This window comes from Panthera onca, chromosome B1 (assembly GCF_046562875.1).
Source record: "Panthera onca isolate mPanOnc1 chromosome B1, mPanOnc1 haplotype 2, whole genome shotgun sequence".
In the NCBI taxonomy this organism is placed as follows: Eukaryota; Metazoa; Chordata; class Mammalia; order Carnivora; family Felidae; genus Panthera; species Panthera onca.
The window spans coordinates 163,395,236-163,527,499 of NC_138342.1; the positions used below are offsets into that span (position 1 = coordinate 163,395,236).

At 44.0% G+C, this 132,264-nt stretch overlaps 1 protein-coding gene across 1 annotated transcript; it reads right to left on the minus strand.

Annotated features, from left to right (window-relative positions):
• Positions 1-26,637: 26,637 nt before the first annotated feature.
• SFRP1 (secreted frizzled related protein 1) lies at positions 26,638-70,255 on the minus strand. The gene is made up of 3 exons (XM_060653491.3): positions 69,376-70,255; positions 64,232-64,309; positions 26,638-30,196 (listed from the first exon to the last, which is right to left on the minus strand). Exons 1-3 carry the CDS (start codon positions 69,917-69,919, stop codon positions 29,874-29,876), a joined length of 945 nt encoding a protein of 314 aa, XP_060509474.1. The 5' UTR covers positions 69,920-70,255; the 3' UTR covers positions 26,638-29,873.
• Positions 70,256-132,264: the final 62,009 nt, after the last annotated feature.

Consider the following 132,264-nt stretch of genomic DNA (forward strand, 5'->3'; position numbering starts at 1 on the left):
CCATCAGATTGAGATTCCTAAAAAATAAATCTAAACCTAAAGTCTAGTTCTGCAGGTGACTAAATTGTGACACAAATTGAATTGCCACTCCCATGAATTTCTTATGTTATGGCATTAATTTTGAAGGAGTGCGACCCTAAAAATTGGGACAGAGACATATGGGGAGATTCCAGCCTAGGAGATTCCAAGGAGGTTAGTTCCCTTGGTCAGAGAAACTACACTCTCCCTAAAGTAGGTGACTTGCAAGGGATTGGAGTCCTTTGGATAGGATAGGAGTCCAAGGGATAGGAATCTCTCTAGCTCTGCTTTTCCCATTTCTCCATGCTTCTAAGTTTTTAGCCAGACTCAAGTTCACAGGCCCCAGAAGACAAAGTTCGAAGTATGATCCATAAGGAAGTCTGATATACACAAAAAGAATCACATGATTTTTCCAATTTATGTTGATGAGAACCCAGGAAACATGTGAAATGGCTTCTCATGGTGTGGGATCAGACTGGAAGGAAAATAATGTTGGATCAAGCCAAATTTATCGATATGGGCCACTCAGATTCAAATGTTGACTTAAGGGGCTGATAGTGGCTTCTAACATTTTGCTTGGCTGGTTGACAGAAATCTGGACCAAAAGGTGACTCATACTAAATATGGCTGAAATGCCAAAATTTCCCTGGCATATTGTAGAGAAACGTAACTGACACAGTTTCTGTAATGGAATGCTGAGACTTTTGATATCTCTAGAACTGATAATATATGGGCAACTGACTGAAGTCTTTCTTGATCCATTTAAGCTAAGAAACTCTGGGTCTGACTTCTGTCACAAAAGAGAGTCATGGCCACTATCATTCTGCTATGAAAGTCAATTCACATCCTACAGACCCTTGAATGAAGGAGAGACTAGGTATTTTTAAGGAAGAACCCTGCTATAAAACCAAAATGTTGCACTGTACTTTTTCCTCCTGGTCCCCTCCAAAGGCACCTGCAGTCATTTTCCAGGGTTACTGTGCTTTGGGGAAAAGGAGATAATCAGCATTTGGGGAGAATACTACAGTGACTCTGAACTAACATGAATTCCTACAAACCCAAACACCACAATGGTACACTAGTCAGTGTAGAAGCTTATGGTGAACAAAAATCAAAGAAGTTTTATCCCAGGTTTACCTCACAGTATGCCCAGTAAGTCCCCAAACACCTAAGCCCACTCTGTAACTATTTCCCTAGTCTGGGAACACATAATGGGAATACACACACTCAGCAACTGGCAGAATCCTACTCTGACCCATGGAATGAGGGCTATTATGGCAGGGAAAGACAAATAAAAGTCACCACAACTGCTTCTATCTACAAAAAACAATATTAAACCTAAGGCAATACCAATTTCTAGAAGGACTGAAGAGATTAATAACACAACTAAGACCTTGAAAATTGTATGGGTGGTAATTTCTACCACATCCTCTTTCAGCTCACCTATTTAAGCTGTGCATTAGAAAGATGGATCTTGAGGGGTGCCTGGATGTCTCAGTTGGTTAAGCGTCTGACTTTGGCTCAGGTCACGATCTTGTGCTTCATGAGTTCGAGCCCCATGCCAGACTGTCCGCTGACAGATCAGAGCCTGGAGCCTACTTAGGATTCTGTGTCTCCTTCTCTTTCTGTCCCTCTCCTGCTCACACTCTGTTTCTCTCTGTCTCTTAAAAATAAATAAACACTAAAAAAAAAAGAAAGAAAAAGAAGAAAAGAAGGAAAGAAAGATGGAACTTGAGAAAAGACAGCAAATTACCATAAATTTAATCAGATAGTGACTCCAATTACAGGTGCTGTTGTTGATATTTTTTAGGTGATGGGGAAAATCAATACATCCCACAGAATCTGTATGTAGGTATTGACCCAGTAAATGCTTTCTTCTATGTATGTTAGTTTCCTAGGTCTGCCATAATAGAGTACCACAGAACAGCAGAAACTCATTCTCTCACAGTTCTGGAGGCTAGCTAACCAAAATCAAGATGCTCCTTCTGAAGCCTCTCAGGGAGGATCCTTCCCTGCCTCTTCTAGCTTCCTGTCATTCCAGGTACTCCAGTCTCTATAGCATGACTCCAATCTCTACCTCCAGCATCACATCGCTATCTTCCTTGTGTCCATGTCTTCACAAAGTGTTCTCCTCTTTGTGTGTGTCTTGAGTCCAAATTTTCCTTTCCTTATAAGGACACCAATCATGTGAGATCAGAGCCTATCATAATGACTTTATTGTAATTTAAAGCATCTGAAACAACCCTATTTCCAAATTAAGTCACATTCACAGGGACTGGTGGTTATTCAACATATATATTTTTAAGGGGCACAATTCGATCAATAACAAAGTACATTTAGGACTCCCATGCCCTATGATTAAATTACTGTAATTAATGTTAATGGAATTAGAACTAATTAATGGAAAACTACAGACAGTACGGCAAATGGCCCAGATTTGTCAGGAATGAAGGTTTGGGTCACCCCATGAGGTAGGGAACTATGACAAGCTAACATGCTTGTTAAGAACAAAAGGAATAAACAAGCATGGAGAAAAGCAAGAAAATACGTATCATAGCTGTGACCATGTGCACAATTACAGTATAGGAATGATAATGTTATGAATATTTTTATTTTGATAAACATATACTTATGTACATATTGGCCAATTCTTTTCTTTCTCACTGTTTTCCAATTCCTACCATCTGAGTTGTGTTAATAATAGTTAACTTTGTATCTCAGTATTTAAATTAGAGGATATTAATAGGGTGATGTCACCCAGCTAGAAGTAGAATAAAACTCATCCACAGGTAGAAAAAGGGACTTTATCTTTTAGGGAAAGGGTTAGCCTGTTTTTAGTTATATAAAGGATAGTTGTATTATATTAGGTGAAAGCATAATTTTCATATTGCCTTGTTAGGAAATTAAATATGTTAAAAGTGATACATGTGGATAAGAAATGTACAAGGGTCAATTGTCATAAATTTGTATCAAGTCAACTCAGCTAAATTGGATCGATGTTTCCCAGAAGTTCTGGGTTAGCACTGGCCACAGGACACATTTTGTGTGAGATCTGAAAGGCAAAAGTAAAGCTGAAGCCATATTCTTCTTACACTCAGAAAGTTGGTGCAGGGTACCAGGAACTACTGCAGCTCACACACACTGCCACCCATCTGCTGGCTCACCTTGATAGCGCAGGAACTCCAACCCCTGTCGGATCTCTCCCTTCAGCTTATCAATTCCTGGGCCAGATGTGCTGAGCTCTGTGACAGTACATACCAGTTTCCCCTGCCCATCACCACCCATCATCAAAGTTGGAGGCTTAGAAGTGGCAGAAGAGGGTCAATAAGGGTTCTTGTCCATTCTCATGGCTTCTTGGTCATCTGTGTCAGTCAGTTTCTCCTTGCTTTTCCCATTTCATGAACACCTTTCCTTCCCAATTGCCTGCTTGTTGACATCAGGCTCCAGCACCAAAGAAGATACAATCTCTCATTAGTCTTCTAGCCAATTCCCACAATCGTAGGGAGTCAAATCCCCATAAAAGTATCTTATTATATATCCTAGTGGTTCCCATTCTCTGACTGAACCCTGGCTGATACAATGCTGCCATAGACCTTAAAAGGCACTGACATGTTGAATCAGCCATAGGTCCAGCTAGAAGCCGTCAACTGTGTCAAACCAGTAAGATGTCATAGGCTGTTTAGTACCTAGTGTTGAGATGGTTATGGTTCACAACTGTATAGGACCCACTTATTAATGTTTTCCCCTGTATCTTTTTTTAATTATGTTCCCAGTTCAAAACTGTGTTTGTTAAATACCAAATAATTTGTTTCCATTTTTATGACTGAAAAATAATCAAAGCTGCTCATCAGCCTGAGAAAGCCAACATTCCTACCCTGTACTGATATCACTCCAGCCAGAGGCAGTGAAACTTGACATGTTGATGAGCTCTCCAAAGGAAGGAAAGATGTCACATCTTCAAGTTTCCCTCAGAAATGTCTATGGAAGAGAGGAAGTGAAAATAGGTGAAGCATGAAAACCTTCTCAGAGATCCTCATCAGTGGGGGCATAACAGTCACTTAGCAGACCCAAGGGTGCAAGGAAAAGGAGGAAAGAATGGGTGGAAGTGGAGGTGGAGGTGGGTAACAGATGAACTTGCCTCCATGGGGAGAATGGGACTAACATTTTGCCTGAGTCTGTACCAGAAGAAAAGGCTGTCCCTTCTGAAATATCATGAAAATACAACTGTACACAGGTCAACAGAGAAGAAGGTCTTCAAAGTCCTGTCAACCCCAATTTATCACATTATGTCAGCAAAGCTTGGATGATATTACAGAAAACCCAGCGAAGACAGTCACCCCAGCTTTGCTGTTGCCAGGCCTCTACAATGGGAAGTGAACAAAAAAGAGTTTATCCCATGAGTTACCTCCTAATAATAGTAACAAAGATGACAGTAACAATGGAAGCGCTTGGTGTGAGTCAGAAGACCTATGCTCCTGAGTGAATGTCATCACCATTCTTGGCTTATTTTGCATCCTTGACAGAGATGCTCAATCTCCACCAAAGCCCAGTGTAGACCTGCCTCTGGAAAGCAGCTACCTGGCCAGGGACTGCATTTTCCAGACCCCTTTGTAATTAGTTCTCACCAATGCAATGATGAATGGATCTAACTGGATCACTTTGAATCTAAAATGAACAAGGAAAAATGAGCCTTTTCCAAGCTGTCTTCTCCTATATCCTGGCAGGGAGTTGCCCCCCAAGGCAACCTTGGAAATCACAAATCCAGAGGCTCCATCAGCCCATATCCCTGAATGCCCATTTAAGGCAGAGCCCAGTCCCCACCAATAGGACTCTACATGAATGAAAAGTAACATTTTATTATGTTTGAGCAGTGAGATAATGAGGTTTCTCTGTCAAGGCAGCTAGAACAAACTGATACAGCCTCTAACCTATGGGTTTATGATCAGTTACCAGTTTACAAATACTTCCTTAAAAGAGATTTTTGTACTTAGTTTGTCCTGAAGAATAACTACCCTGTGAAATAGATCAGTCAGATATTTCTTATACTTTGCATATGAAAACCTGGAACTCAGAATACTGAAGTGATTCCCCAAAGTCACTGATGAGCAGGAGGGCCAGGATGTAGAAGCAGGAGACCTGGATTGGATTTGAGCTCCAGAAGCAGTGTACAGGGGAGAAGAGGGCACAATCATGCACATCAGTGAGCTCTGAGTGAGATTGTGACTCTACCTGGGACCGCCCTTGTGACTTTGAGCAATTCTTTAAGAATCTACTTCCTTAATAATAAAGAAGGAATAAAAGGTAATATGAATCTTGCAAAACTGTCATAAAGTGAGATATTCACATGGGTAACATAGTAACCAACTAACAGGCAATAGTAATAGTTCATACTCAAGACCACTTATCATGTGCCAAGCACTGCTCTATCACTTTACATCCACTGACTCATTTATTCATTCAACACCCCTCCAAGTGATATACCATTACATCATCCTTACTTTAAAGATGACGACATTCACAAAAGTTAAGTAAAAAATCTCCACAGTATTACATATTTTTGCCTAGATTCCCCCAGAAAGGAAAACCAGAGGGAAAGGAAGTGAGGAGAGAAGAACGGAGGGTGTAATTATCACCAAGCTGGTTATGACTAAATGCAGCTGACTGCTTGACCCCATCAGACAGTCCCACAAGAAGCTTTATAAGATGCGACTCATGACTATGCATCTGGTGGCAGGAGGATACGTATGCATAACTGTTGGGTAGAGTCCAGGGAAGCCCCAGGGCTAAAGACAAGGAGAATCCAAAGTGAATATAAGGTGAGGCATTGTCAGGTGTTGACTGGATGAGGTCAATGGCATCTGTGCACAGTGGACGTTGGAACAAGAGGCAGATGAATTTAGAAAAGCCTGAAGTGGTGCATGGTTGGCTATACTACAGATCTAGGAAGTTGTGGGGCTGGTTGAAATCCACTCTGTGTGAAAGACATGGTTACCACTCCTCATTCGCCATGGGGTAGGAGTAGGAGGGGCATGCATTATAACTTAGTTGTTTTTTCAGTGGAATAGGTTGACACAGATTGATACACATGTTCTCTCCCAGTCCATGATTAATTCCTGTGTTTAAGGATTGGCTCACCCAAGTCAGAGATACAGGTGTTAACCATACACAGCGAAACCAAAACCTTCTGCTCAGGACAGCCATCATGTGGAACCTCCAGGTCCAGTGTCAGTGTGAGGCTTCCTTGAGGAACCATAGCTGGCTCAATGACTGGAGATGTCAATGCACCCAATTGCACCACCATGGAAGAATAATTCTGCTGCCCCCACTGGCCCATGGCCTTAGAGGAGCTTCAGGCCACACTTGTGTCTCCAAATCTGGCAAGGAAAAAAACAACAACAAAAAAAACCTACATACTTTTGTTCTTTAATTATAAAGGCAAAAGTAATACTTGTCCATTAAAAACAAATAAGTGAAAGAGTAACATGCTTATTGTGGAAAATTTGGAGGGATGAATACACTGAGAAGTTTAAGAGGAAAACAATTGTCACCTAAGGTCTTTTTTTCTTATTATTTGTTAAATGCTTATTTCTTTTTGAGAGAGAGGGACAGAGCATGAGCAGGGAAGGGGCAGAGAGAGAGGGAGATACAGAATCCGAAGCAGGCTCCAGGCTCTGAGCTGTCAGCACAAAGCCTGACGCGGGGCTTGAATTCATGAACCATGAGATCATGACCTGAGCCAAAGTCGGACACTCAACCGACTGAGCCACCCAGGTACCCCACCTAAGGTCTTTTTTCTTTCCTCCTCAAGACAACCATCGTTAACATTTTGGTGTATTCCTTTTGGTGTATTCCTTTTGGTGGTCATATAAATATAAACTCTATTTTTAAATAAAATTGAATCAGATGTTATAAGTGTTTTATTACTCTGCTTTGTTCTCTTAACATTTTATGGTAAATATTTTATTGCCGTTAAATACTCTTTAAAAACACCATGTTTATAGCTGAATAATATTTTAGACATTCAGGGTGTTTATAATTTTTAACTATTATATATAGAACTATGATGAACGTCCTTACACACAAGTCTTTGATCACATTTCTGGTTATTTTCTTTAGGAGATACTTAAAAGTGGGATTGTTGTGATGAAGGACATAAATATATTTACAAAACGTCTCACTGCCAAATTGTTTCCAAAAATGTTGTACCAATTTATAGTCCTATCAGCAACATGTTAACACAAAAGCACAGCAAAAACAAGTCAATACTTTTTCATGTTTTTTTCCAGATTAATAGGAGGAAATGGTATCTCATTATTTTGATTCATATTTCTTTGATTAATGTTTCTATTGACCAATTCTTAGTTTTGTTGACCATTTGGATTTCTTCTACAAATTGCTTGTTCATTTTCTCTGGTCATTTTTCAGTTGGGTATTTGCATCTTTTTATTGACTTGATAAAGCTGTTTATTCTTTGTCATATTCATTGCAAACACTTCTGCCATTTTCTTCATTTCACTTTTAATTTTTATTATAGAGGGATTTTTTTGAATATGGACAGTTTTGGGTTTTTGTTTGTCTTATGTAGTTAAATCTAACAACCATTTTCTTTGTGATTTATCCCATGCTTATAAAGCTCCACCATTCCAACACCAGTTGCGATGTTTTCCTTTATTTTCTTTTAGGTAATTAAGAAGATTCATAAAATATATAAAATCACAACATATAAGAATCGGAAACACTGTCAGTGTCCTTCATTTTATAAATGAGAAAATTTGAGCCTAGGAGGTAAAGTAACTCAAATACCAGAGCACACAATAGGTGGCAAAGACTTTATTTTTGATTAAAGTGTAATTAACACACAACTAAATCCATAAATTTAAAGTATTCAATTTGATAAGTTTTGACAGTTGTATGTACTCTTGTAACCACCACCCAAATCAAGATACAGAATCTTTCTACCTCCATCAACAACCATGATCTGATTATCTTTTACTACAGATCATACTTGCCTATATTTGGATTTTATTAAAATGGAATCATAGAGTAAGTACTTTTTAGTAGCTCTCTTTGTTCACTCAGCATAAATTATTTGAGATTCAACCATAATGTTGAGTCTATAAGTAGTTCATTCTTTTTTATTGCTGAGTATGAATATAATACAGTATGTTAATCCATTCTCCTGTTTGTGGGCATTTGGGCTGTTTCCAGTTTGGGGCTATTATGAAAAAGGCTGATATGAATATTCTTGTAGAAGGACTTGTTTAGACATATGATTTCATTTCACTTGGGAATAGAATTGCTGGGTCATTAGATGGATGCATGTTTAAAGCTAGGGTTTACAATCTGACTCTGAAATGCCCTGAGCCATTGGACCACATGGTCCATTGCAGATCCAAGCATTAGGAGGTCAAGTTCAACTTCTAGCTCTTTCATTTCCTTGCTGTGAAAACTTGGGCAAGTTACTTCACCTCTCAGGGTTTGTTTCCTCATCTGCACAAAACCCTCAGGGTGCTGTGAAAATTAAATGAGTTAAAACAAATTAAGTACTTATGATAGGGGCGCGGCACATGGTTAGTTTTTATTACTGTTATCTTAAAGAATGTGTCTACATTTAGTCTGTCAGGTACTAGCTTAGAAAATGGTTCTCTTGAAACCAGCTTGGAAAGTCCTCCCTGTGAAGGTAGGGCCACACTGTAAAGATTATTTATGGAAGAAGACAGCCCCTTCCTACAAATTCAGCTGGGCCTGCCACCAAAATGCCTATGTCCAGACCAGCTAGCTTTGAGCATCCCTGCTGGGTGTGAGTCTCCCACCCTCCATTTCTTGCACCTGCCCTTGTTGGGTTCAGTAAACACAGTTCTCCTGCTCAATGTCCAGCCCTACCAGGCCCTGAGGACTCACAGCTCTTAAGTCCTCTTTAACATCTGAGCAGGATCCCACACCCAGCTCTACCTCTCCTTCTTGGGCTGCAACCATATTGCCCAAGACTCCATTAGCTTTGGCTCATTACTGATGTCCCAGCCTATAGCCAGTATGGTGGTAAGTCTTTAGGAGCAACACATTAGTGGTCTGAGGTAGTAGTGTTGGAAATGAACTGAGGAACACCTTTCCTATCTTGAGTACTTCCTAATTCCTTCTAGAACATCTTCTAATTCTGCCTTTCCTCCATGCCAGTACCTCCTACCAAATGGTAAGCTCCTAAGGGCAGAATCTAGACTATTTCATGCACAATGGCATACTGAGTGCCCAGCAGAGATCCTGGCACATAGTTAGCAAGGCACCCAATAAATATGTTGATGTATTGGGGAAAACATATTTTTCACACAAGTATTCAATGCCTCTTTTCTCCTCTTACCTGCTGAGAAGATTTCTACCTTCCCTCATAGTTCAACTTCTGGGCTTTTATTGTAAAGATCAGAAAAGAGTCGAACAGGAAAGCAGAGCCCAGAGAGGTTTCTTAGAGTTTTTCAAAAAATAGAAGCAAATTATTCATCCATCAATAAGAGCATTTATCAATAAATTATGGCCACACATCTAATACATAGTTTAAATGCACAGTCTAATGTATACTAATCCATAGACTTCATTCATGTACTTATCAACATGGATAATAGTAAAATGTTCAGTTTCTAAAATTTGGAGAATGATATATACATACATGATATGTTTGAGGCCATTTAAATAAAACTTTAAAATACAAAATTATGCTATTATTGTTATGATGGATGGCTATGGATATGTACTATGTAGAAATAGTCCAAAAACATATATAGAAAAGAGTATTAGAGTGGTATACACCCAACTAGCTTAGGGTCACCTAATTTGGAACCAAACTACATGGTATAGAAAAATGCAATTTATCTGTAAAGAATAACTGAAAGTTTTGGAGCTGCAACTGCCATGATCAGAGCTGCAGTTTAAGACGTGACTCTTAACAAGGGAAGGAGGGAAAGATTTAATCACTCAGCATCCATCAAGACACTGTTACAGGCATTTGGAATATATATTAGTGACATCCCCGCTGTCACTTGCATCCTTGTTGTTTTCTAGGCCTGAGGTACAAAAGCCTATCTCATGGCCATCCACATGACAGCTTATGAGGGACTGGAGGTGGAGGGAGACGATGAAAGGGCAAGATGGGAAGTGAGAAGTCACCAGGAAGAATGCATAGCCAGGTTCAGTGTGCAAGGTCCTGGGAGAAGATGGGTGTGTCAAGCATGGAAGGGTGACACGAAGGATGAGGTGTCCCTGAGAGAAGCAGGGAACACAGGACAAGAAAGAATGGGCTCCTGCTCTAGGCCTATCCCTGAGGCAGAGTCAGGTTCTGCAGAGATGGATGGCATGTTGCCTGCTCCCAGGGAACTCACAGATTAGTTGTGACAACCATTCATTCAGCAAATACTCTCTGATCAAGTGTGCTGAAATCTACCCTATGTAACTTGTCATCCTAGTAACCTGGCAAGAACTTGATCTACAGCCCCTGAAGGCTACAGTTCTGGGGGCTTCGTGCAGAGATAAGAGAAACCTGGCTCTGGCCAGGAGTGAACATGAGAGAGTTACAACGTGCACTTGCCTCTCAACCAACTCAAGTACCTGCACCTCACCTCCCTAAACACTGTTAATTCCCAACATCCCAGTCTCTGTCTGGCTCAGTCCCCAGAAGCAGTGGGCCGTGACCATAAACTTTCCAAACTCAAAACATCCACTCAGGGAAGATAATGTCTGGTTCCAGGAAGACTGTCCAGAAAGGGCTGTTAGAAAGGCACACCCAGGACACTGACTGCTCCAGTGGGCCAAGCATCAGTCACTTGCATGGTGACCTTATGCAATGGCTTAATCTGTCTGGGCTTCAGTTTCTTCATTGTCATGAAAACTTGCTTAGATGTCCTGGGGCCACTCCAGCTAACACAAATGTTATCAGTTTCCCAGGGCTGCCACAGCAAAGTACCACAAACTGGGCAGCTTAAAACAAGAGAAACTGATTGTCTGGAAGTTCTGGAGCCTGGAAGTCCAAGATCAAGGTGTCACAGAGTTGGTTCCCTCTGAAAATATGGGAAAATCTGTTCCAGGCCTCTCCCTGGCTTCTGGAGTTTGGCTGGCAATCTTTGAGTTTCCTTGACTTGTATACACATCGCCCCAATCTCTGTCTCCATGTTCCATGATGTTCTCCCCATGTGCATGTCGGTCTTTTCACATGGTTTTTATAGGACACCAGTCATATTGAGTTAGGGGCCCGCCCTACTTCAGTATGACCTCATCACACTGGCATTGTACTGACCCCATTTCCAAATAAGGTCACTTTCTGAGGTACCAGAAGTGAGGAGTTCAACATAAATTTTTCAGAGACACAATTCAACCCTTAACAACAATCCTGAATGTCTGATTCTTCCTCCCATGGGCCTCTAGGGTGACCATGAAACTATCATTCAGATCAGAAATTCTGAGAATGAAAAGGATACTAAAACAATTATGACAGACAATGGTGTAACAGGACTGACCAGGCAACCTGGGTCATATGGTCCCCAAAGGGCTTGTAAGATCCAACAGAGGTACCTGACAAAAGGCTGAGAAGCAGGGCTCTGGATGCTGTTTCTGCCTCCTACTGGGTCACTCTGTGCCCAGGATGAAAATCCAATCCTATCTCAAAATGAGAAATGGACAGAGAGGGAGAGTGGGAAAAGAAATGAAGAGGTACCTGGGTACCTGAGTACAGAGAGGCTGGGAGAGGCTGGTGCTGGGAATGTTGGTACATGTGGGTGACTGCAAAATGTTATCCCAGTTTCAAAGAGGAGCTCTTTACTGAGATCCAAAAATGGACGCAAGCCCAGGTCAGAACTATAGCATACATGTGGAGCCACGTGATGTATGTAACACACACCCTCAAAGAGTTTCCAATCCATCCATCCTGGGTGACACTGTTTCACATGAATAGTTAAAGGGAATCTCCATGCTGTGTGAGATGCTATCTATGCTCGGTACTTGTTAGTGCAGCCACGGTTCCAAAAAGGAGTCAGTACAGTCCTCTAAAAAAATTGGAGATTTAGAGGAATGGGAAGGTCACTTGAGAGCAGCAGAGGAAAGGCCAAAAGGTATAAGGGACAGTGGCTAGAACCGCCTAAGTAAAAATGGCTTCAAAAAATGAATTGAGAAGTGTCCCTCCTCCTCTATTTTCCAGATGTGTGTAAGATTCGTATAATTTCTTCCCTAAAGATTTGATAGAATTCTCTGGCAAAGCCACCTGGGCCTGGAGCAGTCATTGTGGGAAGGTTTTAAATGATGAATTCAATTTCTTTCATTACTTTGAGTCTACTTAGATTTTATTCTCTTCTGAGTCAATTTTGGGTATTGGTGATTTTTATTGCACTGTCCCTTCCATCTAGGATGTCAAAGTTGTTGGCATAAAGTTTTAAAAATAATATCCTTTTATGATGAGTTCAATGCATGTGGCATCTTAGTCTTCTCTTGCATTCTAGATATTGGCAATTTCTGTCTTCTTTCTTTTTTCCTTACCAATCCGGCTGGAGGTCTATCCATTTTATTCCGTGCAGAGATCCAGGTTGGAATTCATTCATATTTCACTTTTTTTGTTCTTTCTTTTTCATCAGCTTAGGTTCTTTGCTTTGTTATTTCCTTTTGCTACTTATTTGGGGGCTAATTTGCTCCTCTTTTTCTACATTCTTTTTTCTATTTATTTATTTTCCTCTCTCCTGTCAGGAGCAATCACTTTTGTTTAGTTTAAAGGGTAAGGAAAAGAGATGGAGGCAGAGGGTTGGTGAGATGTATTTCTTGGAAGAGGATTGGTAGCTTATTAAAGTAGATATGGATGTTCTCTGTCCTTCTCCCCATCTCAACCAAAGGAACACTGGTTGGGACCAGAGCAGAGGTGGGTAGGAAAGTTCTTAGGGGAGAATAAAAAGTGTCCCCTGGAGCTGGAGGTCCAGGATCATGTGTCTGACTCTCAACAGAAGACCTCTGAAGGTAGAAGGTGGGTAGTTATAAGGAAAGGCAGCATTATGAGAAGCTGCACTGGGAGTGGCTTTCTAGGGCCTAACAGGGCCAGACTGTTGGGTTTTTCCACTGGGCCAGAAATGGTGGCTGGGCTGAATCCATCTAAAGAGTATACTCATGAAAACCCCCTCAGGGCTCTGACAGACAGCTGTGGGTTGTATTTCTAGAAGTAGGAACTGAGGGGGTTATCATTTAAAGGATAAGGTGCTCCATGGGTAGGAAGAAAGGATTTCCAATAATTCATGAAAAGTCCCCATGAGAGAAAGATCCTAGCACTGAACACGAGTCAAAATAGAGGACATCTATTCCAGACAACTACACATTTGCCAAAGATAATAATTTCACCCATACTTGTCCTCCTTAATCCTACCTGCCACTCCCCAATAACCAAGAAAACTGGTGGGGGAGGAGGCAGGACAAGATGAAGAAGAGACCACCTATCCTTTCTTCTGGCAAATGTGGGGGGATGGAGGAGGAGGAGTTTCACTTGAATAGGAACTTTAAGCTTTGTAGATGAGTCTGGATTATTTGGTACACGAGAATAAGACTGATCCTTAGTACCAGCAAGGGGACCATAAAGCTATGGTGTCTACATGAGTTCTCAGGATATGGATCCAACTGAACAGGTAGGAAAGGCAATAGTTGGGAAATATAGCATTATTGCATTATTTCAGGCCAAGTCCAGCTCATTCACTAAACCAGTTACAAATCCTACATATGTGAAAATAGGTTATAGGAAAAGATATGGGACTCCAGAGGTCAGAGACAAAGATCAGGCTGTGTCCAGGTCTCTCCTAAGTCCATATCAGTGGTCTTGCAGTGTCAGGACTTGGGGCCAGATCCTCCTCGTTACCTGTGAGTGTGAACCCGCTGGGACGGGGCCCAAAATATCAGCCCCTGCTCTCACAGACACCTTAGACTCGTGTCCCTGCCCCACTATGTGGGACTCCAACAGCACAATGCAGACAGGACATATGCTCTCTGTGCTCTACTGAGAGCGAGGAAAGATTAGTTTCAGACAACAGGCCTCAGAAAAGAGCGTGAGGTGGGAACATGTGTTACCAAGGAAAAATGGAACATTTTTTAGGAAGAATGGCAGGGAGATGCTAAGGTGGATGCTACTCAAACTATGTCATGAAAGACTAGCTGTTTCTTCTTTCTAGGCTGTCATGGAACTACATTGATCCTGACAAATGATCAGGAAAAATTGAATAAAAACAAAGCATGCAAGATACAAGCTCAAAATTTGCATTGGATTCGACAGACACAAAGCTACTCCAATCGATTGCAGTTTCTGCACTCATTTCATTGTGTGTAAGTGGCAGCCAGGCCACGGATGGTGCTGCGTGGCACCAGCTGGGCTCAGTTAAATGGGAGCCATTGTGCTTCTATGTGGGTCAGTCCTTAAAACTTGCAGGATTTTGATAGACCCAGGCCAAGAGACCTTTAGTCTCTTCCTGCTGGTCTCTCAGGCTCCCTGGGCCAACTTCTGATGGGGTGAATCTCCAAGCATCAACCTTCTGGGTCCTCCAGCATCAGCTCCATGCCTTAATTCTCTCTCTCAAACATCATGCTACTCCCTCGGCCTGACATACCCTCTTCCTGACTTGGCATGTCCAGCCCTCACTACTCTGTGGGGCCCAGCTTCAGGGCCACCTGCCCCACTTTTCAGATCCTCCTGGATAGCATTGCCCTGAGGTTTCTCAAGGGGGCTGAGCCATACTTGTCTCAAGCATAGTTTATGTCCTGCCAGCACTGTGGTGATTTATGTTCCTATGTTACCTTCCCTAGGAGACTGCAAGATACCTGGGGACAGGACTCATTTCTGCTCTACCTTTGCAAACTTCCTAATAGCCAGGACGGTGGCTACCTAATAAAGTTGGGCTTTTGTCAATGGTTGAAAACAAGACAACCTTCTCCCTCACTCCCGATGGAGCTGGCTGGGCAGAGATAAATAGCTGTTTGTCTGCTCTTCCTACCTCGAGTGCCAGGAAGTTCCAGGCCCTGATGGACCCCAGCCAGAGAACTCCCAACAGCACTGAGGAAAATGGCTGGTTGCTAAGTGGACCCTTTTGAAGGGCTCCGTGCCTCTCTAAGCTCTTCAGAAAATGAGGACACCAGCTGTCCCCTGTCTCAGTCAAGCAGGCGCTTCTTTTCATCTCTCCTAGGCCTCTTATTGCCCAGCGGGGTGTCAGAGCCCAATGGCAGTTGTCCCAAGATGGGGAAGCAGACTTGACAGATGGAAGATAGGTTAGCGTTGTGTGAAGGGAAACCACTTTTGTTTAGACTCCCGTGTGCACGACAGGCACAAGGCTTGATTACAGGGTGATGGGCTGTGGAAGGAATGTGCCGCCCAGCTGGAAAACAATTGTGGGCTGTTTTTGTTCCTGCATCCAAGGGTGCACCGGGACGGATGGCAGCATGCAAGCTCAACGTGCCACATTTCATACCTGCAGGAACCAAACCCACGTCCCTCCAGCCCCTTGGGGAGGCTGTGGTGCCTGCAATTCCCCCACATTGGCCCTGCCATAAATCAGGCGTGGCTACCCCCAAGTCACAGGCAGTCTGGACAAGGCAACTGAGAGATGTGAGGAGCAGGGACAGCCTCCAGACTGGCTTAGTCTGAGCGAAGGAGGCTGCCCAAACTTCTATGGCAGGGACAGGTTCCCTGCCAGGGTCCCTGAGCTAGGCGCTGCTGTGCCACCCCTCCAACAAGAGTGTCTGTGGAGAATCGTTATCTGGCTGTGAAAGAGAGCTGAGGAAGAGAGAAAGAAGGGGGTAGCTAGGAAAGCAGGTAGGGAGGTTGCAGGGGGCTAGGGCTGGGAGGAACCAGAGGGGAAGATATGAAGAAAGATTTTCTTTAAAAAAAAATGGAAAAGAGAAAAGACAGAAAAGGTGAGCAGGGGAAAAAAAGGAAAATAAGGAAATCTTAAAAGCTAGGGAGAAGAGATGGTAAATAAACATTAGTGGTACAGTTTGGGGGAGCCTAGTAGACTGGTATAAATGTTTCTTGAATGTATTTCCCCTCCAAGGTCCACCTTGCAAGGAGCAAGGAGCAGGGCTCCCCAGGGAAAGCTATGAGTCTCTCCATGAAGCCCGGAGAAGTCCCTTCCTCTTGCTCCTTGGCCGCCCAAGTCCTGGGAGGCCCTGCAAGGTGAGTTTAGGGCTCCACCCCAGCGCAGCACAGAGACCAGAAAACCGTTTCATTTCACGGAAGATGTCTGCTGAGGTGGCTGGAAAAGCCCATGCGTGTATGTGTGTGTGCGCATGTGGGTGTACGTGCGTGTGCATGTGCATATGTGTGTATATGTGTATGTATGTGTGTGTGCATATATGGGTATATGGGTATTGCGTGTATGTGTTCATGTGCCTGTATGTGTGTGTGCGTGTGCGTATCTGCAGGTATGTGCGCATGTGAACGTGTGTGTGTGTTGAGGGACTGAGGAACTCTCCTGCCAGGGTTGGAAAATCTTGCCGCTGCAAGAGTTCTGATCACTTTTGATTTGGGTGTAGCTGTTTTCCTCTTGTAATCCCCAGTGTGGTGAGCAGAGGAGGTGGAAAAAACACTCCGCGAAGTTTTTTTTCCATTAGGAGGCCACTAAACCGCGTAATTCCAAAATAAGGGTCTGCTGCATATATAGCTGCCAATTTATATATTCCTGGACTTTGGAGAGTTTCTTTTGTCCCAGAATGCCCAAGAGAGAAGGGACAATATTTTTTTAAATTATTTTTGTGATAAATACACATCACAGTTGCCATACTTACCATTTTCTTAAGTGTACAGTTCAACTGTGTTAAGTATATTCACATTGTTGTGCAACCAGTCTACAGAACTTCTTTCATTGTACAAGCTTGAAACTCTGTACCTATTAATCGAGACCCCAGTCCTGCCCCCCCCCCGCCCAGCCCTTGGCAACCACCAGTCTACTTTCCGTCCCTACAAAGCTGACTGCTCTGGGCACCTCATAGAAGTGGAATCTTCCAGTATTTGTCTTCGTGTGACTGGCTTATTTGACTTCACATAACATCTTCCAGGTTCATTCATGATGCAGCATGTGTTAGAATTTCTTTCCTTTTTAAGACAGAATAATATTCCACTGTGTGTATATTACAACATTTTATTTATCCACTTATCTACATTTCAGCCATTACGAATAATGTTGCTATGAACACAAGTGTACAAACATCTCTTCAAGACCCTGACTTCAGTGCTTTTCAGTATATACCCAGCGGTGGAATTTCTTGATCATATTGGTAACGCTGTATTTTTTTAAGTTTATTTATTTTGAAAGAGAGAGAGAGAATGAGTGTGCAAGGGGCAGAGAGAGAGAGGGGGACAGAAGATCTGAAGTGTGTTCTGTGCTGTCAGCCCAGAGCCCAATGCAGGGCTCGAACTCACAAACTGTGAGATCATGACCTGAGCTGAAGTTGGACACTTAACCGGTTGAGCCACCCAGGTACCCCAGTAACTCTCTTTATAATTTTTGAGGAATTACCATATTATTTCCCATAGTGGCCATACTATTTTACATCCCCATGAACAGTGCACAAGGGTTCCAATTTCTCCACAACCTTGCCAACACTTGTTGTTTTCTGGGATTTAAAAAAAAATTATTTTAGAGAAAGAGAGTGTGAATGGGGGAGATGGGCGAGGGGGGCAGAGAGAGAGAAAGAGAGAGAGAGAGAGAGAAAGACAGAATCCCAAACAGGCTCCACACTCAGCATAGAGCTCGATGCAGGGCTCTATCCCATGACCCAGGGATCATGACCTGAGCTGAAATCAAGAGTCGGATGCTCAACTGACGAGCCACCCAGGTGCCCCTCTTGAGTTTTTTTGATAGAAGTCATGCTAATGTGTGTGAGATGGTATCTCTTTGTGATTTTGATTTGCATTTTCCTGATGATTAGTGATATTGAGCATCTTATCATGAGCTTATTGGCCATTTGTATGTCTTCTTTGGAGAAATGTCTATTCAGGTCCTTTGTCCAGTTTTTATTCAGGTTGGTTTTTTTTTGTCTGTCTGTCTGTTTTTGACTTGTAGGGATTCTTTATATATTCTGGACATTATATTATCACATATATGATTTACAAATTCTTCCATTCCATGGATTGCCTTTGCCTTTTCACAGTTGACTGTGTCCTTTGATGCACAGAATTTTTAAATTTGGAAGTCATCCAATTTAATCTCTTTTTTTTCTTTTCTTGCCTGGAAGGAACCGTATTTTAAGCCAACTTCAATATTACGGCTCTTCTCAAGATGCTGTTAAGTAAAAGAACAAGGTAGAACCCCGTCCCAGTGAATGCAAGTGTATGCGCCCCAGTAGCTCAGGCCAGCCCCAGGGAGCAGGCATGGACCAGGTTAGGAGCTAACTTTTCCTTTCTGTTTCTTTTCGTGTCAGAGTTTGTAAATGAGACTATCAGAAATTCTTTCTTTGGGGCACCTGAGTGGCTCAGTCAGTCAAGCATTGACTTCAGCTCAGGTCATGAACTCACAGCTCATGAATTCGAGCTTCATATCGGGTGAGCTCGAGCCTTGCTCTGGGCTCTGCACTCTTCCTCCCTCTCTCTCTGCACCTCGTGGGATTTTCTGTCTCTGCCCGTCACTCACTCGCGTTCTCTCTCTCAAATATAAAGAAGAAAGAAAGAAGAAAGAAAGAAAGAAAGAAAGAAAGAAAGAAATTTTTTTTTTAAAAGAAAGTCTTACTTTGCACACCTATGCTAATTTTAGGGTTTTGTTTTTGGCTTGTGGTTTTTTTTGCTGCTGGTTGGGTCCTACAGCAAGGAATCTTGAACTGTCCACAAAAAATCCAAAATGAACCCCTTATTTAGGAGAAAAGGTCCCAGGTTTTCTGGCCAGCTCAGATCTTCAATATTTGCAGCAGAAGGGAGTAATCCTAAAAAGTCAATAAATGGTCCCAAAGGAAGTGAGCCAACTGCAGACATTTAACTGTTCAGAAAGATAAGGAGTGGAAAGCATCTTATAAGAGGGTGCTCAGCACTCAGGGTCCTGCCTCTATGCTTTATGAGCCCTAATTCAGATCCAGTGTCAGTTCTTGGGTCCTCTGCCAAAGAAATACTGGAAAACCAGCTTTTCCCTAATTTCATTGATTATGTCAGCAACTGATGGACACCATCTGTGAACCCAGACCAACCTTCACACATTCAAATCTGCTGGCATGAGTTCACCATTCTTCTCTCATAATGGGGGCGGGTGGAGCCAGTTTATTGAAGACACTTTCAATCCAATAGTGCCAACAGGGGACAAGAAAAGCCTTCGCGTGCAGAAACAGCAAAGCTGTTGGAATGCTGCCAAGCTCTTCACCCCTTTAGCATAAAGTTCCTTTCTCCTGGAATGCCCAGCATAGGCCACAATCTGCAATGCTGTGATAATCCAGTTGTCTGCATCCATCCCTCTTCCTTCTTAACCATCCAGTCCAAGTGACTTGAGTGCAAGCCTCAACACAGTGCTGAGGGCAAGGGCAGTGATGAAGGGCAGCACAGAACTGAATTACACATGTATAATACTAGTATAATGCATTGTAATATATAACATGGGTTCTAGTAGACTTCAGTATTAATATTAGACTTCATGGTGCCTACAGACAGGTCGAAGTGATTAAAAGATATCCCTGAGGGGTGCTTGGGTGACTCAGTCGGTTAAGCACCCAACTCTGGATTTCGGCCCAGGTCATGATCTCACGGTTTGTGAGTTTGAGCCATGCATCCGGCTCTGCACTGATGGTGCGAAGCCTGCTTATGATTCTCTCTCTCTCTCTCTCTCTCTCTCTCTCTCTCCCTCTCTCTCTCCCTCTCTCTCTGCCCTTTCAGTGCTGTCTCTCTCTCTCTCTCAAAATAAATAAACTTAAAAAAAATACTTCATTAAAAAAAAGAAAAAAGATGTCCCCAAAACCAGAGTGATCAGTATGAAACGGACTTGGTATCACACAGTTGAACATTCCACAGGACAGCAAGTATGGTGAGTATCGCAGAGGAGGGGTCTGTGAGGAAAGGAAATCTCAGTGGCCTCATATTGAAGCCACACACCCCACAGACACCTACAGAAAAGCAAGCACATGTATCCCGAAACCATCACCCATGAGCTCTGACCCTGACAGACACCCACACCCACACACAGATGCCCATCCGTACATATCCACACCTCGAAAAGAGATGTGCTCTTCACACACAAGTTCAAGGGTAAATTATTTTTCAGTTCCTCATGAAAGAACTGGGAAATGGACAAATGCCCAGGGCTCCTTAGCGAGGTTTGGTGACCCAAGACAGCACTCACGATTGAACTTATATGTCATCACCCCTTGGCTCCATTCCAAACAGGTTTCGTGTGCACCCCAAAAGAAAATGCACCGTAAGTTCCTGGAAGCATTGGGTCTTTTGAAAGAGTGAATTAGTGTTCGTGGGAGGGGGTTGCTGAAACTTCAGATGAAGAGAAATGGCAAGCATGGACTGTTTATTCCAGAATTCCAAATGTTCTCCATGGACATGCATTTATTTGTGTAAACAGATAATGGTCTTTTAATGTACTCTGGCTCATTTTCAGCACAGGTCAAGTTCAAATGCTTTGTGCTGCCTGGACAGTAACTGGGCCTTGAGGAGATCCAGGTGGTTCTGACCAGATGAGAAGCACGTGACTTGTCCAGTAGAGGACCCACTCAGTTCCAGAGGTCTGTGTTCCTGGACTCCCAGCCACGTTTCATCCCTAGTGGAAGGTTGCATCCTGGTTCAAAGACGAAACCTTTGATTCCTTCCTCCCACCTACCATATTCACAAAAAGTCCTAAGGCACGAGGGGGAAGCTGGCTTGGACTAGAAGCCCTAGAAGTTTGTTTGAACATCACAGCCCCTTTGTAAATCAACATTTGAATGAGTTAAGTGCACGTGAGTGAGTCTGAAACACAAGGGTCACATTCCCTCTAAAATACTTGGGGTGCAAAATGCACTCCAAATTTAGCCTAATCCCAAATTAGGAGGCAGACCTTGTCAAGTCTCCCTTGCCCTGAAGTTTGGCCCAGCAACCAGGAACCCCAGCTGGAAAGGACAGAGCTGGAGTTCCCGGGCCTGAATTCCTGTGGTTGGCTTGTGACAGCCGCCTGACGGCCTTCCCCGGGAGGCGGGGGGGGGGGGGGGGGGGGGGGGGGGCGGATCCTGCACCCGGACTCCATAATCTGTACCAACAATACCAAAGGCACTGTGATGGGTCTTCCCCAGCAGGCAGAATGTGAGGCAAGCGATAATAAGAACAATGAAAGGGTCTGACATGGAAATTTCAGTAGGAAACAAGCAATTACATGAGAACAAACATTCCCAACGCCACTCACAATCATCAGAACACATAACAGTGATTATAAAAATGATAGCAACAAATTCAGACCCGGAGCAGTTTGTGCTTTAGAAAAGAGAGTCCTCCTGGGGCGGAGCTGTGACCTTCCCTGGCACATGTGGACAGTGTGTGTGTGTGTGTGTGTGTGTATGCCTTTTAGAACACATGAATTTCATTTGACTTGATTTAAAGCTGGATCTCTTTCCCCTGCAGTTGAAACCACTTCTCTTGAGCAAACACATTTCCATCCACCAGGCAGGGAGGAAATTGTGAGTCAGAAAAGAGGCCAGGATTTTCTCTGGACCTGCTCTATGTTCAGTCTGAGGATTGCTGGAAAATGTTCAGACTTGGAGAAAAGAACATTCCCCCACTGTAGAGCTGTGCTCTCCAATCCAGGACTAGAGGTAGGATCACAGTGAGGAGGGTCTAGGATAGAGATATCTTGCTAGGATCCAAACGGACTAGGCCACATCAGCTGTTCTTTTTCAATCACGATTCATGGTGCCATGGATCCAGTGTCTAAGGTTTTAAGGTATGTTCTTTCCTTCCATTGAATGGAAAGCAATGCAAGTCTATAGGTTCTGGCACATATCTAAACTGTCCTGGCTTAGCCTCCATTGTGGGATGCCTCTATCACCCATATCTGGCCTCCATATCATAAACAGTCATTGGTCCTGGTATTGCAAAGACGAGGCATCCAAACATAAGGAGGCAGCTTGAGAAAATTACCAGAATATGCTAATGGTTTACTTGTGGTGGCAGTTGGCAAGTTGGGGGCAGACCTAGGAAGGCTTCATGCTGACATTAATTGCAGTTTATGGCTGGTGCTTATTTTTCTTTCTAGCCAACTACAAGCTGCCTCCTCATCCCCTCCCACCCCTGGGGGGGGGGGGGGCCTTGGGGCCTCCTCCAGGCCTGGCCCAGGTCAGGCCCTGATTTACCGTGCTGGAAGGCTATACCACAGAAGTCACCAAGTCACCTGCCAAGCACAGCAGCCAAATTTCGATTCCTGGTAGCCTCAGCTGCCAGCCTTGGGAGGGAGCGCTGACCCCAGAGGAATCCAGTTAATTCTGTGCAACCCACCCTGGCTGTTGTGGGCCACGTTGTGAAATAGGCACTTGGGTTTTGGCATGTGTCGCCTTTATTCCTTCAGATTATAGGCTTAATCTTCTAGGCAAAGAGGCACAACTACTCAGATCTGCATAAACTCTCCAGAGAACTAGATAGCAAAACTGAAAACTAAGGTCCTTACCCCAGCCCCCAGCCCCCACCCCCACTCACTCATTCCTGGTACAAATAGTGACAGTGGATGCTGGTGTGAGTTATCAAAATGTGCAAGAAATGAGTTTATGTACAAAGCACTTCAACAGGGGCTCTTCTTTGTACTTCCCTTTTTTGAAAGGAAATCTAAGTTCTGGGTTTTGATTGCTTTATTAATCTTTAAGCTCTGACATCTAAGGAATTGAGATGCTCTGGCCAGGGATCCCACCTGGCTAGCCAATGAACAGGCTTCCTGGGCGTACATGGTTCTAGGGCCCAGGACTCAGGTACTCTGGGGAAGGGATTGATGTAAAACTGGGTCTCTTTCCCTGTAGTTGAAATTTTGCTAGGATCCAAACTGACTGGGACCCACCCATAATCCTTTTTTTTTTTTTTTTCATCAAGATTCACAACACCATCAATCCAGTTTTCTAAGTAAGAATTTTTCCTTGGAGCTCACACTGCCCATGGCAGAGCTTAGGTGAAATCCTGAGGACGGGACCATGAGAATTCCAAAGCCTTCACCCCAGCCCCCATCCACCACTTCTGGCACTCAGGTGATGGGAAGGTCATCCTAATTAAAACCACGTGGTTGGGTTTCAGCTGTGGAAAATTGCTGGATCCTTTCTCCTTCCTCCCACCTCCTCTTTCTCTCCTTAAACACACACATGCAACTTTCCTTCCCTTTATTTAAGCAAACAATCCTCTCCATGATTAAATACAGCTCCTTCTTATCTAAATAGTCCACAGATGTATAAAGACACAGGAGCTTTCTGCTCCTATTTGAAGCTCGTTCTGGTACCCATCTTCTCCAAACCTACAAAAAAGGCCCTCGCTGACAGAAATTCCTAACGCCTGTTCCTCAGTAAATCAGCCCTGCTCGGCAGGCTGTCCTCAATTTATCAAAGAGGTGGGATTTCCCTTCCAAATACTTCAGTTTTCCCCTCTTCTTGGCCTCTCCCATAACCTGAGCTTGAAACTGCCCAGATGTGAACAAATGGAACATGAAAAGTCCCAATTCTGTTGTCAGATTCTGGTATGACTTCAGCTGTCGAGGTAAATACCGCCAATTGGTCAACTTCAACGACCTCTGGTGGTCCAGGCCTGGGAACTAAGGGGATTCCCCGGAGGGCAGAGGCTTGGAGTGTTAATAGATTGCTAAGGAAAAAAAAGAAGGGATCTGTGAGTTTCCAGAGTAAGTGGAGTCTGCGCAAGAAGAATCAACTGTCAAGATCTGGGATAAAAGTGAAATCCAGAGAGTGGGTTGGGAGGGTTAGCCCACAGCTTTGGGTTTCTACCTGGAGCTCTCCCACAGTGTGATTTTCTTTCCAACCCGAGGCATGGTTAATATTGAGTCCCATGGAGACGGGCTGTACACAGGGATCCCAGACATGGCATTATTGCGGCAGGAAGCAAAGACCCTGCTGAGCCCTGCAGCCCTTCTCACCTACCCCTTCCAGCCTCAACCTCAAAGTGTGCTTGGCAGACCAGAAGTCAGCCTCTCATCAGGAGAAGCCCATGGGAAATGCAGGACTCAGGCCCCACCCCCTTACCCAATCAGAATATGCATTTTCATACAGTCTCCTGGTGGCTCCTGTGCATATTAAAGTCTGAGAAGCACTACTTGGGAAGCCACATGTAGCCAGCTAAAGGAAATAGGCTCATTCCTGCCCTCGTGTCTCTAACCGACCTCTTTTATTAACTAATACCTAATAAGAATAACTCAGAACTTTAGAAAGGGCTGCAGCAATATGGAGTATGTGGGTGGGGATAAGGGGGAATACCAAAATAATATCCTGCCTGTCATCCCCAGGCCAAAAAAAATGTCCAAACAAAATATTTTACAAAGTGAGATCCAGCAGATTGCTGGTATGTGGGAAACCTAGAGCACTAGTTCAAAGTTCCAATTCTAGGGCCCTATGGCAAACTTTTGAATCTGAAATTTCCACGTGTGGATGTCAGAAACTGCTTGTTAGGCTCTCCTGGGTATCTATGCTAAAAAAAATTTTTTTTCAATGAAATTTTGAGGTTTATCTGTCATCGAAGGTGTGTTACCTTAACTTTCTCTTACACAGGGAAAGAAATTGGAAAATTCCTTCTGGTTCTTTTCTCTCTGAAGGGCATGGATAAATATGTGGGGCTTGGAATGGGCTAGATTCATGGGGAAATAATAAAACGAACCTATATTTGCATTTCTTATATAGTTCTAGGGATCCATGCTAAAATTTAAGACTGGTTCTATTTCCTTTGATTACTATTAGAGGATTGGTACAGATTTCTCTTCCTCAGGAGCAAAAGTGAATTGCTGATACTTCTGGACCCACCGTGGGGAGATAGCCTTAGGAGTAAGAGCAACCTGGGGTGCCTGGGTGACTCAGTTAAGTGTCTGACTCTTGGTTTTGGCTCAGGTCATGATCTCATGGTTTGTAAGTTTGAGCCCCGCTGTCAGCATGGAGCCTGCTTGGGATTCTCTCTCTCTCTCTCTCTCTCTCTCTCTCTCTCTGAGCCTGCTTGGGATTCTCTCTCTCTCTCTCTCTCTCTCTCTCTCTCTCTCTCTCTCCTTCTCTGTCTGCCACTCCCCTGTTTGTGCTCTCTCTCAATAAATAAATAAATAAATAAATAAACAAATAAATAAGAAGAGCAACCTAACTTGGATAACATTGTGACCCTTCATCTCTTTCTGCCCCTGAGTAGGAGAGCACCTGTACAATTCCCTGAAGAGATGTGGATGTTACAGAGTTGAGGTCAAGGCTGCCAATCTTGGTGCTAGCAGCATGTCTTAGGCACAAGGCTCAAGTAGTCCTGACCCTTGGGTACCCCACACTCCAGGGTGACTCCAGCAGCACAAGCCAAGATGCCTTTGTACATACTTGAGCATCTTTTTGCTGATATGTTAAAAAAAATTCAAAACAGCAATGGGAAGTCATGGGTCACAGTGATGGGGCTTCAGCGGGGTCACAAAGACATGCTACCCAACCTAAAAGAGATTTTCCTTTTCATTAACCACAGGAATACAAAGGAAAAATGCCAATATTGGCCTTGACCTAGCTAGCATATCACTAGTTCACCAGTCATGTACATTCGTATGGGAAGATCTTTAGATACTAGAGCACAACTTTAATGGAATTTTCCTAAGTCCTCCTACCATGCCTGAGAAATGGTGTCTTTGTGCTTAGGTGTGGTTTTGGGTGACCCAGCAGTATTTGCTCACTTCTGGGTAAAATTGCCAGTTGTCTGAGGTTTGGAAGTGCCCTGTTAATCAGGCAATGACATCAAATGAAGTTGTCACCGTAATTGCTTACAGAATTAAAAGTCACCCTGAGGAATCCCTTGGGCAACAGGCATATAACCTAATATGAAACAGCTTGGGCTCAGTAAGTGCCACACTTGGGGTCCAAAGAGAAGCTGGACAGTAACTCAGATGTCGTTCCCACATGTCTAGCCCGTAGGAGCCCTGGGTTCTGGTTCTAGCAACACCATTGACCTGGGACCCCCAAACTCCTTACGAAACCCCAGCCATCTTCCCCTATCACCTTCTCCATCTGTATATTAAACAGTTGGACATGGTTCCCTCTAAGATCTCGTGTGGGTCTAAGACCCCAGATCCCAGAGAGTTTTCAAATTTTAGTTGGTAATTTTAACCAGAATTAGCTGAAGGGAAAAGGCATCTGAAACCAAAAACATGGAAAAGAACGGCAGCATTGAAAACACAGTCTTTGTAGAACAAGTATTTAACCTTTTCTCTGGTCTGAAACACACGCAGCTGGGAGAAACGCTTCTGGAAGTTATTCACAGGAGCAGATGATCACTGTGGGATGGGGGTGAAGGTATCAGGCAGTGCCTCCCAGGTGCTCCTCCAGCCCACCCAGGCCCAGTTATCATTTGCAAGTTGTAAAACCAGGACGAGAAAACATCACTGAAGAAACTCAAGCAGGGGGATGTATGTGCAGTGGAAGAGAGTGAGTGGTCTATCACTGGGGACAGTGGGGGGAAAGACACAACTCACATTATCATTGATTAATTGAGTGATTTTAGTCAAGTGAATATTGATACATGGCAGGAAAAGCATGAAAGTAAAATGAACACATACGGGAATTACTATTAACATAAGTGATAACATCAAAACATCTGGTAAAATGCAGTTAAAACAACAACACAAATGAAATGGAATGTAAAACATTTTCACAGTATTCAAAGCTTTTGTAAAAGATTTAGACTCTATGTGAGGGGACTAGGGGAAACGGGAATTTCACCTGTGCCCTATGTATCCGCTGGTGACAGATCGGAATGGCCACTACGTTATTCTGTGGGAGTTACCCAAAGGTGCACTTCAGAGACAGCTGTGGAGTTGCAACAGAGCAACGATTTAATTGGAGTCTGATGAGAAATATACATTCTAGCTCTGAGCATGGGGGTCTGTAATCAACACATCCAAGTGAAAACTGGAGCTCTGACAGGATTCTGCCTCCAAAAGCCCTTGGTGCTAATGCACCAGGACCAGGAGCCAAGTGTCACATGGGATATTCTAAAGGTGAAGTGTTCTTGGGGTTCTCACTTTCTATCTTCTGAGAGAACTAGTTATCTTTGAAGACTAAATTGAGCTCTGCCATGACTTCACAGGATCCTACCCAGCAGGATTACTTCTCACCTTTACAAATATGACCTTTGAACTAGCAATAGTTATAAATCACATACAGACCTCCTCTTTTAGAAACCGATGACCAAGCCAATAGTCTATACACTGGTTCTGTTCTACCAATGGTTTGTTGTTTCTCAACAAAGGTTTGTGATAAGAAGGCAGTTTTGGGCTCACAGCCTCCTTTTGCATCCTCAAATTGCTGGTGTGTTGTAGACCAAGAGTGTGTATCTCAAATCCACAGTCAAATTCAAAAGTCCTGGGACCATATGGTTGGGGTAAAACGTGCAGCTGCAGTTCACATTTCCAATTTATTTTGAACTCATTCTGAAAATGTCACTTCCTGTCTGAGGATTCCCATGTAGACAGCTGCGCAGCACGGCCGCCTAATCTTCCGTACTCTTTCTGCTGTAACAGCTAATACCCCACACAGAACCCTTCCCAAGGCCCAGCTTTGGGCAGACGCCTGTTGCATGATGCTCTGTCAAAATGAGCAGATACATATAAGCAATGAACTCATCAGTTAATCAACCAAAACTAAGGCCCAGATCCATGCACTCATGAAATTGTTCTGAATTTCAGTTAACAATAGTAAAGTAGAATATTTCTAATTAACTAATGTATATACACATTTAAAAGAAAATCATCCAAAATTACAGGCAAATCACTTAAGATCCCCAACACTTTATGATTAAAGGTCAGAGAGAACCAAAAAACAAAAGTGTTAAAATAACAAGATCACTAATGGTGAGAGGTTAATTATATCAGGATCACCCTCAGGTAGGTAATGAGTTGGTATGCTAATTTTCAGACTGGAGCCTTCAGAAGTTAACAGAATCTTCCACTGTTTCTGTGTCAGTCCAGGGCCATGGGGGTGACACTTCCCAGCCTCACTGCAGCTTCTGGATTGGGTATAAACATTCATCCGGAGGGACAACCACTAGTTCACCATCTTCAGGTGTTACAGAGAATTAAGAATCAGGCTTGAGGAACAAATTCACATTAATTGCTTAGAATGACTTCCTATACACTGAACAGGAGGAGTAAAGTTGCTTCTGTGAATGAGCTTATGTACATCACTTATTAAACACAAGGGTTTTAAGAAACATCTTCGGGCACTCAGGGAAACCTGTAGAGATGTGTGTTGTCTTTGAAACTCTCTCCTTAGATGGAGACATTTTTGACTTAACTCTCCCTCTGCAGAAATTTAAAAAAAAAAATTTTTTTTTAAGTACAAGGAGGACAGGCAATCTGGCTGTTCTGAATTTCTTTGATCTATAGGCAATCAAGTTTAAGGGAATCCACTTCTTCACAGGAAATAAAGGCATGGGAAGCACTGTGAGTTCTGACCGGCACTGTGTTGGGGCCAGGACAACCCAGAACTCCTCAGGAAAGAGGACCACAAGGTTTGCTCTCAGGCAAATCCACTTCCCACCCCAAATGCCCTGTGAGAGAGCAGCTCTGCTAGAAAGTAGCCTCAAATGCATCGAAAGACCCTCAGCCCAGTACGTCTTTCAAATGTTAATGTTGATTTTTTTTTAAACATTGAAAAGTAAACACAGTTTTTGTTGTTGTTCTCTAAAAAAAAAAAAAAACAACAAAACAAATAAAAACAGAAACAAAAGTGAAATGAGCAAACAGATGAAATCAGAACACTAAGCTCTTCAACCAATTACAATTCACACTGACTCGCAATTTGCTGGGCTGTTCCTAATTTTTTTTCTTTGTTTTCTCTTTAACTATGTTCTTTGAAAACCACTAACCATTGCCTTCTCAGTCTGAAAATCATCGTCTCTCTCATGCCGTGGGTTTGGTGCCCACGGTGTTTCCTTTTCCTCACACAAAGGCAGGCACATGCTGCCCTCCACATGTCTGGAGGCTAGATCACGCACCAAGGCTGATGTTCACTGCCACTTCCATGGCACCTGAGACTAGCTGATTCAGATCAAAAGACAATCACGTGGAGAGGCAGAGCAGACATGACCTCCCTGTGTTTTTACCATTACATACTGTCCTGGTGCTTTTCTTCCCTGCACTTAATTTTCTGGCATTGATCTTCAGTTGTAAGTGTGGTGTGTGTTTGTTTCTGCATAAGGTGGACAGAGACAGAAGTTTCTGGAACTGAAAGCAGCACATCAAAGGCATGGATTAGCTAATAGATCCACAAGCAATTTGTGACCACACAAAGAAAGTTGCAGAACTTAGTTTTTTTGCTGCTGTCTCTCACTTTTTTCCCAATGCTTTTTGGTTGGGGGTTTTGTTTGTTTTTTACTGGCAAAATTTTCTTTTTTAGTGGCTATCTCTGGTTGAAATGGTTTGCACCTACTTTTCCTCAGTGATGTGCTGTTCCACACTGTAGATCCTAAAAGACTTCCTAATCTAAATGGTTTTCCTTACCTGGGTATGCGGCTTTAAATACTGGCGGTACTGGGGTCTAGAGCGTGGCTATGGAGGGGAAGGAGTGGGAAAGCTGCCAGAGCAAAGCCAGCTGGATTACAATGTCCTCTACCAACCGAAGGGGCAGTGAGCACAGACCTCCAGGCTCTAGGGTTGTATGCTCAGCCCCGCCCCTCACCCCGACCCACAGCTCCCTCCCCACCCACCCAGTGAGAATCACTTAAAGACTGATTGAAAAGTGGGGCATTCATGATTTTTCATTTTCTTCATGAAGTTTTTGAATTCCTTGTTTTTCTTGTCCCACTTGTGGATTGCCGTCAGCAAGTACTGGCTCTTCACCTTCCGGCCCATGATGAGAAAATGGTGGCTCAGGTTGTCCAGCTGGTGGCAGGGGCAGTCAGCCCCATTCTTCAGGTATAGGACAAGCTTCTTCAGTTCCTTCTTCTTGATGGGTCCCAGCTTCAGAGGCTTCTTCTTCTTGGGGACAATCTTTTTGTCGCCATTTTCTTTTTTCACTTCTTTTATTTTCATCCTCAACGCTAGAGACGGTGCAGGCAAGGTTGGGGAAGAGGAGAGAAGGAGGGAGAAAAAGCATTTTAGAACCCAGCTTTCCATCTGAAACAATAACCCGAACTTATGGCTCAAGGGGGAGATGAAATGAAAGGCAACTGGCAAGTCAACGAAAGAGGCAGTTTCATAGGTAAGAACCAAGGTCTCAGTTACTTTTCATGTTCTGAGACTGCCCCCTAGTTTTGCGGTGTCTAATGGTAACTCAGTAATTGCCCTGGGACACCATGAGATTCTCAAATAAATTTTCAGAACCAAATGATATTTCTCTTTTTTAAAATTCAGTGACTCAAAATATCCTACACTGCTAAGAGAAGAAGGGAATCATATAATTGAATATAATCCACATAATCTAAAGCTATAGACCTCAGGATTCAAAGAAAAATTTTACCCTGAGGTTGTTTTTTTTTTTTTTTAAGAGAAAGCCATTAGTTTCGTTTTTTAACATCCACGGGACCTAAAATTCCTCAAAAGTTGGATCCTATAAACAAGACTGACAAAATCTATGTGTGCACATGCGGCAATAGAGAAATTAAACAGCACATCAAATGGTCATGCTTGAGTGCATCAAAAATCAGTGTCCAACTTCTGCATCGGAGAAATCATAGTCCCTACCACTGTGCCTCTAGGGAGTTCTGACAGCAGGTACTGCTGATGTTCTGTCAACCACAAAGCAACTACTAATGGATGCCACTAATGCTTCTTTCCACTGGGTAGACCCACACAGAATCAAACTCTGCTTTGAGCTCTTGACAGATTAGAGCAAGTCCTGGTGAAGTCTTGACAGATAAATCCATGTGATGATCTCTTTGAGTCTAATACAGGACAAGGGCTTCCCTTCCTCAGCACCGCTATCTGCAGGAAAAGGAAAGAGCCCATCCACCATGTCCGCCTTATCTTTTCCTTGTCTCTACAGACCCTGAGTTAACATTATTTTAATGTGAATGTATGGACAGGAAATTTAGTGAAGATAATTAAATTCGCATGGAGGCATTCTGCACTTGATCTTAGCCAAAAGGCCGAGAAGCGATGCGTGGAGGCATTCTATAAGATGTAAATGCACTAAAACTATGGTGCCACTGTGACACTCAACACCCCTCTCAGGTTGGCCAGCCCAGATATTTACCAGGGAGATGAAAGTCATTTTCTAGATGCTAGTCACCAGATAATTTGTACATCCTCTGAATTCTTCTAACTTCAAAATTAGCAAGCCTCCTCTTTTTCATGACTTGAAACTCCCACCCAGGCTCCATGAGGAAAGGCTTGAATGTGAACAGAATAACAGTAGTTAACAATTATGAGAGCATATGGCATGCCAGGAAGTGTGCTAAGTATTTTCCATGAATTTCCTCAATTAAACCTAACAACTCCATGAGGAAGGTATAATTATTTTCCCCATTTAATAGATGAGAAAAGTGTGGTGTAGGGGGTTAAGTTAACTTGGCCAAAGTTTCTAATCCTCAATTTAAACCCATGTCTTAAATGTGCACTTTTAATCACCATGCAGTCCATGCTGACTCTATGGCAGCAAAATTCTTCATAATGAACCCCATATTTAGAGGACCGGCGAAATGGATCAAGAAAATAGGGGAGAAGAGCTCAGACTCACTTCCTGGTTTCACCCACATTTCAAAATGACTTCGTTTACAAAATGGTAAAAGAGTTTCTCCTGGTTTAAAAAGACTGCTGTAGCAAAGGCTTTATTATTCAGTATTTACTTGATTAAAAAACACACCCTTGGCTAACCCAAGAATAAGAAGGAGAGGGGAAAATCCTACGAACAAACCTTTAATGAATGTGTCAAAGTCAGTAAATTAAACCCACTCCCACTGCTTTCTTTTCTTTACAAAAGGAGTTCCAGATTTTGCAGTCTACTTAACCTCATATAATACCCTAGGCCTGGTATCCCTTAAGAAACGCCTCACTCCCAAGGGCAGCAGAAGGTTCAGGAACTGGGCACTAAGCAGCAGAAGACTCTTGCTGAGGATTAACCTTGACCTTTCAGGCTGGTCCAGGCTTCCCAGCACACATGGAAGTGAGTTGAGCACAGCTTCCCAATGAGTTCCTTTCTTTAAGCTCTCCCTGACCCAAACCGGCCACTGCCCAGTGCTTCTGATTATGCTTTATTCCTACCCCCATTGCAGACAAAGTGTAAGGGGACCAGCAGGCAGGAGTGTGGCAAACAGAAAGCATAGAAACTACCTGTCCAGGGCTTCACCCCAGACATGCCCACACAGGCCTACACTTGGGTTAGTTTGTTGGCTTACAAACTTTGTGCCTGATGGTTCACTTGGGAAAAGACTTCAACTGTTCTGGTCTGTGGCTTGCTGCAGGAGGAAGGTTCTCAGTGGAGTTCAAGAAGGAACCAGCAGGAGGAGACTCACTGCCCAGGCCTAGGGAAAGTCAAGTTTCCATCTTGGCCTCCCCTCTGCAAAACAGAGAAAACAGGACTGGGGGAAACCACTCATCAAAGAAAGGAATAGTACAGGAGGGGAAGGCAGTAAGAACAATTCTGCTCCTTTCACGAGACCCTCTAAATAAGGTGGCCCCAAGGTATTAGGTGAATCCCAAGCTACTTCCCAAAACCTAAGGCTGGCAACCAAGCATTGCTCTAGAAGCGCTGGAATGCATCAACAGCAGATATGAGTGCATGCCCCAGCTGACAGTGTGGCACCTTCTTTTCTGCAGAGAAGTGAGCCATCATTTTTTGAGTGCCGCACTCCACAGATGAGCACAGGGTAGGCTGCTTATGTGCAGCGCCTTATTTCATGCTCACAGCACTCATGCTAAGAAGGCATCATTATTATTTATCACAATCAAGGAGAAGGACTCAGGTCAAGTAATGACAACACGAAGCCACAGTATGTAAGAGAGATAGAATCAGAATTAAAACCCACACTTAACCCCAAAGACCACACTCTTTCCTACTATACCATGACTGGGTTTAAAATGATATTGCTTCAGTGGAAACTATTTCACTCTTTTGATTGTGTTGCTTTTAATCACAACTCAAATCAAAAATTAATGTTCCTTTGCCATGACCGTGTAAAGGAATTTAGTTTACATAGGTGGGGGGACACCGAGGGGAGAGGGGAAATCAAATGATGGAAATGTGTTATGCATTAGACTCTTTATTTCTTGCCATTTGGCTCAGTTTCTTTTTTGAGGTGGGGAGAGTAAGGAAGGAGGAGGCACATATGGCCAGAAATTACTAACATCTTTCCATCTTTTAAGGGTTTATTTTAGGGATGCAGATTACCAACAATGTTTGGATAGGCGATTAGCCGGCCAAGGTTGATTTCCCTGTGCCTTGTGGATATACGCACAGCCCCCCACCATACCACATCCAGGGGCTTCTGACACAGGGGTGGGTGCTGGCCCAGGAGCAGCCTGGAACGATCACCACTTCCTCTTCCCCTACCCGGCCTCCACTACACAGAGGGTGCCTGAGCCCCAGAGATTCACCCATAGACTGTGTTCACAGTTTGCAATGCAAATGGTGGTGTGGGCAAGGAGGAGAAGCCAAAGAGGCAGCAGCTGGGGCACTAGACAGAGTACTGGGTCCTGGGTTCTAACTGTGTGACCACAAAATCTGGTTTCTGCTCTCTGAATCTCAGTTTTCCATCTGTAAAGCATATGGTGCTGACTGCTGGCCTTGCAGCACTACCATCCAGAGGGCCCATGTGGGTCAATGCTGGGAGTCTAGCCAACCTCATCTCTAGGATTCCCCATGCTGTGCACAGTCTTCTCTTGCTTCATTGTGTGCCCTTCTCACCCTGGGGGAATATGCTACAACTACCTCCGGCCCTTGATCTCGGCTACCTGTAACACCTGGACCCCAAACTAAAACAAAACAAATAAACAAAACACCTTAGTGTTTTTTAGCAACAACTTCACATCTTCTGAGAGTAGAATATTACTCCTACCTCTCACCTTGCTGGTTGGTCACTGCCAGCAAGAATTCAGAGACCCAGAAACTTGGAAAACCCCAGGTAAGGTTGCCACTAGGGTTCATCTGGGTCTTTCTGATCAATATTAAAATAAATAACCCCTTATGTTCAGGTAGACATTTAAATTTCATCCCACTTTTAGTCACCTGAAGCCCTATTTTTTGCTCCCAAATGATACTTCTTTGGTAGCTTCCCCATGAAGCTTGGCCATATTTCTGAGGCTAAAATGAGAATAGGAAACTTATTACATCCATTGCAAACCAACACTCTCTTTAAAACCACCTCTCTGTCCTGGCCCTCTAACGCTAATGGTGCCACCATTAGTCCAATTACCTCAACAGGGTGCTGGGGTGTATGGCAACCCTTGGCTGAGAGCCAGCCATTCATACAACCAATAACGTGGAATTGCTGCTGGAGTGCAAGGAGGATTTGATGCAAAAACTGGAAAAGGGGCTGAGTTAGGAACCAGATCTGTGACTCAGCTGATTACAATGAAGGGAAAAGAGAGAAGAAGGGCCCTCAGCGAGCACCATCATTAGGGAGAGAGGACATGTTATTGTAAAAGTAATCAGAGGCGCAGATGGAAAACCAGGCGGCCAAGTGTCTCAGAAGGCACAGGGGGAGGGCATTTCAAATAGAGGACATGCTCCTCCATCCCAAATGCTGCAGTTTAAGCATGAGTGTGAGGTGAGATCACTCATCTTGGTGACTTGGGGTCACTGGTGGCCTATCGAAGGCACAGATCCTGATCCGAAGGGGTGGGCATGAATTCCAAAGAGCTAAAAACCACTGGGAAGTGAAAAGGAAAGGTATGCCATACTGGCAACCACCATGCTTCTGGAATGTTTGTGAAGAGTTACCACTGGCTACTTCTAGCCAAACATATTAGATTGAGCACACACAATCATTTCCATTCCATTCTGAAGTCAGTTTAAAATTAAAGTAAAAAAAAGTTATAAACACATGCAAGAAAACAAGAACATATCAGCATGCAGTATAATGGAAAGCAAATGGATGGTGAAACCTGGCTTGACAGGGAGAAGAAAAACTGAAGCTTAGCAGCTTACAGATAGGGGTGCCAGTAACAAACAAGCCAGTCCACACTGCAAGACCCAGAAATGCTCATGAATTGGGGCCACTGGGTATTTCTGACCTCAGAAATACAGTTTAAAAAACTGTATTAAATATAAGAATTGGTTGTCTGTAGAAGGACACTCAGGTCCACTAGGTTTGGGCCATAAATCTGGTAACAGCCCCTCACCAACTCCAGCAACAGCCAAAAGGTTGATTCTAATAGAATGTGTGAACCAGAAGACTCTGGGCTTAGGCATACCAGACACAAGGGAAGGGCAAAGTGGCGAGGCACTGCACTGAGTCCAAAGGAGTAAGTGAAGTCTGCACAATAAATGGTGAGTCCCTCAGGTCTTATATCCTCCAGAGAGGAGTGAAGGGTTTCTATCTAAAGAAACTAGTAGCCCTAAATAAAAGACCTACAGTGCTCCTACCAACAAAACTCTCAAACGAGGCCCAACAAATCACAGGTCATACATGCACACACAGAGCTTCCAATGTAATGCTTCACTCTTTGAATGGCCAGCCAAGGGTCAGCAAGCATTAAGCAAAGTCTCTAAGGGCGAACAATAGAGACCAAAACATACAAACCAAACAAGAAAAAGAGAATTCAGAGACAACAGAGACCACTTAGGGAACACAAGAAAACCTTTTACAAAGATAATATTAGATAAGACATTGTATTCATAAAAGCAGAACACAAAATTTTTAGAAGAAACATTCAGAGGGGTGCCTGTGTGGCTCAGTCGGTTGGGCATCTGACTTCGGCTCCAGTCATGATCTCACAGTTTGTGAGTTCAAGCCTCACGTCGGGCTCTGTGCTGACAGCTCGGAGCCTGGAGCCTGCTTCAGATTCTGTGTCTCCCTCTCTCCGCCCACCCCACCCCCCAACTCATGCTCTGTCTCTCTCTATCTCTCAAATATAAATAAACGTTAAAAAAATTTAAATAAAAGAAAGAAACTAAGAAACATTCAGAGAACAAAAAGAGTATTAGGAAATTTAAAACATAACAATGCTATACAAGTGCTTTAAGACATGGTTGAAAACAGTTTCCAGGGAAGCCAAACAAAATGACAAAGAGTTGGGAAATAGGAGACAGGAAGATGACACAGAACAAGAGAGAACCAAGAAAACAGATGAGAGAAATACCAAAGAAATCATACACAAAAATTTCCAGAAATAAACATGAGTTCTCAGATTAACAGTTACCCAGCTCAACAAATCATGACATTTAGAAACACCAACATAAAGAGAATGTTTACAGTCCTCTAGAGAAAAAGAGATTATACATTAAATACAAAGGATCCAGCAATCAGAATGGCATTGGATTTATCAACAGCAACCCTAGAAGCTGGAGGATAACGGATCAATGCCTTTAGAATTCCCCAATTCAACACTGAGCCAAGCTATCAATCAGTGTATGCGTGCAGAATAAAGACATCTTCAGAAGTTCGATCGTTAGAACAAAGTTGTCTTCCAGAGATCTTTTCTTGGGAAAGTACTCCATGATGCATTCTACAAAAGTGCAGAACAAGACACGGGATTCAGGAAACCAAAGATTTAACATCTGATAAAAGCAATAGAAGTCTTAAAATGATTTTTCCAGAATGACCATGTGGCAGGCCTGAAGCTCAATCAGTCCACACTGAAACAGGAGGAAAGAGGGCTCAGGCAAACTATCTGCAGAAAAGTTCGAGGCTGAATTCATACTATAAACATTAAGAACTGGGAAAATAAAATGAGACAATTGCTATCTCAAAGGAAAAAAAAAGGTACAAAAGAAAGGAAATACAAATGCAGTATAGTACATGGCTCAGCTGCAGATCATATTTATTTATTGTAATAAATTAATCATTGAGTATTAATTTAACTGAAAGTGTGATATAATTCTACCATAAAAATGGGGAGAAGTGGAGATATAAGACAGATAAATCTTTATCTTCAATAATAATACAATATCAATAATTATTCAATAATACAAAATCAAAAAATAATGTCTAAAAATTAAAGTTCAGAAATGATGTCTGAAAAATAAAATTAAAATTCAGAAATAAAAGTAAGACACATAAATCTTTGTCTTCAATAAAAAAAGATCAGTAATAACTAAAAATTAAAATGAAAAATTATTTACTGACCCCATTTTGCTAAATATCAAAAGAAGTAGCTAAATTAGTTGGAAAATATTCCCTTTGGGTTGTAAGAATTAATGGTTGGAAAGGAATCAGGCAGAGGTTTTGTTAGAAACATTTCAATACCATGACTTTTTAAATTGCATTTATTTTGACTCAAAAAAACTTAAGCTTTAAAAAGGCTTATAGTCTAGTAAAGAACTTAAATGTGTATAAACTCTAAATCGATCCCAAAACTGTGAGATCTTAAAAGAAATGCAAAGATTACATTTCTAGGTCCTCTACTTTCCATTCAGCCGAGGGAGCTTGGCATTAGTTAGGGCTTCTCAAGGGCTTTGTTTGAATAAGAGCTCTGCTCCTTGCCTCTCCACCCAGAGCTCTCTGCTGTATTCCACAGTTCCTCTGAACAGGAAGTAAGAAAGCAAAGGGGGTGCATGGGGTCCTGGCACATTCTAGGGGCAGTTGGGCAATGACAAATCATTCTGGGGCAGGTAACAGACCACACACCCTGACTCCTTAGTAACTCACTTTTTGTCCTCGGTTACTTTCTCCTGTGGAGAGGCCTGAAGATCCCAGTAGATGGTTTGAGGAGTAGGGGGTAATACTGGAAAACTGTTTACAACATGACCTGTTACCAGCCTCTTGAATCGGGAAGGCCCACAGATGGGCACCCCATGTAGCAGCCCGGTGGGCTTGGCTTACACCCCTCCTCTAAATGGAAAAGCCTGTTCAGACAGCAAGACTTCACTAAGCAGTAATGACAGAAAGGACCTGATTTCTACTTCCCAGCCCCATTTTCACAAATATCTCGGGTGGATGACCCTAAGGCAGCAAGTGCAATAGTGCAGATGAGATTTGTTAATGGCACTGGGTAAGGGATTGGCTGTGAGAAACCACAGCCTCCTTCCAACATGCAGTAGAGGGTCTGGGCACCAGGGCAAGCTGACCCAATGAGTCCTACTGACAAAGACCCTGCAATGGAGGCTTAACAGACCTCTCTGTTTCCTGCAGGAGCCGGTGTTTGGCATCATTAATTCATTTAGCAAAGAAAGAGGCTTGCACTCGGTCACAACAACTCAGACTCTGTCCCCTGACCACAAACCACACTGAACACTTACATGCATTTTCTAACTATAGGACATACATTACCAAACACAATGATTGAAAGCAGCTTTCTTTTTCTCTCATTACAAGAAAATAACAGATGTAGAAAATGCTCCTGAGTGACTTCTTTGAGGCAAATTATTTACTTGAATTTGTCCTGGTTTTTGGACCCCAAACGTCTTGGGGAGGTTGGGAGTGGAGGCAGCAGACAGGAGAGAAGAGTCTGCAGCTTTCGGGACCCTCCTCATCACCCACACAGAAACACACACACAGCACACCAGCACCCATGTCAGCTATCCGGAATCCTTCTACCTAATTGCTTGATTTCATGGATTGTGTTAAATCCCCACTGATTTAAGCTAATGGTACAAAATGAAAACCCCACTTTGAGAGCAAAGAGTTGCCTGGTGGGGTTTTATTTGGGGAGACGTGTGCACTGGCAGCCGTGGCAGCAGGGACAAGGGCCTCAGAGTGGGACAAAGAGGGGCTTTGGCCCTTCTCCTTCCCAGTAAGCCCTGTAGCCCTCCTCCCCATCCCCAGGCAGGGGGCAGAGGAGAATGGGAGAATTGCTTAAATGCAGTCAATCATTAGGATTGATTGAATCTTGGCTCCAAGTCCATGCAAACCTGCCAAGGCAAACAGTTTTTCCTGCTGCGAGGTCACTGGGTTTCCATTCCTCTCCATTCCAGCCTGCCGTGTTTGCCTAAATGGCAAGTTGGAGTATGGAATGGTATCTTGGAATAAAAAAGATGGGGAGTGGGTCTGAAAAGCCATGAGCTTTTCCCAGCTCTGAGAGATATTTAAGAGAAAGCTCCTCAAACTTTAGTGTCACCAGAATCACAGAGGACTTGTTAAAAATGCAGATTGCTAGGGGCCCCTGGGTGGCTCAGTGGGTTACATGGCCAACTCTTGACTTCGGCTCTGGTCACAATCTTGCAGTTTCATGGGTTCGAGCCCCACATTGGGCTCTGCGTTGACAGTGCGGAGCTTGCTTGGAATCTTTGCTCTCTGCTCCTCCCCCACTCATGCTGTCTGTGTCTCTCTCAAAATAAATAAACTTTAAAAAAAGTTTTTTTTAAAAAACTCTGCAGATTGCAGAGCCAGTTTCTGATTTAGTAGCAATAGGATGGGGCCCAAGAATCTGTATTCCTGAAAAGCTCCCAAGTGATGTTGATGCTTCTGGTCTGAAAGGATTCAAGGGTAAGGATAGGGTGGGGTCTTTGGTTTGTCACCTTGGTTGTTCACAGCGGTGCATTCTGAGGATTCTTTCTTGGCTGGTGTTTGCATATCCTGGAGGCTCGACATACTCTATCCCCTCCAAACTCACGGAAGTTCTGGCTGAGGTCAACAAGTTCAACATGGATATGTCCGAGACCCAGCTGACCTTGAGCAAACTGATCCAGCACCATTTTCAGAATCACCAAGGTCTTTGGGGCCCCGATCTTCAGAGGTGAGTCTTGCAAACACAAAGGCTTTGGTAGCAAGAGACAGCACATCTCAGTGGAAAGGACTCTAGCTTCTGGTTCAGACTCCATCACTAACTTTTTGTATAAACTTGTGTAAATCACTTTACTTCTCTGGGTCTTCATGAGGCCACCTGTACCAATTAACCTCAATTTCCTTTTAGCACTGGCAATCTTTCTAAGTCATCATACTTCCTTTCTCTGTCTTGAAAGCCAATATAGAAACACCAATCTACCAAGGGAAAGTACCTTCTATCTCAACATGGTAACCACTGCCCTCACCTGCTTACATCACCTGGGGACCTCGCTTCAATTGACAGTAGTCCAGGCCCACAGTGAACACATTGGCTTGAGAGTCCAGCCCTCGTTGTGAAGTTGTCTAAACTGAAAGATAGCCCCAGGATACAGCAGAAGGAATATAGTCCATGACAGTGTAATAGCACTGTATGGTGACAGATGGTAGCTACACTTGTGGTGAGCATAGCATAACATATAGAGAAGCTGTGTCACTCTGTTGTATGCCCAAAACTAATATAATGCTGTGTGTCTACTATACGCAAATAAATTTTTTTTTAAAGATGGCTCCAGAAAATCTGACACATTCCAAGCATGGTGACCGACAGGTCTTCATGCTATCCCATCTCACAGATGGGAGAAGAGACCTAGGGTGTACCCTGACCCCATGGCTGCCCCTGGACACTTGGTTGGGATATCTCTGAAGAAGGTGTGAGTCCAGTGCCTGTGGCAACTGGGGCAGGCCCACCTTAGCTCTTATCCCTTTACTGTTCTCTCAGCTGATCTCTCTAAAGGCAGGAGGTGTACTTGAAGCAAAATTCATGCTTTTTCTACCCATCCTTCTGGCCAAGCTACAGTCCATCTTCTCCCTGAAGCCTCCCCATCCCGGTCCAGCTTTGACCTTCATGGCCCTCCCTGTGTGAACCATGATTCAGCATAGCATGATAATTACCCATGAGTGTGCCTTACCTGCCCATATCCCCACTATGAATGCGTGCAGCACAAGGACCACATTCATCTCTGTTCATTGACTAGTGTCATGCCTAACACATCAGAGAGCTCAAGCTAACATTTACTGGATATACGAATGAATAAAGAGACGTCAACAGCACACTCACTGCCCTGAAGTTCACAGCCTCACTAGAGAGACTGGAATTATTTGCACAAACCTCTGCTTTAGCACTAGTAACAAGAGCCACCGCCAACAGTTATCGAACACTTGTCTGAGCCAGGCACTGGTCTAGGTGATTCTACACACATTAACTCCATGAAGCCTCTAACAACCCTATGAGGTAAATATTCTAATTAGAAGCAGTTTGCTGATTGGGAGGCAGAATGCTTAACGGGTCAATGGCAGAACCAGAATTTAATCCCAGGGAGTCTAGCTCAAATATGAGTGTATGTGAATAATACCAGAGGGGAAACTAACTCTGCCAGAAGGGGTGGAGGCAAGGTCATTGTTGTGCAACGCCTTCGGCACAGGTGGTGCTCAGAAAAGGTCCCTGTGCACAAGCAGACCTCGAGTGAGGCCTGAGCAGGCAACCACAGCCCTCTGGGTCTATTTCTTCTCTTTAACATGCAGAGAATGTTCTCCAACAAGTTCATCCCGAACACTGTCCCTAAGAAATCCTAACAGAGAGGTGGCTTTGAAACTCTTGAATGGTACCAGTAATTAAGATGATATTAATTTGATATAGTGAAACAGTAAGTAAGAGTCTCCACTTTTAAAGGGCCTAGAATGGGGAAAACTACGAAGTAATTTTCGGAATGGAAAATACCTACAATCAAGAATTAACTGGAAAGAAGTCACTACGCACAATTGTGCACATCAATGATGCAGGGGAGAGAAACATCCCAAATGTTAACAGTAGCTGTCTCTGGGTGGTGAGGAGATAGGTGATGTCAAACCTCTTTATATGCTTTTCACTATTTTCCAAGTTTCATGCAATAAATATGTATTTTATAATCAGAAAAAAAAAGTTTCTCCAAAAAAGAAGTAAGTCATATCAGGAAAAGATTTGGTCAAATAACATGTTTAAAATCTACAGTTCGTGACTCTGGCTCATAGACAGGTGTTCAGAGGTTACTCTCTGTTCCTTGTAAGAGGTTTTGCTGCCTCAGGAGGGGAAGCAGATTTTCACAGAAATCCCAGGAACCACCAAATTCAATGTCTATTAATCCTGTGTGCATTTGACCAGGATTTCCCATCCAAAAAATTTGTTAATTCCTTGCTATGCCATGAAGTTTCAATGGGTGGTCACCACAGAGATGCCCTGGTCATGGGGTGGAGGACCAACTATGTAAGTGAGCTTCCAAACCAGGACATTTTTGAGACAGAAAGAAGGTAATTGATCATTATGCCAGGACAACAGGAATAAACCGGGACCATCCTGGACAAACTAGAATGTTTGGCCATCCTAGCAAGAAACTAGCCCGTATGTAAAGAGTGCATGCATGTTTTAAAGATGTGACTGACAGGATGCCTGCCTGGCTCAGTCAGAAAGGCATGTGACTCTAGATATTGGGGTCATGAGTTCAAGCCCCACACTGGGTGTAGAGATTACTTGAATAAATAAAACTTAAAAAATGAAGATGTGACTGGCATGGAGCTGGTGGTGAGGAGTCTGGTGAACAGGAGGTGACAGATCCCCATCTTCTCCCTCTCTGGACTCCCCAAACCACCCAGCAGGTGCACAGGTCAGAGAATAAGGCATACTTTATCTAACCCAGGAGCTCCCAACCCTTCCAAAGTGGTGAAAGAGACAGCCCTGGCTGGGGGAAAACAGAGTCCAGTAGATACAGAACCATTCAGCTGGTAAAAACCTTTGACACAGCCATGAGTCCTAAGCCATTCCCTCAGTTTAGGGAGGAGACCAATGCCCAGTCAGTGATTTGAGGCACAAAGCTATTTGAGGTATAATATGCAGAACAGAACACCCCTGTCCTGAGGTATCTTCCCTTCACTGTGGCAAGCTGCTTTTCAGGTCTGAGGTGAGGGAATGTTCTCACTCAGGACTCACTGTACCCCCTTTTCCCTCTCAAGGGCATGCTAGGAATAAAAGGACTCAGAGAGGGAAACACCCCTCTGACCCATCACAGTCTTCTCCAAAGTACCAAGCTAAGAAAGCTCAAAAGACAGAGGCCAGTGTCCGAAATCCTTCATTCTGACCGTCATATGGTTTTGCTCTGAGGCAGAAACAGAAGCCTCATCTCAAGACCTGATCCCACCCCTCCATTGATATTACGTGCACTTACTCATTTACATTTCTGATCCTGCATATCTACCCAACTTTCTGCACTTCAATTTTCTGTTTCTTTTTTTCCCCACCATTCTAGTCTTTGTGTAAACAGCAGGGATACTCTGAAGACCTAGTCGCCCTAGCAACCTGCCCAACGGTGGCCCTTCACAGGTACCAAGGTCCAGCCCAAACCTACGCCCCTGGCGCACACCTTCCCCATCCATGGGATCCGGAGCCTAAGAGGAGCCCAGGGTGCCAGGGAAATAAAGGCAGTGGGGATGCGTATGCCTCTCTGCCCCCAACTAAACTCCCTGCTGTTTCTTCAGGATTGACACTTACTTACATGGCTGTGAAAGCTGTGGTCCCCTGGGGCAGCAGAGAAGGGACAAGTAACCCCAGGCCCAAAAGAGACCCACACGAAGTCTGGTGGATAGGCAAAGACTCCGGGTACTGCAGAGACAGACATAGCAAGTGCATTCCTACCCTTCAGGTGGCAAATGCCTTCTGGGTATTTACCAAGTTCTGGGCAAGGTCTTTCAATGTGCCCAAGTACTCTCCACATAGATGCATCCCTTCCTACTGAGAACAATCAAAGTCCCAGGGGTTAGGGGCAATGACTCTGGCTCCAAAGCCCCTTTGGACAGTCCTGTGATCACCCAGTTCCCCTAATAGGTGTGCCCAGTACAGAGAGAGGGTCAGTAGAGTCCCCCTCTCCCCGCTCCCACCAAAAACACACTCACTTTGCCTAGTTCCTTTCTCTGGTTCTCAGTGCACCACCCAGAGAGCTAGGGGGAGGCCTCTGGGATTGTGCCCCAAGGGCATTCATCACACTACCCCCATCCCTACCCCCAATCATCCTCCCACACACACAGTTACCCCCCCAACTCACATACAAACATAGAGCGCTTGCAGTCACTTCAGAACACAAAATGTTTAAGTTCATGGCTACCATCCAAAGATTTCAGATAAGTCAGTAAGTGGGAATGCATCTTGTCAACTGTGGGGTGCTATACAAGCACCAATACCAGTTTATATCTTTTGTGGATAGATGTGTACAGAGAGACACCATATAAACAAGAGCCACAGTGCCAATCCATAAAAAGTTGAGGATTTGCTGAGAAACTATTCTTAATATGGCATGCACGCTAGAGCTGATTATGATCAGTAGCCTGAGGGGCTGTGGGCAGTGGTCAGAGGAGCCGACACACCCGGTGGTATGAAGAATTGCATAAAGATGCAGGCTCAAGATCTAGGATCCCTGTGCAAAGCTGCTGACTGTTTTCTCGTGCTCAAGTCTACCCTGATCATGGTTCCTCCAGCAAAAGGCACATACTGTGCCTACCGTTCAACCAATCTTTATTTTACTGAGCTGCTGGAGCAACTCATTAGAGAGCTTCTGAGCACTCAGTGCTGGGGCACTGCTTCCCAAGCACCTTCTGGGGAGCTGACTGCCCTCCATGTCTGCATCTGACTCTCCCAGGCTGGCTGCATGCAGATGTCCTCTGACCTCAGGTGTAGAACAATGTACCTCGTGGCTCTTGGTTTTCTGTGGCTCCACTCACAAGCATGCCTGTCACGTTAGAAAGTGGGTCTCATGACACGCCTGTCTCCAGCAGCTACACATCAGAGCCACTGGCTATTATGCCAAGCTGCTCCCTGCCTCCCAGTAACTACCAGGAGCCAGGCCGCAGCATGTGGGACGCAGCATCCCTTGGGTTACCATCTCATGCCTAGAATTTCCTCTATCAAGTCAGGCACTCCAGACTGACAATGCTTTCTTCATTGGAAACCCTTTCCAAGATTCACACATCAATAACCCACTGCGTGAAGCTGGCTTTGCTTCGTGTGGTTGCGAGTCCATAACACCTCTGACAACCACTCTGTACTGTCATCTACCAAGTTTGCCTCAGGGACCCCTGGTACTGACTGTCAAGTGCCAGGCACTGTTCTAAGGGTCCTATCGTTCATCTTCCCAGCAACCTAATGAACGAGGTACTATTATCATCCACCTTTTAAGACAAGTGGATTTAGGCATATAATTTCCCAAAAGACACCAGCTAGTAAATGACCTAGAGCCAGGATTCAATCTCAGGAAAGTTGGCTCTAGAACCCTGTAGTGAGTTGAATAGTGTTCCCCCAAAATTCATGTCCAACTGGAACCTTAGAATGTGGTTTTGAAATGTAGTCTTTTGGGATGTGATCAGTTACACATGATTGTAACCTGATACTGGCCCAGGCTGCCCTGTTTGACTTCCAACTCTGCTGTGTGACCTTGGGCAAGTCACTTAAACTTTGGAGCTTCACCTTCCTCCACCTAAAAGGAGGGATAATAATATTTTCCATACATCACAGGGTCACTGGTAGGCTCAATATAAAAATAAGCTCAGGGCGCCTGGGTGGCTCACTTGGTTAAGCATCTGACTTCGGCTCAGGTCATGATCTCGCAGTCCGTGGGTTCAAGCCCGGCGTCGGGCTCTGTGCTGACAGCTCGGAGCCTGGAGCTTGTTTCAGATTCTGTGTCTCCCTCTCTCTCTGACCCTCCCCCATTCAAGCTCTGTCTCTGTCTCAAAAATAAATAAACATCAAAAAAAATTTTTTTTTAAATAAATAAGCTCATGTATGAGAAAGCAAACTGTTCCTGTTACTTTTAAATCTCTACTGTTTGGAACATTTTTTTTTAATTTTTTTTTAACGTTTATTTATTTTTGAGACAGAGAGAGGCAGAGCATGAACAGGGGAGGGGCAGAGAGAGAGGGAGACACAGAATCTGAAACAGGCTCCGGGCTCCAAGCTATCAGCACAGAGCCCAACGCGGGGCTTGAACTCGGACCGTGAGATCATGACCTGAGCCAAAGTCGGACGCTTAACCGACCGAGCCACCCAGGTACCCTGGAACATTTTTATTTTATACCAGGTGAATATATTGCCATTTCAAAACTGAATTACATAATCAAAAATAAATTGTACATTTAATTTATATATTCTGTAATTAAGCATGTGTGTATAAATTAATGGCTTATACTTTAGTCATTCATTTGAACTTCTCAATTTTAAGCACCCCTCTGACTTTAGGAGAAGTAGAGTGGTGTAAATATAGTTTTCTACTGTGCTTAGGCCAAATTAACCCTAGCTGTACAATTTTGATTCATTCCCCTACAGTCTTTCAAGAAGCTCTCTGTAACTATGCACAATCTCATTCTTCTTCATCCCACTCCCAAAGACTAAAGACTCCAATGACTCCACAGATAAGAGCCCTGCTAAATTTAAATCCTTGCTTTCTATGATGTGACCTTTGACAACATGGATCCCCTGCCCTGCCCTCCCTCTCTTTCTGCCATTTATATTTCCATATCTTGATTTCTTGAATTCCAGGACACAGACACATCTTTGCTACAATGAAAAGTATTTCCTGATGTGTTGGAATTAGAGAGCCTCCTGGAGGACTATCACATTTCTCTCCCCCTCTGTGTCCCCTAAAAAGTTTGTGGGTTCTCCACTTGAAATGGGAACAGAATGATCTTGAAGGCCCTCTCCTGGCAATATGTTAAGTCTTCCCTGTCAGACAGACCGGGTAGCTGGATGGGAAACTGAGGGAAACCATCCTTAGAAAGACGACATGCAGGCACCAGATGGCTTTTTTTCAGCCACTCTCAAGATTTGCTTAAAGACATTCCAATGGAAGGAATCAGAAAGTCAGATCAAAATCAGTAGCTGAGCTTGTAAAAACTTCCCAGATCAATACAACTTCTAGATGGAGGAAAAAATGCATTCCTCCAATTTTCTTGTATCTATTGATTAGCTCAACTAATGCACAGAGTTGATTAGCACCTGTTTCTTTGCTCCATCCAGCCTATCACTGTACACAGGTGTCCCAGCAGGGCCAGAACACAAGTGGTAGCTGTGTTCACCATCCTCCAACCCCACCACCATTACCCGTTCGCAATTAACTTGTTACATGAGTGCATGGAATTTTTTGGAGAAAATAAAACCCTAAGATCCTTAGTGGAACCCATACATAAACAGGCACATCTAGGGGAACTGCCAGGAGCCACATCACTGAGTGAAGATATGACGCCACTAGAGACGTCCAGGAGGAGTGAGCGTGGCTCATTAGCCCTGACTCAGAAGCCGGACCTAAGGTAAGGAGGGAAGTGTGGCTCCAGGAATGGCCGTTGTGTGGATCAGCCACACTGTGGAGAAAACAGGCCTTGTAAACACATCAAAGAGCTGCTCCACGAGAAGCTGTGACACCTTAGGGCCCAGGCACCCTTGCCGTAGGGCCTTTGGACATCTGGTCTCCAAGAGCTGGGAGCCTTGGCCTGACAGTGGAGCTTGCAATGCCCGGGGATCACCAGCTCAGCCAGCAGCAGCAGGGACAGGTGGCCCGAGCCTGTGGGGACACACTCCAGGAGCCCTGCAATGGCAGCACAGGGAGGAGAGTCCCTGCAGAACCTACCCCCAAAGTCTTTGGTGGGCAGGTGGAGACCACCAGTAAGTGCAGGCTAGCAGGTTAGCACAGTTTGGATGGAACTGTCACCATCTGTACTGAGAGGCTGCTAGGCCAGGGCACATCGGGTAAAGTCCCCGATGGTCCATCCAGGAAGAAAGTAGAGCATGAGTGTCTCATTGGATAATCCCAACCCTTCATCCCTGAGGTCAGACACCCTGTCCCAGATCCCGGGAACTTCATAACAGTGTGCGTGTCCCACGTGCCTCAGGAATTTGTAGTGGCCAAGCCAGTCCCCTCCAGGTCCCCTTCTCTTTCAGCCCAGCAGCCTGTGTTGACCAGTTTTCTATAATGAAGTTCACGGTAAGGCTTCCTATGAGGGGAAAGTTCTGCTCCATGGCCTGTGTGTGTGTTTAAAGAACACTAACTTGGGACATAGAAGAACAAATTCTTAGAGTGGACAGGGACCAAAGAGGCCATCCAGCCACAATCTCGTCACAGAGTCTGGGAGGAATGAGAACTGTGGTCTCAGCTGTCAGCAGCTGGTCAGGTACTGGAACCAGGGCCACCAACTGCCTGTGGCCCACGTCTCCCATCCCCTAGTTTCCCAACACTTGTCCTTGTCGTTTCTGTCTCTTTGCACCCACCCTCTTTCAGAAAGATGACCCCCAGCTCCTCTGGTTCCAGCGCACGGGACCATGCAGCCTCCCTTCCCACCTCCAAATGCAACCAACCCTCCTCTCACTATTTCAACGCCAGGATAAAATGCCAAACACTGGAAAACTGAGCTCCATCCAGGCTGAAGAAGTGCAACCCCAGCTCAATATCAGATAAGTCGTTTCCTGCAAGAAATGTGACTGAGCTGAAGGAGGAAAGCCGGGACCAGAGGCCCCTCCCCCAGTGCCCCACACTCTTCGGGGAGAAGCGAGGGGAGCTAGGCCTGGTCCTCATTCTGGCCCAGGGCTGCCGATCAGATAAAACAGCAGGCTGCAGCCCAGCACTCCATCCCTCAACTCAGGAAACTTACTGAGCAATCTCGGGGCCTGTCCAGGTGAGCCCCTGACCTGCCTGCCTGTGAGGAGCATTTGGAGATGAGGCAGGGACTAAGACAGATGGACAGGCTCCCGTGAGTTCCCTTGTCAGAGAACATGCCATCAGATCACACCCAGAGTGGGTGTCAATGATCCCCCCGGCCCCAGCCACTTCCAATGTAGCCGTCCACTGGTGTCCAGTGCCAGAGTTCCTTGGGACATGGGCCCAGCAGGACTGTCTGTGCCACGGGCTCCATAGAAGGAACAGGAAGCTTTTCTAGTGCAAGCTGTGTTTCTCATTCTAAGAGACGTGGAGGGCAAGGAAGAAGCACAGAGAGTTTGCAGCTGGCCCAGACTAGATTCCGCTTCACCAACCGACCCCCGAGGAGCATCGGGAAAGGGGGAGAAGGTGGGAATGATGAGCAAAAGAAAAGCGCCGAGTTCTTTGCTAGGCTTGCCTGCTCGCTACTTCAGGTAATCATTCAAAACAAGGAAATCTGCCAGAAGACACATTAAGTCTGTAAGAAAAGAAGGCTCCAGGCAAAGAGCTGTCAGTCACAGAGAAAAATCAACACAATCTATTGATTCTCCTTTCCCAGTGAAGGGGCAGCTTCGTGCTCAACCTTCTCCCTGCCCTCCCCCATCATGCACAGTTACTGTGAAGGCAAAAAAGGATTTTTTAAGAAGTCACCAGGAAAACTGATACCAGGGAGTGGGGGTGGACCAGATGGCTCTGCTGGTATGAAGGCAAGGGCAGGAGAGGGAGGCAGGAGAAGAGGGAGGCCCAGCCCGGGGTCTGCACTTCATTCCCAGTCTGCTGGACCTCCCTTCTGGCAATGGGAGGACCGCTCCCCAAGAGCCATGGCCACCCGAAGGCTCCAAGCCATCTGGGCTTCACCACAGGCACATACATCGGAATGACATCAGGATTGATTCTGCACACCTAGCAGTGTCCTTTTCCTTGCTGAAAAAGGGGGTCTACCCATGACTGAATAGAAACACATTTCCAAGGTGCTTTTTTCCATGTTGCTGGGTGATCTAATGAGCTGGGGCTGCAGTTTCATACTCCACCTTCCTCAGGAAAATCATCTGACATGAGATGAGGAGAGTTCACCCACCGCGGTAAGACGCCATTCAGCCTTTGAACAGCTCCTGTGGTTGAGACCCCACTACCTTGTTGATCAAAGTTTTGTTTCCTCAACAAGCCAGGTTCTATCAGAGCTATGCAGAACACATCTTCCATTTGCTGGACCGGACAACCTCAGCTCTCTCTCCTCTACTGTCCTCCTGATACTTGTAGTCAAGAGGCGGACATCTTTAAACACACAGACTCGTCCATTTGAAAGAGGATCTGGGAAGAGAACTACCAGGCCCCTTGGAGAGTGGGAAGCATCCAACCTGACCCCACAACACCTAGGTGCAATGGCCCGGCAGCTCACTTTCCCCCCACTTCACATCCCCTATCTGCAAAAAATATCTACCATCGCATCCTGGACCAAAGGTGTGCTGAACCCTCAGTCTGAATGCTGGCATCGGTGCAGGGGAACAGCATAGAGACTACCAATAAAAGTCACTCTCAACTGAAGGATAGAGGGTCCTAGATATGCCACATCTGCACCAGGGCCTGGCGTGGCCATTGTCCCCTCTTTGGGGGCCAGGCTGGCATGAAGTTTCAGGCCTAGATTTTCCAAGTGTCCTCTCCCACCCAGTGCTTTGGATTTCAGTCTTCAGTTAAGATTTGCTCCCCAGGAGCCCAAAAATGGGCTACATAAGCCTATACTTTAAATAGCCTCCAAAACATACGGTGCCTGGGTGGCTCAGTCAGTTAAGCATCCTACTCTTGATTTCAGCTCAGGTCATGATCCCAGGGTCTTGAGATCAAGCCCCACATCAGGCTCTGCGCTGCTTGGGATTCCCTCTCTCCTTCTCTCTCTCTGCCCCTCCCCTACATGTGCATGCACACTCTGTCTCAAAAATAAATAAACATTTTCAAAAAATTTTAAAAATTAAAACAAACTTCCAAATCTCTAAAACTTCTCTGAGAAAAAATATTACCATTACCATCCTGGTTCAGATTTGATATATCTGCAAATCACATCCGTCCTTCATTTTTTTTTCTTTTTTAAGGAAAGCCAAATGTGGCTTTCTGTTATGAGTGCTTTAGGGAAAATATGGCTATGCCGGACATGCTGACAGCCCCTACTTGAACCAAAAGCCTGCCCTAGGGACACCATGCAGAAATGTAAGATGGCACCTGTGACCAGCTGCCACAGAGTGAGTAACAGGCTGGGTGTGAATTTGCACTTGTCATTTCCAGGACAGTCAATGCTTCAATACAGTCTCATGGGGTCTACACACCAGTTCTGACAAGTGTGCATAATTATCCCTGTTCGGCAAATGAGAAAATAACAGGACTTGGCCAATGCCTCATGGTAAATTCTGGAGCTGGAATTAGAATGCAGTTCTGAGGTCTAGAAAGCACATGCACCAGGCTTCCAAGCTGCTTCCCCATCAGGCTCTCCTTTGCTGTGCAGGCAAGGAAGTTCCCATGCCCTCCATTCCTGGGTTTCTGAGGAGACCCCAGGAAGAACAAGAGCCCTGGGAACATGTGCAGGAGAGGGATCTCCATGTGGGACCAGTCCCCTCAGGAGAGGCACTGAGGTCAGGATGCTCAGGGGCCACCCAGGCCCTGCTGGGGAATGCTGATCCACAGTGCAACAATGCATTGCCCTCTGCAGTAGGCCTGTAGCCCCAACTCAACTCTGCAGTTAGGGCATCCAACTCACTTTCCCTCTGCTGTGCACTCTTAGATGCAGGCTTTGCTTCTGCAGGTGCCAAAGATGAGGGCCCAGGGCTCCCAGTGAACATTCCTGGAGAGTGGGGAGGCGCCAATAAAGACAACCAATCAGGAAACCACGTCAGAGTATTTGAGGGGAAAAATGGTACAATTTCAGAGCTAGAAGAAGCATTAGAGATCATGTCAGGTGATCCTTTGGATTTGCTTAAGGAAACGGGTCCAGAGACTTTAACGAACTGGCATGAGTCACAGAGCTATTTAGTGTCAGTTTTGGAATTAGATCCCAGGACTCTGGAAGTTGTTTTCTATCACATGACAGATTATCTCCTGCACAGAGTTTTTATTTTTGCTTTTTGGCAGCTGGGGAAACTAAGTCTCAGAGAGGTTGAGTGGCTTACCTGGGCAGACACAGTAGGTGGTAGAACGTAGAACGAGACCTCGGATTCAGGTCTGTACAACTCTTAAGGATATGCACGCTCCTGCCAGTACACTTTCAAAATTCTTGAGATTGCACCCTGCCCTTTATGACACCCCTGCCGACCATTGGACTCTGCTAAGGAAGTAGCTCCTGCCCACAGAACCAGCATTCTAAATGGACTTCTAGCAAACACTAGCACCTCAACAAAACAGGCCTCACTGGCATTTGAGGTAACAAACAAAACACCAAGACTACAGGGGTGTTCCCCAAGCTTACAAAATGGCCCTGGATTTGCACAAAGACGTGCTGTGGAGAAATCCCTCATGGACTGCCCTAAAGCCTTCCTGAAGTGTGGGACATCCTCTGCCTGTTCTCAAAGGCCTCCCTCCAAAGTGCCAGTGGGGAGAGGAAACTAAGTCTCCAGTGGAGACTTAGCACCTGGAGAAGCCAGAGTGGCTGTAAGAGGCCAGCTTCTCTCAGCTGGGCAAGGGGCCGACTGGCATGGCCAAGCCCACCAGGCACATGCAGACATGCACACAGCTTGTACCCCATGGCCACACACATGCATCTACACCCACACCTCAGATTAAGCCTTACACATGCAGACATGAGCGTGCGCATGCACGTACACACAAACACACACACACACACACACCACACGCGCCCCATCTGTGGCCTCTCCCCTTGTGCTTTGTTGTAGCTACAGCCCCTCTCACCTCCCTCTTCTAGAAAGCTCCAGACGCCTGAGCTGACCCAGCCCCTCAGGCCCTGGGTAATGCTGTTACCAGTCCAACCATTATGGGGTTGGCTCCAGAAGCACCACATTTGCTGCCCGCCTGGGCCACTAACAAGGTCTGGAGAGAAAAGTCAGGGCAGTTTATGACAGCTCCTAATGATGACTGCTCTTGGTAATGACCAGCTCAGCGGCGACCCGAGCACGAGCTGATTACGGGCTCTGGCTCCTGCTCCGCACTCCCAGAACAAAGGCTTCCTGGGGGCTCTGACCGCAGCACATGGCCCCTTCCCTGGCTGCCCGGGCCACGTGCTGACCTCATCAGGCCGGCCTTTGGGGGCTCCTTCAACTGGGTGGCCCAGAGCTGGCCCAGGTCCTGTGCCCTCTCTTAAAGGAGGTGATTTGAGGGCCTCTTCTCTCACCCCTCCTCACCCTTACCCAACAGACCCCCTCTCCAAAATATCTCACTCTCTGATGCCTGAAGTTCTGCCATTAGCACTTCATTGCTTTGGATTACCGAGTACCTTCTCTTTCTGTCTCCTTCCCTACCCAAGATCTTCTTTTAAGATGTAAGTAAATGTAACATTTTAAAATAGGCTCCTGATGCCTCTCTATTGCCAATAAGACAAATGTTCCATTCTTTAGCATGGCATTCAAGGCCCTTCACAAACTGACTCTTGCCTACTTTGTCAATCTCATTTCTAAATGTTTGCCTCCACCTACCTTATAAGCTAATGGCAAAAAGACTCACTGCTCTGCAATATGCAGATAATGTCCTACCTCCATGTCTGGATCTCCGCTAGGCCCTCTACATAGAGTGTTCTTCCTATGCCCATCTCTTCAGCCTGGCAAACTCCTACCAATTCCGTGGAGGACAACAAAAGGTATCTCCTTTCTGGAGCTTTCTCTGACACCTCCCCAGGAAGATCCACTCCCTCCTGTGCTCCCACAGCCCCCTAGCTATTACAGAAACTTCAGCATATCATGACATGTGTATCTTTGTTTCCCTCTGTGTCTCCTCAGAAGGTAAGCCCTCTGAGGGCAGCCACCACATCCTAATCATCCCACCCAACCATTCTCAAGTGCACTAACCAGTGCCAAGGCTGACATACAATACTTCCTCAATCCAGGCATTTATTAAACCTCTAACACTAACATGTCATTAGTTCACTGAGGCACCTCAAAGGCAGGAAATACCACATGGAGTAGCACAAAAGTGCTGGGTGCCAGGCCTGGGAGGCAGAACAGAAGCACCTTTGGGAATCCCATGGCGAACTTGAAGCTTTGGCCTCAAGATGGCCCCAGGAATGGGGAGGGTGAGGTGCCCCAGTCTCCCATGAGCTCACCCACGGATATACCCCCACCTCCACCTCCAAAACTCACCAGCTCCTATTCAGTCAGATAGAGGCATGATAGAGGTAGGCTGTTCTTACCTCATCTGGTGACTCTATGCAGGGCTTCTCACTTAGAATCCAGTGTAAAAGGTACCACAGGATAGAAGTGGGCCTACAACAAATCTCCCCTTGCCTATACTTATCTGCACAGGTATGAGCTCTCTTCTGGCCAGCTACCTTTCTTGCCAAGAGATCACCTCAGAGTTCAGAAAACCTATGGGGAGGAAAAGGTGGTCTCTTTGGCTTTGACTACGGGACTCTCCTCTTCCCAGGCCCTGGGAAGAAATGATACAAACACTTGTGTGTGCCACTGGAATCTCCCTGCGTGTCAATCCCAAAATCAGCATACGCATTACAAAGCATTAGCAAGGCCATGTACTCACTAGAAGCTCAACCACTGTGTGTTGAATTTAATCTGTGCAAGAGTGCATACCTTCTGCAGAAAATTTGATTTGTGAAACACACACACACACACACACACCCCATACACCTGTTTTTAAATGAAGACGGTTAAGAGTAAAGACAGTAACCTTGCAGACATCTGAGTTCCTTTGTACCCCTGCATCTTAGAAAAAAGGCGGTAACCCTTTCCATGGGTTCCACCCTCTGGCAGAAGCAGTCACGGCTTACATGGAAGTTAGAGGCTGCCCTCTTCAGCTGCCTCACTTTCCATGTCTCAGCACCTTGCCCACAGCAGACAGCAATACTTAACGACTGATCTCCTTTCCTCCTGTAGCTGACCCCCACCTGGGGGGGGAGTCCCGTGGGCCCATGGCCACACTGAATGGGTAACCACCATAACACACCAGCTCATTCCAACTGCAGCTCCCTGAGGAGCAGGCCCAGTGCTGGGGACCCCCCACCTTCCCAGTGGAGTACACAGGCATCCCAAAAGCCAACTCCTCCCATCACACTTCAGCGAAGCCTTTGCATCTCCAAGTCTCTGGCCAGGGCTCAGTCCTAACACAGGGTGCCGACTTAATTGCTAGAGCTGACAAATGATATTCTCTACTCATACTTGTTTACCTGAATTAGGTTCTGTCATTTAAGAATTACTATTTGTCTGGGGTCTTGACTCCTTCCCTGGCCCTTGTCTCCTGACACTAGGAATCCCTGTCTTTACTTTCTCCATTAATCTTGTCTGAAGTTAGAATACTCATCTCCTCTCATAAAGTTCCCTGAATTTCTCCAGCCCCAACAGAAGACCCTCCCTCCTCAAGCCTGAGAGTTGAAACTGCACATGAGAGCATCTGAAGTTACCAGAGAACACGGACAAACAAGCATGGCCAAGGAAGGGCCTGCCTCGTTCACCAGATTCCTATATTTGTTGAAGACAAAACATCAGGTCCTTGGCCTAAAGTTAAGACTGAAGGAAGCCCCGAAGGACCACAGACAAGTCCCTGGGGCCAGGAGGTAAGCGTGGTGGACTGGAGCCACTGCCGCACAGGGGGTGCTACCAGAGCAGACTCACTCTCCAGGTGCCAGCTGTCTCTGCATGTGTTGCCACCACAGACACAGAGCTAGGGGGTTCCTTCCACCATAAAGCCATTTCTGAAAACTGAATGGATCTGTTTTGGAAGACACACCGGTGTGAAGTGATTTTCAAAGGGCTCACAAAGACAAGACATCCAAGGTTCTTCCAGAGGGAGATGTCCTGGGAAGCACACTGACAGACACTCTGGCAAGAGAGAGCCCGAGAAAGCCGCCTTCGTCATCCTGCCTGAGTGACACCAGTGTAGGGAAGTGGGTTCCTCGTTTTCCCTACTGCCAAAGCACTACTTTGTAATCTCTTTACAACTCACAGACACCCTTTCAGAATTTGTAAATGACTTCCCTTAATTCCTGCCCTGAAGAAATACTCCATTATTCCCCTAAATAAATTCCCCTAAATGCAAGCCAGTAAGCATCTTCTACCTGCACCCCAATCCCCAGAGAGCTGGCCCCACACACACACCCGCCCCTCTCACCCGGAAAAACCAACACCAGTCACTCTCAAGATTTAAACACAAGGGTGGATGCTCTCTCTGCACGTGAGCCCAGACCTCAACCCCAAATGTCCTCACAAATGACACAAACGTCACCTCTTCTCCTGGGTCCTTGCTTCCTCTCCCTGACCCACCAAGGAAGTTAGAATAAGACCTCAGTCTCAGGATCTAAGTCACAGGATGTGCCTAGGAACACCTGTAAATGCAGTCCTGCAATAAGGACCCTGCCCAAGGCCAGGGTGATCTAGAAGCTCCAGACTCTGGGATCAGGACAGTCAGAGAACGAGCTGTTTATCATTCAGTAGTCCCTCCCTGAAGAGCCACTATAAACAATTACCACAATAGCTTCCTTTGAAAGACCTAGAAGGCTTTATTTCATCTCCTTTCTTTTCACTACCATTAGCTTATTCATTCAACCCTTCACTCAAACATGTCGTGGGCACTTACTACCGCGGCACCTACAGGGCCAGCTCTGCCCTCTCTATTCCAGACGGATCTCTCACCAGCGAGTAAAGCCAGAGGCCCTGGGGACACATCCGCAGCACTTTTTGCCACTACAATTCAAGCTCAGCAGAATTCACAAGGTGATTCCGCCCCCTGCCACCGCATCCTGGCCCCGGCTCCCAAATCATTCAACAGGCCCCCGCCCCCTGCCAATTTGGTACAACAAATGCCTCTTTTCCAAGAAACCTAAGCTGGCTGCTTCAGGTTCACCTCCCTTGTAACACATCACAGGCTGTTTGTGTGATGCTGATGGAAGCCATCCTGAGGCTTGCCCTCTCTGAACCAGGAAGCCCCCAGTGCCAGCGCTAAGTGGCACTGCAGTCCAGGGAGGCCCACACATGGGCCCTCCCAGTTCTTGCTCCAGGTCCTCAGGGCCATGGCGGGAGTGACAGTGCCAGTGACAGGCTGGGCCTCTTACACAGCAAAGCTATAGCTCAAATATTTATTGTATGTGTCTGGCTTTCACACGGAATTTGCAACCTGCCAGTTACCAGTGTTTACCTTGGTAGAAATTCACGGGAAATTTTCGTCTGAACAGGCCCAGAGTTTATTTTACTGCCAGATAAACAACTTTCTTTGATAAATCATCCGTGTGACAGTGTTCCTGAAAGACTAAACAAAGATTTCAAACGTAATCTATAGGCCTTTGAGAAGCCTTCCAAAGCTAATGCATGTTTAATTGGCTGCTCGAAGTAGGCTAGGGCAGGGCAAGGGCCTGACATTTCTTTGGCCATTTGTTCTCCTTTAAAAAAAAAAAAAAACAGATTGGAGCTCCTGGCTCATTTCTGCAAAACTGGACGGAATTCACCAATATTTAAATGCTCACTCACTTCTCTGAACACTGCCTGTTTTTTGGCTGGAGTGGGTACATCTCACAAATATCAGAAGGCAAAGCAGCATTGGCTGTCCTGGAGATACAGCCTGAGAAAAAGAGAAGTGCGGAGGGCATCACAACACACAAGGGCTTTAAAACCTTTCCTAAACGGAACCCAACAAATTATGAATAGAAAAACTCACACCAGGAATAAGATTTCTAAAAGTCACACACACACACACACACACACACACACACACACACACACACACACAAATAACCTCGGGAGCCGTGTCCTGGAGCTGCAAACAGTCAGCCCTAGCTCCCTGAGTTCTGCCGTCACAAGTGTAAGGTACTCCCCCTTTGATGGTGCCTCAAGGCTATCATCAGACTAAAACCCAGATTTAACCTCCGGTATGCACAAGGTTGGGGTTTTTTTGTTTGTTTGGTTTCATTTGGTTTTGGTTTGCTTTGGTTCGGTTTGGTTAACTCTAGCACCTTGAAGCTGCATAAAGCTTTTAAAGTTTTTCCAAATGGGCTTCTTAAAAGGCTCCTTCAGTTTAATCCTCTGTTAACCAGAGAATTAACCAGAACGTTCCATTCCATTTCCTAAAACATCTTTTGCCAAACAAGCTGATTTCATCCGTGCCAGAATCCTCCCACCTAGGCTAATTTCCATCCTGCAACAATTCTTTCCAATAAGAAGAGATAATAATTATTATGGATTGAGCAGCAGCCATGTTCCAGGAACTGCACACACCTGATTGACTCAAGTCTCCCTACAACACAGTAACACAGGAATCACCACTCACGTTTTGCAGGTGAGGAGACACGCTCAGGGAGGTTAAGAGACTTTCTCGTGGTCGGTCAGTTTATAGGGTTGGGATTTAATCCAAGTCTGTCTGGCCCAAAGCCTATGCTCTTTCTACTGTACTACCTGCCTCTCCACAAAGAAAGCAAGCAATGACTGCTGAGCTCTTTCCACAGTGCAAGCACACATATCAGTCCATTTATATCCACAGGCTCTGAAAGCAGTGAAGCAGCACCCAAGGCCCCCTTCCCAGGGAGTTTCCCCAGCACTCCTGGCAGGACAGGAATGTGACAGGCACAGGAGTACATGAAGGAGGAAGGGTATGAAGTCTGGACTGGCTGCCCAGGTGAGTGCTGGTGGGAACAGAAGCTGTAATGGATGCCAAGCAGAGCGGCCTTGGGCAATCAAAAGACTAACTCCTTTATCTGAGACTTATTTTTCTCAGTCCGTAAGATGAGCCCCGGACTGGCTGATCTCTGAGATTCCGTCCAGCTCAGCATGTCTTTACAATGGCAAAGGGATACGAACGAGCAATGCAACACCCAAAGGAATGGGCCACACGTGCAGGCTGTGAATAGCCCCCTTATGTTATCTCATCCCTTCCCCCACCTTTCTTCACCCATGCCCAGAAAAGCTTCAGAGACCAGAGGTGAAGTGAAAGGTCAGTCCTCCTTGCTCCCCTTCTCCATGACAGTTTATACATACATCAAATGATAAGGAGGACATTTTGCTAAGTGAAACAAGCCAGACACAAAAGGACAAATGTTGTGGGATTCCACTTATATGAAGTACCCAGAATGGTCAAATTCATAGAGACACAGACTGCGGGCCATGAGCGACACTTCCCATGGACCTAAAGCACCGAGTGGGTTTTCCCGCACGTGAAATGCCTTAACAATCCCTTCCAAGTATTTACAGATCTGTATATGGGATATGTATTTTAGAGATCTTCAATGACAATAAAAAGCAGTTGTTTTCAGCCCGCTGACTCCACCCCGGGGGTAACAGTGCCCTTTCCCCATGTCTATTTAATTTTACTTTAAACGAACTAGATTTCTGGATGTGAGTGCTTTTTTTTTTTTTTAACATACACACATATACACTCACTCACCTAAAACAGGGTGTGTAGCTTTCCTTGAAATCAACTAACCTGTGGTACACAGTCACTTGGAAAGGAGTTTTCTCCTTTTACAAAAAAAGGAGTCCAGTTTCCATATCCCTGCCATCCTGTCATTCAAATACTCATCTGACAAACTTGCATCTCATGCCGACCGTGGAGAAGAAGACACTTTTCCAGGAACTATTTAAGTACAAACAGGCATTGTTTTGTTCATTCTAAGACACGGATTATCTTCCCATTTTAACATGAGGTATATTTCCTTTGTCAGTGGTACAAAATGAATAGCGCATCTCATAATTAATGGGCATCTTACATTAGGTAAAATAAGGTACAGGACACAGACTCTGCTCTCAAGCAGCTTACAGATGTTGCAATTACTGTGCTGGCAGCCAGCTTTCCTCACCTGCAGGAGGAAACCCAAGGTTTAGTTTGGAAAGGCTGAACTTTTTGCAAGAGATCAAATTACCCTTGGGAGTAAAACACTGTGCCTCCAAACAGCAGCACAGCCAAGACACCTTGAAAGAAGAGGAAGGCAGAGCAAGAACAAATTAGTGAAGGTTCAGGAACCTCTGAAAATATTTCTTTTCTAGGAAATACTCCCAAATGCTAACAGTGAGCACTGATTTCTTTTCTTTCCTATCTGACTCATTTTGGTGTTATAAAGTATGGTTTTACTCTTTATGAGGAAACACATAAATGGAAAAAAAAAATCCTTCCAGAAGGCAAGGAAAATTTCTGGGGGCAAAGAAATTTTTTTCCACAGCAAAAAAATACTGGGGTAAAGGACGCTGCCACCTGAACTCTCAAGCTCAAAAAAGTGGAGGAGCCAGTCCAAGAGGAAGGTCTGAACGATCTTGGCAGAAGTATAGCACCATGCACATTTCTACCAGAAAAGCTTAAGGGTGTTTACAGATACTGGAGAAGCTAGAGAGACTGGCCAGAGGTGGGGCCCTAACCTCACAGCAATTATAAATCAGATCCTCACACCCCTGGGATAAGCTAACATGAAGGAAAGATGGCTATGAGTTGTTAACAGCAAGATAACTAGTGTGGCAGCTTGCAAATACTATATTGGCCTGTTTAAGAGAACGGAGCAGCAGCACCCTCTTGTCACATAGCAGGAAAAGCAGAGAGAACAAAAGGCAGAGCAGTGCATCCTGATTTAAGCGTGGCAGGCAGGCTGGCCACCATGTTGAATTCAGAGACTCTGCACCATCTAACTTTTGGCTTTCCCACATCTGGTACTTGATCCAGGCTGATCCAGCTGCATTCCTGAGTATCAGCACACAGGTGTTTCTACTGATGCTTTTTCCCTGTTGGGGGAAAAAAATGCGCTCTGAACTGAGGGGGTACAGTGCAGAGGTGGAGAGACTAGTGGCCAAGCAGACCCGCCAGAGATTTAAAAATGCACTGCCTGGGAAAGAGGTGACGGGTTGTGCACGCCCATCTCCACGGAGGCCGCAGGAGTCTGAGGACGCATTAGCAGGAGGGCGAGTGTGTGTGCTGACCCAGAAGGAATGCACCCCCTTCTTCCTAGAGCTCATAGAGAGCCTTCCAACAACCTGATGCCTTCCCACCAGGGATGTCAGGGCCACTTAATGCAAAGTTTGATCCCTGGAGTAGGGAGTAAAACATTCTTTTTCTTCTCTGTTGTGTGTCAGCTTGCATTGCTGAATTTCTTTGTTTCCTAACTGAATCCCATCAGCGTGGCTGACTGCCTCACTTACTTGAAATGAACTGAGCTAAGAAACAAGTTTCTCAACAAGGCTGCATTCTCCAGGATGCTGAGAAGGGCAGAGCTAAGCTCAGCTCCTGCAGAGTGAAAAAAAAAAAAAAAGATCCTATTTATTGCCTTATAAGAACATTACAAACAAAAACACCCGAAAAGTCTCTCTTGCATCCAGTTCAAAGGAGCCTGGCATACACCATACCCACCATGCTGAGGGGTTAAAGGCCTCCGTGGCAAAGCCCAATGGCTGTTCTTCTCCTAAATGAGGAAGGCAGCATGACACAGAGTAAAAGAACTCCAGGTGGGAAAGTCAGACTCCTTATTTATGAAATAAGTGGATGTGATATGATGACCTATGGGGTCCAGGAAGACCTCAAAAATTCTCTGAACCTGAGAAGAAAATTATTTCAGGGAAAAATGAACAATCCCAAACAACCAATCATTCAGATCTGCCAAGACCTGATTGGTTATTAAAATAAGATCTACCCCTCCCTCCCATAGGCAGTAAGCAGGTGGCTTGCTGACTCAGCAGGCAGCTACTACAGTGGGGAAAAGGATATCCATCCCCAGGTGAGGAACCTGACACCCTTGAGAGCCCTACCCTACACGGCAAGGTCAACCTTCCACATTCAAATTCCTCCCCAAAGCTTGCCTCTTTGGCCCACTTCTAGAGAATGTCTCTAGTTTGACTGGTTGCCACAAAGCCCCTAATCACCAGAATTGTGGTGAGCAAGTGGGAATGGAGGGAGGAGACCTGATGACAAGCTGGTAAGTTCTAGACAAAGACTCTGGGCATGAAGACATGGGTTCTCTTCCGACACCTCCTTAACATTAACTTGGCCTTGAGTTCCCACAGCCCCCTCCTCAGTTGGTGAGTTATGTCATGACTCCATGATTCTCTAGAGAATCACTGATTAGTGCTTGGTCAGTGTTTAAGAAAAAAATGTTTAATTAAATTCTAATTTATTCTAAGTTAAGTATTTTTGCACATGGTATCTAGCACAGTGTTTTGTACTCAAGAAATATGAATGGAGGGATACATGAATCAATGAATGATCAGATACATTGAATTTGAGTTCCTGAACAGGAAGGCATAGTCAGTCAATCACCTGCACACACACACAGAGTTCCAGAGTTTGCCATCACTTGTCCCTCAGGAGGTGAGCCCAACAGAAGTCATATGAGCACAAAACATCATCTGATATATTACCTTTCAGAGTTTACTCTAATACGGTGCCCTGGATTTGCTGGAATATCAGGGGGCCAACTCCTAAAAGTGAGTGTGCTGATATATAATATCTGAAGAGGACCCATGAAATCGAAATGTGGCCCCTTAGGTATCCCTTGTAAGGATTCCTTGGGATCACAGCCATATCTCAACAGATTCTTTCTGCCCCAGCCATGCAGCAAAAGGCTTCTCGTCAGGGTTTACGAGAGAGTTTTCCTCTATGTCCACATGCATCTTTGGGAAGGAATCTCAGCTCCATTTGTGGAAGAAAAACTTGTTGCTAATGCAGTATGGGGCTGTGCACCCACAGACTCTACAGTAGGAGACGTACCAGGCTAGACTGGGCTTTCACCACCCTCTGATGAAGCAAGGGGGTGAGCATCAAGGAGCAAATATAACTACCAGTAGGTGGAAGGGTAACCAGGGTCTGCACACATCACTGCAGGCACACTCTACAATTTCATCTGGCTACATTTAAAATGACAAAAACAGGGGCACCTGGGTGGCTCAGTCGGTTAAGCGCCCAACTCTGATTTCAGCTTTGGTCATGATCTCACGGTTCCTGAGATAGAGCCCTGAGTCGGGCTCCACGCTGTTAGCACAGAACCTGCTTAGGATTCTCTCTCCCTCTCTCTCTGCCCCTCCCCTGCTCACTCATGCACACATGCACGCTTGCTCTCTCTCTCACAAAGCATATAAATAAATAAACTTTAAAAAATAAATAAATAAAATGGCAATAAGAAAAAAGGATGTGATTCAAAGACAGGAGGGAAAATGCACACCAGATTAATCTTCTTAGAGGTCCTGTGGTCCTCCAAGAACAAAGGAGGCAGAGACACCTAGTGCAGAAATAAAGCACGCAAGACATTTTCATGCTCAAGAAGCTCTCTGCGGCAAAGGATCTGAATTCTCCCACCTGGGGTCTTCAGTCATGATGACAATCCTGAGAATGTATGCGTCACTTATATGATTTCCTTCAACTTGCATGTGTAGGCCCTATTTGTGTGACTCAGGCCCAGCACTTTGCCAGAACAAGTCCCTTTCATACCCTTCATTATGTTTAGTTAATGAAAACATGGAGTTGGCAGCCCCAAATGGACAAAGACTCACATTACCTACCGTTCTGTTTCTCCTGCTAAGGAACCTTGAGAAATGCACTTTCAGTGTCAGGCTGAACCTTCCTTCAGCAAAGTGGGCCTGGCCTGAGCCGAGCCACTTTTCACCATCCATATAAAATAGAAGGAGTCAGCCCTCCAAATGGATGCGGTTGACAGCTACCTTTCCCAGAGAAGATAGTCTCGGGGTGTCAGGTCTCCTATGAGGCAGACTACAAGGAACCATCCCTGAAAGTGCCCCTGAGATCTGCTCCCCAGGCCACATACAGCACTTCCCCCTGGGGCTGCAGGTGCTGATCTAGAAGTCCCTTTTAACGCACAGTGACTTGGGAAGAAGGGAAGACAATTCCCACTACTGGAGGAATGTCAATTGTCTGTGTCAGGAAGGAGTTGATCATGGCCCTCAGCACTGGACAACACCCTCCCTGGGTGGACACTCCCTCCCTGGGAGGACACCCCGTGTAGTCATTTCAGAGTGTGGGCAGGGTGGTGCTGACACCTAGGGGTGGATAGAGAAAGAGCCTGTGTGGAGGGAAGGCCGAGCTGTGGGCAGGACCTCCTGGGTGCACCTCCTGGAGGCATCCAAGGAGTGGTGTTGTCACCTAACTCCTCTCCGTCTGCCCACAAGTCTACCTCCCTCCACTCCCAGAGAAGGTCCCCAAAAGTTGTCCAGTGATCCCTCACACAGAAGGGCCAAAGCTAAGTCTGACTTTAATAAAAACTAGCCAGCCCTCCACCCTGTCTAGATTTCCACGGGCCCGAGAACAGCAACCATTCGGGGAGAATGGACGGAGAGAATATAAAGGTCCAAAAAGATGTGTCACCGGGCTCTCTGTTCACCAGGGACGCAGATCAGGAAGAACCAGGCAATGCCAAACCTCCTAGAGGCAGCCAGGGATGATTTCTTACCAAACTCGCTCGCACAGAGATGTTCAATTATGGCTTCAGATTTCAACTCGTTGTCACATGGAGGACACACGGTTGTGCCTAGGAAAGGAAAAGAAGAGAAAGAGGAGCTGTGAGTTCCAGGGGTAGGGGGTTCTGGAAGGAGCTGCCCCTGGGGAAGAGGTCGGCCCCAGGGCCAGGCTGAAAGTAGTTAAAGGTCTCCTGGAATTTCTGAAGGGCAACTGGAGAATAAGAGAAGAGTCCTGAAGCCCTGGACCTAAAGCCAAACAGACATAGCTTCTTGAAAACCTGTTGAATATGGTACAACCATTTAACCCAAACTTATCCAGGGCTAGGCAGGGCGGGTCTCTGAACTCCAGTTTGATGAGGTGTGGTGGTCCCTGGGAAACACATCTATTCCAGTTGTTTCCGGTTCTTTCTCCTCTCTCCCTTAAACATCCCTCTCTGAATCCTGCCCCCTTCCCATTCCCAAACTCCCAATAGGACAGCAGATCAATCTGAACCCCTCTCTAGGAGCCAAGAAGGAAACTCAGCCAGACTCACAAACTCCAGCCGCAGGCCCCGAACACCCCTTCCAAAAAGGCTATTGCAGTGCGAGTTCCTGCCTGCCAGGTGAGGGCTGGGGATGGGGGGGGGGGGGAGGGCAGTGGTGGCTGGGGACCGGGGTAGCAAGAGCTGCCAAATGGGAGAGCCGGGGGGGTGGGCAGACGGGGAACCCTCTGAAGGCGTTTTCACAATACGGTAAAGGGCTTTGAAGAGGAGGTGTGTGTGTGGCAGGCATGAGGGCCACTGCCAGGCATTAGGCACAGGGGGAGGAGACTTCTGAGGCCAGGGCCGGAGGTCTCCGAGCCAAAATACTGCTGGAGGGGATCCCTTGAAAGTAAAGTGCCTCTGTGGGAGGACAGGCAGAAAGTAGGCAGTGGAATCCCCAGAAGGGCGAGGCAGCTGCTCACCATCACCCCCACCCCCACCATCACCTATCAAACTCTAGGAGTGGAACCCACCATCTAGGAAAGCATTTTACACATTCTAAAGGCACTACACCTTGGCCAACCACCGGAGGCCAAGCCCGGCTGGAGCTGAGGAGCCCAGGAAAGCCACCCCAAGGCAAAATGGTAAGAGGTGAGGCCCTTGGTCCTCCTCCTCCCCATCCTCTCCTCTCCTGTAGCTTCCATGGCTTCTGTGGCTTCCGTGGCAGCATCTCCTGCCTGGGAGTTCCCCTGCGGCTCAGTGAAATGGGCAAAGCTTCCCCCGATACTGACGCTGTGGAAGTTGCTGCCAAGCCCTGCCAGGCCAGGGCTGCCCCCAGGATATACCTAGTGCACAGCCGGTCACCCCCACTTCCAAGCAGGGTCCCCTCATGGCCCAGCAGAGGCCACACCCCTCCACCTTCACACTATACCCAGGGCCAGACACCATCCATGTCCTCAGGGCAGCAAGAATCACAGCTACACTCCAAGCAGAAGACTATGACTGTCTTTGGGCCCAGAATTTGGAAATTTGCTTTTCAGTCAGAACTTGCAATGGGGTTCTGGAGGTGGTGTTTCTGACAAAAGGAAAAACTTACCCAGAATTTTGCATTATGGTTCTTGCTTCCATGGGGAAAAAACAGGGAAAGGAGGTCCTACGTGTTACCTATACTAGGAGTGTGAACTGTGCTTTGGGGTTTTCTTTGTTTTATTATTATCTTTTTTTAAGTGTAAGTTATCATACTAAAAGTGTCTATGAATATAGTGTTCACCGAGCAAGCAGCTGTGAGAATATAAAACACCATCGCCCTGGCACACCCCCATCATCTCCTCTGGACCCTCTGAGTTCCCTGATCTGACTGGCAGCTGAGGGCTCCGGAGCCAACAGGGACATTTTCTCAGTCTCATCAATTAATGTTTGACCTTCAGCGCCACTCAAGGTGGAAAGAGCTCTTGGGGTGAGCTCTGTGTGCTCTCCACAGGGCTAACCCCCATCTCAACTTTTCTTATGGCACTCTGCAGCAGCCTGATCCGGGAAGGGAGGAATGTGTAATGCAATATTAATCTGCGCCCCCTCTGGCGTGTCCTCAGGGCCCTGCAGGCTGTCTCAGTAGGAGAAATCCACCATCCATCTGAGAAGGAGAACTAAATCACTGTTGGAAGGTATACTTAAAATAACGTTTAAAGCAAAGGAACCAAAAACTGAAAGGTTTTGTGGCTCATTAATATTTTAGGGGGAGTAGAGGAGAAAGTCCACAACACTGGAATTAAGATTAAGTGATTTTTCAAAAATCAATGCACACACGCACACAGCTTGCTTGCACTCTCTCTCACACACACACCGATACATACACAAACACATGCACACAATTACACACAAACACACTCTCTCTCTCTCTCTCTTTCACACACACACACACACACACACACACACACACACACACACAGCAGTTCTTCCCTGACCAGCTCCTTGATACATGGAGAAAGGACCCTAAGAAAGGCTCTCGAGACACAAGGGCACCATGACCTCTGCAATCTGCAACTAAAACAGCCAGGCTGATTTAATGCACAACAGGTCTAAACAGCAAAAACTAAAACTAAAACGATGTGCTCCCTCATAGAACTTAAATCAGTGAAACCTAAGCGGGAAGGAGGAACAACAGTTTATCGGCCTGGGAACGTACAGGTCTCACGTTAAGTGCAAGATTTAGAAACGACTTTCCTGGAAAGTTTATACAGTTATGCCTCTTCCGATAACAGATGTGGGTGTCACTGGGGCATCAGCCTTTTGGAGGGAAAAGCATCTTTTCATTCATCTCTCATTGTCAAGTTTATCTTTAATAACACATGGCTGCAAAAGCCTGCCCAATACCCCAAAACATGACCAATTACGTGAACAGAAACCAGCCTAGAGCATGCAGAGATACGCATTGCTTTGAAAATTTGGTTTTAATTTCAGAGAATCAGAAGAAAGAATAAAAGTCACGCATCTGTATTTATTCTCACCCAAAAGTACCGGTTCCATTCTGGAGCCACTAGCCATGTGGCAGTTTGGTCTGTGTCAGCCTACCCCTACACACACACACACAGCTCTCCCAGACCCACCTCAGCTGACAGTGGCCAGGCATCCTGGGGGGGGGTGGGGGGAAGTCCTGTGGGACTCCCTCCACCGAAGGGCTGCAGCACTGGAGAGGTGCCCTCTCCGGGCAGGGCCTCTCACCATAAACACTGAGGGGAGAACCAGTCCCCAAGCCCCACACCTGACTGGTCCTCCACAGCCTGTCTCCCTTGGGCAGCTGGCCTTGGGAGGGCGACTGCCTAGGCACTACTGGGACAGAGCGGAGGGGAGAGGAGCATGGGACCGAGGCCCCTGAGGAGATAGCAGACAAGTGAAAAGAGCAGCCAAGGAGTCAAAGGCAAGACAACAATTATTCGGTATTCCTCTACTTCCACCACAGCCTTTTGAGGGGTTCGGTTAGGAGGATTCTTCCCCCTTTATAAGCAGTCCCCATCTTCCCCTCTGAAGGTGCTCCCCCAATGGGCCCCCACCTCACGTGCCTGGGCTGTCCCAGAAACAGACAACCGGGAGTGGAGCAGAGGCTGCTGGGGCAGAGCTGGGCTAATCTCCTGGCCTGTGAGGAAGGGGAGAAGGAAAATCCTGCGGGCTGCAGGGGATGGCTCCACACCCGCAGAACACAAAGTGCTTTGTTTGCTCTAGGTAATTGCTCAGCTCTTGCTCCCAAAGGGCCGCACTTCCCCGAAGGTTAACCCTGTGCAGACACCCAGGAGGTGGGGAGCAGAGGTGCCCTGGCCACTGCAGCCAGACAGCCAGGTTTCCCACCCAGCAGGGGTCCATGCCACCCAATGCCCATCACTTTGGGCCGATTTCCTCCCTCCCTAGAAGAAGCAGGAGCATTCAAGTTTGGGGCCCCCTGTCCCCATGCTACCCCCTCACTCTGGAAGAATAAGCCCTTCAGAGGACACTTCTCTCTCAGGCATCCTTGGAGATGAGCTAAGCCAGCAAGCAGGCAGTCCCCCACCCTAAACCCCTCCTCAGCAAACCCGCAGGACACGTGCCCTGGTGCTGAGGGCACCTAGGGGCCCCCATCCCAGACTATATGCACATCTTTCAGCCTCAACTCTGCTTCTGAAGAATTCGCTCCTATAAAAGGCCACTGCGCTGCATTTTTTGCTTGTTTATTTTGATTTTTTTTTTTTTTTTTTTTTTTTTTTGCCTCTCCGGGATTTTTTTCCCTCCCACTCAAAAGCTGCCCTTTAAGTGGGAGGGGTTCTGAGAGGAAGCTCAGGCCCCTCCAGGGACTGTTAGGAGAGTCTCCAATTTGCGGAGCCCCACTCCCCAAGGAGAGATGAACAATGAGCTAATTACATTTTTATCTTTCTAATTACCTGAGGATTTGTGTAAATGGGAGAAGCAGGGGGTATGCAAGAATGGGAGAACCAGCTTTCCAGCCCCAACCCTCCCCAAGCAGACCACCTGAAAAGGGTGGAGAAACAAATCCTCAGCTTCTAAACTTTTTTTTTTTTTTTTTTCTCAGCCAGTTCTCAGCCCTCCCGGAGTTCCTAGGCCCAGTGACTAGCTCAGGAAAGCTGGAGGGAAGCGAGAGGTGTTTGGTTTTTGGGTTTTTTAATCCTCGTCGAACCTATGAAAGTAAACGAAGCTGCGCCTTAGCATTTTCTCGGCCTTTCTGGGCTTCCTACACTGTGGGTTTGGGTGTTTTCCTCCTGGGGCATCCCGTCTCGGGTGTGAAAAACTTCGATGGGGACTCGGTTCCCTCCCAGAGAGAGAAGGGCTCTCCTTTCCTGTGGAGCATAAGGCTTTGTCTCAGGTGTGGAGACAGCGACCCTGGATCCCAGGAAGCGACGCCCGGGGCACCGCACGGAGCTTGCTTGGGGCTCAGGCGCGGCCACCGCTGCCGGCCAAGCCCGCCGTGCACCTGGGCTGGTAGAGGTGCTAAGCGACACCTCGGACTTTTTAAAACTCATTGCACAGCTTGAGAGCAACCTCCAGGGAGCACGTCCGAACTCCAGGGAGGAGCAGCGGGGCAGGGTGGGGGGAGGGGGCGGATCAGCGTGGCAGCGGCATCCCCGCGGCGGGTCCGCGGGTGCCCCGCCGGCCCGGGTCAGGGGACTCGCGCGCGTGGGACGGGGCGGCCTGACCTTGGGGCTTGGAGGCTTCGGTGGCATTGGGCGGGGTCATGGCGATGCAGACGTCGCCCTCGGGGAACTTGTCACACTTGAGCATCTCAGGCCAGTAGAAGCCGAAGAACTGCATGACGGGCTCGCACGAGTCGCGCACGGCTTCGCAGAGCCAGCGGCACGGGTAGATGGGCCGGTCGAGGCAGACGGGCGCGAAGAGCGAGCAGAGGAAGACCTGGGTGCCGATGTGGCAGTTCTTGTTGAGCAGGGGCACCCAGCTGCTGGCCTGCTGCTTCACCTCGGCCATGGTCTCGTGCTCCAGCAGGTTGGGCAGCACCATCTTCTTGTAGCCCACGTTGTGGCACAGCCGCAGGTCCACCGGGATGTCCACGCACTGCGGCGGCTTGGTGTAGAAGCGCCCGCTCTGGTAGGAGCCGATGTCCGACTGGAAGCTCACGTAGTCGTACTCGCTGGCGGAGCCCGCGGCCAGGAGCCCGGCGGCCAGCGCCAGCAGCACGCCCGGGGCGCCCCAGCGGCGGCCCCCAGCGCCGCGCCCGCTGCCCATGCTGGCTCGGCGCACTGGCTCCCGCGACGTCGGGGCTGCCTCGGCCGCCTCCCCGCGCGCGTCCCGCCGCAAACTTCCAGGGACCTCCAGGGACAAAAGGCGCCGGCCCCAGCGCTGCCCGGCTCGGCGGCCGCGCGCTCCTGCCCGGTCCTCGGCGGGTGGCGGCCCTCGGCCTGCGGCGGGCGCCGCGGCGGGAGCTCGCGCGGGGAAGGGGAGCGCGCGCGGCGGGCCGAGTGCTGCTGCCCCGGCTCCCGGACGCGCGGCGGGCTGGCTGGCGGGCGGGCGGGCGGGCGGGCGCGCGGCACTTACTCGGGAGGCTGCAGGATTCGAGTGCCCGGTGCTCCTGTTGCAAAGCCCTCGGAGACTCCCTGCGCAGCCAATCAGCTCCCGGCTGCTGCGAGCCGCACTCATTTAGCACGTCAGTCACCGGCGCAATTAACCAATCGCTTCACTTGCAAGAGGGTTCCGTTTACTAGAACTAAACCCAGGTCAACACCCCTTAAAAAACAAAACCAAAAATAAATAAATAAATAGCGGAAGAAGTGGGGGAAGGAGAGGAGAAAATGGAAGGAACGGACAGGAAAAGAAAGAGGGGATAGATAAAAGTGTGGGGTGGATAAAGAGGACAGTCAACGCTGGTCAACTTGAGTAGGCTTGATGAAAAGCCAGGAACCTTAACAGTACTTGCAAACCCGTGACATACTGAAGACCCCCCCCCCTTTTTTTTAATACAATTTTTCCTAATTTCAGGCAGAAATTCAGCCCACCAGACAAGCAGCCCACCTCCCCGGTTTTGTCCTCTGTAGTTGCAGTACAAAGACAGACCATTTCAGACAAACCCGGGCTCAGGAAGGCTGAACCAAGGGAGGTCTGCTTTTAAATCCCCAGCCGTCCAGGTGTCCAGGCTCAGTTCGTGCAAACCCAAGGGGGAGGGTTTAAGCCTTCCAGCCGCTTGCCGGTTTAAAAATGCAGCACCCTTCCAGGTGGGACAACCGGTCGGTGGCCAACCTCAGACAACACCAGAGGCAGTAGGTAACTGTCCCAATGTTGCTCAGGGTGGGAGGAAATATTTCTCACAGAGGTGTTAGCTTTAGGAGGACAGAAGAAGAAAGGAAAGGAGAAAAGAAAAGACATACTCAAGTCCCAGCCTGACAGCAAGTCTTGTGTGTGCCCACATATACACATTGACATGTTTGTGGTGTAGAAAGCCAAAACATTAAAAACACATGTGCACTTATCAGTGTGGCTTGTGTAAATATCAAGTCCATCACTCAGGCTCACATGCTACATTCAGAGCTGGTCCAGGAACCTCGGGTCAAAACCCAGGGTCCCCATTAAGGCAGAAGGCAAAAAGAGTGTATCAGTAGATATACAGCAGGCCCTCTCTAAAGGCAACCCCTCCCCCAAGGAAACAGAAGTCTCCCTGCCCTCAGAGTCTCTGGGAATTTTTTTGTATATTTCTAACATTACCCTGAGAGGAAGGGTCAATCTCCAGAGAGCTGAGAGTGTGACCATGACTGACCCCTGAGGACAGGTGACAACCACAAACATCTCGTGAAGTTTGTTAGGTCTCTACACTGCCTATATCTTGAAGTGTGTGTGGAGGGAAGCCAAGGATGCTGAAAACCCACATCTGAGCAGTGTGACACTACTGCATGTGGCAAATGGGCCACAGATCTCAGAGCTCAAGGCAGGCACTGTAGGTGGTGTTGTCTTGCTGGGCCAGCTTGTTTGTAAAGCTCTGGGGAAGCTTGCTTTGGACGCTGCAGACCTAATTTCTTGATGGACGGATTCCAAGTACAACTACCAGAGTTCATGAAGAAGTAAGGCTCTGTTCTTAAAGCAGTCGTGCCCATCCAGCGATTGTGATTCAGCCACCCACATTGGAAGCAGCTGCACGGTCATCCTCTCTGTCATTTCTCAGCTCATGAAAGGTGCAGCAAAGAAAGACAGGCAGAATGGAGGGAAAGAGATGAGAGAGATAGAGCAAGACTTTGGATGGCCAAGGGTTAATCCCCAAACAATGGGTGATGCTCAGCCCAAGAAGCTGGGGAAGACATTCCTCACAGAGAATAGACTGCAGGAGACTGGGCAACTGTTTCTCAATTCAAGGGGCATTTAGAGAAAAATGCTGTTTGGTAGAGGGTCCTTTTCTTTCCTACAGCCAGGCCCTCAGTTCCAAACCAAATGTGTCTGTTTACTCACGCACTGGAAAGAGTTGTGTTTGTAGATAACATCCTCTCATCTCTGAATCCACGCTTAGCTGACCTCTCACTCATGTTTGCAGTTTCCCCAAATGGTGGGAACTTATGTCTTTCCACCATTAAAATTCTGGAAAGTAGCCTGGGTGATAGCTACTTTCAGTAGTAGACCTCCACCAGTCTCGGAGGGTCTCAAGGAGAAAATCTCACAGTCCCACTGAGAGAGGGAGCTAGGCTGCACCTAGTTGTTCCTTGTGGACTTTGATCACCCCAACCCCCAACCCTCCACCCCATCTTACTGCTTGGGAGAGAGGCCTCTTGGGCTGTACCAAGGACACAGTCATCTTGAGGACAGACAGGGAGTGTTGGTATGACTAAGAACCCAGAATCCTAAACCCAGTACATTTCTGGCTCCTCCAAAGACCCAGCTGGAAAGGAAGGACTCAGTCTCAGTACCACTGACAGACCAGAACCTGTACCTGAGATTTTGGAGAGTGACTGCCCACTGCCAATCAGTTCACATATCATATAATAGCGCCAGGCAGAACAACCTGAAAACTGTACTTTAGAGGTGCATACAGGTTTTTGTCCTTATTCACACTATCAAAACTTGGTGCTTCAAAGTCCAGTCTCCCTTTTCCTAATAGCAAGCATTTGTGTATGTAGAGGAGAAAGTTCTAGAACAAAGATTTTTTTAAACATGCTATTGATGTGACAGAGCTCCCAGAAACCAGGGTTTTGAAATATGAGAGCTGTGAGCCAGGAAGCACACCTCCTTTCCTTGAATGGTTTAAATGATCAGGAGCAAAATACTACTTGAAACGTGTTTTTCATCTCAAAAAAGTTTTGATTTTCCCATACTGCCAGTTGCCCATACATGAAAGTTGGAAATGTGTTCCCTGTTGCTTCATAACACCAGCTTAAGGAGGCATTCTTCAGTCTTCCCATTGCCCAAAGCCGAATGTTGGGGCCAAGCAGGACCACGCAGGGGCTTCCCAGGTGCCTACCTGGTGGCCTCTTCTTACACACAGAGCTCCTTCCTGCCCATTCCTAGAAAAAGGGGGGGAAGGTGGGGGTTGCTTTTCAGCCTCAGCCTCTTCCTCCTATTCTGCTCCATTATCATTTGTCAGTGGTTTTTCGGACACTCCATAGATACACTCAGCATCCTCTCCATTATCCAGGGCAAGAGAGTGTCCTGTCTATGGCTGGGTGCTTGTGGGTCTGGTACAATGCAGAGGACAGCATTCTGGCCCCGAGTCAGGAAATATGGAGTAATGCCTGTGTTCTGGTCTTCACAGGCTGAATGGCTCGCACATTATCCCTCTGGCCCTAGAGTTCTCATCTGTAAAACAGAACTATTAATGCCTGTCCCACTACTCTGGAAAATAAAATACAGTACATGCTTTTTAATAGTTTTTTAGTATAAGTATGTCCCAAATAGAGCATGGGACATACCTATACTATAAGGTATTCTTTGTTTATGTGAAATTTAAACTGAACTCCTGTGTCCTGTATTTTACCTGGCAAACCCACTACCCATCCTTCGGGCATCGCCTCCTCCCAGCAGCCTTGCCTGACCTCCTCTCAGTCCATCACCTGCCTTCTCCACCCTTAGTCGGATGAACTGCTCTCTCCGCCCTGCACCCAGAGCACTTGTGCACACTTTGTTACAGCACTCACGTGGATGTTTTCAAACCGTTTGCTTTGGGGTATCTACTACATGACTGTGAGCCCCTGGAAGGCCAGAATCTTGTCATATTTTGTCTCACGTGGGCATCCCCAGCATCTATCACTGTTCCAGGCACACAGCCAGTGCTTGGTGAAGCCCACCATCACAAAAAGTGCATCAATATATAGTAGAAGGAGGCAGGTATGTGAAATACCCAATCTAAGGGAGGTATTATGCCTGAGCATTGATTTTGCACTGCGTTTCCCAAGAACCAAGGTAAAAAGCAAGCATGAATAACTCACGTCTGCAGGAAAGAAAAATCTTCCCTAGATCTGAATTCTAAAGGAAATGATCATGAGCCCCTTACACAAAGACTGTAAAGAGGGTGTGGGGCTTTTGTATTGACCCTCCTCTGGTCCATGTCCAGAGCTGACCTGCTGCACAGATGCTTGAAGACTCACCTCCTTCTCCCCAGGGCATACACAGAGTAGGCTGCTCTAAATGATGGGCAGCCAGCGGGTGGGCTGATGAATGCAGTGGGCTGTTTCAGGAAGAGGGCAGAGCTTCCAGTAAGTCCTGCAGGGACTGACGCTGCAGTGAACACTGATCCCCAGCCTCTTAAGGCAATCCTCTTAAAAACAGGGGCTGGTACCTGGAAAGCCAGGTTTCCAGAAGCCTCTGACAACACCTGGGAGTGGAGTGGGCAGGAGACGCTGGTAGGGGCTCTGGCCCTGTAACACATGGTGCCAGGTTCTAGCTTCAGAGCTCAAGGCTTCACTGGGAAGGAAAAATGGGTCTTTAGGGACCCCTCCCCCTCTCCCTGTGAAGGCGAACTGGCACATGCTTCCATGACTGCAAGCCCAGAAATCTGCCCAGATTTCTCCAGGGAGGGCAGTGGCCCAGAGGCGGGACACATTCCCCAAGGAGCCCTGTGTGTATTGACTTAATCCTTCCTGGCGGGCACACCAGTCAGTTCCACCACCTTTCTCAACAGCAGCTGGGATACGAATGAGGGGCTGAGGGAGGAAGAGTGGAAGAGAGCCATCATCACACTCCTGCTCTCCTCCCCTCCTCCGGAGAGCTTCACTCCCAGCTCCAGTCCAGGGCTGGCTGGGAAAGCGATCACCCGGGGCCTCCATCCGGGCAGGGGGCAGCCTCCTGTACCAGGCTGGCCTCCGCTGGCTAAGGCACAGTGCCTGCCCAATAGAGTAAGCTGTCTTCCTTCAGGCTTTCTCCGTTTGCACCCTTCCTGCCTTATCGCCTTCGAACCTCACACAAAGCCTCACAGCTGGCAGAGAAGCTCATTATTCCCATTTTATAAAAGACCCAGAGGCTCCAAGTGATGGGCCCCTTTCCACCAGTCCACCCACCACTGCACTCTGGTGCAGGACAGACTCAAGTCAGGAACACAGATCTTTGGATTCCAATTCTGTTGACTCTGCATTAGGCTGAATTGCCTTTGCTCAATGTTCACCCTTAGGAAGAGAAGCCTGCAGAGCCTTCGGCTGTCCTTAATGTCTTATCATAAATTCATTTATTGGACTCTTCCAAGAGGCCAGCTAGAAGGAAAAGATGGCATTGAAAGAGAGGGAGGATGGAGACAGAGGTCTGAAGGTCTGGACAAGTACATGGGGTGTTTTCCTATGGGATCCCAGGACAGAAAAAGAATTGGATAGAGTAGTGAGTACATACAGGCGTCAGAAGTGGGGGGGGGGGGGGGGGGTTGGGGGATGCTGCAAGAATGGGTGCCCTGGCCTGGCCAGGGTTGCAGAGGTGACCCCAGTGTTCTGTGCTGGCAGCTGCCCATAAAGCATGCATAGCTGGCCTGCCATCATGTGGATGCCCAAAAGAAAGACTCCAAGGGAGAAAAGACCATGCCAAGAGATAAAGGGCTCACTATATACCCTTGAGAGAAAGATGGAAAGAGAAGACTATACAAAAGCTAATCTAGGGTGTCCTGCTAAGGCAGGAGTCCTACTTATGGTCCTCTCTAGGGCCTAGACGTTTCCAGAGTTCCATGATGATTCCAGGGGTGATATTTAAATTATTTAAAATCTGGGATGGCATGAGTGGTAAGATTGTATGTCTGATGAAAATCACCTGTGCAAGCCCTACAGGTGTGTACTGGCTGGATCCCACTGGGACACTGGGACAATGACAACAGTGGTGTGAGTGGATATGCAGTTCCCAGAATGCACCATGCTGCCTTGTGCCTCTGTGCCTAAGGTAATGCTGACGCCCTGCCCCGTCCAAGACTCAGCTCTCCACCTTCTCTTGGCCAGCCACTCTTCAGAGCCTCTCAGCTAGAAGGGGTCAAGGAAGGCATGTGTCTGCCCCTGGGTACCAAGGCTATCTGAGCACCTCTCCTCAAACACCCCTTGCCTGTTTACATGTCCAGAGTTCCTCTAGAAGCTTCCTGAGGACAGAAACTATATCTGTTCTGGCCTCATATCTCCAGGACTTAGCCCAGTGCCTGCCACACACTAGGTGTGCAGCGGGCCTGTGGTCACCAAATGAGATCGGTCCTATAACCCAGCTCTAAGCATTGAGAATTAAGTGCAGGTTGGTAAGTGGGGCACCCCCAGAAAGCCTTTTAAAATAGTCGGCCTTAGAAGTCATGCACCTTGACCTTTCCCTCTTCTTCCTGCCCAGAATTCAGGTGGGATCCCAAGAGATACAGCAGCAAGCTGGCAACCATGAGACCACACACATGAGGATAAATGCCCACACGCTCTGGTGGAGGAGCAGGAAGATGGAAAGAACCTGGTCTGTAAGGAATGGCCCAAAGGCCTGCCCTGGAATGCTTGTCAGGTGAGACCTACAATCTCTCTCTCACTTTTTCGAATCCAAAATCATTTTGGTTTTCTCTTTCTTACAGCTGGAAATAAACCTAACTAGCACAGATCTATAGTTTAGAGACTCTCCAAGCAGACAGAAAACTCAAAGGCTTCAAGTTCTAATTTTTGCTTGTCTCCTAGGACTCTACTATTCAAAGTTTGGTCCCCAGACTGACAGCATCGGTATCTTCTGGGAACTTGTAGCAAACACAAAATCTCAGGCTCCACCCCAGACACATCCAATCAGAATTTGCATTCTAACAAGATTCCTAGGTGAGTTGTATGCATAGTTAAGACTGAGAAGCACCATCCTAAGAAACTCTTCCAGGTGCCTGCTTTTCTCTTGTTTTGATTCCTATAGCTGCAAAGCACCCTATTTCAAAGCGTTGGGGGATTTGTCTCACAACATGCATTGCATGTGTCTGTATCCCTAGATTTAGCATCCCGCTCGAAGGGCCCACTTTTCTGAATAGGAAACTAAGTCATAGACAAGCTCCTCAGCCACCGCAAGTATAGAGCATTCAGACAATTCTCTCTCTCTTTTTTTTAATGTTTGTTTTTGAGAGAGAGAGAGAGAGAGAGCACACAAGCGGGGGAGGGGCAAAGAAAGAGAGAGACAGAGAATCCAAAGCAGACTCTGTTCCATCAACACAGAGCCTGGCACAGAGCCAGAGCTCACAAACCATGAGATCATGACCTGAGCTGAAGTGGGTCGTTCAACCAACTGAGCCAATCCAGTGCCCCTCAGACAGCTCTTTAATAACGAAATTAGGTTTTCCAACAGAAAGGGTGGACAGGCAACCCTCTTTCTTCAGGAAGCCACACTGCAGAGGTGTTAGCAAGTAAAGATTAGGCAGCAAAGAAGGGCCATCCCTTGGCCCTTCTGAAGCTGACTACAGCAGCCAGGAGTGAACAGACCCTGCGTTCTTCCCCACGCACTGTATTTTAAGCAGCTGTATATCTGGAGGCTTCTGTAATCTTCCAGCAGTTCCACACTCTATCATATTTAATATCTGTCACTATACAAACATTGCCTTTTATCAATCCTTCTAACACTCAGAGTGTTATAAGAAAGCCATAGCCCCCACCCCTCAGGAAAGCATAATTTGTCCATCAAACCCTTTGTTCTTTATTTTTAACTATAGTCTAGACCACCAAATTACTGAATACCCCGTTTAAAGCTCCATAAATAACAACTTCCCAAGTAGAGACACTCAGCCTTGGAGCACTTCCCAAGTTCTGCATTAACTCCTCGGGTGTGAAGGGTTTCCAGCCATTTTGGTCCATAAATATATAACTGGCTCCTTCCTAAATTGCCACATAATCCTTACCACCATCACTTATGTTTTCTTTTATTGCCATTATCATTGGCGCCTTGACAGGAGAATAAATTACTCTTTCTGGAGGATGAAGTGTTCTACATCCTACACCATTTTAACTCACCTACATTCCCAGATTTTTTATTTCCATCCCCTCTCCAAGGAAATTGCCTCCTTGCAATTAGCAGGGATTTCAGATTGGAGTTTATTCTATTCTCTCTTTTCTCCTGACCATAACCTCTGCCTGGACTGAGTCACATGAGAAAGAGAAGCCATCTAAGATGTACAGTAAAACCTTGGATTGCGAGTAACTTGTTCTGTGAATGTTCCACAAGACGAGCAAACATTTCTAATAAATTCTAACTTGATAAACTAGCAATGTCTTGCAATGCAAGTAGTACATGATCACAAATGAGCCAATGGTTCTTAAAATTCACTTCAATACATGAGTGCTTTGGACTACAGGCATATTTCTGGAATGAATCATGCTCGCAAACTAAGGTTTTATTGTATTCCCAAAACCCAAAAAGCATAGAGGTAGGAAAGACACACATCAAAGCAACCAAGCAGGATTGAGTGCAGAAGAGAGGGTTCGGGAGAGGGGAGGTGTGAAGAGCTCAGGCTGAGATGTCACATTCAGTCAGGACAGCATGCTTCATCTGGGAGCATTCATCTGCCCACTCACTGCCCAGCAATTCAGAGCAGCCAACGGCCATGCTAGGGCCATGGCCCCAGAACAAGTGACCAGGAACCTACCTCACTGTGGCATTAAGCATATGCAGGTCCCCATAGCTCTCAGGTCTAACGACTCTGTCAGACTGGCTGACAGTTCTCTCTCTCCCCATCATTTTGTCCACCTCCTCAACCCCAGCCCCACCCAAACTATCCTAAACAAGTAGGCTCTCAGCCTTCTGATAGCTTTCCAGAGATGGGGTAGCTATTGTCAGTGAGAATAAGTACACCTGTGGCAGATTAACTAGGGTGCTGGGGAGGAAGAGTGTGAAAGTCCAGAAAGGAGAGAAGGCTCTGAAGAACGAGCTCACCAAGTCCTGGAGCCAGGAAGTTCACACTTCTAAACTTCCATCTGGTTAGGGAGGACACCTAAACCAGCTGGCCACACACTGGCTTCTGTCCTCACTCCTCTGGCTGAGGTCCCCTCCAGCTCTCCAAGGTGAAGGGAAATCCTGGATAGAGACCTAGCTTTGCAAAACACAAGGAGCAAGAGGTAGTGTCCCAAGACTCATATAAGCCTCTCCTTTGTGCTTAAAAGGGCATATATGATAAATGTGTGAGCTCTGTCTCCAAATCCTCTCCCCTTATCTTTCACACATCATATTTCTCCTGGTTTGGGCATAACTGACCCTGGAATGAAAGATCTGCAGGCTGCTTGAAATATATCCCATGAGCCGTCATGTTCTCCAGAGGAAGGATGTTCCTGATAGTCAAAGGGCTTCAGGAGAAAGGGGGCAGCAGACACAGGCTGCATGATGGGTGGATGTGGGGGAGGGATGTGGGGCAACATGCCTGCTCCTCTCAGCAGCCAAGCCTTTCCATGCCCATTCCTGGCTCTCTTACTGGACTCTTGGCCACTCTCAACACCCTTTCCTGCTACTGCAGGGGTTACAGATGGGGCACCTTCCCCACAGCTGATTATCAAGCGCTCTTCCTGGGAGGTGAGATACCCAGGGTCCGGGGGCTGTCTGAGCAGCTCCTCCCTGGGGCCAGTGCAGGGCTGGAGAGCAGAGTGCAGGGGAGGGAGGGAGCGCATGTGGAATGCAGCCCTCTCCCCAACACTCAGAGGCCAGCCTGAGGGGCATAATAGAATACATTAGTCCACAGCCCATTCAGCACTGCCTCTTTAAGAACAATGGCGGCAACTGAGCTGATTTTTGCCAAATGACTGGCTTTAGTCCATTCGGAGCTCAGTGGAGCTCACCAGACAAAGTCCATATTCAGGACTTCATACAGGGTTGGCTAATGGGCACTGGGGCACCAGCACCAGGTGACTTCCTGGGATCCCTCCCCGCCCCCCCGCACCCCTGCCCCCCACCACCACCATCACTCAAAGCAACCCAGGAATGATACTTGAGGCTGACACCAGCCACCCAGGCCCATCCCTAGACAGAGCCCACATGGGCCCAGAGGCAGGCAAAGAAACTGCTACTTAAAACAGGCAAGACAGGTTTCATTTTTAATTTGAGGGCCCTGGTACCAGTGGCTGATTCCAAAACAATCTTGATCGTTTGGAATTTTACATCAGAAAAATCAACTTGGCTGCTAGAAGGGAATGATGCTGTATAACATCAACCCTATGTGAGACACCTGTTTTCGTGGATGCAACATTGAGCTAAAAAGTTTTCCAGCCTGAGGTCCTGAGTGTTGTTTTCAACCTCTTCACTTCTCTGAGCCTCAGGTCCTTAATTTATGAAGAAGAGGAACTGAGAGGCTCTAGACCCATTCAAACTTTCAAATTTCATGGGAAACACAAACTCTGACCACACTTCCTTCACTTTACTATCCCATACTGGATCAGGAACTCCAGAAACACCAGAGCTTGGAAAACTGTAGAGTGCAATAGAAATGTTAGTGGTAATTATGACCGTTGGCAAAAATCACTGTGAAAAAAACAATGCCAGCACCCAAAATGGAGCTGTTGTGGTGTGATTTTTTTTTTATTCCTAAACAGGTTTGTCCAAGAGGGGAGGCAACAGAGAGCCAACATGTTGGCATAGCTGTGACCAGCAGGTACCAGCAACGCCCCCCTACCCAAACCAAACCCTCTTTCCCCCACAGCGTGCTCTTTCCTGCCCTGGACATACTCAGATCACCCTGAGGAGAAGACCCAGGACTTGGTCATAGGCTTTGAGCACTTTTCTTGGCATTTTTCTCCTTAGCCATTGCATTACTGATACACGAATTTTGCCTAGATTTTTTATACACCTGAAAAAGTCATGCTGAAGTTTGGAACCTGAAAATGGGGGATCTTCGGAGAGAATATTGCCCTGCTGGTTCAGACTCAGACATCAGCCACTCAGGGTGGTCTTTCCTAGTTAAATTGCACCCAGCTTCTCCCTATTCCCTTTTCCACCAAACCCTAGTCCCTTCTCCTACTTTATTTCCCTACCTACTTCTTATGATTTTCTAACAAAGCACATGTTTTGCTCATTTATTTTATTGTCTGTCTCACCACGACCACTATCAAAATGTAAGCTTCCCAAGGACAGAGATTTTCATCAGTTTTGTTCACAACTGTATCCTATAGAGCAGTGCCCTGGTATTCCTGGTAAGCACTCGATTCATAAAGGCTTGCTGAATGATGAATGAATGAATGACAGAGAATATAGAATAAAAACATATATGTAGTATCATTGAGATTTTGTGGAAAGAATAGTAGAAAGAGGAGGCAGGGAGACAGGGAAGGAAGGAAAAAAGCTAAAAAGCCTGGAAATAGGTACACTGAAATGTTAATTATCTCTGCTTGTTGGAATTATGGGCAGTTTAAACTGTCTTCTTTTTGTTTTTCCTCATTTTCCAAAATTTCTACAATAATCATAATTTTTGAAAAAAAAGGTAAAAATATAAATATTAATTTTAAAGAAGAGAAGACAGGTGGATAGCATAAATGTGGATAGCATAAATGATAGCACAAGGAACAATGTGAGTCTCTAATACCAGTTTCAATTACATAGGTTCTTAAAAATCCTGCCTCATTTGAAATGTCAGGTAATTATTGCAAAAGACTTAGTGTGGGAGGGGGGGTGAGCGATGGCTCACATTTCTGGATAATTGCCCCCATTGTCCAGGTCAGGATGCGTTTGCAGTCATATTCTACATCTTTCTTCCAGACCACACAGAAGCGAAGTATGGAATCAGAACTCTTGGGCCAGCAATCAATCAACATATATTTAATGAGTGCCTACTATGTGCAAAGGTCTGTACTTGATGTGCATTCTACCTCCCTCTTACACATACCCTCTTCAACTGCTCCCTGTCATCTTGCCCCATCTGATTTTGCAATCTTGGGCCCCTCGTCCTCCCAGGGCAGCACAGGTCCAGTCTGGGCATCTGATCATTGCACCATGCATCATCCTAAGAGAAGACATTCTGAGCTTCCTCCACTTCCTCTAACTATGAACATGGGGCATAAGAAGGTCAGAAACAGGCTCAGAGAAGTTAAACAGTCTGCTTGAGGTCACATAGTGGGTTATCTGTGGATGCCAGGCCACTTGCCTCGGGTCCCTCCACCCTGCAGCCATACTGAGTGTGGAACAAGGGCTCCCTGGCATAATCCACCCATGAGACAGTCATGCCAGGAGGGGAGACTTTGAAGGTCATATACCTGTCATACCAGGGGAGCGCTTGGCAGCCGTCCTTTCCGGACTGCTGGAATTCATCCTGTAATAACTTGCCACACAAAACATACTTATCCCGTTTGCACTGGACCCTGTCCCAAGATGGGAGGGATAGTAAAAATGCCTCCTTGAGTACCACAGAGAGCACCCGAGTGTGCAGAGGCCTGGGGGTGTTTGTTCTGAGGAAATGCTGGACAAACCATGTGTCATCCAGTGAAAGAGAGGAGGTAGAGAGCCTGGTGGTTCGAACGTCGGGGAGCGTGTCTGGGCATGTGGTAGGATCCAGGAAGGCTTGCAAGGATTTCCCGCCAAACTAATGAGGGTCCTGGCAGAGCTCCACAGTCACTGGCAGGAATCCTTGCTCTAATTGCGATCCAACCTTGGCTTTACTGGAGGGCATCAGCTTGTGAGTGAAGAGCCTTGTTCTCCTTAGAAGCTTTCCTGCCCCACCTCTGTACCCTGGTGTAGGGTGCAGATCTGAGACACCTTGTATAGCATGTCACTAGCCTCACCAATGGCTCCTCTGCCCTCCACTTGCCCCACAATGCTTTAGATGTCCCCATGGAATAACCCCAATGAAGCCTCAACCTAAGCAGAGATAGCCAGGAGGGACCAGCTTCTCTCCTTCTGTGCAGCCCCAGCTTTGTGCTTCAGGGCTCCAGCCCAGTCTCTGTGCCACCCACCTCTTGGGGCTCTGATTAGACCTCAGACCATGCATGGTGCCTCCGTCTTCCCAGGCCCATCCCTGATGCAGGTAGAGAGTATCAGCCAGAAGTGGAACATCATTGCTGGTGCTCCCAGCTGGACCTGGCAACACGGGGACCTGCTGTGTGGGGAGGGAGGGATCCCTGGGGCTGGCAGGGCTTCCACACTTAGGGAATATCTCCAGAACGAAGGACAATTCTCCACCTTGCAGGGAATGACCAACATTTGATCAGCGTCTCATCTTAATAAAGTGGTTATAGTTCCTGCCTTTCCGTCATTCATTCAGCTACCCTGTGCTGGGCCCTGGGCTCAGCTGGGGGAAGCAAAGTAAACAGGAGACAGACCCACCCTCAAAATGTTTCTAGCCTCCTGGAGAAGACCTCGCTCTCCCGTCCACAAGCTGAAATAAGAATCATATTCTGATTCTGTCAAGAGTCACTGAATGCCTTCTTTGTGTCAGCCATTTTGGCCATCATTTGTAGGTATGTTAGCACAATAAAATCTCAATGAGCCCAGGAGGCAAGACAGTTTGGAAGAAACGGAGGGTGACATGTTAAACAATTTGCCAGAAGTTACACATTTGGCAAGTAGAAGACTGAGATCCGGGGCACAGAAAATCTTTGACAGGACATGAAAGTAGGAGATGGAGGTGGGAAGCTACTAACTGAAAAGGTTAACAAACCTTCTTGAGCCCCCATTTAACGTATCAGGTCCTGTGTCACCAGGCCAGAGACCTTCACTTTCATCCTGGCCACACTGCACCCAGGGAGCAAAGGCTCTTGCTAGGATGGGTGCCACTCAACTCCCTGCTTGCCAGAGAAGTTGTCCCATCCCCGCCAGCCAAGGGGAGGGAGCAGCGGAGGACCACCATACCCTCTGCATTTTTTTCAGGTAGCTATCGCTGCAGAGCAGGGTGACACCTTCTACAAAGTGCATGGAGGTAGGCGTTTGGAACAGCTTTCCAATCTGCACAGCTCTTTCCTTTCTGTCTGTCTCTCTTTCTTTTCTCTTTTTAAAAAAGAAAGCAGGGTCTCTATTGTATCCTATTGTGTACTGGCTGCCTGGCCGCTGATTTTTTCCGCCCTGTCTCATTAAGATGGATGGGGTTGCTGCCTTATTAATAATTGGGAAGGTTGCTCTTTGTTCCCTTTTCCTCTCCTCACTAACGAGGCCTGCTCCAGTGGCTCCATAAAGAGGCTGGCAGCCCCAGGCACACCAGCACTTCCCTGTATGCAGGGCTCAGGCTGCCCAGGCAGGTCCGATGGCCAAGCAGAGTGTTCACACGTTCTCACCTCCGGAGCTCTAGAATCATAGGAAAACGCACTGGGAGTGTCATCCAGCCACCTACCCAGAGTCGTGCACAGGATGGATTTAAGAACCCCAAGTCCTAGTCTTAGATCTGCTCCTGGACCCCTCTGTTCTGCTCCCTCCTTTGCTTTCCTCACCATGCCACCATTAGCTCTTTCTTGTGAGTCACTTATCCACTCTATTAGCAGACACATGCTGGTTATCCTCCTAGGGAGAAAGAGGATGCATTCTTTTGTTAGTTTATTCAATGCGGACTTTTTTGGAAGGTCTACAATGTGCCAGGCGCCAAAGCCATAGTGGTGAAGGAGGCAGAAAAGTTGCATTCTTGCCTTACTTTCTAAGTGGAGTGAGAGAATAAACACACACACACACACACACACACACACACACACACACAAACAAGGTGTCAAGAAAACGTGAAGTGATATGGAAAAATTCAAACAGGATGATTCTATCTGGAGGGCTCAGATCAGGGAAGGTCTCTCAGAGGAAGTGACATTTCCCTTGAGACCTACATTGCAAGTATAGGACAGACCCAGCTTCTCCACAAGAGGGTAAAGGCCTCAGAGGCAAGGACTATGACATGTGAAACAATCCAGGAACAGGTAGGCATGGAGTTATGTGGGGTGACTCTTAGCTGGACTTGTCTAGAGGTTTCAGGAGGGCCAGCTGGAGAAGAGGTCGCAGAGTGTTCCAGGTGGGGGAAGGCTGGAGTGAGGAAATAACACAGCCTATTCATGAGACGGTGAGGGGTGCAGCACGGCAGAGCATGTAATCGTCACCTACCCCTTTGTCCTAAGTTTCTGTAACTGATGTATCTGGGTGCCTGATCATCTTCACTTTTCCTCACTCCCAACCTTGCCCTTCTCATTCCAGATGTATGGGACCTCATTCCGGAGGAACAACCTCTGTGGGCCTGTTTAGCCTCTGGATTCTTCTTGGTTAACCCCTCACTCTGTGGCTGTGGAGCCCAGTTTAACACAGAGGAATCACATGGGAGGAACATTCAGGGAAAGAGGACTCCCTGAGAGAGAGGTGATGGCCCCACCAGCTTGCCAGGAGTGTGAAAAAGCTTTGGCTGTACAAATTATGTTCTGCTCACAAGTTTAAACTTCACCAGACCTGCCCTCTCTGCCACATGAATTTCCCCTCACACCCTGCCCACTGTGGAACCTTCTGCTGAGAACATGAGAGTCTGTTCCCAGAAAACACTTCAAAGTCCCTCCACAAGCACAGAGTCCCCTCCACGTCTGCTCCACTCCCACAGGAGCAGTAAGAAGAAAAAGGGGAAATGATATTTGCTTTTTATGATGCTACTTGATTTTCTTCTAGCCCTCCTGACATTTTTATGCCCTGGGCTTATGAACTAAAGCTTATTCACACAGCCAAGGAAGACAATGATCTCTCTGCTCACAGGGATGTCCCAGTTTGAGGAATTCCAGCCCCCAACACCCCTCCCCCTACCAATGCCATGTCAAGAAGATTAATGCCCTTTCTCCAACCTGTGAATAGAAGGCTGGGCTGTCACAGACCTTCCAAGTAAAGGAAGCCCTCCATGTTTGCATGGGGCTAAGAAAGCTTGGTTGAGCATATGTGTGCACACACACACATACACACACACACACACACACACAAATACACACACATGCACTCTCATGGTAGCATCCTCCCAGAATCCACCAAGAGAGGCATTTATTCTCAACCCAGCTTTAAGGCTGTATCAAAATTTATCATGGCATCCAAGTGGAAGAATTACATTGATCCTCGATTATATCTAAGAGCTGGTAGGTCCCATCTGGGCAGGAGACCTGGGTCCAGTCTCATTCAGTTAACCCTACAAACCTAGTAGGCCTCCACAGTTGCTTCTTTTGGTCCAGCTCCCTAAATTTACTGTTGAGAAAAGAAGAGCAAATCTAGCAAGCATGGACTGAGTACCTCTCATGCACCAAGCACCATGCCAGCTTGGGGATGCGAGGTGATCAAGTCCGTCCTATGGCGAACCACCCTCCCTGATTCCACGCTTGGGATCTGCCATCTCCCATCTGCTTTGCTCTCTTCCTCCCGAGCCCTCCATCATTTGATTTTTCACACTATTTACATATGTTTTTGAGCATGCTTCCTCAGCCTAAAATGGTAATAAATCCTACTAGCGATCTTATAGGGATGTGTTAATGCATTTAAATGAGATAGTGCATTTATATTTAATTTTTTTAATGTTTATTTATTTTTGAGAGAGACAGAGAGACAGAGCATGAGTGAGGGAGGAGCAGAGAGAGAGGGAGACACAGAATCTGAAGTACGTTCCAGCCTCTGAGCTGTCAGCACAGAGCCCGATGGGGGCTCGAACCCACAAACCGTGATATCATGACCTGAGCCAAAGTCAGATACTTAACCTACTGAGCCACCCAGGCACCCCAAATGAGATAGTGCATTTAAAAGCATAATAATGCCTGCCAAATAATCCCCATCACCTGCAAAATGTTAGTGATGTTTGTTCTTCTTCACTGACTCATAGGCCCCTCTTAGTGTCCCCAGCACAGTGACTACCGTGCGATTATCTTTATGACCCCAGCCCTAGCTCCAGCTTAGACCTTTGCACATAGTAGATGCTTATTAAATGTTTGTTTTAAAAAATATCCATATCCATTCAGTTCTGGGTGCCGATCACTCAGAAGCTGGTAGCATCCAGATTCGCTAACCTAAGGAATCCATTTGGATTGAGGTCTTAGGGCTCAACATTTCTCAGTGTGTTAACCTCCCAAGATACAGAATTTATATGCTGGGAGACTTGTGTTCCTTAAACCAAAAGCATGCTTAATAGTGCCCATTTAAAGCATTGGAGGAGAGGGATAATTATTATGGACAACTATTTAACTCATTAAAACACACCATAAGAGGTAAGCTAACCTCTCATTGAAAAGGACAGACATGACTGGAACAGTCACACCCACCAAGAGGTGCCTCTCTTTGTCACTGGAAAAGTTGAATTGCCTCAAACCCTTCCTGCTAGAGACTTTGAAAAGTTTTTCTGGCCAGCGTTTCTTGTCCATACAGGCTGCCCATCTCTTACTCATCTCGTCATGCCTGGCAGGCAGTGCCTTCTCATTGGATTCACACCTAAAAGTGTGTGGCACTGACTGGCCACTGCCAAAGTGCTGGGACAGGAAGGGAGAATGTCAACTGGGAAGGGGAGTGGCTGGCTGGTCACAAGGTCAAGGAGTGAGCGTAGTGTGGTCTCACCCATTGCACATCTCAGGAGAGCCTTAAAGAATATCTCCTGATGCCGTTGTCTCTGCCATCCCAAAGCACCACTCTGTACATGGTACATCCTTATCCACAAGCCTAGAGTGGATTCTGACTGCCTACTGCACCAGGCCTAACTTCAGGACCCTCTGCACTGGTGCACAGCTATCCCTCCGGCTCTACCTCCCACTCACTCCTGCTCCCTGGCCAAACTAAACAAGCTCACCTTTCCCTGAACACCCACGGGCTTCCCACCTTCCAACCTTTCCCTTTTCTGTTCCAGTTTCTTGAGAATCTAATCCTGTCCCCTCCATCATTTGAAATCGCCTCATCTATCCCCTCCTCCAAGTTCAACTCAATCACCCACCTGGCTGACCCCCATCAGTTAGACTTCTTTCTTGATGCTTATGGCAATTGATACTCTGCTATGTGGCCCTGCTGTATTTCTACCTTGCTTTGTGTGTATGTTTTTCTCATTCGTCTTTCTACCTTGGAGGCTCTTAAAGAGCAAGGTCCTGGTCTTATCTGTTTTCCCCACAATTCTTGCACAATAGCATGAATAGTTGGTTGGTTGCATGGATGGAAGGAAAGAAGGAAGGAAGGAGAGAAGGAAAGAAGGGAGGAAGGAAGGAAAGAAGAATGGAGGGAAGGAGGGCAAGAGGAAGGAAGAGGAAAAAAGGAAGAAATAAGGAATAAATGAATAAACTAAAGGCCCTTTGCCCTGGGGATCCACCAGCATCCTAGTTAGTACCCAGAGGCCTGGCTACTGAAGACAGGATGGTGAAAGTTTCCCTCTTCCGCTGCCTGGGGCCTCCTTTCTGTGGTATTCATCACACAGGTCTGGGCTCATTGAGGAAAAAATATGCAAAGGCAGAGCAAGGGTGGCCCTGCCCCGTGAAATCCTCTTCTTCAAGGGCCACTGCCCCCACAGGAAATCACTGAGGGACAGACCAACATTCTGGGCCTCTTTATCCCACAGCCCAGACACCCCGGAAGCTAACTGTGACCACACACAGCAGGAGACACAATAGCCTCAGCCAGCAAGTCCCTGGTTGTCACTGGCAGTGACAAATTCTCCATGCTGCACAGACACACAAAAGCCAATGCCCAGGACCAACAAGAAAAGCCACATTCAACAGTGGTGCTTCAGTTAACCAGAACTACATTCGCTGAGATTCGCATTTCACTCAGGTTTGTGGTTGTATATTTCGGTTTTTGTTTGTTTGTTCAGATCTTTGTACCCTTTCTGGAGGAAAAAGAGAAACAATCCAAGAAAACAAACTGACATTAGAATTGTGATCAAAAAGAGTTCCAGGAAGGGGTGGCTCAGTTGACTGAGCATCAGATTCTTGATTTTGGCTCAGGTCATGATCCCACGGTCATGGGATTAAGCCCCAAGTTGGGCTCCACATACGTGGAGCATGCTTAAGATTCTCTCTCTGTCCCTCTGGCCCCTCCCCTGCACTCTCTGTATATATAAAATTTAAAAAAAAATTTTTTTTAAGTCTTTAAAGAAAAAGTCTTTTTTTCTTTAGAAAATACTTTTTTAAGTCTTTAAAGAATTTTTTAAGTCTTTAAAGAAAAAGACTTCCAGGAAAAAAGATAGGAGGGGTGCTTAAACATCCGGGGTCTCAGTAGCAATTTTACTAAAGGCAGTGCTAGTGACTCTGCCCCAAATCAGCAAACACAGCAATTCTCAATTCCAGGCTGCCCTCGACCTGTTCTGCAAGTCGGAGGTTGCCTGTATTTGTTGATTGATTGACCCGATTCACAAAACCGCACCCCAGAGGATCCCAGGTAACCAAGTTTCATACCGCCTATTTTCCTCTCCCTGGTAACTGACTAAAGCCACCCCCAGGCCACTGCAAGACCACACCACCCAAGAAAGGATTTTGGTTGCTACAGTGGATGTAGCGTGTGCTGGGTTCCTCATCTATACAGCAGGGATGAGCCCCCGCAGTGGGTGGCTGTGAGGATACATGGAGATATTGTTTACTAAAGTGTCTAGTGCAGCCGCGGGCACACAGTAGGAGCCAAGCAATTGGCGAGTCCTCTGGCCTTCCTCTGCATCCCAAACCTCTCTCTGAGCCTTGGTCACCGCTCCTGGAGAGGTGTCCTGGCAGTTCTCAGGCCTCAGGCTGTTGCTCTGGCTCCTGAGGAGATCTATTTGGACCCATCAGACCCTGAGAACATCCCAGACATTGCCTCATGGAGCTGAAGAGTATGGGGCAGGTGAGGAGGAACCCAGGCCCCCCAGCATGCTCCTCAGTGCCCCTGCCCAGAGCAGCAGCTCCAAAGGAACTTGAGAAGGAGGGAGGCAAATAGCCAGACCATAAGTCCTCACCTCACCCCCAGTGCCTGTCCCCTCTGAGCATCCCCTTCCCTTGGGCACAGTGCCAGCTCCATCACATGCCTGAAATACCTCATGTAATCCCTATGACATAGGGACTGCCACTGCCCCTTACAGAAGAGAAAATGGGGGCCCCGAAGAGTATCTTTCTCATAGAACATCTAGTGAGTAGAGGAACCAGCATTTGAGCCCACAGGTTCTGGCTCCAGAGTCAGGTCTGCAGCCTTGTACCTTGAGGTGCTCTGCATCTTTGTACCCCAAGTTTTTAAATAAGAGGACCCCCCAATTCCCAGGGCTGCCTCTAGGAGATCCACAGTGGGTCAACATTTTTTGTCTATTCTTTCTAATGCTCACAGCAAGTCTGCACAGTAGATGTGATCTTCCCATTTTTCAAGTTGAGCAATACTGAGGTCCAGAGATATAAGCAAACTGTTAAGTCACAGAGCTTACAAGAAGCCAAGGCCTGTGACTTTTCAACTGCATCAGATCAGACTGCCTGCCCCCAGGGGACAGTGTCAGACACAGGGAAGAAGCCTAAATGGCCACCTTTGTGACCATTGGAGAGCTAATGAGACCCCGTCTGTTCAGGTTCTTCTCCATGATCCCCAGGTACAAACTGAATTCCAGCCCAAGCCTTGCTGCTCCGGGGCCTTCTCCACGAACCCTGCAAAGTATCTATGGTAATGAGTTATGTTATCCGGGAAAGGGACCATGTGAGCCAACAGATTAGCGGGCCTGCCTTTATCTGGACTGAACTGTCTGCTGGTAGAGAACAGAGCCCATAAGGATTATGACAGAGGATAGGGACACTGCAATTTGAGGACAGGGGGCGGTGGACATTCAAGGGGCTTGTCAGGGTGACTGGGGTGACTGAAGGATGGAGGAGGGAGAACCCAGAGAAAGGGGCGCTGAACATAAATTCCACATTTCCTTGATGTAGGCTGACCCAAGGCGGGACATGTACAAACCCAGCTTTGAAGTGCTGTGAGCACTAGCACGTATACTAACAGAGCTGGTGATATGATAATTCCAACTGAGGCTCCTATTATCACAGTATTGCTATCATCATCATCAATACCATTTATTTATGTGTCAACATCATTTCCTTATCCGCTTTACATTCTCTCCAGTACCAAGCACAGTGTTGACCATTTCCTACCCCTGTACGTCTCTCCTTCACTAATGCAGGGACCACAGCGTCACACAGCACTCCACAAGCAGGCATCAGCCTCACCCTCTGGAACTGTTCTCTCTGTACAACAAAGCACAGACTCCTCAGCTGGGCCCTCATGCCCTGGAGGCTGAGAGCCTGCTCTCACCCAGTGAAGACTCCTGAAGGGGCAAACAGAGATATTTCCCCTTGGTGTCTTTAGCTGGATAGTAGTGTCTGGCCCTTTAAGGATAAAAGTTCCTTGGGGGGGGGGGGGGTGGGGGGGGGCAGGGTGATGCACAGAGGTGCCCTGAGTTGGCCAGAATGGAGTCTCTGTAAAGCTCCTTCGTTGAAGCAACAGGTCTCCTCTGCTCCCTGATAAGGGTCTCAGAATGTGCTCCCTTAAATACTCATCCCTGCCTCTGGTGTAGCCACTCCTACCAGATCTGGGAATCTGGTAATGCCTGCTTCCACCTTGCATCTTGTCTTATCTGTGACTGGGAATCCAATAAGCATTTATTGTTGATTTCATGCCCAGAGATTGTAAGAGAACAAGTGGTTTTCAGGAAAGTATGAACATGATAGAAAAAAAAAGATCTATAGCTGCCCCCTGCAGAATTATTTCGGGGCTGTAATTATGGCATGCCTCGGTGCTTGAATGAATTTTTGGCTGGAAAGATACTAAGTCTTCACTACTCATAGTCTCTTCAAGGATAATGAGGAGGAGTGCTTTATCAGTTAACTATTGCCATAAAACAAATGAGCCTAAAAGTTAGGTGGTGTTGCTCATATGTCTGGTTGTGGGCAGGTGGGCTGGGACAACAGAGGCAGCTGTGCCACATGGCTCGCATCACCAGAGCTAGCCCAGGTTTCTCCAATGAATGGCAGTACCAGGGCTCCAAAAACAGCAAGAGAAGACAAGTCCCACTGCATATACGCTTTTCAGCCTCTGCTGGTTTCACAGAAGACAAAGCAAGTCATGTGACAAAGCCCAGACTTTGAGTGGGAAAAGAGTCCGAGCTAAGATGCAAGAGGGTATAAACCCAGGGAGGAGATAACCTTGTGGCCATTATTGCAAATTACCTCAATGGTTAAAGGAAACACTAGGCAGACTATCTTTTACTAATTCATTCCTCTTACAAGAGCATCAAGAATATCTCCTCTTTACATGATTTATCATAGATGGCCAATCAATATTTACTGGATGTGTAAGTGACTACATGATGAAAGAAAGGAAGGAGCGAATGAACAAAGAGTGAGTGATGTAGGTCTAACACTCAAAGTACCTAAAAAAACATTGAGATCCTCAATCAGACCTGGAGAAAATTCTGGAGTTTTGAGAGGAAGCATAAGAAAGACACACAGCAGGGTGTCTGGGTGGCTCAGTTGGTTAAGCCTTGATTTCTTGGGCTCAGGTTATGAGCTGGGTTCATGAGCTTGAGCCCTGCTTCTCTCTCTCTCCCCCCTTCTCTGCCCTTCATGGGATTCTCTCTCTCTCTGCCCCTCACTCACTTGTGCTCTCTCTTTCTCAAAAAAGAAGGAAGGAAAGAAAGAAAGAAAGAAAGAAAGAAAGAAAGAAAGAAAGAAGGAAATAAAGAATGAAAGAAAGACAGCTTTTTAAGGTACAAAATCATTAAGGAACATTCTGTTTAAAGAGAAAAGTCTTATGGGTGCAGTGAGAGGAAACTGAACTAAAAACCCAAAAGCCCTAACTCCTCAAATTTTCTTTCTTCTCTAATCATAATGTAATTGGTTAATTTCCTCACTTTGTTATTTCAACAAATATTTATTGAGCTTTTACTCTGTGCTATGCAGGAGCCCTAAACTTATGACTTTGCCAGTTGGAGGTTGCCCCAAATGAGTAGTTCCAGACCTTTTTGGGGACACACTTCCCCTACTCTTTCTCTGAAGCCCAGCCTCACCATCTGTGCTGGAGAGGAGAAGCACCAGTCAACTTGAACCACTCTGCTCCCCTCATGAACCTGGAGGGCTTCTCTGGCTGGGAGCTGCTGGGAGACTAGACCCGGATGTGGTTTTCTGGATTGACAGGTTGAGAACCACTGACCTCTAAGCTTCCTTGTAGCTCTACAGCTGTAGAGTAAGAATGGGAACCACAAGAAGCACCTGAGTGATGTCATCCATCACCACCAAGAATCCTAAGCCAGGCAGAAAGCAGATGTTCACTGGTATTTAACACAGGAAAGCCATGAAGAAAAACAGAAACACAAGACAGGATGTTCAGAGCACCCCAAGACAGAGCTTCTTGGCCAAACAGAAACCTGCCCTCTCAATATTTAGCCATCATCCTATCACAAAGCCCTGCTTCCCTGGTAAAAACAAACAACTCCATCGCCTAATTCAGAGTTCCATACTCCAGGGGACAATTGGCAGAGCCACAGCCCCAGATGAACCTGTTGCCCTTATGTACAGAATAAAAACAGAGGCAAAACATTACACAGGTTTTGACCCCCACTCCCTGCCAACCTGTGGGTAGCATCCACCACTTCCTAAGATCTTTCTGCCCACTGACTTCATCAGGATGAGGACTGGCACTCTCAACTTCCCCCTCTCCCTGCCGAAATCTTTCTGGACATTCACTCATCATATCTCATTCCTTCCTTCTGCAGGTTCACATATCCTTTTTCTTACACCTCAACTATGTGTAGCATACACATGCACTCCCTTACATTCAGCCTCTCTCCCTACTGGCTCCTTCCCCTTCCCCTGCAAACACCCCAGTGTCTTTCTTTGTCCCCATTTGTCAGCAGCTTAAGATATTGTTGGTTACCTTTCATGATACCATCCAAGCAGGCACTTCTTCCTAACTTCCCTACCCTTCCCCAGTTGCTAGCACGCAGGCTCAAACTGTGAGGTTCATCTTTAATAGCATCACACACTCAAGATGGGAAATGATCTTAACATTATTGTTTGAGGATTCCTTCATTTTCCTTCCTATCCCCAATCCCCACACAATTAGTTGTAAACTTCTATCACCCTCCATAATAGCTATGGATCACCCTTTTCTCTTCATTCCTATGAACACAATCTTCCTTACATCTTATAACACTATCATTCAGAGTCTTCCAGCCCTAGGTTCTCCACCTCTCCCTATTCACCACCACCTTTTTAAATTCATAGCCTATGTGTGGCCAAGGCTTGTACATGTCTATATTTGATCCCCTCACACTCCCTTCAGCCCAGAAGGATTCACTTCTGCCCTACTCAGAATCCTACTTCAAGATTCTGCTCAGAGGGGCCTCCTCCAGAAATCCTCTCATCCTGCCCCCTCTTACCATCCCACTCTCTATGAGCTGGAAGTTATCTCTCTACCTTCTGAGTTTCTACAGCTCTCACTATACCTATCCTAAGATGCTTATCACTTTCTACATTGTATCCTAGATATTTGTTGAAATAACAAAGTGAGGAAATTAACCAATTACATTATGATTAGAGAAGAAAGAAAATTTGAGGAGTTAGGGCTTTTGGGTTTTTAGTTCAGTTTCCTCTCACTGCACCCATAAGACTTTTCTCTTTAAACAGAATGTTCCTTAATGATTTTGTACCTTAAAAAGCTGTCTTTCTTTCATTCTTTATTTCCTTCTTTCTTTCTTTCTTTCTTTCTTTCTTTCTTTCTTTCCTTCCTTCTTTTTTGAGAAAGAGAGAGCACAAGTGAGTGAGGGGCAGAGAGAGAGAGAATCCCATGAAGGGCAGAGAAGGGGGGAGAGAGAGAGAAGCAGGGCTCAAGCTCATGAACCCAGCTCATAACCTGAGCCCAAGAAATCAAGGCTTAACCAACTGAGCCACCCAGACACCCTGCTGTGTGTCTTTCTTATGCTTCCTCTCAAAACTCCAGAATTTTCTCCAGGTCTGATTGAGGATCTCAATGTTTTTTTAGGTACTTTGAGTGTTAGACCTACATCACTCACTCTTTGTTCATTCGCTCCTTCCTTTCTTTCATCATGTATTTAGTCACTTACACATGTATTTTCCTGTCTCCCTGCTGACAAAGATTCCTAAAGATGTAACTTAAGTCCTATATATATATATATATATATATATATATATATATATACACACACACACATATATATATATATACACACACACACATATATATATATATATATATATATTTTTTTTTTTTTTTTTTTTAAGAGAGGCAGGAGGGGCAGAGAGAGAATTGCAAGCAGGCTCTACACTGTCAGCACAGAGCCCGATTCAGGGCTCAAACTCACGAAACATTAGATCATGACCTCAGCCAAAGTCGGACACTTTAACCACCTGAGCCCCCAGGAGCCCCAGTCTTTTGTATTTCTATATCCCCTACAGAACCAAGACAATGCCTTTGGATAGATTTGTTGAATGAATGAATGAATGAATGAATGACACCTCCAGCTTTCATAGAAGCCAGTCACAAAACATCTATAACTCTTTGGGTAGGGACTTTGGGATTCTTGCACAGAAACCATTTGGTGATTGTAAAAGTATCGCTTGAATTATTTACCAGAGCTATGTCTCTTGACAGCCATCTACAGCCACCTCTGTATAGAAGCAATGAAATTAAAATCTGCTGTATTGAACCAGATTCCTTGAACAGCCCTATCTTTACACCCCCAACCCCCATGCATGGAAGATGGAACTCTGCAGCTTCTCCTTGTTCCTTCCCGGAACTGTGAGCAGTCAGGCCACAACCCTGGCTACCCCACCCCCACCCTGCTCAGCCCCTGAACTTATGTCTTCTAACCTAATTCATTTTCTAGATAAATGAAGCAAATACCTAGCAAATATTATTTATGACTTTGTGATAAATAAGCCTTTTTACAGAAGTTATTCAAGGAGTTCTGGGGAATTTCAAGGATAACTTTCAGCAAGTTTCAAAGGTCGGGTCAGCCTGGGATACTGAGCCCATAGTATTTGCTGTACCATTCATCTGTTTTGAATTATTGGTCTTACCCAGCTTCAGTCGGCTCTCAATGGGCTGGCTGTGTTTTTAGCTCTCTGGCTGTATTTTATTTCGATAGTGGGTAAGGGACTTTAATAATTATTTTTTGTGCTATACTGACAGTGGGGAGAGAAAAAGGGGATCTTAATGAAATTCAAGCACTAGCAGATGTGCTGGAAAAGATGGGTTATACCTGATTAGCCACCACTGCCCCCCACAACCATGCACACAGAGCAGTGGCATCCCCCTCCATGCAGAGATGAGAAGGCACCATGCTGAACCTGACAGCACAGAGGTGGGGTCATAAGGGCAGGGCTTTCCCAGAGGGCCAGGAAGCAGTGGGCTAGCCCAGGCCCTTTTCTAATGTATGAATGCATGTCTGGTGTTCTGCAGATGCTGCAAACTGAACTTCTTAGGAGCAGAGACTATGTCTCACCCATCTCTAAATCTATGGAATCTAACACCCTGCCAGCACATACTAGGCACTCAATAAATATTCAATGGATTAGATGGAATAAGATTACATTGGATTGGACTGGATTGAGTTAGGTTGGGTAGGGTTGAATTGAGTTGAGTTGGGTTGGGTTGGGTTGGGTTAGGTTGGACTGGTTCGGATTGGTTTGGGTTGAAATGAATGGAATTAAGTTGATTAGCTTCCCATTTCGTGCCCCCCTCCCCCCCCCCCCCCCGCACTGTACTTATAGTTTTTTTTCCACATAGTCTTTTTTTTTTTCACTTTTGTTTTTGTTGGTGGTAGATTTTGTTTTTGGGGTTTTCTTCTGGTTAGTTTATTTATTTTGGTTGTTTGGTTTGATTTTGCCTTACCCTGAGAATGAATTTGCCTGAGGCAGGAGTTTAACTTAGAATGCAAAGATCTTTCCAGATCCAGACATTTCTCCCTACTAATTTGGCAAAATTCATTTTTCATTCCTGAGATCTAAGATTATCAGCCTATTATTCTAGAAATGGCATGGAGTAAAGAATGAAAGAATACCATCTCATCTTACACCATTTTAAAATAGTAAAATTCGTATCACCCTGTTAATAGTTTTGAAGATGGCTTTTCTTCTAGCCTGCTCTACCAATTTGAAACTCTCTATTTGGCATATTCCACTGGGCTCACATGGGTTCTTAAAAAAAAGTATTTGGTGAAGTGAATTGACTGCAGAAAGCCTGGACTTGTTCACCTCTTTAGCTGTTTGTTTTTAACTTCAGAAGGTGGAAAGATGTCTCCCCCTGTGAGAAGTCAATCAAGGACTCCCTTTGTCTTTAGACTGAGGCACATTCTGCTAGATCCCCTTCTTATAAACATCTGCCCCTCTCACTTTACATGGTAAATATGGCCTAAATAAATGCTGCCTTGGTTATTTTTTAAATAAAATTATACTTAAATGCGCTAGTGGACATTTAAAGGAAAACCTCCTGCAACATGAATAGTACTCTAGTTTACCTACTATCAAATCTGAATTTTTTGTATCAAGTGTTCTTAAATAATATTCATCTCTTCTTTGTTCTTCTTTCGGAACACAATTAGTGGCAAGTGGATTGTATGCAGTCTCCTTCCTGAGACACAGAGACCACAGCTGAGGCCTCAAAAGGGCATGCCTGTTAGCCAGAGTCGCATGTGGGTTCATATGGGAGCCTAGCTTCACAAGGAAGGTTTAGTAAAAGAGAAAAGGCTGAGATCATCATCAGTCCTCAAAAAAAGTCTTTAAGTCATGAGGGAGGGTCTATGTCAGAGGATGCGATGGGAGGAGTGGTAGAGAAAAGGAAAGAGGAAGTAAGTCCATTGAGCAGGAGAGATTGAAACTCCAAAACAAGGGCCTTTGATATTGCTAACTAGTACCTGCTCCTGCATCCAGCTCTGTGTTGGGCCAGGCACACTAAAAGAACCAAGAATAGAGTGACAGGTACCCTGTCAGCTTGTTTTCCTGATGACCTTGGATTTCTGCAATTCTCTCCGGCTTCTGGTTGCAAAGCATCACTCACAACCTTTTGTCCATAAAGATGTCTTTAGTTTCTACTCACCCTGAACTGAGTACTTCATAAATTATATCCCTTTCCTTTGAGTCTGTTAAGACTTAATTCCACAGGTAATAAGGGGTGGGGTCTTCCTACCATAATGAATCCTTCACAGCTATTTCATGAGGAAAAGTATCCTTGTAGTAGGAAGGAGAGAAAAATGAAGACTTTTCCCTAGTACTTCAAAACATTTGGGGCCAGCTGTACATCCTACATAAGTTGCTGGGCAATATCCTTCAGCTCCCTAGAATTCCTGTGTCACATTCTCCGAGGTCTTTATTTTATCTACTTCTAGGAGATTGTGTTCATTTTCTCCTTCTCTCTGTAGCACCTTCCCAGAGCAAAGCTTTAGAGACAAAAGCCTCATTTTTTGTTCTGGCTAACTTGCTGCTTAACAATCTACTGTAAAACTTAGTGGTGTAAAATAGCGATTTATTATTATTACCATCTCTTAGGCATCTGTTGACTGGATCAGCTGGGCAGTTCTCCTTTAAGATCTCTCATGGAGTGGTAATAGGACAGATCCCTGTCTGGATCTCCAAGGCTGGAATTACCTGAAAGCTAGACTATACTAAACATCCAAGATGGCTCACTCAATGGCTGGCAGTGGATATTGATTGTCAACTGGAGATCAGCTGTGGTTGTCAAGCAGAGCACCTTCATGTGGCTTCTCCATATGGCTTCTCCCAGCACAGTAATCAGGCCCCAAAAAGGAGTGTGCCAAAAAGCTAGCCTTCTAAGAGACCCAGACTGAAGCTGCAAAGGTGCTTAAGATCTAGCTCTAGAAGTCCCTGAAAGTCACTTCCACCCTGTCCTGTTGTTCAGGCAAAGCACTGAGGTCAATCTAGATTCAAGAGAAGGGTAATTGAATTCCACTTCTTGCTAAGGTGAGAAGTGCATGTACAGGGAAGGAGGGAAGTGATGGCAGTCATGTTTGTAAACTCTCTAACACAGAGTTGTATCATATCCTTCTCTTATTCCACTAGTCTACAACCATTTTATTCATCTCTGACCCTGTACTGCCTTTATTCCCTTCCCCTCAAACTCATGATCCCTCTAATTAATGCATTCTCTTAGGAACATATCTTCGGCAAGTCAATAAAAGGGGTTTATGAAGAAAGCTTTCTTCATAAAACCAGTCCTGAATTGAGCATGTTAGGTTTTGGCTCAGAGAATGGCTGCTTAAAACCACTAAGGAGCTTTTTTTTTTTAAGTAATTGTGTCTCTAAAACAGAAAGTCCATGGGTTTCAACTGTATCACACACACTACAGAAATTTTCAGGTGCCCCCACCATTTCTTTTTAAGAAACCAAACCACATTCTGAGATTATTCTCTGGATTAATACTGAAGAATGGAAAGTCAAAAGAAAGAAAGAAAAAAGGGTCATGGGGGGGGGGGGCAATGAAAATTCAACTGAAAATAATGAATTTTGAGAGTTTACATAATTCTGAAACCTTGCTGTCTGGAAGGAAAGCGAGTCTTCTGAAGCATCAAGGCTCTGTAGCAAACAAAGGAGGTTTGTACTAAAACCCCTCACACCCCAATCTCCTATGGTCTCCCTCTCCCACCAAAGGCTATGGTGCCAGTGGTAGAAACCTTGCATTCACTTTCCCCCATAAGAGGACATAAGAGGCTCCTTACCCAACCTGTCTAGACTGCTCTGGCTCCACACTGAATCATCCGGGGACCTCTATATTCTGAGGGTCTCTCTCCCCTGCCCCTAAGAATAACTGCCCTGAGGGTTTGGGGGTGGGGGAGGTGGTGTGACACAGGGCAAGCTCTATCCCCACTCCACACTAGCCATACCTGAGGCTAAATATTTTTGGTGTGAAGCTGCTTCCAATCTCTTGAAGGATAATTCCCAGAAAGGGAAGTTAGGAAGGCAGGGGGGACATTGTTATTTGTATTTTACTCTAGTACATTTTCTTATTTTGTTTTGTTTTGTTTTTAATGTTTATTTACTTTTGAGAGAGAAAGAGAGAGAGAGAGAGAGAGAAGGACCATAAGCGGGGGAGAGGCAGAGAGAGAAGGAGACATAGACTCCAAAGCAGGCTCCAGGCTGTCCAAGCTGTACGCACAGAGCCAGACACGGGGCTCAAACTCAAGAACCATGAGACCATGACCTGAGCCAGAGTCGGACACTTAACCGACTGAATCACCCAGGCGCCCCTACTCTCATACATTTTCAAAATTACCTCCCAGGTGGCACCGTGGCTTAGAGAAAAGAGCACCGGATGGGGAGTTCCACAACCCAAGTTTTGCCGTCTTTCTCCACTAACAAACAGCACGGACCTCCGGGGCTCAGATGGGAAAGGAGATGCTTGCACTACCCAGTAATCTTGAGGTCTCTCCTGTCCCCAGATTTTCCTTCAGGAAAACTAAGGTCAGGAAGAAGTAAGGACACAGGAAACCCCATGTGGCCAGACTGCACGCCTGCCAGACTGCACCCTGCCCAGAAGCAGCTCCAGCCCCGCAGCCACCTGAAAGTGATCCATTTGTTCCCAGCCACCTTCCCTCCAGGAGCGGCCACCGTGGGCAGCCCATAAGAAGAAGAGTTTGCAAACTTGCTGCCATGGATAAAATCCACAAGCTGTCTCCCTGAAAGGCAAGGAGCTGGGGCGGGTGGGGTGGGGGCGAGAGCGGGCCCTGTTCCCTCAGCTCTGGAGGTCTCTGTATTCTGTAGCCCTTAATCATTAGATCGGAAAAGGGGGAAGGGGCGGAGCCTGGAGACAGACGGGGGAGGTAAAGGGAAGAAAAAAAACTCAACACCAACAAAAAGAGAGACAGCCTCACACTCAGGTCCTCTGGGACCGAGAACTCCATTCAGAGTTTTCAGAAAATAGGGTCAGGCATGTCTTGTGACCTGAGACCCCAGAGCTCCTCTGTTCCCCATAATTATCTAATACAGCACTCTCCCTGCCAAATACAATGAAACAATTTGTCACTTCAATTATCTGTCAGTCAACACTGAGGCCTTTTCAACAGGCCAGCACATGTGTTTGGAGAGCTTGTCAGTGAGGGCTGTCTAGCCAGACCCATAACCATGGAAAATGGAACCTTTGTTAATTCTGGTTCTTAGAAAAGTAAATCCATTCAATTTCTCTCCTCTCACTCTCTAGTCTTTTCTAAATGCCTTCAGCTTGGAATTTGCACAAGGAGCTGAATTGGTCCTGCTCTGAACCTTAAATGACTGGCCAAAGGATTTGCATGAGGAAGCAGAAATTAATTATTCCTTTCGGGGCTTTTTCCTCCTGGTCTCTGTAATTCTGTGTTTAGAGGCAAGATTACACCCTGCGTTACCAGCAGGATGGGGGTGGTGCAAGGGGTGGGAAGTGGGGGCATGAGGGGGGCAGGGAGATGTTTGCATCTTGTTAGTGCTTCCTGAGTTCAGGCCAACCAGCCGGCTTCTCTGCCTCTCCTTTGCCTCCCTTAGGTCTGTGCAAACAGAGGGAAGCTCCACACCCAGCCATCCAGTGGAAGCTCTTAGGGGAAGTTCCCTTCCAGTTTCTTCCGATTCCTTACTTGGAGAAATAAAGGAAAAGGAAATCTGTTCTGAGGACCCATGGTCCCTTGGGGTCAACCCTAGCTTCCATTTCTACACAGACCAGAAATTGTCAGCTCCTGTGAGGGGACCAGACCTCTTTCACTGTGAGAAGATGGGAACCTCCTTTACTGTGAGGGGACAGGGGCCTCCTCCCTGTAAGGGGACCAGACTTCCTTCTTAGTGAGGGAACCTGGACCTCCTCTCTGGGAAAGGACAGGGGCCTCCTTCTCATGAGGGGACCAGACCTCCTCCTTGTAAGGGGACAGGGGGCTCCTCTCTGTGAGGGAACCAGACCTCCTTCTCAGTGAGAGCACCTGTGCCTCCTCTCTGGAAGGAAGGAAGGAAGTTTGTAGCTGAATCACTAAGACCTAAATGGAGAAGTCTATACATTCCTTGATTTCCCAGGACAGTCTCACTTTAAATGCTCCAACCCAGTGTCAGGGTATCAGACCATGTAGAAGCTGCATGTCTCCATTTGGGGTTGGGAATAGAAGGTTGCTATGAGACGGTGTGTTGGCAACAAAGTCAAAAGACCTTCCATGGTTCACCAGGGTCCACACACACAGAGTGGCTTACACATTTTGAAGGTGAGAGCCAGGCATAGACACACATGGGTTCATCACGGTAATATAAGGTATTTCTATGAAATGGTATTTCTATCTTGATTGTTTTTATAGGGATTTTTAAAAACATTGTCCTATCGTAAATAAAATTAATGTGTTTCAAAATTTAAATGTGTGTGTGTGTGTGTGTGTGTGTGTGTGTGTGTGTGTGTGTGATTTCAGGCACCTTGGAGTTTTATCCCACTTTGGACACAAATTTTCCCTCCACCTGGGAATCTGTCCCCTCCTGCCACCTTCACCACCTGCCCCCCAGCCCCAGGTTTCATGTTCACACAGGAAGCCTTAGGCTGGAATCCATTATTTCTGCTTCTGCAGAGAGTTTCTTTCCCCTCCTTCTAGTCCCAGGACCCAACACCAAAAGAGAACATACACTGGTGTCTTCCAGCCATTGGGGTTTTGTCCCAGGACAGTTTAGAAAATAGATCCCTGAAGATTTTCAAACCAAATCTCACTCTATCTACCCCAGTGCTTTTGAGATCTTCAGGCTGACGCTGACCTCTTATCTGATGAGATCATCCTTTCCATTTTGCTCTTTTTTTGCTTCCATCCCTCCTTTTCACTTTCTTCCTCTCTTTTCTCTCCTCTCCTTTCCCTTTCCCATCAGTTTCCTTTCCCACCTTTTCCCTGCCAGCCCTTTGTATTGTTTTCCTCTCTTTTATTCTTCCTAATGATTTTCTGTTTGCTTCTTTCTTTTTCCTCTTTGAGCCCAAAGAATCTCACAGCCATCCCCACGGCACTGGGAGAGAAATCATCCTTTTTTTTTTTCTACTTTAGAGTAAAAGAATCTAACCCAAAGTGGGGAGGTCTTAAATTCAGTCAGAACATCGAGTTGACATTGCCAAATATATAAATCAGTAATTAGCTCCTAGGTAGACCCAAGCCCAGCCAGGTCCCCTAATTGGGATCTCTGCCTCCATCTCACCACCAGAACACAGTGCACTTTTCTCCACTTGACTTATGTGGCAGATCTCTCTGAGAAAGGATTCTGGGAGCACCTTGGTGGCTCAGTTGGTTAGGCATCTGACTTCAACTCAGGTCATGATCTCACGGTTCGTGAGTTCAATCCCCATATCGGGCTCTGTGCTGATGGCTCAGAGCCTGGAGCCTGCTTCAGATTCTGTCTCCCTCTCTCTCTGCCTCTCCCCTGCTCAAGCTCTGTCTTGCTTTCAAAAATAAATAAACATTAAAAACTTTAAAAAAAGGATTCTGCCAACCAAGCTGGATATGGTCCTAGAGGTAACTGGGTTTTGTTTTGTTTGTTTGTTTGTTTGTTTGTTTGTTTTTCACATAAGCTCTAGGCAGAGCCTCTCTTCAGCTCTCCAGGAAGAGTCCATGATGAGGGATATGATGCTAGGAGAAGAAAAGTCTTTCTTTCTAAACAAATACTCGGAAAGTTAACTGGTCCCCACAGAATGACCACTCACTTAGAGAAGCTATACACTTACCCCAAATATACTAACAATTAGCGACATTATTTTGGAATGTTTTCAGAAAATAATATATATGAGAAGCACAAAAAATATTCATTAATTTTTAATAACCCAGATTTTCAAGAAGGTAGTTAATTTTCAATAAGCCACAGCTTCATTCTCTATTTTTTTCAGATTTTATAACTGATCATTTTGGGGCTTCTTCCAAAAAATCAACCCTGTCTTTAATATAGGAAAATTAGCAATCACCAGGGCAATATGAAAAACTATGCCCCAATACTGAAAGCAATTCCGAAAGCAGAATGTTTCCAGAGGATCCAAAGTCTAGGCCGGGTCAGGATAATTTAGCAGGCATCTCTGTGAACATCCTATGTATAATGCTATGGCATTGAGGCCATGTCAAACCATGAAGCAGAAGAAGGCAAGGCGCGGATGGAATCACAACCACTAGTGAACAAAGGTAGAGTCTAAAGTTAGGGGGGGAGGGAGGAACGGTCAGTCTGTTTTCTCTCAACTCTGGGACAGGCATGCCAAGGCCCTCACCTCCCCCCACCTTCTCTCCAACCTCCCTGCTGACCTGCTCCTCCTCCCAAAAAATCCCCTTCACTTTATTGACACCAGTGTTTAACCTTTCACCTCTCCCAACCTCCACTGTTTGCTCCTTGGGAAACACGGTGACACGTTGCCCTCTCTCCTGGTCACTCCCCAGAGAAAAGGGGGCAGAAATAACCCTGAACTGAATGAACATTCTGTGCAGCCACAGGCCGAGGCTGTGTCTAATCCCATCTCCGGCCCCCGCATGGTTTAGAAGCATTTCCCAAGGAGCTATTGCAGGCATGGCCAATTCTCTTAGGAACATAGTCTTTCCAGCAGATTGCTTGGCTCTCTCATTCTGCCTTTAGATAGTCCTAACTCTTCCTTCCCACAGCCCACCTCCCTCTAAGCCTAGAAAATATATATATATACATATATATTTGGAGAGAGTTATAACTGTCTACTGTGGTGAATTCAGGGACTAGAGCAACCCTAAAGAGAAAATCTTGCTATCCAGAAGGAAAAGGAAAGGGGCACCCAGGGGAAATTAGGTCAAACTATGAATATGTGCACTGGCGTCCTCTGGGCATCCCAGAGATGCCAGGGAACTGGGGGATCTCCAGTCTGAATGCCTGAATGTCACATTCATGTGGGTAGTAGAGGCTTTAAAATTTTTCCTTAGATTACTCATTTTCACTTTCTCTGGCTATAATCACAAAATGTCCAAAAATGGTAATGTGTACCATTTCTCTTGGGTGACTCCATAGAGTAAATATTTTACATACAATTTATCCAGAAACCCAAAAGTGATTTGCTGAAACTAGCCCAAATACAAATTTGCCACCCTTCTGAGAAAAAGTGAATAAAGTGAATAAAGCTTCTTGGGTGATGAAGGAAAATCATTGAAAAAGCAGGAATCCAAAATTTTACAACACATTTAAGTTCACTGAACTCAATAAGTATGAGCCATTTTAAACTGTTTTTACATCTAAATATTACCTACGTTAACTGAATTTTATAATTTGCTTCACAATTAATTATCTTCTTGTTATTAAAATTCTAACTCAATGAAAATTATATATATATGTGTGTATATATATATATATATATATATATATATATATCATGTAAAATGATCACAGCTTTGGGGTGGGGTTGCCACCAAGCTGGGAACAAGGAGAAAAGGGCAGGAAAAGCCAGAAGACACAAAGCCTGGGTCTGCTTCCAAGTAGTTGAATGATAAAGAAGTTATTAATGATAAAGATAAAAATTCATTCATTAACATGGAAATAAAAATAATGGGTTGTCTTATTCTCAGGTCTGAAGTATCAAATTCAGGTATGCACTTTGTAGATCTGCAGATGAGTCAACCTAAGTGTGGACCCTAAATAGAGATTTTAAAGAACAAATGAAAGATTTTTTTTTTTTTTTGGTCTTCAATGAATATAAGTAATCATGAATGTGCATGTGTTCAAATATATATACATACATATAACATTTGTAATATACGTATACATACAGACACATATATCACATATATATAACCACACAAGTCAGAACAAACATATCTACTCACATTGAGTCTTCCCCAACGCTTTTGTAAGTGGACCTGTCAAAATGTGGAATAAATAATTGCAGTAGACTTTAATTCATCTCCTTAAACATGGTGATGTTCTACAGTCTGAGCTGAAAATTGGTTTCACAATATTATCAATCACTTTACATGTAGATTTTGGACAAATTTTAAATTTATAAAGAGAAAGCTAATGAGACAAGTATTTTTTATTCCCCCATCCACGTGGCAATCCAGCCTTTTTTTAATGAGGTAGGAAGGAGTGCTAAATCAAATAATATCACCTAAAACTTGAGGTAGCTTCTGATGACTTTTCCAAGAGGAAAATTCAAGCACTGCCCCCACAAATGGCCATCTCAGCAAGTAGTGAAGGTAAAACTCCTATAAGTAGAAGGCAAAGGTTTCAGGAGTCCATTGGAAACAGGTGTTTCAACCACACTTGAAGCAGCAAGACAGAAAGGAAGTTGGAAGTCCCGATTTGCGGTGGTTCTGAAGAACAAAGCCGCCATTGGAAAATACATGTTGGGGCCTTGGGGCCGTGAACGAGCAATGATAGACATGCAAATGTGAAGGGGCCTGAATACACTCAGCACAGCTGAGTTTCCGCAGGCTGGGCGGGGACGCTTTGGAGAGATAGCCGAAAGAATATACCCTGAGCCAAAAATAACATTTGTGCTGTAAGGATGTTTAGGTAGAGCTGAAATGAGCCATTGAATGCTTTTTTTAGAAGTGCTGTTGGATTCTGAAAAGGGCAGCAGTAATGCAAATTTGAAGTTTGCCTTAGTTAATTGGGGAGAGGATTCACCAATTAATCTTGGGCAGAAAACTGCTATTTCAATACCACCTTTTAAAAAGGAGTCTTACAGATGAAATGCTTTTTAAAACAAAATACTATACTCAAACCTCTGAATCTGACAACCTGAAAAAGAGTAGGAAAGCCTTTAAGTAACTTAATTCACCCCAGCTGAGACAAACAGAGATCAGTACTTTAAGGTTGCTTACACTCAGCAATGGTTAGAGAGCCCTCCAGTGCCTAAATAGCCTTTTCTTGGCCTCACCTCTCATGGTGCTGCCCAGGGGAGAGCAAAGAGCAGCTCTTGCAACCCCCAGTCCCTTCACAATGAAGACACTGAGAAACAGCACCAGAAAGGAGCTCACTGAAGGTCCCTGGCTCAGTCTGGAATGAGGCAAACCTTCCTTCCCAAGCCAGCTTCCAAGTGTTCTGTATTAAACTAATTATCCAGAACTTTGGCTTCCTGCTCTGCAAAATGAAAATTTACAAACTGCGAATGTCTTTTATTAATAATAACATTTTTATTGATTCAGAAAATATACCGAGTGTACTTATTCTTGACTTTGGTATTGACATCTGTTGAAATTGTTTTAGTGTTGTGTATCAGTTTCTGTCTCAAATGAAGGTGTAAAGAGAGTTTTCAATAGAAATAATAGCATGTGGATGAGGGAGGCAAAATGTGAGCTGGAAATGTGTAAAATGAACTACTCAGTTTTTCAACATCTTTTCCCACGAGGTTCACATGCAGCAAAACAATTCTTTCCAAAAGGAACAAATTATCAGTTGAAATGTTTAAATAAATATTTTGACTAAAAATGTATTTCACACATACACATAGATGATGACCCATATTTTTCAAAGAGCTTCCAACACCCCAATCCTAAATTTTGCTTTATAAAATAAAAACCTCCTGAAAGAAATTTGGAAAACCTCATATATGTCAACCCTCATTGCTTTCCTTCTGATTCCTAACATCCAGGAAATGAAATAGTAATTCTTTAACTTTAAAGTGAGGTCTACTTTGGTTGGTTTTTGGATGGATCCTGTTCCCATTCATCCCAACCCTCCTTCCCAAACTTTCTATATCCATTCAGAGGGACATCAAGGCTTGGGGAGTCAACAGCATGGGAACTTGGGAAATGCTCTGCTGCATCATGGGAGGTATGGTCTCTGTAAGTAATTTGTTGTAGGGATAGGACAAAATGCGAGATCCCCAGCTGGAAGGGCTCACAAGAGATTATTTCTCTCCAACTATTCTGTTGGCCTCGTCTAACCAAAAACCAGATAGTAAGATAAGACACAATCACACTTCAAGAGAGCAAAACCCCCCTTGGAGAAACATGCTAAATTGTGTGGTTATATTATGTAGCATGTTTAGTTATTATTATGGTAAAGATGACCAGAAATCTCTCTTCTTGTATACTGGAGAATTTAAAAGATGCTATTTATAGGTAATGCCATACCTCCAGGAGAAGAAAGATAGAACCATTTACAAGTAGCAGGTAGCTCTTATAATATAATCCAGGCTCAGAAAAATGTCACCTCTTACTTTAATAAAAATATGCATTTACTTTCTTTCAAAATAGGGCCTTAGAAATATCTAATGAAATATTTACAATTAATGAAATATATTTCACAATAATAAAGTGACTTTAATTCTTGATCTGTGCCACAGAGCTCACCACTTGGCCCACTGAGCTCCTGGCTCCCCCAGAAGAAATCATACAATGGTGGCAGTGATCAACCTTACTCAAACAAATGCTGCCTTCTTACATTATGATTAAACTTGTACATATGCACAGGCTTTCTTTCTCTATGGAAGGAGGTATGAACTAGAGAATGCAGATCTTGAAGACTTCCAGTTAAAAATGGAGGACTGAACATATACATTGTTCTCTTCTTCTTCCCCAATAAGACAGGAGAGCTAGAGAGGAACAGAACAACAAAATGTTGGAAGCTGGAAAGCAAATGGATGAATGTGTAACTGACTGAGCAGTCTGTAGAAAATTGAATACTAAGAGAAAAGTGGAGAAATAGAAACAACCAGTGTACATCATGGCACACCTAATAGCACCAGATACCTCTGGAGGTAGGAGTAAAGGTGGAGCTAGAATTAGGAAAAAAAAGTCTGAGACCCTGGGATCTCTAGATGTTGTGAGTAATTTCTTTTTCCCTTTCCCTGGCAGAAAATTCAAGATTTGTTTCCTGAAGAAAGTAAAACTTTGGGTCTCTGGACCATGGAACACCACAGCACAGATTGGAGGTAGGAGAGTTCTGAAAATAAGGCTTAAAGTAGAAATTTAGGTTCTTAATATTGAAAGTCTTGTCCTTCTTCTCCCTCTTGGCATCCAGATTCCTGATAAGCAGGCATATAACTCTTCAGGAAGGAAATTAGAAAAGACTTCTCTGGGAAATCCAATCAGAACAAGAGACAGGGCCTGACATTACCAACTTTGGGAGCTCCCAAATGAAGCAACATAACCAAAACACCTTAAAGTAAAAGTCATAGTAAACAAACTCTGCCCTGTCACCCTGGGCTTCTGTGGCCTTATAGTGACCTGCTTTTAAGTGTGATGGGATAGCCAAGTACAGGAAGGTCTTAGAGGAAGATCTATAATATGAAAGATAGGTGCCAAAACAAACAACTGAAAGCAACTTGAAGAAAATAGTTGCATCCATAAAATAAGAACAGGTAATCCTAAAAAGCAACATTCAAAGAATAAAAAGGCAGATACTGGAAATTAAAAATATAATGCTAGAAACGAAAAACTCAGTATAAGAACTGAAATACAAACTTGAGGACTTTTCCTCAAAAGTTGACCAAAAAGACAGAGACCATGTAGAAGATTTCCAAATAATTTCTGTAGATATTCCACCCTCAAGAACGTGGAGCATAATTCCCCCTCCTTAAATGTGGTTCTGCACTAGAAACTTCCTTCCAAAGAATACAGTAAGAAAGGGGGGGTCAATAACTTTACAGTGAAGAAACCCCTCAAGCACTACCTCAGCTGGTGACCAAGGTTAATGTCAACAGTGATAAGTCAGGATGATAATTAGTATGTCCTCTTGAGATGATATGAGAAAAGTGCTTTACTTTTGTGGTCTTCCTCCCCAAAATACATAACACCAGTCTAATCATGAGAAAACTATCAAACTCCCAACTGAGAGACATTCAAAACTGTTAAGGTCATTAAAAACAAGAAGAGTTTTTGAGAAACTAGAATAGCTAAGAGGGATCTAAGGACGTATGACAACTAAGTGCAGTGTTGAATCCTGATTAAGCTCTTGGAACACAAAAAGGACATTAAGTGAACATCAAGGAAATGTGAATAAGTTGTGGACCTTAGTTAATCATAAGGTGTCAGTATTGGTTCATTAATTGGGACAAATGTACCATACAAATGTCCATAACAGGGGAAAACTGGATGTGGAATATATGGAATTCTCTGCACAATTGTTAATTTTCTGTAAATATAAACATATTCTAATATTAAAAGTTTATTATTTTAAGCTTTATTGAGGTACAAGTGACAAAATTGTGATATATTCAAAGTGTACATCATGGTGATTTGATATACATATACATTGTGAAAGGAGTCATTGCATGTAGTTAATATATCAATCACCTCACATATTTATCCTCAGTTTTGAGGGTGTTTGGGTTTTTTGTTTGTTTTTTCTGGTGAGAGCATTTAAGTTCTACTCTCTTAGCAGATTTCAATGATAAAATACAGTGTTATGAAGTATAGTCACTATGTTTTACATTAGACCTTATTCATCATATAGCTTAAAGTTGTATCTTTTTACCAAACTCTATTCCCCCTACTCCTCATCCCCTGGAAACCACTTTTCTACAGTTTCTATATGATAGACAGGTTTTTTTTTCTTTTGAGATTGCATATATAAGTGATACCAAACAGTATTTGTCTTTGCCTGGGTTATTTCACATAGCATAATGCCCTCAAGCTCCATCCATGTTGCTGCAAATGGCATAATTTCCTCATTCCTTATGACTGAATAAATTTCCATTGGATATATACACCACATCTTTACCCATTCATACACTGATGGACACTTGGGTTGTTTCTGTATCTTGGCTATCATTAAGAATGCTGCAATGGGGGGCGCCTGGGTGGCGCAGTCGGTTAAGCGTCCGACTTCAGCCAGGTCACGATCTCGCGGTCCGTGAGTTCGAGCCCCGCGTCAGGCTCTGTGCTGACGGCTCGGAGCCTGGAGCCTGTTTCCGATTCTGTGTCTCCCTCTCTCTCTGCCCCTCCCCCGTTCATGCTCTGTCTCTCTCTGTCCCAAGAATAAATAAAAAAACGTTGAAAAAAAAATTTAAAGAAAAAAAAAGAATGCTGCAATGAACATAGGAGTGCTGTTATTTATCACTTTGATATCCTGTTTTTATTTCCTTTGACATACACTCAGAAATGAGACTGTTGGATCATATGGCAGTTCCCTTTTTAATTTTTTGAGGAACTTCCATTCTGTTTTCCATAATTGTGTACCGATTTACATTCTATCAACAGTGCAGAAGAATCCCCTTTTCTCCACAACCTTTCCAAAACTTATCTCTTGCCTTTTAAGTGATAGCCACTCTCACAGGTGTAGAGCAATATGTCATTATAGTCTTGATTTGCATTCTCTAATGCTATTGAGCACCTTTACATGTATCTGTGGCCATTTGTATGTCTTTTTTTGGAAAATGTCAACTCAGTTCCTTTGCTAATTTTTTATTCGATTATTTGTTCATTTGGTTGTGGGTTTTTTGTTGTTGTTTTCGGATTTTTGTTGTTGTTTGTTTGTTTTTTATTTTGGGGATTTTTTTTGCTATTGAGTTGTATGAGTTCTTTATACATTTTGGATATTAACCTCTTATCAGATGTATGACTTGCAAATATTTTCTTCCATTTGGTAGGTTGCCTTTTCATTTTGTTGATGGTTTCCTTTGCTGTGCAGAAGGTTTTAGTTTGATATAGTCCCACATGTTTATTTTTGCCTTTGTTTTCTTTGCTTTTGGTGTCAAATCAAAAAAAAAAAGGCAAATGTCAAGGACTTACCCCCTGTGTTTTCATTCAGCAGTTTTATGGTTTCAGATCTTATATTCAAATATTTAATCCATTTTGAGTTGATTTTGTGTATGATATAAGATAGGGATCCAGTTTCATTCTTTTGCATGGAGCTCCCAGTTTTCCCAACACCATATATTGAAGAGACTATCATTCCCCATAATATATTCTTAGCTCCTTTATTGTAAATTAACTGACTATATATGCATGGGCTTATTTCTGGGCTGTCTATTCTGTTCCATTAATCAATAGGTCTGTTTTTATGCAGTATCATACTACCTTGCTTACTATAATTTATAGCTTACTATAATTTGTCAGATAGTTTGAAGTAATGAGGTATGATGCCTTTATCAAGTTTGCCTTAGCTATTCAGTGTTTTTGTGGTTCTATACAAATTTTAGGATTCCTTGTTCTATTTCTGTGAAACTGCCATTGAAATTTGGATGGCAATTGCACTAAAGTTCCCTGCGGTTATTGTATTATTGTCTATTTTTCTCTTCAAGTCTGTTAATTTGCTTCATATATTTAGGTGCTTCTATGTTTGGTGTGCAAATATTTACAAACCTTATATCCTCTTGTTGAACTGACCCCATTATCACTATATAATGACCTTCTTTGTCTTGTATTAGAGTCTTTGGCTTAAAGTCTATTTTATCTCATATAAGTCTAGCTATCCCTGCTTTCCTTTTTTTTTTTTTTTAATTTCCATTTACATGGATTATCTTTTTCTATCTCTTTATTTTCAATCCTTGAAGCTGAAGTGAGTCTCTTGTAGGCAGCGTATAATTGGGTCTTGTGTTTTTTGGTTTTTTCGTTTTGGGGGGTTTTGTTTGTTTGTTTGTCTGTCTGTCTGTCTTTGGCTATCCATTCAACAACTATTTGTCTTTTGATTGGAGAATTTAGTCCATTTACACTTAAAGTGATTATTTATAGGTAGAGATTTATTATTATGGTTTTGTTTTGTTTTCTTTTCTTTTCTTTTTGGTGATTTTCTAATTTCTTTGTTCCTTTCTTCTACTTTCATTTCCTTCCTTTATGATTTGTTGATTCTCTGTAGTGCTTATATTCCTTTCTTTTTATCTGCTGTGTATCTACTATAGATTTTTGCTTTGTGGTTACCATAAGGTTTACATAAAATATCTCACCGTCATAACAGTCTATTTTAACCTGATAACAACTTAACTTCCAATGCATACTAAAGTTCTACATGTTTAGTCCTCTCCCCCCAAATTTTATGTTTTTGATGTCACAATTTACATCTTTCTACCTTGTGTATCCATTAATAAATTATTCTAGTTATAAGGCTTTTTAAAATACTTTTGTCTTTTAACATTCATACTAGATTTATAAATGATTTACCCACCACTATTACATTAGAATGTTTTCAATTTAACTATATATTTATCAATGAGATTTATACTTTTATATGTTTTCCTGTTAATTAGCATCCTTTTGTTTCACCTTGAAGAGATTCCTTTAGCATTTCTTATAAGACTGGTTTAGTAGTGATGAATTCTTTCAGCTTTTGCTTGTCCCAAAAACTCTTTATGTCTTCCTCAATTTTGAAGGACATTGTTACCTAGTAGAGTATTCTTAGTTGGCAGTTTTTTCTTTCAGCACTTTGAAGGTATCATCAAACCCCTCTGACTTGCAAAATTTCTTCTGGAAGTGTTTGTGTACATAACAAGTTGATTTTCTCTTGCTGTTTTTAAGAATCTCTTTGTTTTTGACTTTAAAATTTTTAAGGATAGGGCACCTAGGTGGCACAGTCAGTTAAGCATCCAACTCTTTATATCAACTCAGGTCTGGATCTTAGGGTCATGAGTTTAAGCTCTGTGTTAGGCTCTGCACTAGACATGAAGACTGCTTAAAAAAAAAGAAGAAGAAAATGCTAAAAATTTAATTATAATGTGTCCCTGTGTGGGTCTCTTTGGATCCTCTCATTTGAAACTCTCTAAATTTCCTGTATCTGGATGTCTGTTTCTATCCCCCAGTTAGGGAAGTTCTCACCTATTATTTTTTTAAATAAGTTTTCTGCCTCTTACTCTCTTTGTTCTCCTTCTATGACCCCTATAATACAAATATTAGTCCACTTGATGGTATCTCATGGGTCCCTCAAGGTTTCTTCATTCCTTTTTCCTTCTTTTTTCTTTTTGTTCCACTGATTGGATGAATTCCACTGCTGTGTCTTGGAGTTCACTGATCCTTTCTTCCACTTCATCTAGTCTGATCTTGACCCCTCCATTGAATTATTCATTGTAATTATTACATGCTTCAGCTCTATGATTTGTTTGGTACTTTTTAATATTCTCTATCTCTTTGTTGAATTTTTCACCTAGTTAATGCATTATTCTCCTGACTTCAGTAAGCATCTTCATGACCATTATTCTGAACTCTTTATCATGAAAATCACTTATTGAAAATCACTTATTTCAGTCTCATTAAGGTCTGTTTCTGGAACTTTACCTTGTTTTTGTTTGTTTGTTTGCTTGCTTGCTTGTTTGTTTGGAACATATTGCTCTGTTGTGTGTGGTTTTTTATTTCATCTTCCTTGAATTTTCGTGTTATTTTCTGCATAAAACAGCCACTTCTCCCAGTCTTGACAGAGATGTCTCATGTAGAAGATAAAAGTACAGCCCAGCCCAAGCTCTTGGTTGTGTCTCAAACCTTTATGATTGTCCAAGCCACCTTATTTTTTCTTAATGATTCTCAGCAGTTGAAAATGTGCCAAGACCTGTTAGTGTCTCAAAGGGGAAGACCTACAAACAGGTGATTGGAAGTTCAGGCTATCAGGCAGGAACTTTTAAAGTATGGCAAATAGGCCTCTTTCAGGGAAAGACTGGGAGATGAACACTCCTGTCTGCTCCCTCTATATTGAGTAGTGGAGGAATAGCCAGCTAAGAACTGGGGTGTTTGTTTGTTTGTTTGTCACAGTTCTGTGAGAGACCACAAGCACAAGTCCCACTGGCCACCAGAGCTAGACATTCAAGGTGTTTGTCCTCTGGATGGTGGCCAAAAAACCCTAAGTGCCACACATGTGCATAAGTTCCTTTCAGGGAGATAGTAGCAACCTGGACTGCACCAAAGTGAGAATGTAGAGACAACATCCTCCAGCCTACCCACATCTCTGGGGAGGACTACAGTCAGCCCATAGATGTTTGCTAATTTAGAAGCCTGATCCACAGGCAGCAACACTTAAAGTATGCAAATAAGCCTCTACAGGGAAAGACTGGGAGATGGTCATTTCTGCCTGCTAATTTCTGCCTTGAGCCTTAAGGTGAAATTCACTGAGGGTACTAGTAAGCCCATTAAGAACTATTTCTTTGTTCACTATAGTCTTGTGAGTCTTATGGATACAAGTCCCATTGGCCTTCAGAGCTGGGTATTCTGAGGGCCCATTCATCAGGCAGAAGTCTTAAAAGTTGGGATGGTAGATGTTGGATCTAAGCCCTTCACTCCTTAGGAAGAAGCTGGGAGCTGGGAGTTTCCTCCTGATTGTAATCACTATAACAGGGGTGGGGTTTATGGTGAACATGTGACTCAGCCTTTCCTACCCATTTCAGTATGGGTAATTTCTCATTCATCTGATGTGTAGGAATTGCCCAGATATCTTCTGGATTTCTTTAAGAGGGAATTGATCCATATGTAGTTGTAGATTCAGTGTGTTCATGGCAGAATGTGAGTTCAAGAGCTTCCTCTGTCACCACCTTGGACTGAAATCAAAAAGATTTTTAAAAAGCCAACAGGAAGTTGGAGACAGAAGAATTTGCAGTGCAAATAAGAAATCAGAGAGAAAAGAATTTTGTAATTAGGTCCAAAATCTGATAGAACAGAGAAAACAAAGAAAGGAAAACTTCAAAGAAATATTCTAGAAAGTTGAGCTTCCATGTTGAAAGGTCCCACATGGGTGCCTGAGTGGCTCAGTCAGTTAAGCAACTGATTTCACCTCAGGTCATGATCTCATGGTTCCTGGGTTCAAGCCCCACATCAGTCTCTGTGCTGACAGCTCAGAGCCTGGAGCCTGGCTTCAGATTCTATGTCTCCCTTTTTTTCTCTCTGCCCCTCTCCTACTCATGCTCTGTCTCTTTCTCTCAAAAATAAACATTAAAAAAATTTTTTTGGAAGTTCCCACAAAGTGCCCCAAAAAGTGGTTGAAAGTAGATTTACCTTAAGATATAACATCATGGGGCCACCTGGGTGGCTCAGTCAGTTGAGCATCCAACTCAGCCCAGGTCATGATCCTGGGGTCGTGAGATTGAATCCTGTATTGGGCTCTCACTGAGTATGGAGTCTACTTGAGATTCTCTTTCTCCCTCTGCCTCTCTGCTGCTCATTCTCTCTCTCTCTCTCTCTCCTCTCTCTCCCTCAACTTAAAAAAAAAAGGACACATCATCATGATATTTCAGAACACAGGCTAAAAAATGCAAAAAATTTAGAGCAAAAGCAGCTTTTATATAAGGAGCCAAAATGACATTGGAATCAGACCTCCTTACAGAAATACTAAAAGGGACACCTAGGTGGCTCAGTCGGTTAAGCATCTGATTCTTGGTTTTGACTCAGGTCATGATCTCACGGTTTATGAGTTTGAGCCCATGTCAGGTTCTGCACTGACGGTGTGGAACCTGCTTAGGATTTTCTTTCTCACCCTCTCTGCCCCTCCCCTGCTCACACACTGTCTCTCTCTCTCAAAATAAATAAATAAACTTAAAAAAATTTTTAAAGAAATACTAAAAGATAATGCTGTATTTCCATTAAAATTCTAAGAAATAATCACAGAAATGTTGCTGCTCTTTTCTCCATGCATCACATCAGTAGAAAGTTAAGTTGACTTGTCTCAGTGCTGGTCATATTAACCTTTATGACCTGGTCAAGTTGGTATATGCCATGTTTCTCCACTGTAAAAGTCACCATTCCCCCTTTGTATTTGATTAGTATTTTGCTGGGAGAATATTCTTCTATTACCCCAGTATTGTCCACTTCATCCTCAAACTTCTACCCACCGGCCCTAGGATCCATTGATAACTTCCTACCTATGTCAACTATACCTTTATGATGTTTGCAAATAATGTTACTATTAGTTGACATTCTTCTGACTGAAAGTACTTTCCTTTCTCCTCCATTTGTTTATAGTTATTCATTTATTTACTTACTTTCTTATACTATCATGGACTCGCAGTTTCTTTTTTATTCAATAGGTTATGACCCACTACTCTCATTGTTTATTTTAAGGCTCACATTGTCCTAAATTTGGTTAGGGGGAGCCCCTTTGAGCTGGTCCTTGTGTTCTTTTGACATATCCCTTAACTCTTTGAGCACTATCACATTTCCTAGCCCAGTAAAATATTTCAGGTTCATTTTTTATTTTTCTTAGCTCTGTCTGGATTCATTTATTTCTCTAAGAATATGCATACATATACCTCTATAATTACCTACATATCTAGCTGGAGGTTTTAGATTATAGATATAGATATAGATATAGATAGATATAGATATAGATATAGATATAGATAGATGTATATATAGATAGATATAGACATAGACATATGTGTGTATTTCCATATATACATATATATCCATGAATTCATGATACTTCCAAATTCCAATCCAACACCTCAGTGTTGGATTCCAGTCCAACACCCCTTTCCATACTTATGGGTCTTATCATCTCCTTTTCTCCCTGTTTATCTGCTTTATTCATCTTTTTCTCTATATATAGCAGCATTTTCCACTTCTCCAGTCCACATGATAGAAAAATACCATGATAGAAAAATATACATATACACATATATGATTACAAATAGTTTCTAACTTTTGAGCTACAACTTCAGTGAACCAGGGAAAACCAGATATTTCCTTGTTTTTCTAATTTCAAAATTCCTATGAAAGGTGAATGGCCTAGTCTCAGTCAGGTACCCTAAAAGTGCCTCAGAGATGGGGTAATGTGGCATAAACCTGGCATTGCAGATGGAGCAGGGGAGAGTCAGCTCCCAGAAGAGGGGTGAGCAGTTCCTAAAAGAAGTGGGGCAATGAGAAGGGAAAATAATAGATGTTTACCACGGATGAGAACTGAATACATCTAACAGTAGACCTGAAGAGGGAATGTGGTGAATGCTAGAAGCAATTCTCAAAATCTTTTGGCAAGCTCTGAGTCAACACAGCTATTATTCATAGAGATTCCAGAATAATAAATAAATAAATAAATAAATAAATAAAGTAAATGGAGTCTATGAAAAAAAGTATAGCAGAATGAGAGGAAAGGAAACTTGATCCAAAGATTCAGAGACAGAACATACTTTTCAAAATTATTTAATGCAAGATTTAGGAAACTAATTCATAAAACTTTTTGGTATTCTCAAAAGAATGTAAAAACAGAGGCAAGTATTCTTAAAAATAAAGGATGAAAAGATGAAAGGATAACAAGATTAAGTGAAAAGAAATATGATTGAGATTTTAAAAATATAAAGAAATCAAATCAGAATATAGAGAGAAAATCTCAGCAAAGAAATTTATGAGAGAAATTGCACATATGTACCTAGATCAGACCCTACTGCAAAAGAAGTTCTCAAATATCTGGAATATAAATAAATAATCAAGCCTAGGGATTATTCTTCATAAAAAAATGAGAACTGGAACTAAAGCAACAGCTTTATGTGTACATAAAATATATGTAAGTAAAATACATTAAAAAGCAAAAAGAAAAAAGGAGGGGAATGCATATTGAAAGAGTAAACTACATTCTAAACATAAACCAATAAGCAATGATGCAAATCTATGCATATCTTGGAATTTTTAAATCATCAGTTACAGATAAAAATTCCCTAAGATCCAGGAATAATATAGTTTTGAAAAAATTTCTTATCTTCAAAGGAATAAACATTAGACTATTTTAGAATTCTGTACCACCATACTAAATATCAGGTGAAAGTCTACACGGTTTTGAGAAGAAAAGGTTGTGGCCCAAGAATTGCTTTCAGGGAAATTATCCTTCATGTATAAAAATCATATGAACAAGGGATCTAAATATACATAATCTTCCTTAAAGAATCATGGGGCACCTGGGTGGCTCAGTCAGTTGAGCATCCAACTCTTGATTTCAACTCAGGTCATGATCTCATGGTTCATGGGATTGAGCCCTGTGTCAGGCTCTGTACTGACAGCGTGGAGCCTGCCTGGCATTCTCTCTCTCCCTTTCTCTGCCACTCCCCCACTCATATTCTGTCTCTCTCTCTTGCTCGCTCTCTCTCTCTCTCTCTCTCTCTCACATGCTCTCGCTCTCTCTCTCAAAATAAATAAACAATTTTTTTAAATCTTAAAATATCACTTAGCTAAATGAAAGCCTAAGAATGGAGCAGTTATGGTATAAAATGACAGTGAGCAATTGCACCAAACAGTTAAGTAGGAAGAGCTGCTGCAAGTCTGGTTAACTAATTAATTGCAAATGTTAAAAAATAACTTCTGAAACAGAAGATACATAATGTAAAAATAACAATTCAGAAACAATAATCTGATGGTTTCACAGATGAATTCTTTCAGACTTTCAAGGAACAGATAATTCCTATGCTATTTAAACTTTCTCAGAGCATATGAAAAGATGGAAACCTTCCCAGTTAATTTTACAAAGTCATCATAACTCTCCAATCAAAACCTAAGAAAGCACAAAAAGGAAAACTACAGGCTAATCTCTCTTGTTATTTTAATCTAAAAGTCTAACTAAAATATTAGCAATGGAATCCAGCAGTATATTAGAAGAATTGTACTCCATGTCCAAATAAGATTTATTCCAGGAATGAAGAATGATTCAATATTTTAAAATCAATATACATTAACACAATAATAAGTCAAAGCATATGAATATCTTGAGGGAAAGTAAAAGGTGTTTAGAAGAATTTTACAGTCATTTCTGATTTATTTTAAAAATAACTGGATAACTAGAATTAAAAGGATACTACTTAACCTAATCAAGAATATTTATTTTGGATCAAGTTCCACTATTACTCTTAATGATGAAACATTAGATTAAATCTTCTTTAAAGTTAGAGACAATATCTGCATATTAGCTATCACCACTGTTAACTAACATGGAAGTTCTGACCCATGCAATAAAATAAGAAAAAGAAATCATATAAATCATGTCAAACAGAGGAAGATAAAATAAATTATTTGCAAGTTATGTTACCTTTTGCCTACAAAATCAACTGAAAAAATAAGCAGAACAATTAGAAAGGAAGGTGTGTGATTACAAATATGTGTACAGAAATCAATATTTTTCCTGAACACCATGAAGCAAAAAAAAAAAAAAAAAAATAGAAATTATAAAGGCAAAGATACTATAGATGCAAGAAAACAATCAATACCTAAGATTCCATTTTAGCAAAGTTGTTGATTTCTGAACAAGATGGTTCTATTAGCTCATGCTTTGACACACCCCTTGTCAATGACAGAAGAAATGTAAAATAGAATATTAGAAAACCATAGCTAATTCAAAAATAAAATAAACATCACCACAGTTGAGAAACTGAAGAGAAGTACAAGGGAATAAATAAATTCAAAGCTATGGGCCTGCTAGGCTTTCATCCAGGAGCAAGCCAATTGGTCCAGAATTCAGCTCCTTAATGACAAAGGGCACTTAAAGTACTCTTTCCAAGAAAAGGGAAAATAGCTAGGCTCACTGTTGAAGCCTGGAGACAGTGGAGTAATATTTTTAAAACCATAAGGAAAAATGATTGTCAACATAGTGTTATAACCAACTAAACCATTATTCAAGAGTGAGGCCAAAACAGAACATTTCAGATCTATAAAAGTTTCAATTTTTATATCTAACAGTCCCTCACTAAAAGAACTACAAATCATGTGATTCAACAGAAAGAAAAGCAAATACAGAGGGAAAACATGGTATAGAAGAAATAATAGTAAGAACTAAAAATAAATAGATTTGTTGGTAAAGTTAACATATCTATACTATATATATATATATATATATATATATATATAAACATATAGTATATAACATATATTATATATGTGTATATATACTATAATTAATAATTATAGGTAATTTTTATGTTTGGAATATGGTAAAAATGAAAATTCTAGAACTGAGCTGTCCAATATGGTAGCCACTAGCTATATGTGAGCACTGAGTACTTAAAATCTGGCTTATCTGTATTGAAGTATGATGAAGTTTAACATATACACTGCATTTTAATGATTTAGTATGAAAAATAATTTAAAATATCTCATTAATGGTTTTGATTGCATATTAAATGATTGTATATTAAAATGATAGTATTTGGGATATGAATTAAAGAAAACATTATTGAAATTATTTTCACTATTTTTTTTTTTACTTTTTTTAATCGACTACAAGAAAATTTTATATTACCTATGTGACTCTCAGCACTTTCTAGATAGCAATTTCAAAATGATGGAGTGGCAAGGCAGAAGACAGAGGATTTTTTTAATGAGTTGTCAACCGCTGATAAGTTCTCTCTCATGTTTAAGAAAAAAAAAGCACACTAAGTAACTGTAGGCTTTGTTACCAAAAAAAAAAAAAAAATTACACTTAAGTATGAACATGTCAAAAGAATAGAAATATCATCCAGAGCTTCCAAACCATCTGAGAAAGGAAAATGGGCAGGTATAGAAATTTTTATCAATACATCAAAAGAAGGAAATATGGGGTACAAAAAAAGGCAAGAAAAGGATGATTAAAAGGAAAAAAAGATGGTAGAAATAAGTCACAATTGTCAGTAATTGTAATTACAAAAATTGTAATCTCAACTACTAAATTCAACTTTCTTTGAAATACATATAAGAGGGATTTTCTACCCCAGAAGTGGGAAAAATAATTTTTTAATTTTTTTTAAATGTTTATTTATTTTTGAGAGACAGAGTGCAAGTAGCAGAGGGGCAGAGAGAGAGGGAAACACACAATCCAAAGCAGGCTCCAGGCTCTGAACTACCAGCACAGAGCTGATGTGGGGCTCAAACTCAGAAACCATGAGATCATGACCTGAGCCGAAGTCAATGCTTAACCGACTGAGCCATCCAGGCACTCCAATTTTTTAATTACACATGAAATTTTTACAAAAATTGAACATATCTTCGATGTCAAAGAAAATTTCAAGTGATTTCAAAGAATCAATGACACAAACTATGTTCTTTAATCTCGGTCAAATTAACTAGAAAGCAATGATAAGTTTTTAAGAAATGTATGTTTGGAAATTTCTAGATGAACTCTGAAATAACTCACAAAATGAAGACAACATTAAAATGGAAATGTTAAATATTAGAACTGAATAACAATAAAAGTGGTACATAGGAAAACTAGTGTGGTGCAGCTGTACCAAAACTGTAGTTATAAAGTCATTCAGTAAAAAATGCTTGAAGATAATAACTAAATACTCAACTCACAAAGCAAAACAGGACACAACATCTTAGATCAAAGAAAATAGAAGAGGGAAAGAATTAAGTTAATAGCTAAAATGAATTAAATAGAGGGGCACCTGAGTGGCTCAGTCGGTTAAGCATCCGACTTCGGCTCAGGTCATGATCTCACAGCTCATGGGTTTGAGCCCCTTGTCGGGCTCTGTGCTGACAGCTCAGAGCCTGGAGCCTGCTTCTGATTCTGCATCTCCCTCTCTCTCTGCCCCTTCCTCACTCGCTCGCTGTCTCTCTCTCTTAAAAAATAAACATTAAAAAATTTTTTAATTAATTAAATAGAACACAAATCATAGTATAAATAATAATGAAAGGTGGGCTTTATAAAAATTAATAAAACAAATCTGCAGTAAGACTGCCAAGAGAAAAGACACAAATCAACAATGTTTAAAACAGAAAGAGGAAGATAATCTCAGAACAGTAGTTTTAAAAATCATAAGATAATAATATGAATTAAATGCTAACAGATTTGAAAATGTGATGAATTATATATATTTCTAGAAACACAATTAATTACCAAGATCAACTTAAGAAGAAATAGAAAACCTCAACAAAAAACCAGGTTAAAGCAATTTTATTGGTAATCAAAAGCCTTTCCCTACAAAAGGCACCAAGGCTAGAATGTTTTATAGGTGAATTTTCCAAAACATTCAAGGAACTCTTACAAAATTGGAAAGAAAAAGAAGACTACCTAATGCATTACTCTGGTATAGTATAACCATTAGCATTAACTAAATGGAATGAAAATATGATTTGATATCAGAATACTAGTAGTATAAGTAAATTAATGGATTAAAACAGAAAAATACACAATCATTTCAAAAGATGCTGAAAACATTTGATAAAAGTCAATTTATGCTTTAAAAAAAATCTCAAAAGGGGTTCCTGGGTGACTCAGTCTGTTAAGTGTCTGACTTTCTCTCAGGTATCTACTGTCAGCACAGAGCCCTCTTCAGACCCTCTCTCTCTCTTTCTGTCCCTCTCCCACTCCTGTTCTCTCTCTCTCTCTCTCTCTCTCTCTCTCTCTAATAAACATCAAAAAATAAAAATAAAAATAAATTTTTAAATCCCAAGTAATTTGAAATATGAGCTGATTTCCTTAATCTCATAACCTATATTATCAAACATGATACAAAAGACTTATTAAATATCATAATTAATGGTACAACTTGAGAAGCATTATCAATAAAGTCAGGAGTGAGACAAATATACCCACCATCATTTCTTACATTCAACATTACAGAGGAGGTCCTGGCCAATACAATAAAACAGAAGAATAAAACAAATAATTATTGGGAAAAAATTTTTTAAACTGTCCTTATCCCCAGATGATGTTTTTATACATGAAAAACCAATCTAGAATACTACAAACTATTATAACTGATAAGAGACATCACTAACATTCTAAAATTAATAATTTATATCTCCACTGGAAATTCTAAACAAAAAATTCAGGAGAGTGTTCCTCTGAGGAAGGAAAACACAAAATTAAGAAAGAGTACACTGGAGGCTCCCACTGCATCTGAAATGTTTTAATGTTTTTTAAAACTTGAAGCAAACATAACAAAAAATTAAAGATTTGAAAAGGCTGAGTGATGAGCAAAAGTATGTTTATATAATAGTCTCTATTGCAGTGAGGATGACTTCAGTCCTGGGAAGGAAGTGAACCAAATAGGGAGTGTATGCTGAATTCAACAGGGTGTAATTAACAGCTATGAAAGTGTGACTGAGGCATACAGAAAGGACTGAAAGGAATATGGAATGAAATCATGCAGAAATTGATTTATTGACCTAAACATGTGGTGAAGCAAACTGGATGGGACGTTGCAGACTTAACACCCAACAGTAGCTAAGTAATGGTATATCTTAAACTCAGAAAAGATCAATCTCTTCCAAAGGGTATAGACTCAGAACCCCTGTTTTTCAGTGACTATTAAAAACTGAGTTGAGTGCCTGGATAGCTCATTCAGTTAAGCATCCAACTCTTGATTTCAGCTCAGGTCATGATCTCACCATAGTGAGATGGAGCCCCATGTCAGTCTCCACACTGGGCATGGAGCCTGCTTGGGATTCCCTCTCTTCCTCACGCATTCATGAGCACACACACCCTTCTCTCTCTCTCTCTCTGTCTGTCTCTCTCTCTTAAAAAAAAAAAAAAACTGAATTGATGTGTTGCTGAGTGACTCCAGGAGAATCAGATCTAGTAACTGGCCAAAAATCTCTGGCCCAGAAGCAAACTTATTCTGCTAAAATCTCTCCCCATTTGACTGGGGTAATAACTTTTGTTATTGTCTTTTGGATGTTATGGGATGTCTTTTTAATTCTGAGAAGGTTTAGAATTAAATACAAATTGAGTAAATAACTCAATGATATTAATACTTTTGTGTTACATTCAAAAACAGGTTTTTGTAATCATTGGAACAATCTGTGTGTATTTGGTATTTACAGTAATCGCAGGGTTTAAGAGTTTTGGGCATATGAAAGAATCTAACAGATTAAAGTTGTGATTCCATTTTACAACATGCAATTAGGTAATCGATTTTATAGTTGTAAGTTGAAAGGTGTAAGAGACTTTAGCTAAGTTTCTAAACAGCACTGGAATGTTTTTAAAGATTTGCCATATTTATCAGTTTGTTCTATCAGACTTAATAGAGCTGTTCAGCAATGCTGCTTAGAGGCATTCAACTATGTTAAACTTAATAAATACAGCTTTCATGATTGAAGGAATTTAATTAACAGAGTTGTAAATGGGGCTGATTGTTTAAGGGGATATGTTCTATTCATTTTACATTAATTAAACTTTAATCAAAGGAAAAGTAATTTTTTGTATATTGCTAATTTTATTAATAGAATTATAAGGTTTGTAATGTGGACAAAGATGATTAAGGAAAATCTAGTTTTCTAAATTTATAATTTGAATAAATCAAATATTAACATTAACATCCTGCATATAATTTTTTTCTATGCACAAAAGCTACCCTGAAGAACACTGAAATCTCCACTGATTTCATTAAATGTGCTCATAATGAAAAAAATCAGATCTCTCTCAATTGCTTTAAATAGAAAATATATACAGGTTATCTATATGTAAAACTATAATATTTTATTGGAAATTTTTAAAAATCATAAACCTCAAGAGAAATACACATTCCTAAATGAGAAATTCAGTACTAAAAATATGTCATTATTTCTTCAATTAATATAACACATTTTCAATTTATGCATAGGGGAGGGGCAGAGAGAGAGGAACAGAGGATCTGAGGTGGGCTCTGTGCTGAAAGAAGAGAGCCCTATGCAGGGTTGAACTCATGGACTGTGAGATCATAACCTGAGGCAAAGTCGGATGCTTAACTGACTGAGTCACCCAGGTGCCCCTAACACATTTTCAATGTAAAAAATAACAAGATGTTTCACTTAACAAAATTATTCTAAAAAATAATTTTCAAAAATAATCAAAAAATACCAAGTAATCACCAATAATTACCAAAATAAAAGTAATGAAGAGTGACTCACTTTGCCAAACATTAACAAGTATTATAAAGCTCTAATACTTTAAAAGAGTGGCTCTGACTATAACAGATTAACAAACCAACAAAACCTAAAAGAAAGCTCAGAAATAAATCTGTGTGTATCTGTGCCTGAAAGCACTTCAATTATAAATATAGAAGAAAATAGAGGCAATGCTTCACTTGGGACTGGGCTATCCACAAGGGGCAGGCATTCTCCCCTAATTCCAGGAACAGGATCTTCCTTCATGCAGGAAGGGCTGCTGTGGTCTAGTATTTCCATGCACTGAGTGAGTCCAGCTGCCCAACCCAAGATTCAGTCAACAAGCACATTTGGCTCTCATAATAAACTGCATCTTCCAACTTAACCTTTATCAGTAATAAAGAATGGCTTCTATCATCTCAATTTTTTCAGAATTCCTGTGGAGAAGAGAAATGCCCTTCAGAAATCCCATGGTAGCTGCATAGGTCAAAAACTTTTAACACCGAAAGACTGTTCCCTATGGACACCTTGATTCCAACAGAAAAGACAAAAACAAACTAAATATGCTTGACTCTTTTCTTTTTTCTTTTTTTTTTTTGGAAGATTTATTAAATAGAGAAGTCACTCAACTTTCTCAGGAGTGGAATGAGGACAGAGATAGAAAGATATCAAAAGTATCACACTAATAGACTTCCTGCACCTAAAGGTAAAAACATCTAAAATGGGGAAGAACTATTCCCTATCATGCAACATTTTGCTTTCATGGGAAGAGGACACATTAATCAATAAAATGGTGCTGGGAACACTGGTTAACAAGTGAAAAAAGAATGAAGTTCAAGTCCTACCTCATGCCATACACTCAAATAAATTATCTATTGCTTAAGTATTAAATGGAAAGATATTATGTCAAAAATTGATGAATATACAGGTAAATATACAACCTAAGTTTTGAGAAGGAAATAAGGCAAAAGAAAACAAAGAAAAAGATCAAAAATTACTATATCAAAGTGTAAGTCTTCTTTATATGAAGAAATATTTATAAAATGAAAAATCAAGTCACTGAGTTTCATGAGTACCCAGCAGGGACTGAAGGAGAGAAAGAGGAGATTTGGAGGAGGATCATGGAGTAGGCTCTGGAGAGTCCTTTTTAATTTTTTTTTAATTTATTTATTTTTGAGACAGAGTGAAACAGAGTATGAGTAGGAGAGGGGCAGAGAGAGAGGGAGACACAGAATTTGAAGCAGGCTCCAGGCTCTGAGCTGTCAGCACAGAGCCTGACGTGGGGCTCGAACTCACGGACCGTGAGATCATGACCTGAGCCTAAGTTGGACACTTAACCGACTGAGCCACCCGGGTGCCCCTCTGGAGAGTCCTTTTATGCAGCAGAAAAACTTCTAAAGTCATGCAGAAGACAGGAAAACTATTACAAACTATTACAACAAAGGCTGTAGTGCTACTATATAAACCTGCTTCTAATGATGAAGTGAAGTAGTTGGTGGATCCTTTCCTAGGTAGTAATAATAAAATGGACAATTATTTTTTTTTAATAATCAGTTATTTAAAGAAACTGGTAAATCAGAGAAGACCTTATTCTGGAAAGACTACAACTGCTTCAGGTGAGAATTACAAGTTTATGGGTTTTTGTCCTTGGGGTCTCTGTGTTTTATTTTTGTTGTTTTTTATTTTGTTTTGTTTAGTTTGTTTGTTTGTTTGTTTGTTTGTTTGTTTGTTTTTGCCTCAGAGCACTCTCCAATCCTCATGGCTGTGAAAGTTTATTTGTTTATTTTTTTTTAATGAGGCTTGCCAATTCAAATTTTCAGAAGAAAAAGTTTAGCAGTGGCAGAGAAGTAGAAATTTAGGGTTAAAATCCTGGGGGCAAAAGAACTATAGAAAATGTGGGACTAAAAACGTGTATGCAAACTATGCCCTAAAGTCCTCAATAAGCACAAAATTATGCATGTGTGGGGAGGAGGCAAAGCACCTGGGGGAAAAAAAACCCACTCGGGAGGCCAGGGTAAAAAACACAGCAATTGGAAACTAAAAGAACTGAGCAGTTACATTAATTACTGCACACCATGGAGGAAGCAGAATTTTCAGTCTGAGTTAAGACAGTTAACTATCAGAACGACAGCAATAACAACAAAAACTCTTAGAAGAATATAATAGAACCTAGAACCACTACAACATTGTACTATGCTACTTAATTTTCCACCAAAAATTACTAGATACAGGGGCACGTGGGTAGCTCAGTCAGTTAAGCGTCCAACTCTTGACTTCAGCTCAGGTCATAATCTCATGATTCATGAGTTCAAACCCCATTTGGGTTCTGTGCTGACAGCAAGGAGCCTGCTTGGGATTCTGTCTCCCTCTCTCTCTATCACTCCCCCACTTGCTCTCTCTCTCTTTCTCAAAATAAATAAAAATAAACTTCAAAAAAAATACTAGATATGAAGAAATAAGAAAGTAAAGTAGTCAATAGAAATTGACTCTGAGTGGCCCAAGATGTTGGATTTGGCAGACAAAGATTTAAAATCATTTTTATAAGTATTTTTAAAGTATTAAAGAAAAATAAGAACTAATAATTAAAGGAAAATGGAGTTCTAATGAGAAAACAGAATTTAAATAGAGAAATGGAAATCATGAGAAATTCTAGAACCAAAAGGCATAACAACTGAAATGAAAAATTTACTAGATGAGTTCAACAGTAGAATAAAGATGGGGGAAGAATCCATGAACTTGCAAATAAATCAGTAGAAATTATCTAGTTCAAATAATAGATTTGATTATCAAAAGAGCCTACAAGATATGTAGCCTACAGGCTACAAGCCTGTAGATATGTAGCCTACCAGTCTAACAAATGTGTAATTGGAGTCCCAGAAAGAAAAGAACACAAAAATATTTTTTTTAATTTTTTTTATTTTTTAATATATGAAATTTACTGTCAAATTGGTTTCCATACAACACCCAGTGCTCATCCCAAAAGGTGCCCTCCTCAATACCCATCACCCACCCTGCCCTCCCTCCCACCCTGCCCTCCCTCCCACCCCCCATCAACCCTCTGTTTGTTCTCAGTTTTTAACAGTCTCTTATGCTTTGGCTCTCTCCCACTCTAACCTCTTTTTTTTTTTTTTTTTTTTTTTTTCCTTCCCCTCCCCCATGGGTTTCTGTTATGTTTCTCAGGATCCACATAAGAGTGAAACCATATGGTATCTGTCTTTCTCTGTATGGCTTATTTCACTTAGCATCACACTCTCCAGTTCCATCCATGTTGCTACAAAAGGCCATATTTCATTTTTTCTCATTGCCACGTAGTATTCCATTGTGTATATAAACCACAATTTCTTTATCCATTCATCAGTTGATGGACATTTAGGCTCTTTCCATAATTTGGCTATTGTTGAGAGTGCCGCTATAAACATTGGGGTACAGGTGCCCCTATGCATCAGTACTCCTGTATCCCTTGGATAAATTCCTAGCAGGAAAAGAACACAAAAATATTTAAATAAAGAGCAGAGAAGTTTTCCAAATTATGAAAAGAAAGTATTAACTTAAAAGTCCAAGAAACTTGATGCTCCCAAATATGACAAATACAAAGAAAACCACACAAAGGTGCATAACTGTCAACTGCTGAAAGCCCAAGAGAAAAAGGGATCTTGAAAAAGTTACAAACACTTTAAGAAACAGATCTTAAAAAGAACAATATACAAGGCTTCACTTACCATATGATCCAGCAATTGTAAGTATTTACCCAAGAGAAATAGAACATATTTCACATACAGATTATACATGAATGCTTGTAGCAGCTTTATTCACAATAACCAAAACCTAGCAGCAACACAAATGTTCAACAATAGACGAATGGGAGAATAAATTTTGTTATATCCATACAATGGAATATTATTCAATAAAAATGAACCAATACCTAATATATGCAACATGGGTAGATCACAAAAATACATACTATATTATCTGAAATTCTAGAAGAGGAAGACAACTCTACAGTATTGAAGTAATCTGCTGATCAGTGGATACTTGACTGACCATTTGCAAACAGTCAGGAGGCATATTAGTTATCTATTAATAAATTACCCCCAAACTAAAAGATAATAACACATTTATTATCTCTCAGTTTCTGTGGGCCAGTAATCCGGGCATGGCTTAACTGGTTCCTCTGGCTCTGGATGTCTTACAGGCTGCAATCAGGGTTGTCCGCTGGGTTTATAATCTTCTTAAGGCTCAACTTAGAGTGAATCTACTTCTCAGCTCATTCAGGTGGTTATTGGCAGGATTCAGTTCCTTGCCAGTTGTTGGATTGAGGGCCTCAATTCTTCATAAACTGCTGACCAGATTATGCCCCCAGTTCTTTGACATGGTGGCTCCTTCACAGGAAAGCTCACAATATTGAAACTGGTTTTGCCAGAGAAAGCTGGCAAGAGGACAAAGGGCAAGAGAATGCCAGCAAGATGGAAGTCACAATCTTTTGTAACCTAATCTCAGAAGCAATATCTCATCACATTTCCCATATTCTATTCATTAGAATCAAGTCCCTAGGTGCAGTTCACCTTCAATGGGAGGGAATTATACAAGGGAAAGAGTACTAGGAGGTAGCAATCAATACGAGCCTTTTTAGAAACTGCCTGCTGCAGGAAAGAAACTTATGAGTTGATAGAAATATTGTACATCTTGATTGAGAATAAAAACTCATCAGAGAGTATGCTTAAATGGGTGCATTTTATTATATGTATAGATTTGTTTAAAGTCAAGTTACTTCAAAAAAAAAAAAAGAAACTAGAGCATAATCTCGAAAATTTTCCTTTAAATGTGGAAGAATCGTCTGTTTTCTCCCAAACTCAACTGAAGAGTCACTAAAGGAATATAAATCTTCAAGTACAAAAAAGACAGACAGTAATAGTGCTTGTGAGAATTTAGGAGAATTTTAGGAAATAGTAAAGTGGATAAAGAAGTATCGCCTCTCTCTCAGTAGAGCAAGGTACAATCCTGGAGAGTGGTGGTCCCTTGAGAAATAAGCCAATTTATCCTTCTGAATGTGGAAGCACTACAGACAATGAGGTGTGGGGCTGAGAGTAAGGATACTGATAAATAAATACAACAATTGGACCCCTGGATTCTTTCCCCCACCAAACAATATCCACACTCACCCTATTCAAGAAACCAGAAGTTTATTCTCAGGAGAGGGTCAAGATTGTGCAAAATAATGTCCAAATGGTAGGGATGGGGCATGATGCTGAAAGCAGACAGATAAAATTAAAGCCTGAATATTGAGCTGAAGACACAGCAGTCATCCCCTATCTGCTCCCCGAACACTTGCTGCCAGGTATATGCCCCCCACACAAGAAACTGGATGAGTTTGCACTAGAAAAATTTAATTGTCACAGATGAAAGAATTTCAAAATTCAATTCTAGCCACAGTAATCCCTGCACAGAACTCCTAGAGAAGTACTTCTCAAACCTTGAGGTGTCTAAGAATCCCCTGGGATCTTGTTCAAGTGCAGATTCTGATTCAGTAGATCTGGAGTGGGGCCCAAGAGTTTCATGTCTGACAAGCTCCCAGGTGATAGAGATGCTGTTTATACCTGAGTCACATTTTGAATGCCCAGGCTCCCTTGTCCCTCTATCCACAGGACACAAACTAATCTCATTTGCAGGCTTTCCTGTCTCTTTTTGGCATCAACCCCTCTCCTAACCTATTGAAACTCACTTCCTAGCATCATCTCCCCACAGCACACCTCTAACCCCCCTCCATTCCAACAAGTACTCTCTCCTCCAGTCTGAAGTACAACATTCCTTCCCATACCAGGACAAATGCTTTCCTTCAAGAATTAGCCCAAGCTTCTGTCACCTCCTCTCTAAAATCATTCCTGACTCCTTCAGGCAGGCTTAACCCCACTGCCTCTGTGTCTCATACACTGGGCTAACCTCCATTATCAACTTATGTGTGTGTGTGTGTCTGTAGACATTAACATATACTTATTTTTCCTTCCTTCCTTCCTTCCTTCCTTCCTTCCTTCCTTCCTTCCTTCTTTCCATCATTTATTAAGTGACAATACTTTCTTTTGACCAAACTTGAATCAGGCTCCTTGGAGTCATCTTTCTGACTAAGCCTCAACCTTGAACTCTTGTCCTTGGTCCACCTACTCAAGTTTTAGTAAGAATCTCACTGAATTACTTAAGTGAAAATACCCAACCTTGGCCTAATAACCCTTGATATCTGATCAAATTTTTCATTCCCTACCCTGTGTATCTTATCCTCTTGGCTGCCGTCAGCCAAAATCCTGTTAGGTCAATTTAGCAAAGAATTATGCTATCTCTTAGTAATTTTTCACTTACTAGAACCCTGCTTCTATGAATCCTTGGCTATAAATCTTTACTTTTCTTTGTCACATTCATATTTGACCCAATCTCTCTCCCTTACTACAAAACCCCATTGTGTTAGCTCCCTCTGAATAAAATTTTCCTTATAATCTTTAACAAGTATCATAAACAATTTATTTCTTCAGCATTTATAATGCCATCAGTCAAATCCAATTTATCATTGGCCCCACCCCCACCCCAGAGCTCTCAAGTGAGCACCTTTGCCAACTTTGTCTTCATTCCTGGCTGACTGATCAGAGATCATTTGGTGAGTCTCACTCAGTGCTGACCCAGTGCTCCAGATGACAGTCCTTGAAGCGCAGTAGAGGCGGATTTTTTAAAGTTTATTTGTTTATGTTGAGAGAGAGAGAGAGAG

Bases quoted from the DNA above. Each gene is read 5' to 3' on its own strand.
- SFRP1 (XM_060653491.3), bottom strand. From the start codon at position 69,919: ATGGGCAGCGGGCGCGGCGCTGGGGGCCGCCGCTGGGGCGCCCCGGGC. The intron at 64,310-69,375 runs GTCAGGCCGCCC...TTCCTTTCCTAG, and splicing joins CGAAGCCTCCAAGCCCCAAG to GCACAACCGTGTGTCCTCCA. The intron at 30,197-64,231 runs GTAAGAAATCAT...CACCGTCTCTAG, and splicing joins TCTCTGTGCGAGCGAGTTTG to CGTTGAGGATGAAAATAAAA.